Source organism: Limanda limanda, chromosome 22, assembly GCF_963576545.1.
Source record: "Limanda limanda chromosome 22, fLimLim1.1, whole genome shotgun sequence".
Classification (NCBI taxonomy): domain Eukaryota; kingdom Metazoa; phylum Chordata; class Actinopteri; order Pleuronectiformes; family Pleuronectidae; genus Limanda; species Limanda limanda.
This window is the reverse complement of record NC_083657.1, coordinates 7,962,440-8,106,618: the sequence shown is the minus strand read 5'-3', so window position 1 is coordinate 8,106,618 and position 144,179 is coordinate 7,962,440. Positions and strand designations below refer to the sequence as shown.

Genomic DNA, 144,179 nt, shown 5'->3' with positions numbered 1-144,179 from the left:
AGAATAGAGAATGTAGAACAAAATTATAAATTGACACAGTTGATTTAATTCTAGGGTTTTTTACAATTACTTTTTAATTGAGACATTCAACATTAATCTGTGTCCTTACACAATTGATCTCTTCGGCACGTCATACTGTCAAGCTGGCAGAGCTTCATTCACATGAAAAAATAAACAAGTATTTGTTCTGAGGCACGAACAAAAGAAGGGAGTATACCGTAATGTTACGCCAAGAATTTGACAGACCTAGCTGTCACGACATATCTGTCATGAATGACCCACGTCATTAGCCTGTAGTCCATTGCAATATATAAAGGCCTAAATAAATGTGGAATGCCACAGAGCGATCTGAAGTGAACTGAGCACTGAAGTGAACTGAGCACTGAACAGCTACACCAGAGAAATTGACAACTTTTCTTCTTTGCCTTTGAGGTGAGTTCAATCTATATGGACACTTTGGTGCATTAAAGTGTGTGTGTGTGTGTGTGTGTGTGTGTGTGTGTGTGTGTGTGTGTGTGTGTGTGTGTGTGTGTGTGTGTGTGTGTGTGTGTGTGTGTGTGTGTGTGTTGCAACTAGATCATCACCTTTTTATATGACCTGTTCAATTTAAAGCTCTACTTAATATTAAGTAGTATTTATTTTGTATTGGTATATTTGAATAGCAATGAGTAAAATCGTTTTGGGAGAATAAAGTGAAGACTGATTACCACTTGTGAAAATTTGTTCAGATAATCTAAATCACTAGATGTAAAGAAAGAGAGTTTGTTAGTCAGGCGGGATTTTAGTTGAGCACAAAATTAGGTCTAAATCTTTTCCTTCAAAAACATAGTAGATGTACATTCCCCACTGATGTGGATTTGTAAAATTGCTGCCAATGGAATCATAATAATCATTAATAATTAAAGACAGTTGTTGCATCTAAATTTGGTCTCAATTACACTTTTGAAAAATTACTGGGGTTTTTATAAAATCTGTTTGTAACGAAGATAGTAAATAGTCTGAGAATGAGACTATTTGTTTGTGTTTGTTTGCAACATGTAAATTATCTGATTGTGGGAATGGAAAGATAAGTGACAGAAAGAAGATATATACATTTAACATCAGTTGTTCTTATTTTTTATGACAAATCCAAGTTATTAAGATTGAAAAATTTAATAAAATCAAACGTAAACATACCACACCATAATTTGTTTTAATCAAACGCAAAGATAACCTTTATCCTAACAACTGGGTCATCTTAGCCTTTGCTCTTTTTTTCGCAAATAAAGGATAGTTGAATAAAACTTTTTTCTTTACTTTGTTAAATCGATCAAACAACCAAACCTTTACATAATTGAATGTGAATGTGAAATCTGAATCTGAGCCCGTCTTTAGAAGCAAGGTTGCGCCAGTTCACACTTAAAAAGAACGGGTTCCAAGTTCAGTTCATGCAGATGAAAATGAACTAGTTCACATTCATAGTTAATTTTTTCTTGGAATGATTTTAGTGACAAACCTGCGGTCATGTGTTTGGTGATGAATCGATGGTGATTGTGTCTGAGTGTCGCTCAACTCACTATAAAGCTCTTTATAAATACAAAACCATTTACCATTTACTTTAACACTGAGTCCTGACTGTGATCGCTCGCGTTGTACTGAGCACAACAGGTTGACGAGTCATTTTCATGATATTTAAATGCAGCCTCATAAAAAACAAACAACAGGTTACTTCATATGCTGATTAGGTCCTGAAAACTAGTGATGAGTGTGTATTAGATCAAGTGGGAGCAGAGTGGAGGACACAGAAACTCCAGCTCGGTACAAACCAACTGCAGCTTCTGCTCTGATCATGACGCAGCTGAGACCAGTGGTTATCCCTTGCGAAAAATTTGTAAAGATAATCTAAATCACCCGATGTGAGAGAAAGAGAGTTTGTTAGTCAGGCAAATTTTAGTTTAAATTGAGCACAAAATAAGGTCCACATTTTTTACCTCAGAATAATAATAGATGTTCATTCCCCACTAATTTGGATTTGTAAAATTGCTGCCAATGGAATCATAATAATCATTAGTAATTGAAGACAGTTGTTGCATAAAAATGTTGTCTCAATTACACTTTTGAAAAAGAAACGTTGATTTCATTACTGGGGTTTTTATAACATAATATTGTTACAAAGATAGTTAATAGTCTGAGAATTGAATGTATCTGGCCATAAACCGTTTTTGTTGTTTGTTTGTTGTGTGTGGTTTATGATCAATATCCACAGCAAAAGAGATATGATGACGGCAACTCAAGGGAATTTCAATGTGAATCTGAAAGGATCAAAACTTACATTTCAGAAAACTCTTCAACATAAAAAAAATAACCATTAATCCATTGTAGATTCATTGTTTTCTCTATGGTTTTATCTGTGGGCTCAATGAAACTACTATATTTGGAATTTGTTAGAATGGTCTTAATTCTATCGTGCTTTTCTAGTCTTGGTTAATAGTTCATCGTACTTTACAGTCAATCACTAAAACTTTATTTATATAGCATATTTTAAACAAATCAATTGCAGCTAAAAGTTCATTACAATCGAAGTAACGTATATAAGAATATAAAAATAATTGTTAACTTCAGAAACCAATGCACTCAGATATTGTCACATATGACAGAGTGAATTAAACAAGACAGAATAAGAAATAGGAAGAATGAAATTATTATGAGTTATCAGATTTTGTCTTTCACCCATTCACACACACAACCATACAATGCATCTATGTGAAGCACTGTCTCTATTACACATCATTGTGGTCTGTTTTGTAGTGTTTTGGAGTTTGTAATCATGAGAGCTAATGCTAATCTCAGGACAATATAGCTACATCTCTGTAAATTGATGATGGATATATTCGATTTATAGCAGGTGAGGTAAGTGGTGGTGTCCACAACATCCAATTCTGCTCAAAGCCCCATAAAGTCCTGGATTCTCCCTACGAACAGTGCACAGACAGACCACAAGAGGTCAGACAATGCCTGAGAGATTGTGTACACGAGGTTGTGCAAGAAAGGACTGATCATGATGATGAGATAAAGTTATCATCACTTAGTCTTGCTCTAGAAACTCATGTGGAAAATAGGAAGCGAACGCCATTTAAGGGTTATGAATAATAACTTGACAACAGAGAAAGTTTAATTATGTAATATTTATGTCATAGTTTAAAAACTGCATCATCAGATGCAAGGTAATACATCTCTGAGGGTCAATTGAACCAACTGTGGAACTGCATCTCTTCAAATTCTGCATCTATCTTGTTTGATTTTGCAGATTACATTGACAGGATGGGGACCAGAAAGATCAAATCAGTTTTCCTGATTCTAACAGGTAAGATAAATAGGCTTGAACTGATTGTCTTCAAAATGTCTAAAAATAAATAAGAATAAGGTCTGTGATGATCAAGAGTATGTGACTTGAGTCAGACAACTTGGTAGAAACTTCAACTAATATCTTACACAAGAAAATATTAAATAACATTGACATATACAGAATATAATGTGATTATTCACAACATACCTTTAAGGTGAACACTTATAACACAGTCATTTACCAGAGCTTATTTTGTAAGGTAATATATTTGTTCGCCAGTTAAGCACAAATCTTTTTTATTTTAGTTATTTACGGATCTATCCAAACAACAAGCCAAGCAGATAACACCACAGCTACAACTGCACCAACAACAGCTACAACTGCGGCAACAACAGCAACAACTGCTGCAACGACAGCTACAACTGCACCAACAACAGCTACAACTGCGGCAACAGCAGCTACAACTGCGGCAATTACTACTGCAATTCCTACAACCGCTGCACCAACTACCGCTGCACCGACAACTGCTGCACCTACAACCGCTGCACCAACTACCGCTGCACCTACAACCGCTGCACCTACAACAACTGCACCTACAACAGCAGCACAAACTACTGCTGCCCCTACGACCACTGCACCAATTACCGCTGCACCAACTACCGCTGCACCTACTACCGCTCCACCAACAACCGCTGCACCTACTACGGCTGCGCCTACTACAGCGGCCCCTACGACCGCTGCACCTACTACAGCTGCACTTACTACGGCTGCACCTACTACGGCTGCACCTACTACAGCTGCCCCTACGACCGCTGCACCTACTACCGCTGCACCTACAACAGCTGCACCAACAACTGCTGCACCAACTACTGCTGCACCAACTACCGCTGCACCTACTACAGCTGTCCCTACGACTGCTGCACCAACTACTGCTGCACCTACTACCGCTGCACCAACAACTGCTGCACCTACGACTGCTGCACCTACCACTGCTGCACCTACAACTGCTGCAACTTCTACCGCTGCACCTACTACCGCTGCACCTACAACAGCTGCACCAACAACTGCTGCACCAACTACTGCTGCACCAACTACCGCTGCACCTACTACCGCTGCACCTACAACAGCTGCACCAACAACTGTTGCATCTTCTACCGCTGCACCTACTACAGCTGCACCAACTACCGCTGCACCTACTACCGCTGCCCCTACAACAGCAGCACAAACTACTGCTGCACCTACTACCACTGCACCAACTACCGCTGCACCAACGACTGCTGCACCTACTACTGCTGCACCTACTACCACTGCACCAACTACCGCTGCACCAACTACCGCTGCCCCTACTACCGCTGCACCAACTACCACTGCACCAACAACTGCTGCACCTACGACTGCTGCACCTACGACTGCTTCACCTACCACGGCTGCACCTACCACGGCTGCACCTACTACTGCTGCACCAACAACTGCTGCACCTACTACTGCTGCACCTACTACCACTGCACCAACTACTACTGCACCAACAACTGCTGCACCAACTACCGCTGCACCAACAACAGCTGCACCAACTACCGCTGCCCCTACTACCGCTGCACCAACTACCGCTGCACCAATTACCACTGCACCAACTACCGCTGCCCCTACTACCGCTGCACCAACTACCGCTGCACCAACTACCACTGCACCAACAACTGCTGCACCTACGACTGCTGCACCTACGACGGCTGCACCTACCACGGCTGCACCTACTACTGCTGCACCTACTACTGCTGCACCAACAACTGCTGCACCTACTACTGCTGCACCTACTACCACTGCACCAACTACTGCTACACCAACAACTGCTGCACCAACTACCGCTGCACCAACAACAGCTGCACCAACTACAGCTGCACCTACTACCGCTGCACCTACAACAGCTGCACCAACAACTGCTGCACCTACGACTGCTGCACCTACCACTGCTGCACCTACAACTGCTGCAACTTCTACCGCTGCACCTACTACCGCTGCACCTACAACAGCTGCACCAACAACTGCTGCACCAACTACTGCTGCACCAACTACCGCTGCACCTACTACCGCTGCACCTACAACAGCTGCACCAACAACTGTTGCATCTTCTACCGCTGCACCTACTACCGCTGCACCTACAACAGCTGCACCAACAACTGTTGCATCAACTACCGCTGCACCAACAACAGCTGCACCAACTACAGCTGCACCTACTACCGCTGCACCTACAACAGCTGCACCAACAACTGTTGCATCTTCTACCGCTGCACCTACTACAGCTGCACCAACTACCGCTGCACCTACTACCGCTGCCCCTACAACAGCAGCACAAACTACTGTTGCACCAACTACCGCTGCACCAACAACTGCTGCACCTACTACTGCTGCACCTACTACCACTGCACCAACTACCGCTGCACCAACTACCGCTGCACCAACTACCGCTGCCCCTACTACCGCTGCACCAACTACCGCTGCACCAACTACCACTGCACCAACAACTGCTGCACCTACGACTGCTGCACCTACGACTGCTTCACCTACCACGGCTGCACCTACTACTGCTGCACCAACAACTGCTGCACCTACTACTGCTGCACCTACTACCACTGCACCAACTACCGCTGCACCAACAACAGCTGCACCAACTACAGCTGCACCTACTACCGCTGCACCTACAACAGCTGCACCAACAACTGTTGCATCAACTACCGCTGCACCAACAACAGCTGCACCAACTACAGCTGCACCTACTACAGCTGCACCAACTACAGCTGCTCCTACTACAGCTGCACCAACTACCGCTGCCATCACAACAAAGCAAGTGATCTTCAGGTCTGTTAACGGAACATTCACAAATGACTTGTTGGATCCAGCAACTCCTGCTTTTATGCAAAGAGCTGACACCATAAAGAATCAGGTAGGGCTCTTCTCAAAATAAAACCTTCGCATTTACAGCTAAAATAATATCAAGTCAAAGTGCATCAAGCATAAAACACGTTCTTTTAAAAAAAATACTATGTGTTTTCTGTTTCTGCAGCTTGATCCTCTCTACAGAAACAAATTCTCTTCGTTCTCTTCCTTGGAAGTGACAGAATTCAGGTAATTTGTTGACATAGTGTTACATTTTAAGGGTTGCAGCCTAAATCTGACATATCATTCAACATTTACTTGTTTCTACTCCTGCAGAAGTGGATCAATTGTCAATGTTGTAAACGTCACCTTCAACGGCACATCTGCTCCTAACAACACTGAGATTTCAAACGTTTTGCTAAATGCATCTTCATCAGTCACTGACTTCGACATAGAAGTCAGCTCCCTCACCGTGGATGGCATAAGTACAACAACAACTACCGCTTCACCTACTACTGCTGCACTAACCACCGCTGCACCTACTACCGCTGCACCTACAACCACTGCACCAACTACTGCTGCACCAACAACTGCTGCACCTACTACTGCTGCACCTACTACCACTGCACCAACTACCGCTGCACCAACAACTGCTGCACCAACTACTGCTCAACCATCTACCGCTGCACCAACAACTGTTGCATCTTCTACCGCTGCACCTACTACAGCTGCACCAACTACCGCTGCACCTACTACAGCTGCCCCTACGACTGCTGCACCAACTACTGCTGCACCAACTACCGCTGCACCAACTACCGCTGCACCTACTACAGCTGCCCCTACGACTGCTGCACCAACTACTGCTGCACCTACTACCGCTGCACCAACAACTGCTGCACCTACGACTGCTGCACCTACAACCGCTGCACCAACTACCACTGCACCTACTACAGCTGCCCCTACGACTGCTGCACCTACAACCGCTGTACCAACTACCACTGCACCAGCTACCGCAGCACCAACTACTGCTGCACCAACTACCGCTGCACCTACTACAGCTGCCCCTACGACTGCTGCACCAACTACTGCTGCACCAACTACCGCTGCACCAACTACTGCTGCACCAACTACCGCTGCACCTACTACAGCTGCCCCTACGACTGCTGCACCAACTACCGCTGCACCAACTACTGCTGCACCAACTACCGCTGCACCTACTACAGCTGCCCCTACGACTGCTGCACCAACAACTGCTGCACCTACGGCTGCTGCACCTACGACTGCTGCACCTACCACGGCTGCACCTACTACTGCTGCACCAACTACCGCTGCACCAACAACCTCTGCCCCAACTACCGCTGCACCAACTACCGCTGCACCAACAACAGCTGCACCAACTACAGCTGCACCTACTACCGCTGCACCTACAACAGCTGCACCAACAACTGCTGCACCTACGACTGCTGCACCTACCACTGCTGCACCTACAACTGCTGCAACTTCTACCGCTGCACCTACTACCGCTGCACCTACAACAGCTGCACCAACAACTGCTGCACCAACTACTGCTGCACCAACTACCGCTGCACCTACTACCGCTGCACCTACAACAGCTGCACCAACAACTGTTGCATCTTCTACCGCTGCACCTACTACCGCTGCACCTACAACAGCTGCACCAACAACTGTTGCATCAACTACCGCTGCACCAACAACAGCTGCACCAACTACAGCTGCACCTACTACCGCTGCACCTACAACAGCTGCACCAACAACTGTTGCATCTTCTACCGCTGCACCTACTACAGCTGCACCAACTACCGCTGCAACTACTACCGCTGCCCCTACAACAGCAGCACAAACTACTGTTGCACCAACTACCGCTGCACCAACAACTGCTGCACCTACTACTGCTGCACCTACTACTGCTGCACCAACTACCGCTGCACCAACTACCGCTGCCCCTACTACCGCTGCACCAACTACCGCTGCACCAACTACCACTGCACCAACAACTGCTGCACCTACGACTGCTGCACCTACGACTGCTTCACCTACCACGGCTGCACCTACCACGGCTGCACCTACTACTGCTGCACCAACAACTGCTGCACCTACTACTGCTGCACCTACTACCACTGCACCAACTACTGCTACACCAACAACTGCTGCACCAACTACCGCTGCACCAACAACAGCTGCACCAACTACAGCTGCACCTACTACAGCTGCACCAACTACAGCTGCTCCTACTACAGCTGCACCAACTACCGCTGCCATCACAACAAAGCAAGTGATCTTCAGGTCTGTTAACGGAACATTCACAAATGACTTGTTGGATCCAGCAACTCCTGCTTTTATGCAAAGAGCTGACACCATAAAGAATCAGGTAGGGCTCTTCTCAAAATAAAACCTTCGCATTTACAGCCAAAATAATATCAAGTCAAAGTGCATCAAGCATAAAACACGTTCTTTTAAAAAAAATACTATGTGTTTTCTGTTTCTGCAGCTTGATCCTCTCTTCAGAAACAAATTCTCTTCGTTCTCTTCCTTGGAAGTGACAGAATTCAGGTAATTTGTTGACATAGTGTTACATTTTAAGGGTTGCAGCCTAAATCTGACATATCATTCAACATTTACTTGTTTCTACTCCTGCAGAAGTGGATCAATTGTCAATGTTGTAAACGTCACCTTCAACGGCACATCTGCTCCTAACAACACTGAGATTTCAAACGTTTTGCTAAATGCATCTTCATCAGTCACTGACTTCGACATAGAAGTCAGCTCCCTCACCGTGGATGGCATAAGTACAACAACAACTACCGCTTCACCTACTACTGCTGCACTAACCACCGCTGCACCTACTACCGCTGCACCTACAACCGCTGCACCAACTACTGCTGCACCAACAACTGCTGCACCTACTACTGCTGCACCTACTACCACTGCACCAACTACCGCTGCACCAACAACTGCTGCACCAACTACTGCTCAACCATCTACCGCTGCACCAACAACTGTTGCATCTTCTACCGCTGCACCTACTACAGCTGCACCAACTACCGCTGCACCTACTACAGCTGCCCCTACGACTGCTGCACCAACTACTGCTGCACCAACTACCGCTGCACCAACTACCGCTGCACCTACTACAGCTGCCCCTACGACTGCTGCACCAACTACTGCTGCACCTACTACCGCTGCACCAACAACTGCTGCACCTACGACTGCTGCACCTACAACCGCTGCACCAACTACCACTGCACCAGCTACCGCAGCACCAACTACTGCTGCACCAACTACCGCTGCACCTACTACAGCTGCCCCTACGACTGCTGCACCTACAACCGCTGTACCAACTACTGCTGCACCAGCTACCGCTGCACCTACTACAGCTGCCCCTACGACTGCTGCACCAACTACTGCTGCACCAACTACCGCTGCACCAACTACTGCTGCACCAACTACCGCTGCACCTACTACAGCTGCCCCTACGACTGCTGCACCAACTACCGCTGCACCAACTACTGCTGCACCAACTACCGCTGCACCTACTACAGCTGCCCCTACGACTGCTGCACCAACAACTGCTGCACCTACGGCTGCTGCACCTACGACTGCTGCACCTACCACGGCTGCACCTACTACTGCTGCACCAACTACCGCTGCACCAACAACCTCTGCCCCAACTACCGCTGCACCTACTACTGCTGCACCAACAACTGCTGCACCAACTACTGCTCCACCAACTACCGCTGCACCAACAACAGCTGCACCAACAACAGCTGCACCAACAACTGCTGCACCAACTACTGCTGCACCAACAACTGCTGCACCAACTACTGCTCCACCAACTACCGCTGCACCAACAACAGCTGCACCAACTACCGCTGCACCTACAACAGCTGCATCAACAACTGTTGCATCTTCTACCGCTGCACCAACTACCGCTGCACCAACTACCGCTGCACCAACTACCGCTGCACCTACTACAGCTGCCCCTACGACTGCTGCACCAACTACTGCTGCACCAACTACCGCTGCACCAACTACTGCTGCACCAACTACCGCTGCACCTACTACAGCTGCCCCTACGACTGCTGCACCAACTACTGCTGCACCTACTACCGCTGCACCAACGACTGCTGCACCTACAACCGCTGCACCAACTACCACTGCACCAGCTACCGCAGCACCAACTACTGCTGCACCAACTACCGCTACACCTACTAACGCTGCACCTTCTACAGCTGCCCCTACAACTGCTGCACCAACTACTGCTGCACCAACTACCGCTGCACCTACTACAGCTGCCCCTACGACTGCTGCACCAACTACTGCTGCACCTACTACCGCTGCACCAACAACCGCTGTACCAACTACTACTGCACCAGCTACCGCAGCACCAACTACTGCTGCACCAACTACCGCTGCACCTACTACAGCTGCCCCTACGACTGCTGCACCAACAACTGCTGCACCAACTACTGCTCCACCAACTACCGCTGCACCAACAACAGCTGCACCAACTACAGCTGCACCTACTACCGCTGCACCTACAACAGCTGCACCAACAACTGTTGCATCTTCTACCGCTGCACCAACTACCGCTGCACCAACTACCGCTGCACCTACTACAGCTGCCCCTACGACTGCTGCACCAACTACTGCTGCACCTACTACCGCTGCACCAACAACTGCTGCACCTACGACTGCTGCACCTACAACCGCTGCACCAACTACCACTGCACCAGCTACCGCAGCACCAACTACTGCTGCACCAACTACCGCTACACCTACTACCGCTGCACCTTCTACAGCTGCCCCTACAACTGCTGCACCAACTACTGCTGCACCAACTACCGCTGCACCTACTACAGCTGCCCCTACGACTGCTGCACCAACTACTGTTGCACCTACTACCGCTGCACCAACAACTGCTGCACCTACGACTGCTGCACCTACAATCGCTGTACCAACTACTACTGCACCAGCTACCGCAGCACCAACTACTGCTGCACCAACTACCGCTGCACCTACTACAGCTGCCCCTACGACTGCTGCACCAACTACTGCTGCACCACCTACCGCTGCACCTACTACAGCTTCCCCTACGACTGCTGCACCAACTACTGCTGCACCTACTACCGCTGCACCAACAACTGCTGTACCTACGACTGCTGCACCTACGACTGCTGCACCTAACACGGCTGCACCTACTACAGCTGCACCTACTACTGCTGCACCAACTACCTCTGCACCAACAACCTCTGCCCCAACTACCGCTGCACCTACTACTGCTGCACCAACAACTGCTGCACCAACTACTGCTGCACCAACTACCGCTGCACCTACTACAGCTGCCCCTACGACTGCTGCACCAACTACTGCTGCACCAACTACCGCTGCACCAACTACTGCTGCACCAACTACCGCTGCACCTACTACAGCTGCCCCTACGACTGCTGCACCTACTACTGCTGCACCAACTACTGCTGCACCAACTACCGCTGCACCTACTACAGCTGCCCCTACGACTACTGCACCAACTACTGCTGCACCTTCTACCGCTGCACCAACAACTGCTGCACCTACGACTGCTGCACCTACAACCGCTGCACCAACTACCACAGCACCAGCTACCGCAGCACCAACTACTGCTGCACCAACTACCGCTGCACCAACAACAGCTGCACCAACTACAGCTGCACCTACTACAGCTGCACCTACAACAGCTGCACCAACAACTGTTGCATCTTCTACCGCTGCACCAACTACCGCTGCACCAACTACCGCTGCACCTACTACAGCTGCCCCTACGACTGCTGCACCAACTACTGCTGCACCAACTACCGCTGCACCAACTACTGCTGCACCAACTACCGCTGCACCTACTACAGCTGCCCCTACGACTGCTGCACCAACTACTGCTGCACCTACTACCGCTGCACCAACAACTGCTGCACCAACTACTGCTGCACCAACTACCGCTACACCTACTACCGCTGCACCTTCTACAGCTGCCCCTACAACTGCTGCACCAACTCCTGCTGCACCAACTACCGCTGCACCTACTACAGCTGCCCCTACGACTGCTGCACCAACTACTGCTGCACCTACTACCGCTGCACCAACAACCGCTGCACCTACGACTGCTGCACCTACAACCGCTGTACCAACTACTACTTTACCAGCTACCGCAGCACCAACTACTGCTGCACCAACTACCGCTGCACCTACTACAGCTGCCCCTACGACTGCTGCACCAACTACTGCTGCACCAACTACCGCTGCACCTACTACAGCTGCCCCTACGACTGCTGCACCAACTACTGCTGCACCAACAACTGCTGCACCTACTACTGCTGTACCAACTACCGCGGCACCAACTACAGCTGCACCAACTACCGCTGCACCTACAACAGCTGCACCAACTACAGCTGCACCTACTTCCGCTGCACCTACTTCCGCTGCACCAACAACTGCTGCATCTTCTACTGCTGCACCAAGTACCGCTGCACCTACTACCGATGCACCAACTACTGCTGTACCAACTTCAGCTGCAACTACTACTGCTGCACCTACAACGGCTGCACCAACTACCGCTGCACCTACAACCGCTGCACCTACTACCGCTGAACCTACAACCGCTGCACCAACTACCGCTGCACCTACAACAGATGCACCAACTACCGCTGCACCAACAACTGTTGCTACTATACCTACTTACACTGTCATAGTTGACTTGCCTAATGAGCCATTTGATGACGATCTCAATAACCGAGAAAGCCCTAAATTCAAAGCACTTGAAGAAAATATTGTTCCGCCGGTGAGTACTTTCCCATTCTACATAATATTTATTAACTGTGTCAGTTTTGCCCATTAATTACATTTTACACTTGTAACCAGTTGTAATGATTTATTTCCACCAGAATATAAAGTTGTTGTTACATTTATTTCATGAAAATTCTTTGAAATATTCCCATCGTCTAACTGTTGCTTCTTTTTTTGCAGTGCAACAAAATATACAGGGCAAGATTTGGTAAAAGCTTCGACAGGTGCACGGTGAAAAAGTTCAGGTAAAAACATATTTGATACTTTACTAATATTGCTTAAACTCAGAGTTGCTGACTGGGTTGATAGTTTCATGTACAAATTATACATTTTGATTCATCTCCGCATAGGAAATATTATTATTAATACTTGTTTGGTTTCCTGATGTAGCCGAGGACCAGCTAGAGCAGATGGAGTTGTTGTAGATTTGAACGTTGGGTTCACTGCCAATTCTACCACTTCAGACCTCCCAGCAGATGCTGTTGTTGCTGAAACCTTAGTAATAGCTGTAAATAGTCCCAACAGCACCTTCAACGTGACGATAGATTCCAACACAATCAGAGTACTAGGTAAGTAATGCATCTATCTCACAGCATGACACAACTGACTTTTGTTACCTCCCCAGCCAAGTTCATCATCTAGTTCATACCACTGCACTCATCTGTACACCAATCGGTCCAATTATCCTCAAATGAGCTGGGGTTGGCTGCAATGTTGGTGCATTGATATCAAACTACCACAAAAGTTAATCGTCCAGTATGTTCCTGTTATTTCATGAGGTCTTATAAAGATAGTAATATGCATCCACATGCTGCAGAGGTCATGAACATTGTTGTCACGCAGATGATCTGCTCATGTACTTTGCCTTTGAATACTAGCAGAAAATTGCTAGATTGCATAATGACGTAAAATGTGAATTGGTCCTTGATCCTTTTTCTGGAGTAGTGTGGGAGGGGAAAATGGCTGGGGGTGATTAAAGGGTGGTTTCTGTTGTAAAACAAAAAAAGTTGTGATCTTAATTTTATCATTGAAGGATAACTGGTGTGTAAAAGAGCTCTTCTCAGCTGACCAACTTTAACTTCTGACACGTTCACATAGGGTCTTTTGACTTTGGGGCTCTCTGTTCATGTAGAAATTATTTTTTAGTGGCAAGGGAAGGTGAACAGTCGATAAATCTAGTGATAAAGTCGTTAAATTGGGAGCACTGTGTAAAATACCATGTGCCACTGATGCTGGTGTTAAATGACTCACATTCAAAATTGTGTTTCTATACGAGACAATGAGGTAAAATAAAGATTTTTTTAGGACAACTTGAGGATTTGTTGCGTGTGTGGCAACATTAGATAGTCTTTGCTTCCTTTTATCCATCTAAAATACTCGTTCTTTAATGTCTTTGTTATTTACCCTGATTCTTACAACAGATACATATTGATTTATTCATTTACACTTCTAAAAAATGTGTTATAGAAAGTCCAGTTGCAACGACTACAATTACAGCAACAACAGTCACAACTGCAGCAACAACAGCCACAACTGCAGCAACAACAGCTACAACTGCAACAACAAGAGCAACAACAGCCACAACTGCAGCAACAACAGCAACAACAGCCACAACTGCAGCAACAACAGCTACAACTGCAGCAACAACAGCTACAACTGCACCAACAATAGCTACAGCTCCAGCAACAACAGCCACAACTGCAGCAACAACATCCACAACTGCGGCAACAACAGCTACAGCTCCAGCAACAACAACCACAACTGCAGCAACAACATCCACAACTGCAGCAACAACAGCTACAACTGTACCAACAACAGCTACAGCTCCAGTAACAACAGCCACAACTGCACCAACAACAGCCACAACTGCAGCAACAACTACAACTGCACCAACAACAGCTACAACTGCACCAACAACAGCTACAACAACTACAACTGCAGCAACAACAACTACAACTGCACCAACAACAGCTACAACTGCAGCAACAACAACTGCTGCCATCACAACAAAGCAAGTGGTGTTCAGGTCGCTTCAGCAAACATTCACAACCGACTTGTTGGATACATCATCTGCTGCTTTTAAAGGAAGAGCTGCTAACATAAAGAGTCAGGTAAGCCTCTACTGCAAAATAAAACCTGTGGCTTCACATTATTGTGTTTTCTATTTTTTTTTTTTTTTATCAAGGAGCCAAAATAATATCAAGTGAAAGTACATGGAACATAAAACAATTTGATTTATTAAAATACCATGTGTTTTCTGTTTCTGCAGCTTGAACCTCTATACAGAAATGAATTCTCATCCTTCTCTTCCTTCAATGTGGTGAAATTCAGGTAATTTGTTGACATATTGTAACATTTTGAGGATTGCAGTCTAAATCTGATATTTCATTTAACATTTATTTGTTTCTCCTCCTGCAGTAATGGATCAATCATCAATTCTTGTGACCTAAAATTCATTGGCACATCTGCTCCCAACAACACTGCGATTGCAAACGTTTTGCTAGATGCAGCTTCATCAGTCACCGGCTTCGACATTGAAGGCAGCTCCATCACCGTGGATGGCATAGGTAAGAGATACTGAGTTCTACTCGTTTGAAAAACTTCACAGGCTGAAAAAGTATTTGTCAAACTAATGTTTTGATTTGTTTTCTCCTCACTTACAGCTTCAAGTGGAGTCAGTCAACAGATCAGTCTTGTCACTGCATCCTGTCTGGTGCTGTTGTCATGGCTACTGTCCAGCCAGCAATAGTATCTGCGCTGAATTCCTAATGAATTCCCATGAGAACAAGAACGACATCTCTGGAATGAAAAAGGACTTTATCGTCAGCAAGAATCCCAGATTGTTGATTTTCTTCATGTGTTGTGGAATTGGATGAACTCACCACCAAGTTCAACTTTGCACTGATCCGACACATCAATGACGGTGGATTAGGTTTGTCTGTGGAACTGAACACGCTAGTGTTTGGGGACGTCCAGGATCCTGGACAGAATGACACAGCTGCCTTTAAGCTTCTGTTCTATTGAAACATAACAACACTATCTATGAAACACTGCGGAGTTAAAAAAATATATGTACTGTTGCACTGTTAAAGTCAAAATGTATCTGACTTCACTGAGCACTGTGGCATAGCAATATTCAACTTTGTTCGGTATTAATGTCGTCTTATCTAAACTTTTCTATAATCTCCAAATGCATGTAAAATGAATGTTTAAGTTTGTATCTTAAATTAAACGAAGGAACACATGCAGGTCATAGCGGGCTTCACAATGCGACCTCATTTATTTAATCAAAGGTCATGGTGTATCTGGTATATACATATGTATGAAAACTGTTTCCTGTCGATTTTCTTATTTATATATAGTGGATTTCAGTACTCGCACATTTTTCATGTATTTCTGCATCTTTGAGTTCAAAAAGTTCCCAATAACATCATCCTATGTTTGCTCAGAGGCATTGCAAAGAGACAGACACATTTAATCATGTTGTGGTATGTTTTAGTTTGATTTTATTTTGGTTTTCAATCTTAATAACGCTATCATTTAGACTTGTTATCAATAATATAAAACTAATGGTAAATGTCTATGTAACCCGTACCCTATATGTATATTGATTTAAGAATTTATTGAATTAAATAAAAGTTTTTTCTTTTGTATGAGTAAAGCCGTCTCTTGCCCCGTGATATCAAGGAACTTGTTGTGTTGCACACAAAAGGGTCTAATTATTTCCTGGAGGTAAAATTCCCCAGGTGGCATTATTGCAATACCTCATTTTAATAGTTTGACAGCCCAAATCTATATGTGTTAGCTTTTCCTTCCCTCTCCCCAGCTAAATGTGAGAGGGCCTTTCCGTTTGGGTCTTTGGCCTCTGACCTTCATGTTAATCTCAACTCAATGCTTCAGCAGTGACCAAATCCACCCAGCAACAGTGCACCAATCAAAACACGGTTACAAAGTGCTTCCCAAAATACATGGCAAAAAAACAAATGAATAAAGATAAAAGGTATTCAAGTCAAGTCATTTTTTATCACCAAATCAAAACATATTAAGGTTGACTAAAAGAGAAATAAGTTTTTTAAATGGTTTTAGTGACTTCATTAATGTGACGTAAATGTACCAATTCAACCTGCTCAATTGCTTGTGGATTTCAGGATGTGTTTTTGTCGTTAGCCTAGTTTTCCTAACATTTGGTTTTGACTACCAGGTTACCAGAAATGTGTCTGACTGATTGAAGACTATTTATAGAAACCCGACTCTTGTCAAGTCTGTTATGCGTCCTCACATTTTTCTAGATGTGACACCATGGCACTCCCTCCGACAAATATGAGGAAATAGTTCTGATGCATCTTCATGGTTAATTGTATTGTATCTCCAACGCATTAGTAAATACATTCTGTGGTTGCATATGTTCATCTCAGGTTTTAATTGCCGTAATTGACTGTCACACAAGAGGATGGAATGTTCCTGTACCTTTCTCACAGGACAAAAGAAAGGAGTGTACCATCTTACTCTGCCAAGAATCTGACAGTGAGCAGATTGTTATCATCTTAGGTGTCATAGCAATTCTGATCTATGTATCAGCATTATGTTACGTCATGAGCCTCTTTCCCTATGTATAAAAAGGCCCAAATAGAAGTCAACTGTCACAGAGGAAGAGAAGTTTGCAGTCCATCATATGTGGACAGCTAACAGAAAAGTGAACATTTTGAGAACCTGTTCGTTGGAAAAAGAAGAGAATTGATAACTTTTCATCTTGTACCGATCTATATTGAGGTGAGTACAAGTTTAAACCTTTTTGTACACTTTCTAAATTCGTCATCAGTGTGTGTGTGTGTGTGTGTTAAATGTTTGTGCGATCATTTATTATGCTCATTTTGTTTATATTTAATTATTGAGCCAAAGATGCAACATGTATTTCATTATGAATAAGAAACATGAATACATATAATCTATTACTTAAAATAATTATAATTGATTGACATTTAAATCATAAACCTTTGTTGTTAAATCTGAAATCCTGCTTCAACAGTTTCTTTTCACCTATGAACCTAATTTTCAGCTCAATTTAAATTTGGATATTATATATGCATTAAAACATTTGTTAAATGTTAGAACAAATTAATACAGTAGTGGTTCTTCTAGAATTTTCTGGCGTCCAATTGCTAAAGAACAGTTCAGCGTAGTTAATGCTTTAATTACACTTCGTTCGAGATTGATGTTGCTTCTCTGTTACATTTCCTGGGTTAAGTTTTATTTTATTGTTCAGGGATGATAAGAATTTGCCATCAAATAAAAAATCGATTCTTACTCACTGAATTGTAAAATAGCTGAACATCTTCCAAAGGAATATTTTGTAGATAGCAGTTTTAAAATAAAAGTGTCTCAATTACACTTAAAAAGTGATAAGTTGAATTGAGCACTTTATTTTAAAACAATATCGTAGACATCTGAAATGCATTTTAGTCCCTACATTTGGAAACAAATGGCCTTAGAAAAAGTTTTTGTTGTGTGTGTAGGCCACTAATTTACACAGCAACCAAAACATAATACAAGTACTTGAAAATTACCAGCCTTATCATGTCCTAGTTATTTATCAAAAATATGCATCTACTCCATAGTACAATTCCCAAAAATTCAAAAGATGCTCAGTCTTTCTGTAATCACTAATATATTGAGACATAGATGAACGAACAAATTTTGAATCTTTTTTAACATATGATATATCATATATCAAGAAGGTATTTATCAACATGATCAATACTTATTTAATGAGTTAGACATCTCAGAAACTTGTGTAACAAATAAATAAAACTATTGTGATTAAAGGGTTAAGGAAAACAATGGATTCTATGTTCATTGTGCCAAAGTTAAACATCTGCATGGTTCAGGATAAAGTTTTTTAGAACTATTTACTACTTGTGAAAATGTGCCTTCTGGCTAGAAAGGAGAATAATACTCCGACAATGGAATGTGTTGCAAGGTTTAAAAGATATTTGTTAATGTTTCTTTCTTCAAAACCTTTCTTCTATTTGAAACATAATTCCAAAGAACAACGTTAAAAACAAATAAACGATGTATATGCAATAAAATAAAAAAGGTTTAATTCGGAATATTGCAAAAATAATCAAGATGTTTTGGATGGTGTATAAACTCATTCAACAGTTTCATCAGAGACAAGTTAATACATCTCTGAGGGTCTACTTATCCAATTGTGGAAAAGCATCTCTTCACATTCTGCATCTATCTTGTTTGATTGTGCAGATTACATTGACAGGATGGGGACAAGAAAGATCAAATCAGTTTTTCTGATTCTAACAGGTAAGATACATAAAGTTGAACTGATTGCCTTCAGATTGTGTTGAAATAAATAAGATTAAGTCTGTAATGATCAATTCTATGTGACTTTAGTGAGACAAGTTGGTAGAAACTTTGTCTAAAATCTAACACAAGAAAACATTCAATAATATTAACATATAAGGAATATAATGTGATTAATCGCAACAAACTTTTTAGTTGAACAATTATGACACAGTCATTTATCCCAGTTTATTTTGTAAGTTAATATATTTGTTCACCAGTTAAGCAAAAATCTTGTATTTTAGTTCTTTACGGAATTATCCAAACTACAAGCCAAGAAGGTAACACCACAGCTACAACTGCAGCGACAACAGCTACAACTGCACCAACAACAGCTGCACCAACTACCCCTGCACCTACAACCGCTGCACCTACAACAGCTGCACCAACTACTGCTCCACCTACAACTGCTGCACCTACAACAGCTGCACCTACTACTGCTCCACCTACAACCCCTGCACCTACAACAGCTGAACCTACAACTGCTGCACCAACTACTGCTCCACCTACAACTGCTGCACCAACTACCGCTGCACCTACAACCGCTGCACCTACAACAGCTGCACCAACTACTGCTCCACCTACAACTGCTGCACCTACAACAGCTGCACCTACTACTGTTCCACCTACAACCCCTGCACCTACAACCCCTGCACCTACAACAGCTGAACCTACAACTGCTGCACCAACTACTGCTGCACCAACTACCGCCGCACCAACTACCGCCGCACCTACAACAGCTGCACCAACTACTGCTCCACCTACAACAGCTGCACCTACAACAGCTGCACCAACTACTGCTCCACCTACAACTGCTGCACCTACAACAGCTGCACCTACTACTGCTCCACCTACAACCCCTGCACCTACAACCCCTGCACCTACAACAGCTGAACCTACAACTGCTGCACCTACAACAGCTGCACCAACTACTGCTCCACCTACAACCCCTGCACCTACAACAGCTGCACCTACAACAGCTGCACCAACTACTGCTCCACCTACAACCCCTGCACCTACAACCCCTGCACCTACAACAGCTGAACCTACAACTGCTGCACCAACTACTGTTGCACCAACTACCGCCGCACCTACAACAGCTGCACCAACTACTGCTGCACCTACAACCGCTGAACCTACAACCGCTGCAACTACAATAGCTGCACTAACTACCGCTGCACCTACAACCCCTGCACCTACAACCGCTGCACCTACAACAGCTGCACCAACTACTGCTCCACTTACAACCGTTGCACCTACAACCCCTGCACCTACAACAGCTGCACCAACTACTGCTCCACCTACAACCCCTGCACCTACCACCGCTGCACCTACAACAGCTGCAGCAACTACTGCTCCACCAACTACCGCTGCACCTACAACTGCTGCACCAACTACTGCTCCACCAACTACCGCTGCACCAACTACTGCTGCACCTACAACTGCTGCAGCAACTACTGCTCCACCAACTACCGCTGCACCAACTACTGCTGCACCAACTACCGCTGCACCTTCTGGACCAGTAGTAGTTCTCAAAGCCACCATAGTAGAAGTGTTTGTAGTAGAACTCAGTGATCCAAACAGCAGTCAATTCAAAGCACTTGCTGCACAAGTTGAAGAAGTGGTAAGGATAATGTTCAATTGATCAGATTTCATATAATTCTAGTTTAAATGAATTAACCAATGTAGTTTCTTTCTTAATTTGGAATGTTTTTTCTGTTTGCTTCCTTCCCACAGTATGATTCTGTCTACGGGACAAAATATGGCTCAGACTTCATCCGCACTTATGTCATAAAGTTCACGTAATATATTTTTTGTATTTTTCAGATTCAAAGTGACTATGTGCTTTCTGTGTTGTCATTAACATGACAGCTTTTACTTTCATTAATTGAGAAATTATTACAGATAGAATTGATCAATGTTAGTTGAATTTGATTGAGATATATGTTTGTTTTAATGCAGACGAGGCGCAGCACGAGTGGATAATACTGAAGTGGAAGTGGGAGTTGTGTTCAGTGACACTACATCATCTGCAGAACTCCCCAGCTCTGCTGATATTGCAACAACATTAGTAGAAGCTGTGTCCAGTCCCAACAACTTCAGCATTTCGGTGGAATCCAGCTCCATCACAGCAGTGTGTAAGTAACAGTAGCCCCACCTTTAACTTCAGCTGACATTTGTTTGGTATAATGGATGGTGAACCACACAATGAACAATACTGTTGTCTCATTTAATAACAAAAAAGGATTTTTTTGTTTATTTTGCTGCACCAACAACAGCTGCAACTACTACTGCGGCACCAACTACTGCTGCACCAACTACCGCTGCACCAACTACTGCTGCACCAACTACCGCTGCCCCTACAACAGTTGCACCAACTACCGCTGCACCTACAACCGCTGCACCTACAACTGCTGCCCCTACAACAGTTGCACTAACTACCGCTGCACCCACAACCCCTGCACCTACAACCGCTGCACCTACAACAGCTGCACCAACTACTGCTCCACCTACAACCCCTGCACCTTCAACCGCTGCACCTACAACTGCTGCACCAACAACAGCTGCAACTACTACTGCGGCACCAACTACTGCTGCACCAACTACCGCTGCACCAACTACCGCTGCACCTACAACTGCTGCACTAACTACTGCTGCACCCACAACCCCTGCACCTACAACCGCTGCACCTACAACAGCTGCACCAACTACTGCTCCACCTACAACCCCTGCACCTACAACAGCTGCACCAACTACTGCTCCACCTACAACCGCTGCACCTACAACAGCTGCACCAACTACTGTTCCACCTACAACCCCTGCACCTACAACCGCTGCACCTACAACAGCTGCACCAACTACTGCTCCACCTACAACCCCTGCACCAACTACTGCTCCACCAACTACCGCTGCACCAACTACTGCTCCACCAACTACCGCTGAACCTACAACTGCTGCACAAACTACTGTTGCACCAACTACCGCCGCACCTACAACAGCTGCACCAACTACTGCTGCACCTACAACCGCTGAACCTACAACCGCTGCACCTACAACAGCTGCAGCAACTACTGCTCCACCAACTACCGCTGCACCTACAACTGCTCCACCAACTACCGCTGCACCAACTACTGCTGCACCAACTACCGCTGCACCTTCTGGACCAGTAGTAGTTCTCAAAGCCACCATAGTAGAAGTGTTTGTAGTAGAACTCAGTGATCCAAACAGCAGTCAATTCAAAGCACTTGCTGCACAAGTTGAAGAAGTGGTAAGGATAATGTTCAATTGATCAGATTTCATATAATTCTAGTTTAATTGAATTAACCTTTGTAGTTTCTTTCTTAATTTGGAATGTTTTTTCTGTTTGCTTCCTTCCCACAGTATGATTCTGTCTACGGGACAAAATATGGCTCAGACTTCATCCGCACTTATGTCATAAAGTTCACGTAATATATTTTTTGTATTTTTCAGATTCAAAGTGACTATGTGCTTTCTGTGTTGTCATTAACATGACAGCTTTTACTTTCATTAATTGAGAAATTATTACAGATAGAATTGATCAATGTTAGATGAATTTGATTGAGATATATGTTTGTTTTGATGCAGACGAGGCGCAGCACGAGTGGATAATACTGAAGTGGAAGTGGGAGTTGTGTTCAGTGACACTACATCATCTGCAGAACTCCCCAGCTCTGCTGATATTGCAACAACATTAGTAGAAGCTGTGTCCAGTCCCAACAACTTCAGCATTTCGGTGGAATCCAGCTCCATCACAGCAGTGTGTAAGTAACAGTAGCCCCACCTTTAACTTCAGCTGACATTTGTTTGGTATAATGGATGGTGAACCACACAATGAACAATACTGTTGTCTCATTTAATAACAAAAAAGGGATTTTTTTGTTTCTTTTGCTGCACCAACAACAGCTGCAACTACTACCGCTGCACCAACTACTGCTGCACCAACTACTGCTGCACCAACTACTGCTGCACCAACTACTGCTGCACCAACTACCGCTGCACAAACTACCGCTGCACCTACAACTGCTGCCCCTACAACAGTTGCACCAACTACCGCTGCACCTACAACAGCTGCACCAACTACTGCTCCACCTACAACAGTTGCACCTACAACAGCTGCACCAACTACTGCTCCACCTACAACCCCTGCACCTACAACCCCTGCACCTACTACCGCTGCACCTACAACAGCTGCACCAACTACTGCTCCACCTACAACCGCTGCACCTACAACAGCTGCACCAACTACTGCTCCACCTACAACCCCTGCACCTACAACCGCTGCACCTACAACTGCTGCACTAACTACCGCTGCACCTTCAACCGCTGCACCTACAACAGTTGCACTAACTACCGCTGCACCCACAACCCCTGCACCTACAACCGCTGCACCTACAACAGCTGCACCAACTACTGCTCCACCTATATCCGCTGCACCTACAACAGCTGCACCTACAACCGCTGCACCTACGACAGCTGAACCTACAACTGCTGCACCAACTACCGCCGCACCTACAACAGCTGCACTAACTACCGCTGCAACTACAACAGCTGCACTAACTACCGCTGCACCTACAACCCCTGCACCTACAACCGCTGCAACTACAACAGCTGCACTAACTACCGCTGCACCTACAACCCCTGCACCTACAACAGCTGCACCAACTACTGCTGCACCTACAACCGCTGAACTTACAACCGCTGCAACTACAACAGCTGCAACAACTACTGCTGCACCTACAACCGCTGAACCTACAACCGCTGCACCTACAACAGCTGCACCAACTACTGCTCCACCTACAACCCCTGCACCTACAACCGCTGCACCTACAACTGCTGCAGCAACTACTGCTCCACCAACTACCGCTGCACCTACAACTGCTCCACCAACTACCGCTGCACCAACTACTGCTGCACCAACTACCGCTGCACCTTCTGGACCAGTAGTAGTTCTCAAAGCCACCATAGTAGAAGTGTTTGTAGTAGAACTCAGTGATCCAAACAGCAGTCAATTCAAAGCACTTGCTGCACAAGTTGAAGAAGTGGTAAGGATAATGTTCAATTGATCAGATTTCATATAATTCTAGTTTAATTGAATTAACCTTTGTAGTTTCTTTCTTAATTTGGAATGTTTTTTCTGTTTGCTTCCTTCCCACAGTATGATTCTGTCTACGGGACAAAATATGGCTCAGACTTCATCCGCACTTATGTCATAAAGTTCACGTAATATATTTTTTGTATTTTTCAGATTCAAAGTGACTATGTGCTTTCTGTGTTGTCATTAACATGACAGCTTTTACTTTCATTAATTGAGAAATTATTACAGATAGAATTGATCAATTTTAGTTGAATTTGATTGAGATATATGTTTGTTTTGATGCAGACGAGGCGCAGCACGAGTGGATAATACTGAAGTGGAAGTGGGAGTTGTGTTCAGTGACACTACATCATCTGCAGAACTCCCCAGCTCTGCTGATATTGCAACAACATTAGTAGAAGCTGTGTCCAGTCCCAACAACTTCAGCATTTCGGTGGAATCCAGCTCCATCACAGCAGTGTGTAAGTAACAGTAGCCCCACCTTTAACTTCAGCTGACATTTGTTTGGTATAATGGATGGTGAACCACACAATGAACAATACTGTTGTCTCATTTAATAACAAAAAAGGATTTTTTGTTTATTTTGCTGCACCAACAACAGCTGCAACTACTACCGCTGCACCAACTACTGCTGCACCAACTACCGCTGCACCAACTACCGCTGCACAAACTACCGCTGCACCTACAACTGCTGCCCCTACAACAGTTGCACTAACTACCGCTGCACCTACAACTGCTGCCCCTACAACAGTTGCACTAACTACCGCTGCACCTACAACAGCTGAACCTACAACTGCTGCACCAACAACAGCTGCAACTACTACTGCTTCACCAACTACCGCTGCACCAACTACCACTGCACCTACAACTGCTGCCCCTACAACAGTTGCACTAACTACCGCTGCACCCACAACCCCTGCACCTACAACCGCTGCACCTACAACAGCTGCACTAACTACTGCTCCACCTACAACCGCTGCACCTACAACAGCTGCACCAACTACTGCTCCACCTACAACCCCTGCACCTACAACCGCTGCACCTACAACTGCTGCCCCTACAACAGTTGCACTAACTACCGCTGCACCCACAACCCCTGCACCTACAACAGCTGCACCAACTACTGCTCCACCTACAACCGCTGCACCTACAACAGCTGCACCAACTACTGCTCCACCTACAACCCCTGCACCTACAACCGCTGCACCAACAACAGCTGCAACTACTACTGCGGCACCAACTACTGCTGCACCAACTAGTGCTGCACTTACAACTGCTGCACCAACTACCGCTGCACCAACTACTGCTGCACCTACTACTGCTGTACCAACTACTGCTGCACCTACAACTGCTGCACCAACTACTGCTGCACCAACTACCACTGCACCAGCTACTGTTGCACCTACTACTGCTGCACCAACTACTGCTGCACTTACTACCACTGCACCAACTACCGCTGCACCTACTACCGCTGCACCAACTACTGCTGCACCAACTGCCGCTGCACCTACTACTGCTGCAACAACTACCGCTGCACCAACTACTGCTGCACCAACTACCGCTGCACCTACAACTGCTGCAACTACTGCTGCACCAACTACCGCTGCACCTACAACCGCTGCAACTACTACTGCGGCACCTACAACTGCTGCACCAACTACCGCTGCACCAACTACTGCTGCACTTACTACTGCTGCACCAACTACTGCTGCACCAACTACTGCTGCACCAACTACTGCTGCACCAACTACTGCTGCACCAACTACTGCTGCACCAACTACCGCTGCACCTTCAACTGCTGCCCCTACAACCGCTGCACCTACTACTGCTGCACCAACTACCGCTGCACCAACTACTGTTGCACCTTCTACACCTGCACCAACTACCGCTGCACTTACTACCGCTGCACCAACTATTGCTGCACTAACTACTGCTGCACCTACTACTGCTGCACCAACTACTGCTGCACCTACTACTGCTGCACCTACTACTGCCGCACCTACTACTGTTGCACCTACAACTGCTGCACCTACTACTGCTGCACCAACTACTGCTGCACCAACTACCACTGCACCAACTACCACTGCACCAGCTACTGCTGCACCAACAACCGCTGCACCAACTACCGCTGCACCAACTACTGCTGCACCAACTACTGCTGCACCAACTACAGCTGCACCAACTACCGCTGCACCTACAACTGCTGCCCCTACAACAGTTGCACTAACTACCGCTGCACCCACAACCCCTGCACCTACTACCGCTGCACCTACAACAGCTGAACCTACAACTGCTGCACCAACAACAGCTGCAACTACTACCGCTGCACCAACTACTGCTGCACCAACTACTGCTGCACCAACTACCGCTGCACCAACTACCGCTGCACCTACAACTGCTGCCCCTACAACAGTTGCACTAACTACCGCTGCACCCACAACCCCTGCACCTACTACCGCTGCACCTACAACAGCTGAACCTACAACTGCTGCACTAACTACTGCTGCACCTACTACTGCTGCACCAACTACTGCTGCACCTACTACTGCTGCACCTACTACTGCTGCACCTACTACTGTTGCACCTACAACTGCTGCACCTACTACTGCTGCACCAACTACTGCTGCACCAACTACCACTGCACCAACTACCACTGCACCAGCTACTGCTGCACCAACAACCGCTGCACCAACTACCGCTGCACCAACTACTGCTGCACCAACTACTGCTGCACCTTCTACCTCTGCACCTACTACTGTTGCACCTACAACAGCTGCACCAACTACCGCTGCGCCTACAACCGCAGCACCAACTACCGCTGCACCAACTACCGCTGCACCAACTACCGCTGCACCTTCTACCTCTGCACCTACTACTGTTGCACCTACAACAGCTGCACCAACTACCGCTGCGCCTACAACCGCAGCACCAACTACCGCTGCACCAACTACCGCTGCACCAACTACTGCTACTACTGTAGTTCTCAAAGCCACCATAGTAGAAGTGTTTGTAGTAGAACTCAGTGATCCAAACAGCAGTCAATTCAAAGCACTTGCTGCACAAGTTGAAGAAGTGGTAAGGATAATGTTCAATTGATCAGATTTCATATAATTCTAGTTTAATCGAATTAACTTTTGTAGTTTCTTTCTTAATTATGAATGTTTTTTCTGTTTGCTTCCTTCCCACAGTATGATTCTGTCTTCAAGACAAGATATGGCTTAATCTTCATCCGCACTTATGTCATCAAGTTCATGTAATATATTTTTTTTGTATTTTTCAGATTCAAACTGAATATGTGCTTTCTGTGTTGTCATTAATATGAGAGCTTTTAGCTTCATTAATTAAAAAATAATAATGCATAGAATTTCTCACAGTTAGTAGAATTTGATTGAAATATATGTTTGTTTTGATGCAGACAAGGCTCAGCACGAGTGGATAATACTGAAGTGGAAGTGGGAGTTGTGTTCAATGACACTTCTGCGGAACTCCCCAGCTCTGCTAATGTTGCAACAACATTAGTAGAAGCTGTGTCCAGTCCCAACAACTTCAGCATTTCGGTGGAACCCAGCTCCATCACAGCAGTGTGTAAGTAACAGTAGCCCCACATTTAACTTCAGCTGACATTTGTTTGGTATAATGGATGGTGCACCACACAATGAACAATACTGTTGTCTCATTTAATAACAAAAAAGGATTTTTTTTGTTTATTTTGCTGCACCAACAACAGCTGCAACTACTACCGCTGCACCAACTACTGCTGCACCAACTACTGCTGCACCAACTACCGCTGCACCAACTACTGCTGCACCAACAACCGCTGCACCAACTACTGCTGCACCAACAACCGCTGCACCAACTACTGCTGCACCAACTACTGCTGCACCAACTACTGCTGCACCAACTACTGCGGTACCAACTACTGCTGCACCAACTACTGCTGCACCTACAACTGCTGCACCTACTACCGCTGCACCTACTACTGCTGCACCAACTACCGCTGTACCTACTACCGCTGCACTTACTACTGCTGCACCTACTACCGCTGCACCAACTACTGCTGCACCTACTACTGCTGCACCAACTACTGCTGCACCTACAACTGCTGCACCAACTACTGCTGCACCAACTACCGCTGCACCTACTACCGCTGCACCAACTACCGCTGCACCTACAACTGCTGCCCCAACTACTGCTGCACCAACTACCGCTGCACCTACAACTGCTGCACCAACTACCGCTGCACCTACAACCGCTGCACCTACAACTGCTGCACCAACTACCGCTGCACCAACTACTGCTGCACCTACAACTGCTGCACCAACTACCGTTGCACCTAAAACCGCTGAACCTACAACTGTGGCTTCACCTTTTGTCACTGTCTCTCTGGGCTTGCCTGATGAGATATTTACTGACGATCTCAAAAACCGAGAAAGCACTAAATTTAAAGCTCTTGAAGTTAAACTTGTTGGGCCGGTGAGTACACTTTCATATCCTATATATTATTCATTAACTCTGTCAGTTTTGCCAATTTATTACACTAGAAACCAGTTGTGAGGATTTATTTCCACCAGAATATCAATTTATTCCTTAATTTATTTCAAGAAAATTGTTTGAAATCTTCCAAGCGTCTAAGTGTTGCTTTTTTTTTTGCAGTGCAACACAATATACAAGACGAAATTTGGTAATAAGTTCGACAAGTGCAGCGTGAAAGAGTTCAGGTAAAAAGATATTTCTTACTTTACTAATATTTTTTGAACTCAGGTTGACTGACTCACTGTGTTGATAGTTGCATGTATAAACAACACGTTTGGATTAATCCACACTCAGGAAAGGTTATTATTAATACCGTTTTGGGTTCCTGATGTAGGCAACAACCAATCAAAGCAGATGGAGTTGATGCAGATTTGAACATTGGGTTCAATTCCACTTCAGAACTACCAGCGGATGCTGTTGTTGCTGAAACCTTAGTAACAGCTGTAAATAGTCCCGACAGCACCTTCAGCGTGACGATAGATCCCACCACAATCAAAGTAGTAGGTAAGTAAATACAACATACATCATACTACTGCACTCATCTGAGCACCAATTGTTCCAATTATCCTCAAATGAGCTGTGGTTGGCTGCAGTGTTGATGCATTGATATCAAACTACCAGAAAGTTAATCGTCCAGTATGTTCCTGTTATTTCACGGGGTCTTATAAAGATAGTAATATGCATCCACATGCTGCACAGGGCATGAACACTGTTGTCACGCAGATGATCTGCTCATGTACTTTGCCTTTGAGCACTAGCAGAACCGTTTCCTCTGCAGAGAAGCGTTGTCTCTTAATACTTATGGAAAAACTGCTTATAACAGTAATCCACCAATGTTCAAGGGGCTTTTAATAGGTGACACTATGATTGCTGTATTGCCTGTTATGAAATTAACACTTCTAAAAATGTGTTATAGATGGAGCAACAACAACAACTGCAGCAACAACAACTACAACTGCAGCAACAACAACTACAACTGCAGCAACAACAACTACAACTGCAGCAACAACTACAACTGCAGCAGCAACAACTACAACTGCAGCAACAACAACTACAACTGCAGCAACAACAACTACAACTGCAGCAACAACTACAACTGCAGCAGCAACAACTACAACTGCAGCAACAACAACTACAGCTGCAGCATCAACAACTACAACTGCAGCAGCAACAACTACAACTGCAGCAACAACAACTACAACTGCAGCAACAACTACAACTGCAGCAGCAACAACTACAACTGCAGCAACAACTACAGCTGCAGCAGCAACAACTACAACTGCAGCAACAACAACTACAACTGCAGCAACAACAACCCCTGCCATCACAACAACGCGAGTGATTTTCAGTTCTGTTAAGGACACATTCACAACCGACTTGTTGGATTCATCATCTGCTGCTTTTAAAGGAAGAGCTGCAAACATAAAGAATCAGGTAAGCCTCTTCTCGTTAATTAAACCTGTGGCTTCACATTATTGTGTTTCCTATTTTAGTATTTTTTTTATCAAGGAGCCAAAATAATATCAAGTGAAAGTACATTGAGTATAAAACAAGTTGATTTTTTAAAATACCATGTGTTTCTGCAGCTTGAACCTCTGTACAGAAACAAATTCTCTTCCTTCTCTTCCTTGGAAGTGGTGAAATTCAGGTAATTTGTTGACATATTGTTACATTTTGAGGATTGCAGCCTAAATCTGATACTTCATTTAACATTTATTTGTTTGTCCTCCTGCAGTAATGGATCAATCATCAGTACTTGTGACCTCAAATTCATTGGCACATCTGCTCCTGACGGCACTGCGATTGCAAACGTTTTGCTAGATGCAGCTTCATCAGTCACCGGCTTCGACATTGATGGCAGCTCCATCACCGTGGATGGCATAGGTAAGAGATACTGAGTTCTGCTTGTTTGGAAAACTTCACAGGCCGTAAAAGTATTTATCAAACTAATGTTTTGATTTGTTTTCTCCTCATTTACAGCTTCAAGTGGAGTCAGTCAACAGATCAGTCTCATCACTGCATCCTGTCTGGTGCTGTTGTCATGGCTACTGTCAAGCCAGCAATAGTATCTGCGCTGAATTCCTTATGAATTCCCATGAGATCAAGAAACGACATCTCTGGAAGGAAAAAGGACTTTATCGTCAGCAAGAATCCCAAATTGTTGATTTTCTTCATGTGTTGTTGTTTTGAATGAACTCACCACCAAGTTCAACTTTGCACTGATCCGACACATCAATGACTGTGGATTAGGTTTGTCTGTGGAACTGAACACGCTAGTGTTTGGGGACGTCCAGGATCCTGGACAGAATGACACAGCTGCCTTTAAGCTTCTGTTCTATTGAAACATAACAACACTGTCTATGAAACACTGGGGAGTTAAAAAAGTATCTGTACTGTTGCACTGTAGTCAAAATGTATCTGACTTCACTGAGCACTGTGGCATAGCAATATTCAACTTTGTTCGGTATTAATGTCGTCTTATCTAAACTTTTCTATAATCTCCAAATGCATGTAAAATTAATGTTTAAATTTGTATTTTAAATTAAATGAAGGAACACATGCAGGTCATAGCGGGCTTCACAATGCGACCTCATTTATTTAATCAAAGGTCATGGTGTATCTGGTATATATATATATATAAATGGGAAAACTCGATTTGTATATTTACAAATAGTGGATTTACATCATCGCACATTTCTTTATTCTGTGAGATTTCAAGTAGTTTTCTGGGGTGTCTGTCAGAAATGTCATAATAAACAAGGTTCAAAATGTTTGAAATTGTTTCTCCTCTCTTGGGTGATGATTTTCAGGTTTTACCCATTACATTTGTCAGTGTTGAGAAAAGCATTGAACCAAACATCGTCATTCCTAGAAGCACATAGTAGTAATCTTATTCATCCATCATCATGATCCATGATGTGGCCGCAGGCACAGGGACTCCGGGGCAGATGTCAATTCAGTAACATGTATAGATGACACATTAATGTCTTTAATGTGATAAAGAGGGAGAAGAGGAAAGAGAATCTCCATGTGTGATGTGTCCCCCGACATTCTAGACCTATAGCAGCATAACCAGGAGCAGGTCCAAGACCAGCCTGGATTGGCTCTCACTATAAGCTTTATCAAAAAGGAAGGTTTTAAGTCTACTCTTAAACCTAGAAAACTAACGTAAAATTTGTTACACTAATGTTGAGTAAATTTTACCTGATATAATGTACCCGATAAAATATATTTCTCATCAAAATATTTGAATGTACAACAATAAATGGCAATTTGAAGTACTCTTCTTTTATATTCCCCGAAACATCTCATAAAACGAAAAAAAAAAAAAGGTATGATGGGGTGACACTATAAAAAGGCTCTAAAATTAGGGAAAAATTAGGGGGTCGTTAAAGAAAGATTCCTGAAAAAAAAAAATAATAGAGCTGGGAACTTGTTCTTCGGTCCAGCCGAACTTATTGAGCAAAGTGTTTTTACAGTACTTTGAAGTATAGTGAAATGATCTATTTTCTACAGTGACAATCCTGAAGTGATCTATTCCACAGTGAAAATGTTGGACTTTACTTTCAAAATCTCCAAATCCAGTCAGTAAATACGTTTGATATTCGGTATGTACAGTAGGTAGTCAGAGAGATACTTTGAAGTATCCTGAAATGATCTATTTTCTACAGTGACAATCCTGAAATTATCTATTCCACAGTGAAAATGTTGGACTTTACTTTCAAAATCTCCAAATCCAGTCAGTATAAATGTTTGATATTCAGTATGTAGGTAGTCAGAGAGCTCCTGAACACAGGCATATCAGTCTCTCTCTGAACGTATTGAGCAAAGTGTTTTTACAGTACTTTGAAGTATCCTGAAATGATCTATTTTCTACAGTGACAATCCTGAAATTATCTATTCCACAGTGAAAATGTTGGACTTTACTTTCAAAATCTCCAAATCCAGTCAGTATAAATGTTTGATATTCAGTATGTAGGTAGTCAGAGAGCTCCTGAACACAGGCATATCAGTCTCTCGCCACTCCTGGGACATGTTCGGTGAAGGCACAGTCTCCCTGTATCATTTACAACTTATAACATATTAAAAAAAAATGTACCCTCTAACATGTACGCCGGGTGAAAATTACCCAAACACGTGCCTATTGAAAAAAACAGGGATGGGAGCAGGGAAACTAGCCTACCTTCTATGACATCAGAGAGCAGACTGAAGCTACCCAAGGACCCATGCCACTCAAGCAGCAGCAACACAATGAAAATCCCATGACCACACTCGCTTAGGTAAAAATCACCGACGTTAGTGTTCTAGGGTTAAATGTAGAGAAGGTGTTTGCCTCTCGAACTGACACTGGGAGATGATTCATTAGGTGAGGAGCTTGATAGCTGAAAGCTATGGCTCCTACTCTACTTTTAGAGACCACAATTAAGCCTGAATTCTTGGAGGGCGTTGCTCTAGTGGGTTGATGTCTACTATGAGCCTTGTAAGGTATGATGGTGCCGTATTACTAAAGGCCTTGTAGGTGAGGAGGAGAATTTTTAATTCTATTCTAGAGTTAACCAGGAAGCCAGTGTAGTGAAGCTAATACTGGAGAAATGTGATCTCTTTCAGGTTATTTTCAGGACCCGTGCTGCAGCATTTTGGAAAAGCTGCAGAGTCTTTAAAGATTACGACCCTGATAATAAGGAATCAATTCTCGATGTAACAAAGGCTTGAATTAGTGTTTCTGCATCTTTGTGAGACAGGACATGTCGGATTCTTTTAGGTGTTACGTAAGAGAGGCGGTTCCAGAAATTAGTTTTAAGTGAGAATTAAAGGCGGAAAAAACACTACTGGTATTTGAAGCATTTATTTTGAAATGGTGTTGTCTGAAAGAGAAATGGCATTGTTTTTAGTTTGAAAAGGTAGATCCCGAAAAACAAAGATGATCGATAAAATGGCAGGTGTGCCTCCTTGTTGAATGAAAAAATATGACCTTTAGTTGTTTAGCGCCTGGCTGGTAAAGGCACAAGGTTTGTGGATATTTTGTTTCCTATTGTCATTATTATAGACTGAATTCTAAACTTCCTTTTGCAGTTTTGCTGAATGTAAGGAGGACACTGTGTGTGTGTGTGTGTGTGTGCGTGTGTGTGTGTTAAATTTACAACATGTGGGGCAAACTTAAGTATGCTCATACTGAGACTATCATCACACTAATAATTTGTCGTTATGTTTATGATAATATGATGGGGTTTATAAAGTGACAAATAATTTCATTTGAGAAGAATATGTTTGTATGCAGCCCTCTATTAAGAGTTTGTTTTTTTGTTAAGATAAATAGCTATAAAGTTCATAGGGTTTTTATGTTTGTATAAATTCATGTTAAAGTCAAGCCTTATGAAGGACAATGTAAAAGACAGTTGGTTAATAATATCACAACATTAAAGGACTATACAAGTTGTTTAAAACGGTGCTCTAACGGTGTGTTTACACTTACCACAGCATGTATGGAGATGGAAATAAAGAGTTTTGAACCATCAGTAAAAAGAGAGTCAGACCATCATTCAGCCGGGGATGCTACAGCTACACAGCCACCTAAGCCTTTGGGTCCCTTTTAGCTCGGGTCACATGTTCAATGGTTGAGTGGACTGTGGGGTTACTTTCCTTCTTTTGACCTAAATTGTTTTAGTTCATCATTATTTGAATTGTTTTATCCCTTTATTTAGCTTGTGATCATTTGTTTATTTCATTGAATCAATATTACCTCCTTTTCATTTGACATACATTTTTGTTTGCTATTTTTGAATTAGTTGCATTACGTTTTATGTTCCATTTTGGGGAACTGATATTAATGGAGTTTTGGTTTAATTCATTTAATTATATTAATTGATTATCTCAAACCTAGTTTAGTGGTGTCAAGTGTCTGCCCCATTGCCACGGCGGATTTTGTTTAATTTTGATATTCTTTTCTGAGTAATTTGGGCCTCGGTTTAATTATTTTCTAACCTGATGCCAACCCCATAGGTTTTGGTATATTGTGTTTGTTTGAACACTGGTTAATTTATTTTGCCTGTTACCCTACTGACTGATAGTTCTTCAGTAGAAATTCCTGAGGTGGCGTTGTCTGGCTGTTGATTACTTGATAAGGTATTCTTTCTAACTAGCATTGAGCTTCCAAATGTGCCTAATCCCACTCGGATCGCCATAATCTGGTTGGGTTAATTTTTATTAGGTTTTTGTGTGGAATTCTCCCTCTGTTAATTTGGGTCTTTGGTCTCTCACCTTCATTTTAACGCGACTGCTGTGACAAAATCCACCCAGCAACAGTGAACCTGAAATCGCGACGGACTGCAACTACAACACCAGCAAATGGACAAATCACATGCAAAATAAGAATACATCACAGCAACTACTATCATTAAAATGCCGTAAATAATAATGTTTTTTATTTTTATAGCACTTATAACTCGTGAACAATAGTCAACAAAGCAGCAGTAAAAGCATACGTCCTTATGTCAACACTATGCTCCAATTGTTACCATTGAAACTTTGTCTTTCACCAACATTCAGGATGGAATGTAAATATATTCAACTTCTATTAAAAACAATGAAAAGAAATCACATTGATGGAGGAGTACTGCCCTTGTCATGAGGCGTTGGAACATTTCGATTTTTGGTTGTGTTTTTGATATTTACCCGTGTCTTCCTTGTGTTTGGATTTGGTTTTGACCAAATCCAAAACACAAGGGTGTGACAACTTGGCACACCCTCAAACAAATATGAGGAAATAAACCTGGTGCGTCTTTAAAATGTCTTTGCATGTGTCCATATGAACATTGAAGTTTCACACTTAACCTGTATTGCATATCCAAATATCGCATTAAGATATTCATTCCATGGCTGCTTACAATAAAAAAATTGTAATATCATCTGAGTTTTCTCGTATTCACTTTAGTCAACTACAATTGTTCATTTGCCTTGATTTACTGTCACACATGACGAACCTTCCAACATTCACGTCGATGGAATGCACCTGTACTTTTCACAAAGGACAAAAGATGGGAGAGGACCGTGGCACCATGCCAGGTAAACAAACTGTAAACACATTGGTATTTTGGGAGGTATTGCAGCATTTCTGATCGATGATTCACCAATCTGTCACGTCATTAGCTTCTTACAATTGAATATATAGAGCCAAGTAGAAGTCGACTGTCACAGAAGAAGAGAGGTTTGAAGTCTTTCAGACGTAAACTGAGCTGAATTTAAGAAAAAAGTGAACATTATAAGAACCTGTTCGTTGAAAAAGAAGGGAATCGATAACTTTCCGTCTTGTACCGATCTATATTGGGGTAAGTACAAGTTTAGAACTTTTTGTCCACTTTCTAAATTGTGTCTGTGTGTTGAATGTTTGTGAGATTATGTATTATACTCATTTTGTTTATTGTTTAACCATTGAGCTAAAGATGCAACATGTATTTCATTATGAATTAGAAACAAAACTTTTTGATTTATTTATTTTTATTCAGGGATGTTAAGGTTTTTCCGCCAAATACATAATACTCTTATGAATTAATTATAAAATTGATGGAAAACTTCCAAAGGATTTGTTTCAGACTGCAGTTTGAATTGTAGAGTCTCAATTACACTTAGAAGGTGGAAAGTTGAGTTGGTGTTGTTTGTGTGGATCAAAATAAGATTGAAAAAAGTTTAATACAGAATATTGCAAATATAGTCAAGATGTTTTCGATGGTGTATTAACTAGGGCTGGGCAACGATTAAAAGTTTTAATCGTGATTAATCGCATGATTTCCCTGATTAATCACGATTAATCGCATTTGTATACGCAAAATCCAATAATGAATTCAAAAGTAGTGTATAGCGCAGTTTTATTTTCAATGTTCTGCCATATGAACGAAAGTGCCATAACATTTGTTGTGCAAACACTTTTAACATCAGCATTTAATAGAGTAGCAGTTAAATAAAATATTCAGTGTAAATCTCAACTGAACAATGTTATCAAAGCAAATACAAAATTAAAGCTCAATGCCACTGCCAGGGTATAAATGTTATCCTCTTCGTTATGAAAAATGTATACTCCTCCCTGCGTCTAACGTAGTCTGCCGAAGCCTCGCTCCACTCGCTGTTTCGTTGAATGATTTGCTGATATCAACTGTGTGTTTTGCATTAAGGTGATATTTTAGACTGGAAGTACTCCGGTGATAAGAAAATTCACCTTGTCAGTGGCTACAAATAACTTTGGTTCTGTCGACTCCGCCGTCTGGAAGGACTTTAAAATGAAAATGGCCATGTAAAAGCTCCGTAGCCTTATCCATGGTTGTTTATCTGCCAATTATTTTCTTTTTTCCGGTTCCGCAGCAGTCAGCAACAGACTTTCACAAAATAAAAGCCTGACTTTCACAATAAAACAATAAATAATCAAACCTGAGTTAATGCGAGATAAAATAATTGTCTGAGTTAATTAAGTGATGAGTTAACTCGATATAAACAAGTTAACTTGCCCAGCCCTAGTATTAACTCATTCAACAGTTTCATCAGAGAAAAATAATACATCTCTGAGGGTCACTAATCCAACTGTGGAACAAAATCTCTTCACATTCTGCATCTATCTTTTTTGATTTTGCAGATTACATTGACAGGATGGGGACCAGAAAGATCAAATCAGTCTTCCTGATTCTAACAGGTAAGATAAATAAGGTTGAACTGATTGACTTCAGATTGTCTTGAAATAAATAAGAATAAGGTCTGTTATGATCAATTCTATGTGACTTTAGTCAGACAACTTGGTAGAAACTTTCTCTAATATCGTGCACAAGAAAATATTAAATAATATTAACATATAAGGAATATAATGTGATTAATCACAACAAACTTTTTAGTTACTTATAACACAGTCATTTACCACATTTATTTTGTAAGTTAATATATTTGTTCACCAGTTAAGCACAAATCTTGTATTTTAGTTCTTTACGGAATTATCCAAACTACAAGCCAAGAAGGTAACACCACAGCTACAACTGCAGCGACAACAGCTACAACTGCACCAACGACAGCTACAACTGCAGCAACAACAGCAACAACTGCACCAACAACAGCTACAACTGCACCAACAACAGCAACAACTGCGCTAACGACAGCTACAACTGCGGCAACAACAGCAACAACTGCAGCAACAACAGCACCAACAACAGCAACAACTGCGGCAACAACAGCTATTACTGCGGCAACGACAGCTACAACTGCGGCAACGACAGCTACAACTGCACCAACAACAGCAACAACTGCGGCAACAACAGCAACAACTGCAGCAACGACAGCTACAACTGCAGCAACAACAGCAACAACTGCAACAACAACAGCTACAACTGCAGCAACGACAGCTACAACTGCACCAACGACAGCTACAACTGCAGCAACAACAGCTACAACTGCAGCAACAACAGCTACAACTGCACCAACAACAGCAACAACTGCGCTAACGACAGCTACAACTGCGGCAACAACAGCAACAACTGCAGCAACAACAGCACCAACAACAGCAACAACTGCGGCAACGACAGCTACAACTGCGGCAACGACAGCTACAACTGCAGCAACGACAGCTACAACTGCACCAACGACAGCTACAACTGCGGCAACGACAGCTACAACTGCGGCAACAACAGCTACAACTGTGGCAACAACAGCAACAACTGCAGCAACAACAGCACCAACAACAGCAACAACTGCGGCAACAACAGCTACAACTGCGGCAACAACAGCAACAACTGCAGCAACAACAGCACCAACAACTGCGGCAACAACAGCTACAACTGCAGCAACGACAGCTACAACTGCGGCAACAACAGCTACAACTGCGGCAACAACAGCTACAACTGCGGCAACGACAGCTTCAACTGCGGCAACGACAGCTACAACTGCACCAACAACAGCAACAACTGCGGCAACAACAGCAACAACTGCAGCAACGACAGCTACAACTGCAGCAACAACAGCAACAACTGCAACAACAACAGCTACAACTGCAGCAACGACAGCTACAACTGCACCAACGACAGCTACAACTGCAGCAACAACAGCTACAACTGCAGCAACAACAGCTACAACTGCACCAACAACAGCAACAACTGCGCTAACGACAGCTACAACTGCGGCAACAACAGCAACAACTGCAGCAACAACAGCACCAACAACAGCAACAACTGCGGCAACGACAGCTACAACTGCGGCAACGACAGCTACAACTGCAGCAACGACAGCTACAACTGCACCAACGACAGCTACAACTGCGGCAACGACAGCTACAACTGCGGCAACAACAGCTACAACTGTGGCAACAACAGCAACAACTGCAGCAACAACAGCACCAACAACAGCAACAACTGCGGCAACAACAGCTACAACTGCGGCAACAACAGCAACAACTGCAGCAACAACAGCACCAACAACTGCGGCAACAACAGCTACAACTGCAGCAACAACAGCTACAACTGCGGCAACAACAGCTACAACTGCGGCAACAACAGCTACAACTGCGGCAACGACAGCTTCAACTGCGGCAACGACAGCTACAACTGCAGCAACGACAGCTTCAACTGCGGCAACAACAGCTACAACTGCGGCAACGACAGCTTCAACTGCGGCAACGACAGCTACAACTGCGGCAACAACAGCTACAACTGCGGCAACAACAGCTACAACTGCAGCAACAACTGCGGCAACAACAGCTACAACTGCAGCAACAACAGCTACAACTGCGGCAACGACAGCTACAACTGCAGCAACAACAGCAACAACTGCACCAACAACAGCAACAACAGCTACAACTGCACCAACAACAGCAACAACTGCGCTAACAACAGCTACAACTGCGGCAACGACAGCTACAACTGCAGCAACAACAGCTACAACTGCGGCAACGACAGCTACAACTGCAGCAACAACAGCTACAACTGCGGCAACGACAGCTACAAACACAGCTTCAACTGCAGCAACAACTGCGGCAACAACAGCTACAACTGCTTCAACTGCGGCAGCGACTGCGACAACTGCGGCAACGACAGCTACAACTGCACCAACAACAGCTACAACTGCAGCAACGACAGCTACAAACACAGCTTCAACTGCGACAGCGACAACTGCGGCAACGACAGCTACAACTGCACCGACGACAGCTACAACTGCACCAACGACAGCTACAACTGCACCAACGACAGCTACAACTGCACCAACAACAGCTACAACTGCAGCAACGACAGCTACAAACACAGCTTCAACTGCGACAGCGACAACTGCGGCAACGACAGCTACAACTGCACCGACGACAGCTACAACTGCACCGACGACAGCTACAACTGCACCAACGACAGCTACAACTGCGGCAACAACAGCAACAACTGCAGCAACGACAGCTACAACTGCAGCAACAACAGCAACAACTGCACCAACAACAGCAACAACAGCTACAACTGCACCAACAACAGCAACAACTGCGCTAACAACAGCTACAACTGCAGCAACAACAGCTACAACTGCAGCAACAACAGCTACAAACACAGCTTCAACTGCGACAGCGACAACTGCGGCAACGACAGCTACAACTGCACCAACGACAGCTACAACTGCACCGACGACAGCTACAACTGCACCAACAACAGCTACAACTGTACCTATAACTGTTGCTTCTAAATTTACTTACACTGTCTCTCTGGGCTTGCCTAATGAGCCATTTACTGTCGCTCTCAATAACCGAGAAAGCTCTACATTCAAAGCTCTTGAACAAAAACTTGTTGGGCCGGTGAGTGCACTTTCATATCCTATATATTATTCATTAGCTGTGTAAGTTTTGCCCATTAATTACATTTTACTCTAGAAAAACACTTGTGATGATTTATTCCCACCAGAATATCAATTAATTCCTTAATTTAGTTCATGAAAATTGTTTGAAATCTTCACAGCGTCTAAGTGTTGCTTCTTTTTTTGCAGTGCAACAAAATATACAAGAAGAAATTTGTTAATTTCGACAAGTGCAGCGTGAAAGAGTTCAGGTAAAAAGTTATTTGTTATTTTACTAATATTGTTTAAATTCAGGTCGACTGACTCACTGTGTTGATAGTTTCATGTACAAATTACACGTTTGGATTAATCTACACTCAGGAAATATTATTATTAATACTGTTTTGGGTTCCTGATTTAGGCAACGACCAATTAAAGCAGATGGAGTTGATGCAGATTTGAACATTGGGTTCAATTCCGCTTCAGAACTACCAGCGGATGCTGTTGTTGCTGAAACCTTAGTAACAGCTGTAAATAGTAACAGTAGCACCTTCAACGTGATGATAGATCCCACCACAGTCAAAGTACTAGGTAAGTGTATACAACATCTATCTCACAGCATGACACAACTGACTTTTGTTACTCCCCCAGCCAAGTTCATCATCCAGTTCATACTACTGCACTCATCTGTTCACCAATCTGTCCAATTATCCTCAAATGAGCTGGGGTTGGCTGCAGTGTTGGTGCATTGATCAAACTACCTCAAAAGTTAATCGTCCAGTATGTTCCTGTTATTTCATAAGGCCTTATAAAGATAGTAATATGCATCCACATGCTGCACAGGGCATGAACACTGTTGTCACGCAGATGATCTGCTCATGTACTTTGCCTTTGAGCACCAGCAGAACCGTTTCCTCTGCAGAGAAGCGTTCTCTCTTAATACTTATGGAAAAACTGCTTATAACAGTAATCCACCAATGTTCAAGGGGCTTTTAATAGGTGACACTATGATTGATGTATTGCCTGTTATGACAAAAATTAAGAACCATGTGTCTGATGCAGCAATCATTTTTCTGTTAAACAAGTGACAGTGGATTTTGAAACAAAACTAATGCAACTGCAGCACGTGCATCAGAAGAAGTGTTAAGCTTGTTAAAATGGAGCAGCTCATCAGCGACGCTCTCATCATTCGAAATGTGAAATCAGTGTTTCCAAAAAAATCTCACCAGAAGAAGCCATTGGCTCTCTAAAATGTAGCTGAAAGTCGCTAGATTGAGTAATGACGTCACATGTGAATTGGTCCTTGATTCCTTTTCTGGGGTAGTGTGGGTGGGTGAAACGGCTGGGAGTGATTAAAGGGTGGTTTCTGTTAATTTTATCATTGAAGGATAACTGGTGTGTTAAAGGGCTCTTCTCAACTGACCAACATTAACTTCTGACACGTTCCCATAGAGTCTTTTGACTTCGGGGCTCTTTTTTAGTGGCTAGGGAAGATGAACAACATGTCGATAAATCTAGTGACAAAGACGTTAAATTGGGAGCACTGTGTGTCACTGATGCTGGTGTTAAATGACTCACATTCAAAATTGTATATTCTATACAAGACAATGAGGTATTAGCACAACTTAAAGATTTTCAGTTCTCTACAGTTGAAATCAACCTATCAACAGTGCCTGTGTCTGTGTGGTAACATCCAATACTCTTTGCTTCCTTTTATCCATCTAAAATACTCGTTCTGTTCAGTATTTATTATTAACTCTGATTCTTAAAACAGCAGAAGATGTACATATTGATTGATTTATTTATTTGCACTTTTAAAAAATGTGTTATAGAAAGTCCAGTTTTAACGACTACAACTGCAGCAACTACAGCTACAACTGCAGCAACAACAGCTACAACTGCAGCAACAACAGCTACAACTGCGGCAACTGCAGCGACAACAGCTCCAGCTCCAGCGACAACAGCTCCAGCGACAACAGCTACAGCTCCAGCGACAACAGCTGCAACAACAGCTACAACTGGAGCCACAACAACTGCTGCCATCACAACAAAGCAAGTGGTGTTCAGGTCGCTTCAGCAAACATTCACAACCGACTTGTTGGATACATCATCTGCTGCTTTTAAAGGAAGAGCTGCTAACATAAAGAATCAGGTAAGCCTCTTCTCAAAATAAAACCTGTGGCTTCACATTATTGTGTTTTCCACTTTAGTATTTTTTATCAAGGAGCCAAAACAATATCAAGTGAAATTACATCAAGTATAAAACAAGTTGATTTTTTAAAATACCATGTGTTTTCTGTTTCTGCAGCTTGAACCTCTATACAGAAACAAATTCTCTTCCTTCTCTTCCTTGGAAGTGGTGAAATTCAGGTAATTTGTGGTCATATTGTTAAATTTTGAGGTTTGCAGCCTAAATCTGATATTTCATTTAACATTTATTTGTTCCTCCTCCCGCAGTAATGGATCAATCATCAATTCTTGTGACCTCAAATTCATTGGCACAACTGCTCCTGACAACACTGCGATTGCAAACGTTTTGCTAGATGCAGCTTCATCAGTCACCGGCTTCGACATTGATGGCAGCTCCATCACCGTGGATGGCATAGGTAAGAGATACTGAGTTCTGCTTGTTTGGAAAACCTCACAGGCCGAAAAAGTACTTATCAAACTAATGTTTTGGTTTGTTTTCTCCTCACTTACAGCTTCAAGTGGAGTCAGTCAACAGATCAGTCTCATCACTGCATCCTGTCTGGTGCTGTTGTCATGGCTACTGTCAAGCCAGCAATAGCATTTGTGCTGAATTCCTCATGAATTCCCATGAGAACAACAACAACGTCTCTGGAAGGAAAAAGGACTTTATCGTCAGCAAGAATCCCAGATTGTGGATTTTTTTTATGGGTTGCACGGTTTCGGATTAACTTAATTTAACTTTGTTAGATATTAATGTCTCATCTAAACCTTTTTATAATCTCCAAATTCATGTAACATTGTGATTCAATGTGATGCATAGTTGTGTTTTGGGAGAGTTCTTAATGTTTGAAGTTAAAAACTTTACAGTGATCAGAATACAAAATATTTCCATCTCAAAATCAAAGTATTTATTGCGTGACGTTTTGTAATTTTGTTGATTAAGTAGAAACTGGATCATGTGTCTGAATAAAAAGTGTTAATAAAAGCATCACTGATGTTGACAGGAAATCAAAACCTGCATTTTCTTTCTTTTCGCACTTGGTAATAACACAGCAGTGGAACAAGAATGAGTCATGGCCACGGTTTATTATGCAGCAGCATCAATCTAAACTTCATAAACTTTTTAAACTATATCTTTATTAGACAAAAAACACTAGAGTTTTCAAAATAACACTAGTTTACCTGAATCCAGCAGACATAAAGCTGTGGCTATAACTGATCTTTTATACATTTCCTTGGAGTTTTACATAAAAAAAATTCTTCAAACCTTACAATGGAATATTAAATTGGCTAAAAATAATATAAAGAACCTTATTCAATACAGAAAAAATTTCCCAGCAAAGTCTATAACTAATATGTAGGATTACTTGGAGGCAGTTAGGTTAGGTTAATAGTTTGTCAGGTTTGAGAGATTTACACAGTGGAGACACTGTCCCCCTCAAGTTCACCAATGACTGCCTTGAACAATCGACAGGGATTTAAGAGCCATCAATTATTTTTGTGGCACACTGCACTATTTGTTTTATATATCTTTTACAAAGAAGATGCTCATGGTAATCACAGCTTTACAAAAACTCACATTACCTGTGGTGTACTGCAAGGCTCAATCTTAGGTCCAATTTGATTCACCATCTAAATGTTTTCACTGTCAAATAATCCATCGCCACAATGTTTATTTTCACTGCTGGGCTGATAACAAACAAACCGACCTTCCTCTGAGACGTGACGACCCCGAAAGCCTTGCTCCTGCTTTAGATTGTCTCAGTTATTTCCACAGTTGGAGGGCTCAGCATTTTCTTCAATTCAATAACTCAAAATCAGTCCCCCGTAAACAAACATCACCCTCAAATAATTTATTTTTATGAATGTTTGCTCAAAACCCCCATCATATCTCAATGTGTTCTACTCTTACAATAAACAATTGAACGGGAGTTGTCTGACTGAACTGTATTTATTAGTGGTATTATATTTTATTCAACTTTGTTTCGAGTTATAATCAAAATAAACGTGATTGACCTCGTTATTATTATTGTTGTTGTTAATTAATAGGTGGTCTCAGTGATGGATATCTTTCACAATTTGTTCCAAGGCTAACTAATTATTTGGAAGCTCAATCAATCAATCAATCAATCAATCAATCAATCAATCAATCAATCAATCAATCAATCAACCAACCAATGCAATGAACTATTTCCCTGAACACGTGTTTACGTTTCTCCGGTTCGCTCGATGACCTCGATGGACAGAGGCTCGCAAACCGGAAGAGGAAAACACATGGATTAGTGTGTTTACAACTCCCCGTTATCCTGCGCGCAACCGGCATCATCCTCCTGCCATCCAAAGCGGACCCAAGCGGACCCAAGCGGACCAAAGCTATCTGCATCGACTATTGCAGACATCATTATGGTTATTGTGATGATGATGATGATGATGATGATCAGATCCGGGGCTTGTGTTGGATGCTTCGAGGAGGAATAGAGGGTTTTTTTTATTATAGCGGGCTGCAGCTGCTGGTGGGGGGTGCTTGGAAGTGGGACAAGGGAACAGATGGCACCAACTGTCTTTGCCTCTTTTTCTATTCGCTGCATCTTTCGCTGCAGACTTGACGATGCCACAGTGATTTAGGTGAGAGTGTGTGTGTGTGTGTGTGCGTGTGCGTGTGTGTGTGTGTGTGTGAGTGTGCCTAATCTCCTGGTGTGAACAATGGTGGACAACCGCTACGCCACGGCCCTGGTAATCGCCTGCGTGCTGAGCGCCCTGGCCACCGTGTACGTGTCGGTGGCCGTCGGCACGCAGCACTGGTACCAGTACAGCAGCCCCAGCGTGCACGGAGAGGCCAACGTGTCCGAGCTGTCCTCCCTGTACGAGGAGTTCCTGGACGGGGAGTTCGACGAGAAGACGTACAGCGACACCTTGTTCCGGCTGAACGGAACCGTGGGCCTGTGGTGGCGCTGCGTGCTCGTGCCCGCCAACAAGCTGTGGCACAAGGAGCCAGGTACGTGGTGACCTCTCTCACTCACCTCCTCACACTGTGGCACACATCACCCCCCCCAGAAATGCCTAAGTTCAATCAATCAATCAATCAATCAATCAAGTTTTATTTGTATAGCCCACATTCACAAATCAGAACATTGTGTGACATCCTCTGTTCTTAACCCTCAACAAGAGTAAGGAAAAACTACTAAAAACCCTTTTAACAGGTAAAAATATGTAGAAACCTCAGAGAGAGAGAGAGCCACATGTGAGTGATCCCTCTCCCAGGACGGACAGAAGTGCAATAGATGTCAAGTGTAAGAAAACATCATCAGGATTAGGATATGAAGGATAACTGGTGTGTTAAAGGGCTCTTCTCAACTGACCAACATTAACTTCTGACACGTTCCCATAGAGTCTTTTGACTTCGGGGCTCTTTTTTAATGGCTAGGGAAGATGAACAGTCGATAAATCTAGTGACAAAGTCGTTAAATTGGGAGCACTGTGTGTCACTGATGCTGGTGTTAAATGACTCACATTCAAAATTGTATATTCTATACAAGACAATGAGGTATTAGGACAACTTAAAGATTTTCAGTTCTCTACAGTTGAAATCAACCTATCAACAGTGCCTGTGTCTGTGTGGCAACATCCAATACTCTTTGCTTCCTTTTATCCATCTAAAATACTCGTTCTGTTCAGTATTTATTATTAACTAATAATCAATCAATCAATCAAGTTTAATTTGTATAGCCCACATTCGCAAATCGGAATTCGTCTCATAGGGCTTTAACATTGTGTGACATCCTCTGTCCTTAACCCTCAACAAGAGTAAGGAAAAACTACTAAAAACCCTTTTAACAGATCAAAATATGTAGAAACCTCAGAGAGAGCCACATGTGAGGGATCAATATTAATGTCTCATCTAAACCTTTTTATAATCTCCAAATTCATGTAACATTGTGATTCAATGTGATGCATAGTTGTGTTTTGGGAGAGTTCTTAATGTTAGAAGTTAAAAACTTTACAGTGATCAGAATACAAAATATTTCCATCTCAAAATCAAAGTATTTATTGCGTGACGTTTTGTAATTTTGTTGATTAATTAGAAACTGGATCATGTGTCTGAATAAAAAGTGTTAATAAAAGCATCACTGATGTTGACAGGAAATCAAAACCTGCATTTTCTTTCTATTCGCACTAACACAGCAGTGGAACAAGAATGAGTCATGGCCACGGTTTATTATGCAGCAGCATCAATCTAAACTTCATAAACTTTTTAAACTATATCTTTATAAGACAAAAAACACTAGAGTTTTCAAAATAACACTAGCTTACCTGAATCCAGCAGACATAAAGCTGTAGCAGGAAACTGTGGCTATAACTGATCTTTTATACATTTCCTTGGAGTTTTACATAAAAAAATTCACCATTATTAGACTCCTTATTTGTTCTTTAACATTGTGTGACATCCTCTGTCCTTAACCCTCAACAAGATTAAGGAAAAAGTACTAAAAGCCCTTTTAACAGGTCAAAATATGTAGAAACCTCAGAGAGAGCCACATGTGAGGGATCCCTCTCCCAGGACGGACAGAAGTGCAATAGATGTCAAGTGTAAGAAAACATCATCAGGATTAAAGTTTTTAGCAGCATCAATGAGGGTAAACATTTTTCAATACTATATGTCAAGCAGTCCTGCTGCAAAGTTGTGGAGATGTTGTCTTGCAAAAGCCACACCTCGGCCGTTAGAAACCGCAGGTGTGGCTCACCCTCCAAACAGGTGGAACAGAGGACGCATCACCACTTGCAGAACAGGGGATTTCTGCAGTTGTCAATCCGGTCTGAGCTCAATCACACCCAACTGTGTTTGAATAAACCCACATGAAGACGAATGTGCACGGCTGCGTGATGAAGCAGGCAAAGCAAAACAGCTTCAGTCCAGGTTTTGGACACTTAAGCCATAGAAATACCATTTGATATCCAAAAAGTGGCCTCAGTTAGTTGTTTGCTATTTACGAAATGGGCAATTTTAGGTTCACATCCAGATTACACTTTACCTAGAGCACCTCATGTTTGCAGGGTCCACGTTTGTTCTAGGATATTTGTATAAGTAGGCAACTTTGGTTTTTTAAGCTTTATGTTGGGGTCACAAAAGTGCAGCTTCATTAATTGGCCCACATGCGTATGCCATCGGCTGAATTTCTAATCTGTGTTCACAGTGGTGAATAAAAGAAGTCACTGGAGGAGCCTCAGTTGACTTAAATATATTAGTTCATTACAACATGGATCTGTATACAGAGAAGATTCTTTGTCCAACGTACAAAGGCTGACAGTCAAACCCCAAAACTTGAATAAAAGCATTTCGGATTTAAACCACATAATAAAGGCATTTGTTATGTAGTTTAGACAGTGGATTGTACATTGTGTTCTTCAAAAGAAGCTGAGAAAACTAAAGATTCGTCACACGTTGTCTGTCATATGTTTTGATAGTAAGGGAGTCGTTTATTTAAGAGTACTACTGACAGCACATGGCATAACATAAAACATGAAAAGATCATTAATGTACTGTATCATGCTACGTGTAGTTAACTGTCATGCTCCGATTTAGCTTATTTACGTGAGCAACCTCTTTCAGATGCCAAAATGGTGCTGGAGTGTCGAAGCTTCACTCTGTCTCAGCAGTTCACTCCCAAGTACAAAGAACCAGGAAATCACAACAGTGGAGAGGACATGCTGCGCACCTGTAAGTTCTGTCTCAGCAGCTTTAACCATGTTCATGTGGTGTTCATTGCTTGTAAAAACATTTCACCCACCCCTCCATCTGCATCTTGGTTAGTAGATAATGAGTGAATTGTCATTTTTTGGGGGAATTATCCCTTTAATTATGTCCAATATGTGATGCTGAATAATACACTGTCCCGAATTGGGTCCCTGTTGTCTGTCATGCAAAAGAAGGTGGAAAACTGAAGTCACTGTAAAGCCCACTGTCTGCATCCTTCCTGTGTCTAGACCTGTGGAGGTGCCAGTTTCTGTTGCCACTGGTATCACTGGGCTTAGTGGTGTTAGCAGCCCTGATTGGATTCTTTGCCTGCCTCTGCCGGAGCCTCACCCCAACCCTCGGCATCGGAGTGCTTCACCTGCTGGCTGGTAAGACCTGTTCAGTCTTAACCTCATAATTGTCGGCATTTTTCTTTATGCTCCTGCAGACAATAATTAAGCGAACAATAAGCAACTGAGGAGAATGTTGAAAGTAGTTTGCCTCGGGCTGAACCCGCAGGTTACTTGAGTCCATCAGCAGTGTTACATGAGTTCATCAGCAACATAAAGGCATGTTCACAGTTAAATACATGTGCAAAACCCAATTTTTTATTTGAAGAAATCAAATCACGCTTTGATATAAAGGAAATTAAAACCGTGGTAAAGAAGGTAACATGTTTCGGAATATTCTAATTTATTTCTGTTAGGTTTTTTATGTTCATGCTAGTGCCACAATAACCAGAAATGCAAGCGTTTCCGAGCTGTTTCAATTCATTGTTAATGTTGCGTGTTGAGCGCACTTACAAGAAACTCTCACCTCTTCCAGCAACCCAATGCTGAGGTGTGGCAGGCAGTAAAAAAAACCTGCTCTCATAAACCTGATTTACATGCAGCAGACAGAAACTAGCTGGGGACCACAGCAGAGTTTTTAGCAGGTGGATGAGACCAAGTTAGAGCTCAAAGGCGAATAATGAATAAAGAATAATGGATTTATAATCATCGTGTGGCCAAAAATGCATCAGTTTCTGCTGTGCGCTACATGTTTGCCATATGTTAATTTTGTTTTTACTAGGCTATTAGTTGCATTGTTCCCGGTTGGTCAAAAATAAGTTATTGCAGGTTTAGTCAGATTTAAAACAGCAATATTGACTATTAGCAGACCAAAGCAATGCAACAATATACAACATCAGAGAGAGATACAATATAACACAACAGCTAATCTACTTTTTGACCATCAACAGCATTCGATCAATGTCCGTAAATTCAGTAATTGTCCATTTTGGCTTGAGTCTGTGTAGCATCGCCGTCCAAATCAGGGAAATTTTAGGCCATTTTGAATTTAAGAAATGCAAAGGGCAAAATCACAAAATGAAGGATGGTTGTTAAAGGTTCAGGATCCTGATATTTTGCATGCTGGCTCACATTCACTCTCTCTTACTGTTTATCTTGATTTCCCTATGAGGATTTCTCAAAATGTTTGATGTGGAAAAATAGGCTAGTTTGCAGCAATACTTCAATCACCGTGTGTCTATTGTTTGATTTGTCCAAAAATATGAGCGTGTGAAATGTCAGGCACAGAAATAAATGTAAGAAGTGTCTCGGTCTGCCCCCTAATGGTTGTTCCCTGCAGGTCTGTGCACCTTAGCCACAGTGTGCTGCTACCTGGCAGGGATGGACCTGCTCCACAGGGTGTCTATGCTCCCCGACAAGGTGGATGGCTCACTGGGCTGGTCCCTCTACCTGGCTCTCATCTCCTCGCCGCTCCACATGATGGCCGCCGCGCTGCTGGTGTGGGCGGCACGCAGCCACAGTCAGAATTACTACCGCATGACAGCATACCGCGTTGCATAGACACAGAGAGCCGTGTGAATTCATACCCCGCTCTGACACCGAGATGGATTTTATAGGATGATCTCAGAGGAGCGGGATTTGGGTCAATCTGTGCACCTCCGATGGATTAAAGTGCATGCACACTGCAGTAAAGACCCTATCTGCTGCATTAAAAGATTTGATTTTCATCTTTCTCTGGGAATTGGTTTAAAAAAAGGTAAATCAGAAAGACGTGTATAGCACTGCACATGCTTGGTTAAGAGTAGATTACTACACGCTCATTTAATTCAATATATATTGAAAAGTTCTGGATCCTAGGATAGCTGCATTTTACGTCCACTATAGGAGGACTGTCTCTACCAGGTTAATTGCAGACACTAAAAATGCAGTTTCTTAAAAACCACGACACGTGTTCTGTGGTCTAACTCCCTGTACAATTTGATCTCGGTAGAAAGCATTGATGCAAAGGGGAGAACGTCCAAAATGCCCTGAACAAGCCACAAAGTCTGGAGAATTTTCCTTTAAGGATACTTGAAGGTCCAGTGTGTAGAGTTAAGGGACCTCTAGTGGTGAATTTTCATGTTACAACTGAATACCCATCACCTCACCTTCCCCTTCCAAACATGAGAGAGAACGTGTGGTAGCCCTCAGTTGTTAAAAGGGGTTAAGTTTGTCCAGTTTGGGCCACTGTAAAAAAACATGGCAGCCTCCGTGACGAGGACCCAATTGAAAACATCGCTAGGATTATTTTATATATTTAATTTCTACCAATAGATCCCTTTCACCTAAATCCTACACACTGGCCCTTTAAAGTACACTTAAAGACTCGGGTAGGCATATTGAATTCACCTAATGTCACAGATTTCGTGTCAACCCAATGAATAAACAAGTTTTCTGAGATTCTTCTTGGAGAACAGAATGTGACATACTTTGGAAAGCCCAGCGCTTTAATAAGCGGGTGTGTCTCAGATGGATGTCTGTCAAAACGGGCCTTGTACAAGTTTCTGGCATTAAAGGACAAAGGTGTACTTTGTACTATAGACAATGTGGTAGTGCATAAGTGGTACAGACTGTGGTATTAAGAGTGGGACGCACCGACTGTTTCGCTGCCCTCTACTGGTTGAAATCTGTTAGACTTCTGCTCACACCCCAGGATGAAAACTGGGTGCGGTGACATTTCTGATGAAGTCCTGGACGCACCCTGACTGTACCGAGACAAACAATTGAAGATATTTATTCTTATGTTTGAATAAGCCTTTTACCAACCCGAAACACAGTCTGGGAATGTGAACAACAATGAGCTTTACAGTGTTGTATTTATAGATTAAGGTTAGAATAGGTCAAAGGTCAGTTTTATTAAGATTGACTTTCGACTCTTCACTTTATTTACTTGTGGAAATGAAGGTCACATGGTGTTTTATGGATATTGTTTTGTTCGCCATTTTGAAGTATGATTTTAATGTTTGACAGATTTTTGTAGCTTTTTTTAGAATACGAAAAATCCCTCATGTACTCAACAGTAAAAGTACTTCTTTGTGTTCTGTGTTCTCGTATTCTCACTGAAATAGGTTTCCATGTCTTTTGTGATTTAGTTTGTGCATATTGTTATTTATTTGATTTACATTTGTTCCTTGATTATTTTTTTCCAATCATTTCCTTCTTTCACCATTATGGGAAAAAACAACAACAAAGTTCAGTAAATAACAGGATCTAAGGGAAATAGTTTCCTGTGAGGCATTATGAATGTACTTTAAATGCCATATTAGGATAAGCTGCAGTATTCCTTTGCACTTAAATTATTTTTGAACATATCTGAATATTGCTGTAGTGCTTGGTAGTGAATTTCTATTTTTTCACAATGTTAATGTCCCAAAAAATCTAATGCATTTACAGAAAACGCAGCTGTTACTTTTAAATTCATGCTGTAAGTTTCCATAGATATATAGAGTATTAGTGCTCACAAGGCTATATGGGATAAGCCTGTGTAATGATGCAGCCTTTAAATACAAGATATTCCTCAATCCCTGAATCCACGATAGAGTAAATAGTGTATAACAGCTGTATGACTGTGCTTTTGTGAATCTACAGTGAATGTGTCGTCCATCCTCCACCTGAATATTGTGTGTGAGCATATGCAATCGTGCACGCACAGCGGTGCACGTTCAAAAGCAACTGCTGTCGTTTCAATAAAAAAAGTTTGCAAAAATTTATTTCACAGTCACATCAGTGTCATTGGTTTGTAAAAATCCTGTCCTCACTCCTCTTCTGACGCAAATCCCTGTCCGTCAGTTTGCTGCTCCGCCTCCGTCTGCGCCCGGATGGCGGGGATCATCACGTGCCTCTTTCTCGCCAGGGAGAGAGCGATGCCCTTCTCGTAATAAGCACATTCGTTGACAAAGAAAGGAAAAAGAGGTTCGACGCCATTGTATCTCAGTGTTTCACCTGAGAAAGTCTGGAACAGCGCGTCTTCGGGGTGGAGCAGGCAGAAGTCTCGGTCCTGTAAGGGAGGGCAGGGAATTAGATTTATGAGCTGAGGTTGCTGTCAGCCGAGAGCGCTGCACTTTTGTGTGTGAGGTTTTTCAGCAGTGCAACCGCTAAGAAGTTTTAAAAGGACAGTTTAGAGTTATGCAGTGCTTTACAGGATAAAAACAAGTACAATTGAACGTGATACATGATTAGGAGAAAGCACACCTATAAAAAAGGCGTCTTTAAGATAGATTTAAAAGAGGATAAGGAGTTTGCAGGATGGTTCTCCTTAGAGAGTGACAAAAAAAGGCCTGATCACCTGTAGTTAGGTGCAAGTCCAGGACGGACCGAAAAATCAACAATGAGATCTTAAAGTCACATTCACGGGAAGCCAATAATGAGAATATAAAATCAAAGAAATATGCTCTATTTAATTCGGTTTGATGAGGAGTTTGGCTGCTGCGTTTTGGACGAGCTGTACTTTACGTGGATTCTGTCGGCTCAGGCGGTTGAGGAGAGAATTGAAATAATCTATAGAGAAGCGGGAATGACCATCTCCGTCAACTTTATTCCAATTCATGATTATAAGTTGTACTTGTTTATTTATGGGAAATAATGGTTTGTATGTTTGCAACCTTTACTTCTGAGACAACCTTGGGCCAAAGAAAAACACGTTTTTACCTTCAGGGGGGAAAAAAATGCTGTTTCCTGTTCGCTTCTTGTAAGAAACCAGTTAATGGTTGCATCCTCCTCCTGTGACTCACTGTCATCAAAGCGACGATCGCCGCCAAATACCTCTTACGTTCTTAAACTCTACCTCAGAACTCAATCTACATCTCTGAGAAGCAATCGTAAAAGACAATGTCTGCTATTTATAAAGACGTTGCTTGTCAGTCCAGTCATCAACACAGGCATCATTATCAGGAACCTCAATCAATCAATTCTATTCCTGTCATCTACGGGCCCACACCTTGAAGCATTTATTAAATTTTTTTACACTTCGTATCTGCACCATCATTTTGACATTTGAACTTTAGACAACAGAAAACACACAAACACTGTATTTGTCGCTTCCACATCATTGTCATGGAAGTTTACTCGATGTTCTGGAAAGAAAAACTCAGTTTAAATCCCAGTAAACATTAAACTGAAACTCCACACACTCAAGGGTTCACTCGGGGTCAATTTTTTTTTTTTTGTTCCCTCCGCCAAGCAGCTTGTGTTATCACTCTGGTTTGCAGGAAACAGATTACGGCTAAACTCGGTGGAAGGGTGTCATGTGGGTCAGGATAGCATCCATTATATTTTGGTGTGGATCCAGGAGTTTCCCCCCCCCCACTTCCTTTAAATAATTGATGGATCTCCCTGCAGCTTAATTGAATGTAAGAGGACTGGTTGGGCGCAACTGAATGGCACTCTAGTCGTCACTTTTATTAATATTATATCTTATTTGTTATACATTAATACATTTATCTTGTGAAATTCTTCATAAAGGCCCGACCGTCATGGTAGGTGTTGTAGTCCCGGGTTAAACAAGTGTTTTCCGGATGCCTGTGAGTCACCATGTAATTTGTCACCTATTAATAGGAGCAGATTTAGTGCGTTTTGTACGTCATAATTGCTCCTTGGTATGAAGACGTCTTAGAGCACCACGCCCGACCTTGTTGTAGGAACAAGTACTGTCAATAGATCTATGAGCAACGGGGGAGGTTAAGGACAGGATACAAGTCATCCCCGTGTTGTTCACAACACCTTTTAACAAAAACGTACTTTTCCTTGCGACAAAAGCCACCTTTGTGTTCATGCTGTAATGTAATTAAGGTGATACTTCATTGTTAGGTTGTTTATGTTTATTCTTTTTAATTTTATCCACTCCCTGGTTCATTCGAATTTACGCATTTAGGCGAAGTAGCTTTCAAATCGGACAAAGGCCCGTCTGTTTATAAAGTCCTGCAGCTACAAATACGCTTCAGACTGTACCTGGAGTTGTGGGTGAATGGCGGCTGTGATGTTGTGAGTCTGGTCGTCTCTTGGGTAGTCGATGTGTTTAATCATGGTGAACACATCCACAAATCCTCCTTCAAAAGTAGTACCTGAGAATAAAAGCAAAGACAAACTGATGATGGAGTCCAACAAGGGGTTCAAAGATGCGCAAAGTGAAATAACTCCATTGGTAACCTCTGTTTACATGTACCTGAGTTGAAGGAGCGAACCCAATCGAGCATGTGCTGCACGCCATCTTTCATCGCCGTGTAGATGTTGGACCTCACCACGCCGTGGGGCTGAGGGCCGATCTCCATGGCTACAGAAAGTTGATTTGAGACGGGAGTCATCACAAATCATGCAGCTTCACTGTCCTTCCAACAATCAGTTTATAGTCAAAAAGAACTTCTTACCGAAGCCGTGTTTTCCCACTGAATCGAGGGAATAGGATTCTTTTCTGGAGACGTCGAAATGGATGAACCTCATTGGTACATCTGGCATCTGCCTCTGAAAAAAGACAAATCAGACTTTGTGTTTTTTATTCTACTCTGGGAGGTTTCTCAAATGTGCAGAGGGAATGGATTCGACTGCTTGTTTTTTTCTTGCCTGAAGGTGTCTGAATATGTGCAGGCAGATCCAGTCGCAGTCAGAATATGCGATGAGGCACAGGCCCATGTTGGCGGTGGTGTTGTGGAGGTCACAAACAAGATCCACCGCCTCGGCACTGCCTTTGGGCCCCAGCAGCGTGTTCAGTTCTCGGGACCTGATCATCTCGTAGGGGGCCATGTCTGATACGGGACCGCTGGGAGACAGGAAAAAAGACAAGACAGCTCATCATCTGTCACAACATCAGCATCATCACCACCACCACCTCTCGCTGCCGCCTTACTTGAGGGTGGAGTGGGTGAAGCAGCGGTTCAGGTCAGTGTCCACGTATCTGCGGCACTGCTGCGTGGCCCGTGGGTTCGACAGCACCATCAACACCGACACTGGCTCCTCTTTCTCCTCCTCCTTCCTCTTCATCGCCTCCTTCTTTGCCTTCAGCAGCTCCCTCACCAAGTACACCCCGGACAGCTCATTGCCATGGGTACCGCCACACACTGCGACTCGGGACAACCGCGGTAAACACACCACCTCGTCCACTTCCATCAGACTGAGAGCAGAAAGGGGGAAAAGGGAAAGAAATGTTACTCTGTGTCTGGTTTTATTCGGCGTGCACAAAACTGCAAATCCTCTGTGGTCACTGACACGGCAACATCAAGCTGAAATATTGATTTGTGAAACCTTACCTCGCTTTTCTGGCTCGCTGACCTGTAAAGGAGGCAGTTCCGGCTTTTTGAAAAACGCACCAAAGCAGCACAGAGATAAAAGTCTATTCAAAGTCTCTTTAACCGAGGAGGAAAGCCTGAGGTAGAACTGTCAGCTACACATTCACAACTAAGAGAGGAAATGAGTGACGCGGCGTCACACTGTACATCTTACCCTGCCGTTTACCCTCTTCCACCCTCTACCCGGCTTTCATGCAGATTCACTGATTCAGCATTCCTACATCTCCCACTGTACAGGCTTCAGCTGCCTGTTATGCAAACTCCCAGCGTCCCTCTACCACCTCTTGTCCACTGCACTGCACTACACTGTATCAGGGTGTGTCCTCCCGATTCTGTCGGCCCCTTGTATAGGATGGTAGGTTCCAGTCTGCCTTTCAGAAAATGGGCTGAAAATAAATCTGCTGGCATGACACAGCAGGAGAGGCGCCTGCGATGTGAACAGTGGAACAAAGAGCTCTTCTCGTCAGGAAAAATATCATGTGAAGCAGCCGGTGATTTAAACCCAGAGTCGAGTTTGACTGCTCAAGGAAAAGTTTAAATATCTGGTTAAACTGTGTTACTCTCTAGTTTTACAGACTAATCATTGTGGGACTGCGTTTTATGATACACCTGTGTATCAATTTTTGTATAAAATGAACACGTTCCGGGGGTCTCGGGCGGCACCGTTGAGCCATTTTGCCAAGCCCATTTTCACCACTTTCTAATTTTCTGCAAATTTTGGTTACAATTTGAGCATGTTAAAGCCTTCAAAAAGCCAATTAATTTGCCTGAAAAATAATAACAATCCTTACAATTTCAATAGGGCCTCACTTGCTGTCAGTGCCTGTCAGTGCTCGGGCCCTAAAAACTAATTTACAGTTATCAATACTATAATATGAAATTCTAGACATTTAGAAAATCATAGTTATTTGCATTTCCTTTAAAGTCTTTGTTTATTTATTCTTCATATTTAAGTACACTTACAAACAAAATTATGAAATGCACACACACACATTGTATCTCACGTTTTTGGTGTCAAAATATACTTGCATATGTTTGGATTCTTCTGCAGATAAATGGTGTGACGTTTGTTTTCACCACTGCATTTACATGTTATTTGTTGTCTTTGCTCATTCGTTTGATACCGTCACAAGAAATTGATCACATCAAGTATTTAACACTTCTTAATACAATTTATACTGCCATGTAACTCGCTTTGATAGCAAAATGACTAAACATTATTCCGACGCTGTGAAAATGGATAATTCCATTAACTGTTCTTATATAAAACTGCACTTATGTGAGATTTCCTCAGCACCGAAAAAAAACAAAAAAACTTCACCACCTCACGGTTTCTTTCCTTAAGTTCATCTTCCACGTCAACCAGCGTTCTGGCCAATCATTTCTTTTTTTACTGCACAGCGGCAGGGATGTAAAGTGATGGAAGAACAGATATGCAATCATACAAACAGGCACACTAGAACCTTCACTTCATTACATTAAGACACTAAATCAGATAGAGTGAGAAACATGAAATCCTCGCTAACATCTTGAAGGCCACCAGTTGACATTTTACTGAAATTATCATATTTATTTATAAATCTATATATTAACCAGGTCTTAGTCGCACTTTTAGAGGTATGACCAAAGCACACGTTTGCTGTGTATGACAATAGGTACACTACATTATCGCACAAGGTGTTTTCAGCACAAAAACCTCTCCTGCTCCTGATCTGAGAGACTGAACAGACTTGAGCAGAGAGACTACAAGGAGGATCTACTCTCGATTTGGAAGCACTGCCTGTTTCATTTCCTCCCTTTCTGCCCAGCCTGACCCGGGACAAAGCAGCACAGAGACTTTCAGCCTTCTCAGATGTGTGACGGCAACAAAGGGGGTCGAGGAGGGAAAAGCCTGCTCCCTCGGGATCAGACAGCAGTGGCCGTCCCGGAGATCTCTTAGAACAGAGAGCCGCTGGAGGGAAGCAGCCGTCCGTGTAGGGGGGCAAGCAGGCCTCTGTGGTCGGCGTCCACCCGGCAGCTTTGATGGACCAGTCTCTTCAGGGCACTTTGCAGTCAACACCGAGGTCAATATATGTCTTGGCATCCCTCCCAGCTGCCGTGGTCCTTCGCTTCCCAGTAGCCTCCCTTATATAGATGGATTTGTTCACCTGTGATCTGGTCCTCACAGCTCTCAAACCAGAGTGCCTGGTAGTTGTCATAAGGTGAGCCTGAAAGAGAGAAGAGATTGACAAAAATTGGCAAAAAAGCTGAAAGAAAACGATCTATAGAGATGATTAGAGCACAAATTGAAGTGTGACAGTGAGAGAGACAAAATGAGGAATACTTGCTTTTTAAGGAGGGATCAGTAAGAGAATCCTCATCGACAGCTTTTGAAAGAGAAAAGGGGATCACAGAGATTTTTTAGCCCTTCATTCCAAGATCCCCCCCATACACAGTAGAGAGGAATACAGAAGAAGAAAAGCATTAATACACACTTGACTCACTTTCATCTGATTGGCTGGAGGTGCGCTGGCTGGCGGCCTCCCTCTCTCTTTCACGCCGGACGCTGCGCTGCTTCTCCTCCAGCCGCTGCTTCTCGGCGTTGGCCTCTTCCCAGCGACCTTCCTCCATCAGGCGCTGGTCAGGCCGGCGGCGGCTGTCGGTGGGGGCCATGCCCTCCTCGGACTCATTTAGGGTCAGAGCCAGGGCGGTGAAGTAGTACATGGTCTCTGCTCCATCACTGTGGACAGAGATAAACAACAGCAGAACTTAGAAAATCTCTTTGGGCTGGATCTTATTAATGACAGATCATTTAAAGAGAGTAAAGTATAATAATTATCATAAACAATTTTTCTCGCAAAATGTATTCAACAAGCAAAAGACCAGACGGCAGAATAAGTACGACTGTGAAACAATTCAAATCTAAAGGCCTCATTGCTGAAGTATACATGTCCGAAATGATGCAACAGTGGTAATTAAACTCCGTCATTGTGCTTAAGGGTTCAGTATCATTCAACTTTAATCATTGTTATTAATGTATTATTTTGAATAAAAGGTTTCTCACAGTCTGTAATTATAAAAGTAGGTCACTTAACCTGAAAACTAGAATTACCGTCTTGCAGTTGTACGACTCCACCAACCGGTGAATTTAAAAACTACATGCATGTATTTTTCCAGAAAAGTGTGACGCTAGGACCTTTAACCATCAAAATAGAATTAGTTCATCCTTGAGTCCGACTGAACGATTGTACCGAATTTGAAGACATTGCCTCAGTGTTCTTGAGATATCTTTGTTCACACAGGCAACCCAAAAACATAACGCCTCCGGCCACTGGCCGATGTTCAGTTAGAGAAAGTACGACTGCAAAACCATTCAAATCAAAAAGGCGTTGCACAAGTAAACATGGCAGTCACAATGGTCATTAAACAACAGGTACATGCACCTACATACCCTACTGTAGACTTTGGTATTAATCAACTTCAACCATTGTAATCATCTGTCATTTTAAATAAAGTAAGGTCAATTAAGCTTAGATACACACCTTAACCCTGACATTATTTATTTAACCCTCTTTTTTTACAGTTATTCATGGGAACTCTTTTGTTCGTGGCTTACAATGACAATATATTATGTCATTTTGCTCTATTTAAGTCAAGCGGTCAAGTTGAATAAACAATTCGTCATCACTACTCTCGCGTTTGTGTGTGTTTAATGTGTCACATCATGTAAACTACTGGGAGTATTTATATTACCACGTGTGATTCATAGTTAGCCTGCAACCATTCGAAACTTTCGCTTTGCAATGTTGGTTAAAAATATATTTTTTTTTATGTTGCTGAAATAGTTTTTGTTCTTAGCACATTTTGGAATCAGTTTAAATCCAGACTTGGTACTTGATAGCTGATTTCCTGGTCAGCTGTTGTTTTATTCTCTGCACATGTCACAGGTTTAAAAATTACTTGGTCGAAGAGACGGTACTTACGGTAAAGGATTTCTCCTCCAGACCTCTCTGGCTTTAAGTGTCTGGTACACTGTCTTCTGTTTGCCCTCTGTTCCGTTCTCTCCACCTCGGCTGCTCTGCATCACTCTGGAGAACTCCATCTTCTCATCCCACGTCCCTGAGAGCACGTAGTGAGCTTTGCCGTCTTTGTCCATCACCACACCGGTCACCTGCAGATGGGAGACAGAGGGGGTTAACAGAGTAACACATGATGACCCGAGAACCAGCTTAAGTATAAAATGGAACTATGGTTTGGCTAAAACTAAGAGAGCAGATCTTTTCTATCTCCAAGTAGAGGTATGATGCATGTAGCACAGAAATCAACGAAAGATTCATTTGATTACAGTACATATAATTTAGCTGACGCTTTTATCCAAAGCGTGCATTCAACCATGAGGGTACAAACCCACAAGCGTAAGAATCGTGTCTGTACATTAGCTTAAAAAAAGCCAGACTACAAAGTGCTACATGTAAGTGCAACATATAAGTGCAACTAACATCAGAGTTGACGATGGTTATTAGACCATCTTCTTAGCCAAGGTGGAGTCGGAAGAGATGTGTTTTAAGCCTGCGGTTGAAGATCTGTAGACTTTCTGCTGTCCTGTTGTCAATGGGGAGCTCGTCCCACCATTAGGGAGCCAGGACAGCAAACAGTCGTGATTTTGCTGAGTGGCTAGCTCGCAGTGAGGGAGCAGCAAGCCAATTGGCCGATGCATCGCGTAGTAGACAGGCTGGGCTGTAACGTTTAACCACCGATGTAGAATGGGCCCGATCCGTTCACAGCACAGTACTCAAGTACTAGTGTCTTGAAGCGGATGCGGGCAGCATCTGGTAACCAGTGAAGGGAGCAGAAGAGCGGTGTAGTGTGAGAGAAGTTAGGAAGGTTGAAGACCAGTCGAGCTGCTGCATTCTGGACGAGCTACAGAGATCAGATTGCTCTAGAAGGAAGACCAGCCAGGAGGGAGTTGCAGTAGTCTAGGCGTGAGATGACAAGAACCTGGACCAGAACCTGTGCGGCTGTCTGAGTGAGAAGGGGACGTATTCTCTATGCTTTGATAAAAGCAGAAAATCTGCAACATGCGACAGTTTCTGCTGTGTTACAATTAACAGTTAATTGAATATGGAATACACAAGGTTTCTGCACTTTACTTACCTTCCTGGCCACATCTCTGGAGAAGTAGCTGTAAGGAGCAAACTTCAGGTGACAGCGGTCTCCAGTGGTGTGATTCACTACGTCGATCTCTCCAGACTAGAAGGGAGACAGAAAGTACGTTTGAGAGAACTCAATGTAAGGGAATAATATAATTTTCAACAGATAGACGTTCAAAACTTAAGTTCAGGTTTTGGCAAGTTGTTGTTGATATAATTTGGAGTCGAGCTGAGATCTTTGTGACTCGTCATTTCTCATCTCCCTTTTGTTGTTGACTGTCTTGGATATGCACCAACAACAAGCTGCTGCTCATCAACTTCGGGCTCGGCTGTTTATTCAAAGCTGTTTTATTTTTAAACAGTGCGATTTTGCATCTCTTTCGCTCTCACCTGATCGATCCACAGTTTTCCGACAATGATGTTGTGCACTGTGGTGGTCACTTTCTTCCATGTGTAGTGATGGTTGCCTTTTTCGAAGATTGCATGAATTGTGCCTGCACAGGAAGAGGAAATGCAGATGGTCAATTTACCAGCATCACTAACAAAGCAACAGCTTGTTATTCTAGGCTCCTGACTGACAACCTTCAGTTAAGGTGAGGTGTGACTGATGAATTCCTCAGGCTTTGCTCACTGGCGGGTGAATGCTACAACATTGTTTTGTTTGTTGCTTTTGTTTTGTCCTCAAAGACTTAACTACCATGTTCACAGCACACCCTCCATCAACGTCATCATCAAACCACAAGGCATATTTTAATTGTTTTGAACCGAAGACAATCGTACCTAAAGGCATGATTGACAGATATTTGCCCCTGAACTTGCTGGCAACAGTGATTTCCTGCCTCAGAGTCCAGCCCCGGTCAGAAATCACATGATGTGCTGCTGCAGGAGGGTGGTGGCTCACCTGAAAAAAGAGGAACAGATACATATGTCGTAAACAAACACAATGTGCACACTGTTAAGTAGGAGTAGTCAAAATCCATTTTAACTTCTCATTTCGGAATCAGAGCGCGAAGCAATATGACTTTCAAACTACTTATGTAATAGTGTCCAAAATGTAACCACTAACACAAGCGGAAATAAAATGTCAAAATGAAACTGATCAGAAGAGAGGGAGAGAACTAGAATCAGATATGCATGAAACGTGACTGAAACATGCTGCTATGCCCGTGGTACTAAACAAAAACTTTACTTTCTTCTCAAATGAGGCCTAACTAACCTCAATTATCAGGCAACTCTCCTGACTTCTACTTCCCTATAATGTGTCAAAGTGCTGAGTCAATGGGAATTTTCATGTCATCCTTCCTCCTTTCTTTGTTCAGTTTTGCTACCCTGTTCGAATACCGCCAACTCTCTCTCTACATTTCTTATGCGGAAAAAGAAGTTGTCATTAAGTGTATACGTTTTCAAAAAACTCATTAGTAGATATCTCAAAACAAGTGCAATGAAAACCAAAGCTATCTACATTGCTGCATAACACTAGAGGTGTGTAAAAATGAATTTGTGCTCCGTTTGTGTTTTGAAAACAGAATAGTCAATATTAAGGAAAAGAAGATGTTGCAGAGGACGCATCTCACCTGCTCACAGAGCGAGCGGTAGCCGCTCTCTCGCCGGCGGTCCAGCTCGTACGTCTCTCCCAGCAGGGGGTTGAAGGGCTTGCCCGTGCGGTGGACGGTGGTCGAGTAGGAGGACACGGAGAAGGCAGCCACGTAGCACATCTGCTCCAGGGAGCTCTGGCACTTGCCGGCCTTGTCGAGCAGCTCGTGGTACTCGAGGTCCTCCGACAACCGCTGCAGCATTGAGATGGGCTCGTTGAAGTTGACCTACAGCAGAGAGCAGAACAGGCGTAAAGTAACGATTGCAGTCATCACAAATGAAGATGCTATGGTACATTATTTAGCGTATATTAATAGTGTAGTTCAATATTGCAACTATAATTTCAGTATTGACAAAACACTTTGACATAGTGATTTCAGGACAGGTTCAATATCCAACTTGCTTTTATTCTGTATTCTTATTCTCGGTCTTACACGATACGTCTTTGTGTAAGGTTTTTTGTTGTCTGTTGTACAATGCACTGTTCTGCAGCTGCTGTACAACTTTGGACCAAGAAAACTTTCCCCACGGGGACAAAAAAGTATATTTGATTTGATTAGACATTATTATCCTGATGACAAACAGATGTTAGACCCACTGAACATGGATGGCTGAGGTCACTTAATGTCAAATGATGTTAAAAACTGGACGTCAAAATCTTTTCACAAGCCAAACAGATCCTCATCACTGGCTCACTGAACTTGGCCAAGCCAATTCTGCCCTCTGTTGGCTAAAAAGTATTCAAACACCTTCATCTCACCTCAGCTGAATTCTTGTCTTTTAAATGTGGTGATTTTATGACTTTTTCAAAATTGTATTTAGTTTCTAATGCCATTTTATATTTTATTCTTTTGTAACACTGTTATTTGGATATTGAAAAGGGTGATTAAGGTTGTAATTATTCTAATATGTTGTCTTTACTTATTTTATAGAATCCCATAAGATTTTTACAGCATAAAACTCAACTTGTCTAAACTGCAAATTTATTATTATTCAACAGCAGTGACAAGCAGAGGAAATGAACAAATCACAGATGATTAAACAAATTGTGAAACAGAATGACTCAGTGCACCTGATGACTGTTCTCACAACAGATGAAGTGATAGATGAACTGTAATTATAGAAGGTTTTAAAGAATGTGACAGAACTAGTATTGCAGCGACGAAGACCAACAAAAATGTAATTAAGATAACATGATAGTCGCACTCTGGTGCTGCAGGTCTGTGACGTGCTGATACGTCCTGAACCTCGTGTGCACCTTGTTAACCTGGAAGCGTGGTTACAAGCACACAAACAAAATACATGAAAAGAACAGCCAGAGAAGGAGGTCACTGTTCATGTGACCTTTTCATTGCCAGATCAGCAAACAACCCAGAGCCAGAGAAATACTCACAGGCATCGGGATCTTGGACAGCTCTTTGCCGATGCAGTTCTTCATGATGCTCCACAGGTTGAGGGAGTAGTTGGGTTTGTCCGGGATGCGTTTTCGCCTCTCCTTCAAGGGCACCAGCTCCTGAGAAGGGGATTCTGGGTTTATGGCGAGAGGTTCCTCATTGAGCTGAAGGGCAGAAAGTTGTGTCAGTAATCAGCATATGAAACCTACTGGAAGAGATTAAGCTTTACAGAACGATTCACTGGTTTTCAAATGAGTCGTTCTTGAAATGTTTCTGATCCGATTCTTGATCGTAGCACAATAACACTTAATGAACATTTTGATGAACTGAACTGGTGCTTTGAGACATACCGACTGATCATCAGGACACATTTCACTGTTGAAACCGCTGATATTACTGCTAGACCTTCTGTAAGAGATTCAAAAACATGGATTGTGTCAGTGTAACCAAGGTTTCTGTTTAAACAAAGATAATCCTTGGGATTAACTGACATGTTATACAAGGAAGCAGATCACATGAATCAACGACTGAAGTCTCTGGGAATTCCCCCTTTAGTTAGAACACATGTTTATCTTCAATCACAGGTATTGTGAATGGCATGCTACTCACTTGTGAAAATGTGGATCTGCAGGTACAGTGGTAAATTCTGGAGCCTCCTCCACAGCATCAAAGAATTCATTGTCATCTTCCTCGTCACTGGCCTCGCCTTTTCCTGGCCTGGCAGCACCTTTACAGAAAGTTATTACTAACCAGACTGCATTTAATTTTCACTTTTCATTACATTTTCTTCACTGACAACATCAGAAAGCATTCGGGCTCACAAGTATTTCCTTGATCAAATTAAATGTTTGGTTTTTAAAATGTCAAAACTATACATCACAATTTCTTAAAATTAAAAGGTAATGTCATCTCGTTGTATTATCAAAAAAAGTAGCATATCTTGGAAGGAATAACTTAAATTAAGAAGCGATTGAAGGAAAGGTAGCAGGCTGGTTTTCTGTGTATCAACTAATGCAGTGGGTACCACACTCGGAGGTTGCATCTAAAATTAGGCTCGAGAGTTAGTCAAGGGCACAGAAACTCTGTCAATTTAAAGATTTGTGTTACACCTCGATGGCTTGTCAAAAACATTTTACAACATGGTTTCAATCAGCCAAACTTTGAGTTCACTTCAGTGTGAACGCTAATCGTGTTGCACTTCAACAAATGCAATGTTTCTTTGAGTGATATTTTGTTGGCAGAAAAACTCTCAGCAACAAATGCATCAGTGAGTGATTTAATAGATGCGTGTTCACATAAAGAATCTGTGAAATAAAGAGTTGGGAACTGTGGTTTGGCAACCGGTCGGGGTGAGAGTCGCATGCTACCTTTATTATCTGCGGTGGCGTTTGCCTGCGACGCCCCTCTGAACGCTCGCTCCAGGTGATTGTGCTGCTTGGCCAGTTGCTCTAAAGTCTCCTCCAGCCTCACTCTCTGCTCCCGCTCTGCCTGCAGGGCCTTCTGCAACTTCTTACTGTGAGCCTGAGCCAGATTCAGAAAGTCTCTGCACGCCTGTGGAGCCGAACATTCACACAGGTTCAGTTAGAACCACTAAAAACCCCAAATTAAATCATTGTGACATGTTGATTTGGCCTGTTAGCAGGACAAAGAGTTTGGATTATTTAAGTTCAAACTAGATCAGTCCAGAGAAGGAAACAAATCATGTTTGTTTTTTTAGCAGGGCGAGACTTACTGGTTACATAATTAGAAGACAAGTTATTAATGTACTGAGAGAAGACGTGACACTTGCATTAATCATGGCATTAGAGGTGATGCGGAACAGCGTGGCCCTTTCTGTGACCTGACGAATCTTATCCCCAGCCTCTCCAGTCAGACGCAAACTGTCCAGCTCTGATAGAGACCTGAAATAATAAAACGCACAATGATAATAATCGGTTGGCAAGGGACGTCATCCAGTTACAGTTTTGAAACCATGAGCATGACTCACAGGCTTTATTTATAACTCAAATGGCATGTCTACTCATCTGTTTATCTACATACTTCTTTTGCATGCTAACACCACCACACCTACACTTATGCGCTATTCTTGGAACTGCGTCATTGTGTTTTAACAAATGTCAGTATGTACGTATTGTATGCTTTCATGTTCGGGAATCTTCCTTTGTATTTTTAGAAAGAACAGATGTGATAAACATTGAACTGTGGACTGAGGGCGTAAGGACAAACAGAGCGACAGAGCCTGACCTCTGGAGGGCAGAGCCATGCTTTGAGATCAGGTCATTGCACGTGCTGAGGTCCTCCACCTTGCTGCCGAGTGTTCTGAGAGCCGTCTGGACCTCGGAATTCTGAGAGCCGCCACCTTGTCCAGGCGCCACTGGAGCAGATGAGTGTGAGAAGTCATCCCCGGAGTCATCTGTTGACGATAAAAACGACAGTTGAGGACTTCAGCTGTCATAACTTCAATCTGGTTTTTAAAAGATCCACAGATCAAAAACACTATATGCTTTTCCCCTGCCTGATCTTTTACATCCTTCAGTGAGTGTAGAAACTTCCTGAGATCACTGCAGTTCTCCTACAGGACAAGCTTTCCTGTGACAGGGAGTCTTCAAATCACTGTTAAATCGAAATTTAATTACTTAATCCGTAGTAATTACACAGCTTTTACTTTGGGTGGCTCACACTCAAACTAAGCTTACTACTTAATGTACTTCATAAAGTACTTCACAGCAATTTGCAGAAGTCAGGGTGCGCCTCAGAACTACATGTACCTTCAAAATTCACCCCACCCTGAGCTTTGATTGCCTCTAGCTGCTGCCAGCATCTACAGTAGTTGGGCAGTGCAACGTGTCATCGACCCCTCAAACTGCATTAGAGTTTACACATAGCAAATGGTGACTGCTACTTCAACGCAGACCTGGGTCCAATCTGGGGCTTTTGTCAGTGACTTCCAGATAAATTAAATGAATAAATCAATTCAGTCAAGATATGAAAACCGGGCTCTACCTGACTCCGCCTGCATGCGAGCTGCCTTTGCCTTGGCCAACTCGAGGGCAGTGATCCAGCGTTGACGCTCCACCTCACAGCTGGCCTTCAGGTGATACGTCTGCGCCCCCCCGTTGGAGATGACAAAGTTGCAGGCGTCGTCCACGGTGATGGTCGCTGTGGCCAAGTTGATTGTGCCCCGACATGTGTGGCCCATCTCTGCCTGGGTCCTGATAACCAGAGTATTGAGTTTTTAGTAAAAATGGAGAAAAAAGCATTATCGATAACAGAATTGCCGGTATTACAGACTGTAAAACACAGTCCTATTAATTGTACTATAGTTTTCTTGAGAGCTTAAAATTTGACAGACATTGATTATAATCGAAATAACACAGGACGGTTTGTTGGGTGTAATTATACAGTAGTTACTGTGGATGAATACAAAGCAATTTCTCTAGTGACATAATCAAGGCTGCATCATTTGTGTTGTCTGTGTTGTGCAGGGAAACAAACCTGTAGTACGACAACAGCCCGTTGCTGAGGACAAACCACCTCCGCTGATAACCCTTGATGTAATTTGTCCACTTGAAGACCCATCCTTTGTATGTGTCACCAGCTGGGGTTGGGGTCGGGGGCTTAGGCTCTGACATCACTGCCCCCAAAATCAGAATACGGATTTGAGGAACCTTCAAATAAAAGGAGAAGTCAAGTTAAAACGCACGTGACAAGATTCGGGCCGTAAAATAAAGCTAAACTGATTCATGAATAAAAAAGGTTGACTCAGAAAATCACCATTTCGATTGTCTGTTTGTTGTCAATGTAATTTGAAGCAAATAAGCCACATTAGCTGGTCCCCATTCGTCAAATGTAAAAATGTCCTTGTTTTCATTGTCTTCAATTCTATAAAACCCCATTATCTTGGCACTTTAGGCTCCTGACTGGTAAAAAGCAAGACACTTTAAATATATCCACTTGGAGTTTGTGATGTCGCAGCAGGTTCTCTGACATTTTTACAACCAAAACAAATCGAACGAGAAGATAATAAGCAGATTCACTGATTATGAAAAATACTCGCGGGTCACTTACCTGTTCTCCCACTAAACCAGCTCAACATTGAATGCAACATTACTACAGACCAGTACTGGTGGCGGATATTGATCTTTCAGTGTGGTATGAGAGGGTCAAAGGTTAACTATAGGATCAATACAGATTCATTATTGACACACTTCAACGAAAGAGAGATTAAGCAGTGATGAATCATTATTGTCTTGTTGATGACATTTACACTAAATATAAGTGGCTGACACAGATATTGTGATCAGATAAAAAAAAGGGGGAAAGATAACACTTCTCCAAACAATACTAACAACTACAGAACAGTCAAATGGTAAAGTTCATAAAGAGCTTGCCACCAGAAGCCAGTCAGGGGGGGGTGTTGGTTAACTTCAGTGAGAGCTAAGTGGGAGTCCCTGGATCAGTACAGCCAGAACATCGAGTGAATTAACACCAGCTGACATGTTTGCTCGGAGTTTGCCGGCTGACGTGTGCATATTCACATAACCCCCCCCCCCACCACCCCGGTTCCACGGCGAGCTGCAGCGCCGACACCAGCGTCCCTTCGCCGGCTAGAACCGAAAACTCCCTCGGTGTGGACGAAGCGTTTTTACCTTGACGTGTCCGAAACGTGATCAGGCCACCACCAGGCACCCGGGGAAGTCGCGGCTAACTTTGACACCCATACACCGCTGTGGCTAGCTGATGCTAACTAGCTAGCTAGCCAGCCCTGGTGTGTGTGTGTGGGGGGGGGGGAGCTGCCCGGCGTGAGGCGACACAACGCGACACAACGCGACACCAGCGGAATGAAGTCGTACCCCTCTACACCCGCGCACGCCGACATGAACCCTAATGCTAGCTAGCTACATCTGACTAGCCTAACATTAGCTCCCTGCTGGTTACACCCGGTGCAGCACGATTCGGTGTCCGTGTAGAAACACGACAGGTCACATGAACCGGTGTTTTTTTTTTTTTGTGACCTTTTAAAGTAATAGTACATCGCCACGTAAAAACAGACAAAATGTACAGTTTGACCCCCAAAACATCGATGTTGTTTTACCTTTTATTTCCATAGCAGATTATCGGCGAATTAACGGAGACGAGCTCTATTTGTGGAGGACGCAACTGGAACTTCTGCTGAAGTTAACTTTTCTATGAAAGTATTGTTTAGAGGTTATATTGATATTTGTTCTTTAATATTGTTCTCACCACCAGCCAGTGAACTATGGCTAACGTTAGCTTCACAATGCTAAGTCTGCTTATAATGAATGAAGAGCGTGAGCCTGCTATTGGGATCATACATTACTGCTGAACTTTTTACTGTTTTTCTAATTAATTAAAAACTTCAACTGAATACACGTAAAGCAAAAGGTCGGTTGGATTAAGAAGTTAAAAACAAAGGTTAAAAAAAGAGGAACAAAAATTCGACTCCGGTGGGACTCGAACCCACAACCTTTGAATTGCTGCAGCAAAGCCTAGAAGTCCAATGCGCTATCCATTGCGCCACGGAGCCACCTGTTGCACTGGTTGTACCCAATGCTATTTATTGATGTGGGAGTGGTTAAAGCGGAGTGCGTCAAACACTAGATGTCGCTAGAGTTACACATTTACAAGAAATACAAAACAATCTGTAGAATTTTATTTCACCAGAGAGTCAATATAAAAGGAAACAAAGTACTTACGGAGGAAAACACCGCAACCACGTGATTCCAGACTTTCTAAATGTTTATAGAATATCCTGCCCAGGTTTTTCTTTTTAAGTTATTCTAATTTCCAATGCAATTTCACTTTAATCGACTGTGCAACGCAAATATGATGACAAAATAATATCTTAATTTTTTACAGCACTTCTTTAAACAAAGTTACGGTGTAGATTTTTGTTTTAGATTCAGATCATTTACTTTGGTGAAAGTACTTATTCCACACAGTAAAATAACTTAATTACAAGTAAACCTCCTATCTGGAATGAAAGTAAAGACAGGACTTTACTGTTGAGGTTGGTTGTGGTAGAGGCAGATCCCAATATTTATATAGAGACTCTTGTTTTTTAATTTCAATATGGATTAATCAACAGATTCCTGATTGTTCTCGATTAATCAATTGAAAGTTTGCTTTGTAAGAAATCTAAAAAAGCAAAGGAGCACAACTAGGAACACCAGGGGGCGCTCCAACATATGAAGACCATATAGTCTATGATGAAGACCTATGCACTCCTACAGCAGTCGCGTTTCTTCCCCCATTTCACAATCACTATGTCAATAAAAGCAAAAATATCTTGTAAACAACACTGGCTGATAAGGATTATCTTTATAATGTTTGTTTTGTCCAAATTAATTAATATTTAAATTTGTAGCTATAATAATAATGCATGCACATGAGTAAAAAGTCACAGCAAATAAAGTGAAATTTAACAACAGATAATCACAATAAGATCAAGATCAAAATTCGAACTCACATTTTAAAACTTTTGTTCTTTGTAAGGCAAAAGACGCATGCGCAGTGTGGTGTCCCTAATGAATATGTTTGTATATTATTAATCACACCAGCTAACGGTTTAGCAGCTCCGTTACATCCGGTTTAGCAGACGGACGGAGGATGCCGACTCCTGCGTGCCTCTGTCACATCCTGCCAGGACCGGAAGTGTCTGGGATTCTGCTCAATCTCCAAAACAGTCGCCTGTATAAGGAGCGAGCAGCGTCTGCATCACTTCACACACACACACACACACACACACACACACACACACATACTCCATCATCATCATCATCATCCTCATCATCATCGCCCTCAGCCGGCTTCCATTCATGCAGAGAGCATCGGGACGGGACAGGCTCCACCAGGTCAGGCTGCTAACGCACCGTGCTCATGCGTAATTACGCACAATCCAACGGGAAATGAGTATTAACCGCCGGGGCTAATAATTCGGAATGTCTGTTTCATTTCTCTCGGATTCCTCTCAGGTCCTCGCTGTCGACTGCCTGGACACGGGAGAGGATTAAGTTACTGCTGCTGGTTGGAGGATTATTTTTATTGGCCTGCTCTTGTCACGCCCGAGTCTTTTTTGGAGAAAATCCATCTTCGAGTAAAGAGAGGTTGCTGAAAACCGCCAGGTAAGAGGGTCCACTCGGGAATAATGACCCCGCTGTGTCCTCGTCTCACTGATGGATTAACTACGTGTGGATACACCTTTGTTCAGCCCTTTGTGGCTCCTGCCTTTACTGCTAAGTATTCTCTCTGCAAATCCACATATCCTTGTATTGTGTGCAGCACAGCAATGCAATTAAATTGTGTGTAACCATAAAGCATGTTGTTAAATGTCTGGCTCCCCAATGGCATCACATCATTGGTCCACTCAGACCTGAATACCTATGCATGTGTGTCAGTCATGGCTTCCACTTGATCGTTTTGTATCCCCACACGCACAATTGGGACCATTTCCTGCATTCCTGCTCGTAACAGTTTGCTTGGACAACTGGGAAGCGTTAGGTAGATGGCGTATAGAGTTACTGGCTCCCCTGCCTCAGCAGATCTGGCTGCCCAACCCCCCACCCCCCTCACGGCCTTAGCATGTTTTGGTCTCCAGCGGATCATGCCCTTTTGTCCACTGAAGCCTGACTGTACTTTTCAGGACACACTCCGGGTATGAGAGCTTTCCCCCTGCTGTTTGGACAAACCCAGCTTTTCTCTCTCGCAGGCTGGTCTGAAGACGTGGGGGAATTTACTGAAGAACAATGGAATGCACTATAGGATTTTAGTTTGACACTAGTTGGGCACTGAGAAGTGCTTGTCAAGTATTTAATATATGACATTTTAACCACACAATAGAGAACAAATAAACAGGTCAAGGTAAAACACAGATACGAACAAGACGGGTACTTAAAAGAGCATAAACCTCCTCAAAGGCCCAACTGTCCCTTTTTAAATTCAATCCACCTGCCCCAAATATTACACACTGATATTGGTCCCTTATATATATATATTTATATATACCTGATTTTTTATTTATTTATTCCCAAAAATCTTAAAAGTGGATATCTTGCTATGGTCAAGAAAATTAAAAACAAGATCCGGGATCTGCACCAAAATGTAATGAGCTCCACTCGAAGATTCATGGTGATCTGCCAAATACTTTTGGTTTAATGCCTAAACTGCTTATCATCTATTTTGTGGAGATAACAAACAAACTAACTTGGTCCATAATATGTCTAAAATCTCCAAAAGTAGGTTGATATGAAATACAGTCCAAGGCCAAAAATGAAAGCTCGAGAGCCCAAACTCATAGCTGCTCCTCTAGTGTGTCAACTCATTGCCTATTTGAACAATAAAAAATCAGAGATTCCACACGATCATATTTTTCACAGTTGCAATGATATGAAAACTGAGAAACAAAGCAGTCCTCACTGTTCAGCCACTGGAACGAGAGCGTTTCTGCTCCTTGTTTGACAAAGTTGTTGTTTATTAATAGTCTGCCATTTATTTCCCTTGTCCACAGTTATGTCTTTCCGGCGCGGCGTGGTCAGGCAGAGCAAGTTCCGCCATGTCTTTGCTCAGGCGTGGAAGGCCGAGCACGGCATCGACGACGTCCGAGTGTCCCGCGTGACGTGGGACACCTCCCTCTGCGCGGTCAACCCCAAGTTCATCGCCGTTATCATCGAGGCGGGCGGAGGAGGAGCCTTCCTCGTTGTTCCCATCAGCAAGGTCCGAGCATCTCTGCATCACATCCAGCACTAACACCCGATCAATACTTTCAAAAGCCTCAGTCTTCCACTCTGCTACTAAAGCGTTTCCTCACTCCTTGTATGGCTAGTGCCTGTGCAGCATTTCCACAGATCCAAGACAAATAGTGGGCAAAGGTTAAACTGTAAAGACATTTTTCAAACGAGCTGTCCCAGTGTCACAGTCTAACTTTCTGTTCCTCCCACAGAGCGGCCGAGTCGACCAGTCCAGCCCGACAGTGTGCGGCCACGCAGCCCCGGTGCTGGACATCCAGTGGTCGCCTCATGACGACAACATCATTGCGAGTGCCTCAGAGGACTGCACAGTGAAGGTATCCTCACCGTCGCGAGGCTGGTTGGTGGTGGTTGTGCTGGTGGTGTGCGGAACAACCACAGATCGTCTGACTGATTTCTAGAAAAGGCTCATATCACAGGGAATAACGGTATCGTTTATGTTTGCTGACATGCGCTAATAAGAAAATAAGACGTGCATCTACATTTTACGTGTAAAGTGTTAATTATATTCTGAATTAACTCTCAGCAAGAAAGTGAACAATTGCATTTCTTTCCTCTAAGTTACTTTTGAGGTTTACCAAGAAAAATGTCACCATATTGTTTACTTCGAATTAGGAATGTCTTGTTGTCTTATCCGTTGTGCCCCCTGCACTTTATGTTTCACCGTGGGAGAGAGGGAAACGATATATCGATTTCTTTGTATGTCTGTACATGTAAAGAAATTGACAAATAAAGCTAGTATACTATACTTTTCTATACTATATACACCCTTAGCAAGGAGAACTAATTCCTTAAGTCCTTGTTTTGCTGGTGTTAATGTTTTTGAAACACCCGTTTTCTTAGCCGTGACCAAGAACAAATTCTGTGAGCCAATTTAAAGATATTCTATATGAATGCATGCTGCTGTACCTAAACAAATGCCTGCTGTGTTGTGTTGCCTGTAGGTGTGGCAGATCCCAGACGGGGGCTTGACAAGTCCAATGACTGAGGCCATTGTGACCCTGGAGGGCCACAGTAAAAGAGTGGGCATCCTGGCCTGGCACCCAACCGCTTTCAACATTCTCCTCACTGCAGGTAGTGTCATTTGTCACATTCTGGTTCCGCTTTTCAAAAAATATTTTTTTTTTGTATCATTAGGGGTCATTCTTGAGTTGTATACCAATGTGAATCTCCAGGAATGTGGTGTATGTAAATCTGTCTGGAAGGAGTCTGCCTTCAGTGACAGCCTTATCAAATACAGCCGCAGTATGCAGGCAAGGAATCAGAAGTCCTGCCGCAGGAATTCATAGCAGGCAAGGCAGCCTGATCGACCGGATTAACCTGAGATATAAGTTCACTCTGCGAAAACTGCACTGGATTTGGTTTCATTTGGCAAGTGTACAAGACCAGGCTTATCTTTGCATATAATCAAACCACTAGAGGTACAAATCAAGTTAAACCTGTGTGACATTGTGAGCTGCTGTTATTGCATGATCGTGAGTGTGCACATCATTTACAGAGCCTCATTTTCCAAATAACCTACAACTAGCTGTCCTACGTCTGTTTTGCAAGTAACCAAAGACGTATATTGATGAACTTTGGAAACTTTCATGAGTTAGACTGTGTTTATCAAGAGTTAAAGGAGACATATGAGGCTTTTTCAGTTGGTCTTTCCTCTTGTGTTATTTGTTCTGTGTATGTAAAAATTATGCAAAGTTAAAAAGCCTAACGTCCGCAGTAAAGGGAGCTCCTCTCCACCATTAAGCTAAGTGCTTGAGACAGGGGCTGAACAGAGGAGCTGCATCAATAGACAGTCTGAGGAAAGTGATGTGCTTCCTTAACTTGAGAGCATGTAAACCTTTTCCATTTCAGCTTGAACCTGAATATGAGCATAATAAGTCTCCTTTAAAACACTCAAAGGTGAGATTTGACTGGCGTAGTTAAATTCGACCTGATATCTCCTTGCAGCAGACGCCATCAGCTCTTGACCCAAATGCTTCTTTCCCTGTATTTGCATACAGGCTCACATCTGTCACACAGCAAACCTGTTCATTCACATCTAAGATTTAAGAGCCGACGAGCACGGCCAATAAATAATAATAAAATGAAACGTATAAAATGCTTTGCTGTTAAATAGCTCAAGGTTAGCGTCATAATGAATCCCAAGGACCTATGGGAAAGTAAATCCTGAACCATTTCCCAGCTCTCCCCACTCAAGCTTCAAATGTCTCCTGTCCCACTCCACATCTATAAAAACCTGTTTGTCCTCCGTCAGCGTCCTTCTTAAAACAATCAGACCACGTCCTCCATAGACGTCCACCACCAACCTTTTGCTGTCAGAACCACACTGATCCGATCATCTTAGCATCCAAAGCTCTTCATGACTTAGCTCCAGAGTAAATATCAGACAGACTCCTCTATGTTCTGTCATCCGGCCTCCTGAACTTCGACTTAAAGTCATGTAAAGCACCCTGAACGCATTTCTTTATCTGTATAGGTCAGGTTGAACATGATTCCCTTCCTGTGTACTCACCTCTTCAGCTCTCTCTCCTAGGCTGTGATAACGTTATGTGTGTGTGGAACGTGGGGACGGGGGAGCTCGTGTACCAGCTGAGCGATTCCCATCCAGACCTGATCTACAGTGTCGGCTGGAATAAGGACGGCAGTGCTATCTGCACCACCTGCAAAGACAAGGCCCTGCGCGTCATTGACCCTCGGAGAAACACCGTCCTCAAGGTTATTTTAAAATTTGCAGTGTGTACAAATGTGTAGAAAAGAGGTTGTACAGTAGCGCATCAGGCGTGGACATATCCTGACGGTATAGAAATCCCATTGTGCTCCTTCCTCTTTGTTCTGCCAGGTCAGAGAGAAGGTCCATGACGGCACCAGGCCTATGAGAGCTGTGTTCCTCTCTGATGGGAAGATCCTGACCACAGGCTTCAGTCGAATGAGTGAGAGACAGCTGGCACTGTGGGATACGGTAGGTCACTTGCACCCCAGGCTATTACATCAGTATTGGAAAGTTCTGATGTACACTACTTGCATCCAATATCTATATTGTTTGCGGGAAATAGTCTTCCCTTTTGTTTAGTGAGGGTTGGGTGCATTAGAAGCACTCATAATAACTATCGGATCAATATTTATTGTCTTACAGAAAGATCTCTCCGAGCCAATGGCTGTACAAGAAATGGATACGAGTAATGGAGTTCTTCTTCCCTTTTACGACCCTGACACCAACATGGTCTACCTCTGTGGAAAGGTATATACGCTCAAACCCCAATTCACCCAGCTGGTAATGTTTAGTTTGAGGCACTCGTTTTCATTCAGTTTTATCTTCATGTTTTCAGGGCGACTGCACCATCCGGTATTTTGAGGTGACGGATGAATCCCCGTATGTTCACTTCCTCAGCCTGTACAGCAGCAAGGAGCCGCAGCGAGGGGCGGGCTTTCTTAGTAAAAGAGGCGTGGACGTCAACAAGTGTGAAATCGCCCGGTAGGTACTGTTTGTTTAGGTAGATGAGACTGAGGGAATTGTGTATTTTTCTTCCCAGTGTTTGGATCAAATTTGGGTTTAAATGTAAATCTGAGTGAAAGATTCCAGTGGCAGGACCTCCTTATAAAAAACATGTTTATGTGCATATGGTTAAAAGTGTCACAGACCCGGGAGGGTGTTGTGGTTTTATTATAATTTCCAATGGCCTTTATTTAATTATTAGATGTATATGGAAGTCTGAGAGTCTTAAAAAAAAGACTACATTGGAATTCATGGGAGAAGATAGAATTACAGTAGACTTGTCCCTAAACAAGGTTTCTAATTCCCTGCTTTTTTTGTAGGTTCTACAAACTGCATGAAAGAAAAGTGGAGCCCATCTCTATGACTGTACCACGCAAGGTAAGAGATTAACAAATTGATGACATCATGTTAACAATAAATACACTTTACTTATTCACCCCATCTCCATCTCGCCTCCCCAGTCAGATCTATTTCAGGGAGATCTCTACCCGGACACAGCCAGCTCGGAGCCGGCTCTCCTGGCCGAGGAATGGATCGCCGGGCGGGACGCACCCCCGCTGCTGGTCTCCCTGAGCGGTGGCTACGCGGCTCCTCCGTCCAAGCACAGAGACACCCTCAGGAGCAAGCCCAAGTTCGCCTCACAGGACTCCGGTGCCCATCCAACAGCAGCGTCCACCAAGGAGCCGGAAGAAGAGGCGCCACAGCAACGAGTAGCCGTGAGAGAGACGGATGGAAATGCAGAGAGGCCGAAGAGAGAGGTGAGTCGATTGAGTGAGACGACTCAGGCTTCAAGAAAGAACCGAATGATTTCATGAAATCTATCATCATTTATACACTTATCTGAAGGTAGACATGTTTGATGAATCTGACAGACTCACCATAGGAGGGAGACGTTTAGGATTAGAAAACAAACACGTTCTTGCATGAAGCTCATTGACCTTACTAATGTATTTCGGGCTCAGTGTAATCTTTCTGACATGTTCCGTCTCTTCTCTTTCCTCAGGATGACATTCTGAACGAGTTGTTGGCAGAAATGAAGGCTCTGCGTGCCGTCGTGCTCGCTCAGAGCCAGAGGATCGAGCTGCTGGAGCGGCAGCTGGCTCGGATCGAGGACGGAGACGTATGAGGACGCAGGAGATTCACTACATTCCGAGGGCATTCCCTCTTAATCCATAGACCATAGCCTTACTAGAATCAACTGTACCTTAAGCTGTGTAAGTGGGAGAATGTAGTGTACGGTAGCAACTAACTGTGAATCACAGTCGCTTACAGCGCAAGTCAACTATTGCAGTGAAAACAGCCCTGCAGTTTGTTTCGGTGAGTTTTCCAGTTTGCGGATGGAGAACAAGGCGTCATCTGCGTAGCGTGAAGTTTAACAGTGAGATAGTGTTTGGTTTTATGAAGGGAGTGTAGTAGCGGCTATTTGGTGGTGCATATATTGGAGCTTTGCAAAATTCCATGTCATAATTTTGAAGGTTTTTTGGAAGCAGTTACACAGGCACCATTGCCCCAAATTAATGCACAAGCTAGCAACAAGCGTTATATTCAAGCTAATGAAGGTTCATATTCTATAGCAAAGAAATTCAGTACCTCTAATATGATTTTCTTCCTTTCTGATGCACTCACAAATGTAACCACTAGGGCTATTTAACCAGGTAGTTAAAGCTGCTAAACAGGGATGTCATATCAGACCCTAAATCGTTACCCATCTTGTGACTTGTGCTTTTGTTTAACTTGTAGGACGCTGTGTGTGTGTGTGTGTGTGTGAGGTTAACGGTAGGAAAATCTTCCCGGTGAGCAAATCTTGACCTCGACAGAGAGATGTGTTTTGAACGGAAGCTGATGAGAGCGTAGCTAAATATGTATGTGTCGTGTAATTCCGTGTCGTCGATGAAAAGGTACCTCTTGTGAATTTGTACCTGGTGTTGTTCACGTCATGAGGTGGGATATTAGTCCACATGAAGATAAAAAAAAAATACGCAGAGAAACACTCGCCCCTTAAGCTTCCTTGACACTTGTGGTCGTGACGTCTCCTGAGCATTTTCTTTCAAATACAAACCTAAACACGAGTTACAGTGCGGCCTTCCTGGTAACACACTCAATATATTCAAATTATCAGTTTTACAGCCACAAGAAAGAGGGAGTAACTCCGAAGTGTGACACATTTTCTACATTTTGCATTTGTTATGGTGTTGAAACTGATTCTTTTTGTTTTTACTTTTTGCCAGTTCATTCAAAGGCACTTATAGCATAGTGTACTCACAGTGCAACAAGGGTACTTTCCACATCAAGCTTTTCCTTGCATTCCTTTACTTGTGATTTATATATCTCAATGCACTGACCTCCTAACACTAATTGTGAAAGCGGTAGCATTTAAAATGAGACTACATTGTGAAAGCTCAATAAATATTCATTCCTCCTTTGTATAAATTGAGTGGCTTTTTTCTTTACGCCAAGAAATGTTTTGCTCGTGTTCATTGATTTCCGGTGAATTTCAGATCATGATATGTTTTTAAGTGTTCACTGTTTATTGAGTGTAAGGTGGCTGCTGCTCTAATGGCCTCACTGTTTGCACACACTGCATTCATCAAGTGTTGAAGCAACCTTGATTATGGGATTTCTCAGGGTTTTGCTTTATAGCCTCCGTGCCGGTGACCCCAGGGTTTTCTCAAGTTATTCCTCCATCCGTCACAACATCTCAAGAACGCCTTAAAGGAATTTATTCAAATTTGGTTCTTACACTGTACTTGTTAGATTCAAGTTTGAACTGAGAACATTTTGGATGGTCAGAGTTCAATAAAATTGGAAACCGATTTTAAGTACAACAGATGTGAAGGAATATCAGACACCAAGATTAAATTACACTACCCCCATTGAAGAAAAGTCAAAATAGCCGAGTGAGTAACCCTGGAAATGTCCTGTTATCTCTCAATCTTCAGACAGAGACATAAGGTATGAAGATAGAGTTTATTGAGATAGACAAAAAATGTAAAGCTGCTTTCAGTTTCATGTTGCTCTCGTTTGTAGTTTTATTACAGTGTGTTAATATCTGCTTACAACACAGTGAGATGTTACAAACTATGGATGCCGCCAAAACGTTTCTTTAAAACTTCACAGCACAGTTGCTCACCGACTGTAAATCATTAATGTCTCATGCTCTGCACACCACACAGTCGTGGGTGTGCTGTGCGGGTCCTATGTGTCCCTCGGGGGGGAAATACAGTGTAGTACAGATAGTCGTCTTTGCTAGATGCAGAGGCTGTGGCTGCTTGGCCACTGAAGCAGCAAACAGGATGTGGCTGACATGTTTCACAGTCAGTGTGCAGCTTTTGAACTCGTGCATTCTTCAGATTGGCTCACATCTTTGCAAACCGTGATAAACAGTGCCTAAATCACATTGTCATCTGGTTCAGGCTTTAAATTCTTGAGGTTATGTGAATTTGAAAAAAAATTGACAGAGCCCTTCTTTTCTTCACCCCTATTATGAGCTGTTATTGCAGCCTGTTCACGGAAATGACAGTGCATGCTTAGAATCTGTCACGAGAAACCACTGTCTTTTGTTCATTGCTCGTAGGTGAATTCAAGTCAAGTAAAAATGCGTAGATGATCTCAGAATATGTTGCGTAATAACCAGCACCTGTGCTGCAGAGTAAGAGTGAAAGAGTCGACTTTGTTTTAGAATAAATTCACATCTCTGCGTCTTCCTCTTTCCATGAATAGTCAAAATTGTTCTGAGTGGCACTTTCCACCACGCCCTGCTTGATTTACGTCTTCAATCTGTCCTCGCTGCCTTCAGCCTCCTCCTTCCACCGTCCAGAGAGAGTTTCAGACATCTCACCATATCTCATGCACACACACACACACACACACACACACACTCACAAGAACACACACACACACACACTCACAAGAACACACACACACACAGTCTGTCACACTTCAAAATTACTTGATCACCACTCAGTTCCTGACTCGTCTTCATGTTTGGCTGCACAAACTCTCTCTCTTGCTCTCGACTTCGGTGAGTAGTTCGCAACTTACTTCCTTAAGTTTTAATGTTTCCATTTTCATTGTTTAGCACACTTTTTGTATATTATACAATATTTTTCTTTTCTAAATACTTGAAATACTCTAAATACTTCTCTACAAATAAACCTCTGAATGTATAATCTTAATATGATACCTGTCACATTTCAAACACTTGAACCATTACTTAACGTACCGTACATGTGAAATTAATTTACCACTATGGTCAGTTGCCCTCACACCTTTCAGCTCTAACTGTGTGTTCAGTGCACTTCCTTCATTTCTTATTATTTTTTTGAAACTTAATTTTGCAACACTTAAAGTATGATCTCAGTAAAAAAAATTTGTTTTTCAACACTGATGCTTAATTATAATTTTGACAGGAAGCCAGCGATGGTGTGAGCACTCTGCTAGTTTCCTGTCATTGCAACGCATGCATGGAGAGATAAAGGCGCCACAGACATTTTGTCATATCTCCAGAAAATGTATGTATATTCATATTTTTCTCCACCATGTTTTGTGTAGTATTGAAGCACTATTTGCAATGCGTTTTAATTAACTTTACTTTTTTCTAGATCCTGAATGAAAATTTGTCTCTGTGCTTTGAACTGGAACACCAAGCCAGTGGGATTTCTCTACTTAACAGGGAACTTTCTAAAGAGGTACAGCACATTTCTGATCACAGTCTGACTTAGTATTGTGGGATTAAGAGTTTGTTAAAACTCACAGGATTTTGGTTCACACGCTCTGCATAATATCCGTGTCAAACTGATTATAGTTTATCACAGGGGAAGCCAGGTTTCACACAACTTATATACAGCAGAAACATTTATAAAAATGTAGATTTTTGTGGGCTTGTCTTATCCTGCTTTTACATGCATCAGTGTTTTAAAACAACCGACAACAGTGTGGCAACCAAATATGAGCAATAACTCATTAAACCTCCTTCCAAGTCCAAAAGTCTCTTGTTTAGAAGAGTTGTTCTACATTTTAGGAAATGTTTTTATATATATTGTTATTTTGTTAATGTGCTCAACAGACAGCATCTATTGTACTTCCGTCAGTCCTTCACTTGCAACTCTCTCTGAGGTTTCTATGTTTTTGGGGAAGGTCGTCCTCACTCAAGTCGAGGGTTTAGGTCAAAGAATGTCGCACTTTGTTGAGCCCTACCAAGCAAATTTGAATTTGTGAATATGGGCTATACAAATATAATTTGATTGATTGAAATATGCTCTACAAAACGTTAGATGGTAAGCATTCCAATAAGATGGCTCTTCAGTTATGAAAATACAAAAGACTCTTTTAACAAAAGGGAAAAAAGCAAATGTGATCAGTTTGCAAAATGTCGATTTCTTTCTTTGAATTGATGAAGTCCAAACACTGAATATGTGACACACTAACTCAGTAAATCTTTTTTTCTGTTTTCATTACAGGCATGGAGAATGATTACCGACAATCCACTGTGAATATCATGATCCTTTCTTTCATCCTAGTAGCCCTGCTTTTATTACTGTTCTTCCTCTACATGAAGCTGAACCAGGAGAATAATGACGAATTCACCATCATGCGCATGTTGTTTAAGGAAGGAGGGATCAGGGACCAGGCGAGGGTCGCAGCAATAGCTCTGGGGACAGGTATCAGAGTCCGACTGTGTCCTGGCAGTGATCCACTTGAGGAAGGGGAGGAAATGCAGGAGGTCAGAGATGAGGAGGGACAGGTGGAGGAGGGGGGCAGCCAGTGGGGTGACAGCGAGGTGGGCAGCCAGGAGGAGGAGGGAAAGGGGGATAACGTCTCACATGATACCTCGAGCTCCGAGGGTTTGAAGGCAGGGGAGCAAACCAGGCTGACGGATCAGCCAGAGGTCAATGTGGAGGGGGAAAGGGAGGAAGAGGAGGAAGTGGCGAGTAGAGGAGAGGAAAGAGGGGGGGCTGGATTGCTGATCGACCTGAAGCAGTTTGCTGGAAGTGCGATCTGGTCTGAAGAGAAAGGGATGGAGAGGGAGGTGACTTCTCTGTGAGCTCAGAAGAAGAAGGTGCACTGACCAAAGAAGATAATTTACCAGCTTAAAGGATATTTCAGTTTGTACACAAATGTTCAACTTAGTTAATATAGCTTATTCATTTGAATTTGAACCAACCTAATTCATTTGCCTGTTACCAATTGAAGTAGCCTATTTCTTTTTAGCTCGTTAAGCAATTTTGTATGTAGTAGAAATGCTGATCCTTGTGTGTTTTTCTAGAAATAATGATACTAAATACTGGAATCATTCTGTAAAACATCCACTATAAGTATTTTTTTAATTACAAGGAGCTTTTGTTTTATTACTTCCTGCTGTGGTATTGGTATAAAAATGCAGACGTCCACTGTTGTTTAAGAATGTTATGTTTTATTATGTCAAACTGATTCAATTAAGAAATCAGATTTTCTATTGTTGTGTCAACCATCTATATGTGGTACAGTTTGGAGTGTAGCATGTCTTCATTTGCTTAAAATGTTTTTTGAGAATAAAAACAGAAGAATACATACAGACTTCAAAATGTTTTTCTTTTACTTTAAATTATATTGACACGATCAATTACTTATTTTACAGAGCATTGATAGGCGACTATTGATAATTGATTATTATTTTTTATTTTAAGCAGAAATAAGACATTGGAAAAGTTAATGGTTCCAGAAATCATATATTGACTATACAGCTGACTGTTTAATTATATGTTTATGAATATGATAAATATACAATTAAATAATTCCAACAACAAATGTCACTATGAACTGAAAGTGCACTTCAACTTACAGGTAAACAATTGTGGTTATGGTCGAGCTGTATAATGATATTCTAGTGAAATTTTAAGTTAAGGTAACTTTCTGCAAAACTGCAGTTAAAAGTACACATCTTACATTCCTAATTATTATACACTAGATGTATTTGAAGTAACAAAGGTAAAAGCAACATTATATTTTTACTGGTGTTTTATCACAGATGCATTTTCACATGAAGAATCATAGTCGAAAGAAAGCTGAGGTGGATTTTATCGACTATGCTTATTCAAATCTATAATGAGGGATCACATTATATAAGTTTATCATAGAGTGTAGTATATGTAAAATCACACTCTGCAATGCAACTGGTGATTTCACAGTTTATAAATAAATGTTGCGGTAAAATGTAGAATAACTACAGCCCTGTTAATGAATGAAAATAACAAACAGACATTATGGATCTGCTTAAAATTTGAATTAACCTTTTATTGAGAGCATTGTTTACTCTAAATACCTTAAATTGTAATTAAAAAGTGCACAACAGACAAAAAAAAAGAAAGTGATATCATATTTAACTTGAGACATTTTCCATCTATGAGAACCAATGGGGATGTAGCTCAGTGGTAGAGCGCATGCTTCGCATGTATGAGGTCCCGGGTTCAATCCCCGGCATCTCCACCACTTTTATTTTTCACATTAAAAACACATCATGACGCGTGTTTTTCATGTAGACGTGTTTGACTGTTTTATCTCATATGATTTATACATTAAATACACTCATCGTATTTCAACCATAGACTGTATACGACCCAACATGTGTGCGACATGACAGTCCCTCCTCATTGGCCGAGCGGAGCGCTGGCTCCAATCTGATTGGCTGTCGGAGGCGGCAGAGGCGTGGGCGTGTTCGCGCACGCTGGTGTCACAGATTTCGTCTGTTTTTCCGCCGGTTGAATAATTTCCAGCTGTGACGAGAAGAGCCGTCGGTGTGCAGGAGCGATCAGAACCAAGATGGAGCCGAGGAGGAGCAGGGAGTTCCACCCGGAGTGAAGACGAGGATCAGATGGATCCTTAGAGCCCCGGAGCCGAATCAACCCGGTAAATACCCGTGTGACCCCCCCCACACCCCCCCACTGAGCTTCATGTGTGAATATGTGCCCGAGCTGTCACAGCAACCTGCCTCAGCACCAGAGTCCTCTCAGCCGAACTTGATTGTTGCCGGAGAAATGATTTCAGCCCACGTCACTCATCTGCATAGGGACTCAAACGCAACCGTCCTGCGAGCCTGTGTTTCTCTTTATCTCTGTGCTCGGCTTGTGAGCAGGGGATCCACTTACTGCTGCACACCCGAAACTACAAACATGGAAGGTACGGTTTGCATGTAGTGTCATCCCTCGACCCCCCCTCCCTCCTCCCCTCCCTCTCCTCACAGTATATATAAATATATATCCAGAGATAGGAGACACATCTGGGTTGAAAACTGTCCAAGATGGATGCAGCGCCGCTGTGCGCACGGATGCACGGCGGAGCAGCAGCAGGGGATCTGTGAAAAAACAAAAAAAAAAAAAAACATAAGCCCATCACTCATCACACATCAACATCATCGGTTTTTTTTTTTTCCTCCTCGCATCCGCAGGAGTAGGATGTTACTAGCGTCCGCCGTTGTGGTCTGGGAATGGCTGAACGAGCACGGACGCTGGCGGCCCTACAGCCCGGCGGTGTGTCACCACATCGAGGCGGTCATCCGGAGCGACCCGCGCGGTGCTAGCGTCGTCCTCGGCCAGGTGGACTCTCGCCTCTCGCCCTACATCATCGATCTGCATTCCATGCACCAGTTCCGACAAGACACAGGTGAGGAGGAGGAGGGAGGGAGGAGAGGGGAGGCAGAGACACCCGGTGGAGGATGCTACGGTGCAGCCAGGGCCTCGGGTGGAGGAGGCCTAATATTATTATTATTATTGCTTGTGTGTGTGATTTATCTCCAGATGTTGGAGGTTTTTTTTGCTGTGGCCTCCAACATCTGCAGGGTTCAAATCCTAATGTGCAATAGGATCCAAAATATCACAATATGTCCAGTTTTTATGCAAACATGATCTAAGGACAGGGATGTTTTGCTGCGTGTGTTTGAGAGGCGGTGGACTAGTGGCAGAAACTTGGACTATGGGCAGAAAAGGTCTCTGGTTCGTCTCCAGGGAGAAACAACAAAAAGACCAACCTGGATTGATCTGTCCAAAAATCCAAGAGGATTCTCCCTACCCTGTCTAGTGCCCCTGAGCAAGGCACCATACTCCCACAACATCTGCTCCCCGGGCGCCGTACATGGCTGCTCACTGCTCTGTGTGTCCTGCACCAGATGGGTTAAAAGCAGAGGTTACATTTCCCCTTGCATGAGTGTGCATGTCTGTGCATGTGTGTGAGATAATAAAATGTATCTTAATCTTACGTGTGCGTGTGTGTGTGTGTGTGTGTGTGTGTGTGTGTGTGTGTGTGTGTGTGTGTGTGTGTGTGTGTGTGTGTGTGTGTGTGTGTGTGTGTGTGTGTGTGTGTGTGTGTGTGTGTGTGTCACAGTAGCAGCTGAAGTGTCCAGTCATACTCTCACACACACTGTAAACACTTCACTTCCACGTCCGTCTAAACCACCGTCACCACTTCTGTGTTTTTACAAGAGCATATGGGCATGAGAGAGGATCCATCACGACAGGCTGTGACTCAGGAGGTAGAGCGGGTAGCCCACTGCACAGAGGGTCGGCGGTTTGATTCACATTCGCCCCCGATTCTGCAAGATACTGAACCCCACCTTGCCCCTGAAAGTGCTGCATATATGTGTGAATGCTTGAAATACTGTAAATCAGGTTCGGAGCTTTATTTACAGACCGAGTGAGAGCTTCATATAATCGGGACAAAGACAAAGCCGAGGAATTGTCAGTTGTCAGACGTCTAACTTTGGCAGACGCACCAACACCTCCCTCCTCTCGCTCTCGACGCCGGCTGACAAAAGCCTTTGTGCAGTTTGTTTTTCGAAGCCAAGCAGGGGCTGAAACTAAATGGGAGGCAAGGGGGGAGCGAGAGGAATTTCAGGAGTCTGAGGTCAGTGAGGAAATGGGGTCGACGGGAGCAGCTTCTGTGAATGAACTCCCCTGTTGTCTGGTGTGAAGCGGTCACACGTACTGTATGGATGAGAAGCTGGCGGGTTATTATAATGCATGGATGTGGTATTGGACGTGTACCTACCTGGGTTACTTCATCGCTTTAAAGAAAAGATGAATATTAAATTTACACTTGTGCCCATATAAACACGTGTGTTCTCCTCCTGAAGACAGAATGTGACAGTGGAAGGTTTTGGAAGTGGAGTGTCTCTCTGACAGCCTGGGAAAGCAAACACAAGCTCAGCTCTGGTTTTGGATCAAGGCTGCCAGCCAATCAGGAATCAGAACACCGTGTGCTGTTACCAGGGGCAACCTGTTTGCCCAAATTCCCAGCAAGCAAACGCCGACATGTTGAATTTGTTAGGGTTGTAATCTACTTGTCCACGGTCAATAGAGTAAAACTCCACTCACATCTACCTGTCATCACAGAGCATCTTCATTACTGGTCAAGAAGCTTTAAAGTTGATATCTACTGTAAAATTGTGTAGAAATCTGCAGAGCTGCATTTACAGTCTTCGTGATGTGCGTGAAACCTTCACTTGTGTCGTGACCTCTGACCTCTGCCTCAGGTACCCTTCGACCGGTACGACGTAGCTTCTACGACCCCACCTCGGCGCCAGGCCAGGGCTGGCTGTGGGAGTGGGAGAACGACACTGGCAGTTGGACGGCGTACGACACGGACGTGGGCATCGCCATCCAGGCGGCACGAGATCGCCAGCAGCCCTGGCTGGACCTGGCGCCGCTGGGTTTCTGCTACCTCATTGACTTCGAGAGCATGACCCAGATCAACGGGCAGACGCAACGCTGCCGGCGCATCCAGCGGCGCTCCGACCTGGCCTACCCGCTGGTGTCCGGGCCGCTGCCCAAGTCCCACCTGGCCTGGGGGCCGGCGTCGATGCCCAGCCACGGAGGACTGCTCGGCGTGGACGTGTCCGGCGTGGGCATGGGCCTCAGGGTGAGCAGCAGCGGGAACGGGAGTGCGTACCCCAGCGGCGCTCTCCCTGCCTCGGCCATCACCTCCCTGGGACAGCCCTGCGCCTGTCAGCAGTGCATGCTGGTGCTGAGTGTCAAAGCCGGCACCATGGCGACCACTCACACTCTGGGTCGCAGGCCGCCGCTGACCAAACCACCCAGTCCCCAAATCAGCAGCTACCCGGTTCCGGGAGGGTCGTATTCACTGACCCTCCCTCGGCCACCGTCCCTGTCCCGATCACTTTCCCCAAACAGGACGTCTATAGTTGGGGCGACAGGTGGCTTCAGTGTGGGCGGGATGGGGGGGCCCGGAGGTGTGAGTATCGTCGGGGGCAGCGGCGTCAGCAACGCCAACTTCGGCTTCGGAGGAGGCTTCACTCACTCTCTTTCCCTCCTCGGCTCGGCCACCGCAGCCCTCTCTCTCTCCTCCACCCGGCCCCCTCCTCCACCGCTGCCCCCACTGCCGCCGCCTCCTCCTCCACCAGCCACCTTGTCGTCATCCAACGCCACCTCTTCCCCTTATCCCTCCGCCTCCAGCTCCCTCTCCATCTCCTGTCCGGGCCCCGCGGCGCCCCCAGCACTCATCTCCACGGCTGCCTCCACGTGCACGCCCTCGCCTTCTGCCCGCGTCCTGGGCCCGGTGTCTACGTCCGGCGCCGCTGCCTGCGCGGCGCCTCTGCCCCCCCGGTCCAGCCTAGCGGGCCTGAGCCGACCTGCGCTGCAGCGGATCGCCATGGCTCAGTCACGTGCCCTCATCGCCTCCGGGTGAGTAGACGACCGCCGCCGTCACATTGTCACTCAAAATGTTCTCGTACAACCCAAACGTTTCCGTTCTCCAGTAAAGACAAAAACTTGCATTCTGACAGAAGTCACAGGGAATCAGAACAGTTCAGCCTCTCTCAATTTAGCTCCAAAAAAACAATTTTTCCCCCCTTGCAAATCATAGACTGTAAATAAAGATGGACGACGCATCTACACGTCCTTCCACAGTGCAAAAATGAAGCCAAAGAATTCTGGGATAAGAGCACAGCCATCTTGCACCTTTGACACATCATACACATGCATCATTTGGACCAATCACGAGACAGACTCAGCTGTCAATCATGATGTTTCACCCCATCTTTATAACGTCTAATAACTTAAACCCATTTACTTTGACTATTTAGTTTGGTCCGTGTCCCATCCACTAACATGGAGGAGGGATGGTTTATGACCTTTATTTTAACCATCAACTGGGGGGCGATAGAGATGAATTGGATGAACAGGCTTGTATTGAAGGTGGTGTGATATGAAGGCAGTGACGTCACCTGTAAACTATAAATATCCAAATATCAATTTGCTGCGTTTGAAAAGAACAGTACCCGTTGTAAAGCAAATTACAGAAATCAAACAACACGTATTCTGCTTTTCTTGACGGGAAAGTTTCGCTAATAATGCATAATTCAAATCTTCCCAGTGATCACATCCCGTCTCAATGTGCTGTACACAAAACAAATTGAGACGACTAATCGTGGTGCGTTGGAAACAGGGACAGGGAATTCTCATGTGTTGGAAGGCCTCATTACACAGTGTGACATTAGCGCTCATTAGCGATTGCGAGCCTTTAATCTTTGTGACAAAGTCCCGTGAATTCCTTCTTTTCAACGGAGAAACAATGACGAGCTTTCACAGTGAAGTCGACAAGTGTTTCGCACATTCCACACATTTGTCATGCAGCAAATTACTTCATCAACACAGTCACACACACAACTGTGGACGTGCAGTTGACTTATAAATTAGTTAGTATACAGTTTTCACCAAACAGTAAGGGTGGTGGGGAATCCAAATTGCCTGGGAATACATGGAACTGGTAACCGTAGCAACCAATGTGGACCAGTGACGATGGAAAGCAGGTTTATGGAGTAGTTTGAATAACTTTGCTGTCCTTATACTTTCCCTTTTAGCCGAGGGCTTGGCAATAGCTCCTCGAGTAGAGAAAGAAAAAGATTAGCATATTAAAGCCCCTCATTGAAAACCCCCCCGGTGCTCAGTCACATGGATGTTTCATTGACTTAGGTAAAGTCTTTTGTTCAATAGTTACATTTTGAATTCAAAAATGTTTACAGATTCTGGATTTTTCGGTGACTAATGTCTTATATAAAAAAAATAGCACCTCAGAAACATACTTTTGCTTGGAGCAGATTAATTGTCTTCTGACATATCTGCAGGGTGATTTCATTTTTTTTATTTCTGCCACAAACTAGTTTTAAACAGTTGTCAGCATCAGTGAAGGTAAATAAGCGAGGCCAGTCTCAGTGTCGTCACCAGAGGGCGCTGGTGTGTAAGAGGTTTGTGGCTCGATGAACAAGGACGCAGCTGGTTCTTCATTATTTTATCTCAACTCTCTGTTTTGCAGCTGGCGGCGATTTTTGTGTGTGAGCGTGTTACGAATGTCAGCGTCTGGATTTCATCATATTCCAATTACAGCCTCCTCACGATCTTGACGTCTCGTTGAAACTCTTTTTTCTTTCTGGGACGCTCACGTCTTTGTTGCCAGCCTCAAATATAAAAGGGAGAACAATAGTAAAGCAAGGTCTTGTGCATCCAACATTGTTCAAACACACACAGAATCACTGAAGAGTCTTAATAAATTCTGGCTGCTTGTACTGTGAACCAACACTTCCTGTAAAAAGTCTATGTGCTCTGAATCCTCACACTGGTGAAGACGACCTCCACACCAGCTAATCCTCATATAAATACTGACAAGCACAGGCTTAATGTCACTGCTCTGGTAATCTGAGCTGTGTGACCGACCCGTTCTTCGGGCAAATCAGGTGAGAGTCCTCCTCCTCCATCCAGCAGACGGTCACACCTGCTGCTCACGTCACACATGTAGAGCTCCACGTCAAGGAGCTGATGGACCCTGTGGTCATGTGAGGTCGGTAACTAGGCTCAGATTTAAAGGTCACACTAGCGAGTACTAGTTGCTTGAGGAGGACATTTCTGTGTTGAAAGAGTTAAATGAGTGTAGTAATAAGTAATAATAATTTGATGATGTCAATTGACCTTACATTAATTCCCTATTTTCCTACCTACCATAGGTTCTGTCGTGGAAATTTATCATGAGATTTGAAATAATTAATTTCTCAGACCGGAGTTGTCTTTAGAGGCTCAATTATTAGCTCTGCAGAGGTTTACACAGTCGGCAACATGGCTCAAAGTGCAACCCCGAGACGTTCAAAAGGAGGGTTTTTATACAATGTGAACAGGAAGCAGACACAAACTGCCTGCTGTCTGGCACTGTTGGAGAAAAAGGAATCAAACCAGCACATAGTTGCACAAATACAGGTCAACAGTAGGTGAAAGACATTGATGTTGTATCAGCTAAGTGCACAGAAAACAGTTAAACAGAAATAAGACATTGATCAGGGGAATTTTCCATTAGTTTATAAATTATTTTAAACATGTTTGCGAGCTGCTGGTTCTTAAATCTACAGGGGTCAAAGGTTGAAATCCTGTTTTTATTACATCAACATTATTGTAATTTCTGTGTACCAGCATTGTGTTGGTATACAGTTGTTTCCGGAAGTTGTGTGTCAGCCTTATGGCAGCCTGGCAGTGGGACGTGGTAACCCACAGGTAATCCCTGCTGTGACGAATCTGTGGCCTGCAGCTAGACTGTTGTCAACAGATGAAAACAGGTGGATTAGCTCTATAGACGAGGGAGGACACCTGCACACAAGCAGAGGAGGAGGGAGACGGAGACACCGCTGTTAAACGTGAGGATCGGTCAGAGGCAGGAGTGAAAAATAAGAGTCCGAAACGACTTTTGCAACAAGTTGATATTGCTGCTGGAATATTTTCACTCGTATCAGTGGTGTTTGCTGATTTTGAGAAGGAAAGATGACTGTTATCACTTCTGGCAGAATGTAAGTACTCACCTGCGAGAGGACAGCTGTAGTGGTGATATTCATGTGGGATTCACGTGTGTTTCCCCTCTGGATGAGCAGAGATATAGTTCAATGGTTTCATATTTTATTCAAATAAAAGCATAGGAGTTTAATTTTGATTAAACTATGTTTTGGGCTCATTGTTAAAATGTACACCCTTTTTTTAACGGTTAAATGTCAGTATTGATAATGCTGCCTCAATAACTTTCACCGAAGATGTTGTGTTTTTGTCTGCGCTTTATATTTGTTTGTTGATTTCCATGAAATTTGTGGAGGGGTGGAGCATAACCCGAGGAAAAAAACATCTGGTGTGTAGATCTGGATCGGGGGGGGGGGAGAACAGGGAGTTTACATATCACAAGGGACTGAAATTCAGAAGAGATATATGCTCTGACTGTCATTCTTGTTTGAACAGGAAAACACTTTAGTTTTTTCTTTCAAAAACTTTGAATCAATTATCAATATTTTAACAGCTTCGGTATTGAGAAGTACAATATCAATCACACCCTCTAAATAACAGCAAAAACAACTTGTCTGTCATGTGCTGTCTTTCTAGGCTTAAGTCTCACACAGCCGGAAGTCCCACTTGATAATAATGGGGAAGTATGTCAACAGGTCTATTTGTTTCTCCTCATGACTCGACAAAAGCTCCTTAGCCCGCTGACACTGGGTCAGCTGGCCTCGAGCTTATGCTGCGTCTGGCTCTGTGTGCACATGTGACTCGTCAGATATTGACACCTTCAATCCGGTGCTGCTGAGTTGACCCGACCGGTTGAGTGTTTCATTTTAGCAAATAATGTATCTGAAGATTAATTCAATTGGGTTTTCTCCTCATGTGTTTCAGTGTGCCAACAGTTCCGGTGAAGAACCTGAATGGATCTAGCCCTGTGCACCCTGCACTGGCAGGTACAAAAATGGACATATTACCTATTTCCTTATCAATCAGACATGTTTGCTCTATATTGGGTCTAAAATTCAGCCTTCCAGCCTATTAAAGAGGCATCTCACTGATTTATTTCCCCACAAGCGACACACATAATCACATTTGGCCCCATATTTAACTAGTATTTGATTAAATCCACCTTCACCAGTACAGTCCATATATTGTTCACTCGTCATGCAATGAGTACACCTCACATCCTCCCCCTTGTGGCTGTATGCAGGCATCACAGGCATCCTGATGAGCGCAGCAGGGCTTCCTGTCTGTCTGACCCGCCCGCCCAAGCTGGTGCTTCATCCTCCACCCGTCAGCAAGAGTGACATCAAGCCCGTGCCCGGTCTGGGCCACTGCTGCCGCAAGACCACCAAGAAGCAGGCCCGTAAAGGTGGGCACGATGAAGAGGATGTCTGGTCTCGCTTTTACCTTAAACGGGCTTTTTGTTCACAAACAGATCGTCACACTTTGTGTTTTTTATTTCTCAGGCAAGACCCCCGAGGAGGTGGTGAAGCGGTACCTGCAGAAAGTTCGTAATCCTCCAGAAGAGGTGAGTTCAGCAAAAATTGGCCCAAATACACACTTGGACATGGGTTTGCTTGTTTTAGTCAGATCGATAAAAAATATATATACATGAAAATTGTCAAAGAATGTTGGCATCATGTCAGATTAGAAATAAATCTTAAACCTTCCTCACCCATCTCAGGACTGCACCATCTGCATGGAGGCCCTGGCAGGACCGTCGGGCTACAAGGGGCCCGGCGTGGGCGGCATCTCCCGGGCTGAATCGGTGGGCCGCCTGGCCCAGTGCGGCCACCAGTACCACCTCCAGTGCCTCGTCGCCATGTACAACAACGGCAACAAGGACGGCAGCCTGCAGTGCCCCACCTGCAAAACCATTTACGGAGTCAAGACCGGCAACCAGCCCCCGGGCAAGATGGAGTACCACGTCATCCCTCACTCGCTGCCCGGCCACCCGGACTGTAAAACCATCCGGATCATTTACAACATCCCTCCTGGCATCCAGGTACATTGATGTGATGTAAAATGATCTCCATGTTAGATGTTAAGTCTTGGCTCGGATGATGTGAGGAACTTTCTCTTTAGGGCCCAGAGCATCCAAATCCAGGCAAACCCTTCACGGCCCGTGGGTTCCCCAGACACTGCTACCTCCCTGACAGTGAGAAGGGACGCAGGGTAAATGAGAGAACACCTCTTTCTGATTTTATTAGTAGTATGAAGACAAAAATGCCTCGATTATGGGAAAATTAAATATGTAATTTCTTCATCCAGGTTCTGAGGCTGCTCCTGGTAGCGTGGGACCGCCGGCTCATCTTCTCTGTCGGCACGTCCAGCACCACCGGCGAGTCGGACACAGTTATCTGGAACGAGGTGCACCACAAGACGGAGTTCGGCTCCAACCTGACGGGCCACGGCTACCCTGACCCCGGCCACTTGGACAACGTCCTGGAGGAGCTCAAGGCTCAGGGCATCACCGAGGAGGAGTGTCTACCCAGAGACTGAGCCGAGACACTCAAGACACTGAAGAGACGAGACACCAGACCGGAGTCTGTAAACGCACGACACTGGAAACAGGATCCGGAGTTGGACACTTTCAAAATCTATCAAAGACTAACTTTTACCACCGCGGTTTAAAAAAACAAAACTCTTCACTGGAACTTTACAGACGTAGTTTCAGCCGAATTCGCTGAGATGAAGCATTCTCCTATGACTGCATGAGTCAGTTTTGAAACATGGGGAATCATTGTCGTCCCCTGATGCAGTAACGGTGTCAAGATCGCAGATGTTATCCAGTGGGACATTTGAGAGGGAAAAAATAATTTCTACTGTGAGACTTCTTATCAAGAATGTAACTAAGTCAATTTCGCTGAACTGGAGTGTTTATCACTGCGACTGCTGCTATGTGGAATTGAAGGAGATTAAAATGAAGTAAAAAGTTGGCTCCGCAAGTTTTTAAAGTGTTTGTCCACAAGCAGAATTAACTTTTCACAGCAGATAAATACTTCATGTGTATAACTGAATATCTGAGCATGGATATTTGCTGACCTCTAGTGGTACTTTTCCAGAATGACATTCCTTTTTAGGTTTGATTTTTAACCTCTTATTATTGTATATTATGAATACTTGATATATTATATTATATTGTTTCCATTCTGTCATATTTTTATATTTTAATCTTATAGTTTTTTTAATATGGTGTGTTTCAATGCTTTGTTTTTGGGTGTGGCGAGACACAGAGTGCTGTACCTGAGTTTGCCTGACACTTAATTTGCCATTTAACAGCCCCTTTCTTTAAAATAATATAATTTACAGTATTTTCTATTTTATAGGTTCACAAACTGACATTCCTTAATAGTTCTGCCCTCAGAGCATGGGTGAAATGAATAGCTTTCTGTGTCTTTTAATAGCTGCATTAATGTTAAAGACTGATCGGAGGAGTAAATACCCACAATGCCAGGATTGAACCTCAGATTTGCACAGAGAGGACACGGGACAACTTGTAACTACTGTACTTATGTGTTAGACACACACACCAGCCTCAAATGCTCTTATCAAACTACAAAATGCGGCCAATTAGTTGTTTTCGTCATGTTTGGTGTTCGCCTGCATGAGCTGGTGCAAAAGACTATCTCTTGTTGGGGAAGCAGCTTTGGACCAAGTGGTCGAGTCAGATTGCATCCGGTCCATCACAGACCGGTTTATGATGAGGTACTATAGACGACGTGTACAACAGTATGTGTTGACAAACTAACGTGGGCCAACATTAAAAGCATTTATACTTTATGATACGTTACGTATGCACTGTACTGTATGTGTTTTATGTGCACAAATTTGCATTAAACGTTTTTCTAAGGTTCCAACGTATCAGAACCCTACTCTGGTTTTACTCTTTTATTTATTGTATAATTGATCATGCAATTTTTATTTAATAAATGTGGCAGCATTGTTACATCTTAAAGTAACTACTAATTGTAATTTCTGGCATTAAATTTGGTTTGAATATTTATGGAAAGAAAAAGTAAGATGACCACAAAGACTACTGCAGAATGACAGTACTATAGGCTATGTAAAGCAGCTTGTATATAAAGTAAAGTGGGAATGAAGACAGCTAAAGTAGTAGTAGTAGTAGTAGTGTTTTGTCTCTAGCTAAAGCAGATAAATATATTAATATTATTATTTGATTTGAACTTAAGTCAACTAAGAAATAATGCTTTTGTTAATATATTCTCATTTGTTCTTCTCAGATAGGAATAACAACATAGAGGTGGCACTACTGCTGTTTAAATGGCTTACTTTACATTTTAATACTGCATAATCCATGTATTGTTACGTTGGTAAGATTGCATCAAATGTCAAGGGCTCCTGAAAGATACACTCTAGTTAGCCTTGTTGTATAGTTAGATTTGAAGGATGCTTTAGATCACAGAACTCACATTCTACTTCTTAGACCTGAGTGGCGCATGATCAGTTTATCTGTAGATTAGTCTGGTTCTTGGATTAGCAGTCTGGATTACCACTACCCTAATGAATTAAACAAATTACTGAGTAAAATACAATTATATGGAGCCCAGTAAGAAAACCCAGTCATGAAACTTAAATAGACGAAGGTTTGCAGGCAACTGCGGTTGTTTAAGTCACTGGAACAGTTTTTATTTTAGATTTAATTACTTTAAGGCATCTACTCTGTTTTCAAGGCAACAAACACGACCCTGCAGAAATAATGAGTTGAGCATTGAGCTCACACTGGAACAAATAATCACGTTTCTGCTCTTTTGGAGGAGCAGGCCTTTTAACTGTCGGCTGAAGGCAAATGAGAAAAAGCAAAATGCAGAGCCTTTCACGCTAACTCTCATTCACTTTTCCCATTTCTGCACAAACGGAGCTTAACGTTTCTCTCAAGTGACAGATGTGATGGATCGGGCAAAGCTGCCAATTTGCGTTATATGACACAAACTCACCAGCCGCCTGTCAGGTTACTGAGGAGCAGATGGGGTCGAAGGTCTAATCAGACCAGAACTGAGTTAAGCCACGCTGACGTCAACTTGTGGCACTAATAAAGATGAAGTGAGGATAAACATGACTGTGTTGCTGCATCACTATTCCTGCTCTGCAAAGAGAAATATGGAGAGGCAGAGCAGCAGCTGAGATGCTGCAGAGAAAGGGGGAACAAAGAGGGGAGAGAGAGAGAGAGAAAGGGAGGAGCAGACAAGAGGCAAAATGCAAATGTTATGCTAGGTTAAGGTGGCAGAGAAGGGGGCAGACGGTGCCTTGCTGAGACTCGAATGGGGGAGGGGTCTCTAACTGGTCAGAGAGACCCTTCCTGCTGGGGTCCATTGTCTACCTCCCACTGCTATGAATAGAAAGCTGATTACAGCAGTCAGCATGTTGTGCTCCACTCGAGGGTCGCCTGTGGTCTGATCACCACATGTTGCCATTTTGTCTGATAGCTCTCCTTTTATTATTTCCACCTTAAGTGTTTCACATCTTTCCAGTGAAAGGCTTTTGCTCCTTTTAGGTCCAGACTGCAGCCTGGATGTGTTTTTCTGTTCTGCTACATCATTCCAGACAAAGCGAATCTCCCCTCTCCGTGCATCAAAATGACTTGTCTATTATTAAAAGCTTTTAAATGGAGCAGCGTGTTGGCTGACTACCAATTCTGGTGCCTTGTTGCCAAGGAAACAGTAACCGTTGTCTTTCTTCTCCTTTTTTTCTCTCCTCCTCCCCTGGAAGCTCATATTTCAAAACGGTCAGGATTGTGGTGTGCTCACACTGCTGCATTTCAGCTAAAAGCTTTTTGCTCTGCCAGTGGTGCAGAATGGAGGGGAAAGGCGAGCGGACGGGAGTGGTTAGAGCAGAGGGGAGGGAAAATGAAGGGCCTCCCTCACCGTTGCCAAGGCAACTTGATGTCACGGTGACATCATGCACCGCTAAAAGCTTTTAACCGGATTCCTCTCCCGCCTTAGGCCCCATTTTGAGTCCTCTTTCAGCGAGGCTAAGGGGAAGGGCACAGGCGTGTGTGTGCCTCCATGCATGTCTCCTACCTCACACAGCTCCCAGCTCAGTAAAAGACTTTCAAATCCAGCCTCTAAAGATCCACTTTCTGCAAACAGACAGAGGCCAGGAGAACCATTTCAAAGAAAAAAAAATGGCATCAGAGGATTTCAGCTACCTGATTGCAGGCCACAATGAGAAACACAGGCGGGCCCCGAACTGGACCGACGGGGAAATGAAAGCCCTCCTCTACGTGTGGGACGAGCACCACCACGAACTGAAAATGAGCAAGAGGAACGCCAAGGTTTACGAGAAGATGTCGCAGAGGTTTTTCCAGCTGACCGGGGAGCAGCGTTTCAAAGAGGAGATCAAGATGAAAATCACCAACATGTCCTTCCAGTACAGGCAAGTGCACCAGATGGGTATCCATCCAGAGCAGTGACTCCTCACTCCAGATGTTGCATGACTATTAACCAGAGGTGTCAAGTAACGAAGTAAAAATACTTCGTTACCTTACTTAAGTAGAAATGTTGGGTATCTATACTTTACTGGAGTATATATTTTTCAGACGACTTTTTACTTCTACTTCTTACATTTTCACGCAAATATCTGTACTTTCTACTCCTTACATTTAAAAAATAGCCTCGTTACTCCTATTTAATTTTGGCTTGTTTTCATTCCGGTTTGTCATCGTTCAAAAACACACACAAAAAAAGGCAACACGACCTTGTTACGACTTTTACTTCCTCTACATAGTCATGTTTGATTATTGGTAGTGTTGAGTCCAAAGGTCTCTTCAAACAATATATGTATTTGCATTGTAATAAAATGTTATAATTTTCAATGGGCATATTTGCAGTTCAAACGGGTAGCCTAGTGCATCCCACATTTTTCAACATAACATTTTAATATAACATTATAGTCATAATGGCCTTTAGAAAAATGTGTTTTTTGGAGGAGGGGGGGTAGTGCACTATAGGCCCCTGAGCCGCGGCTTAAGAGTTTGTCCTTAATGGAAAAAATGTTTCCCTTACATTACTTTTACTTTTATACTTTAAGTAGTTTTGAAACCAGTACGTTTACACTTTTACTTAAGTAAAAAGCTTGAGTTGATACTTCAACTTCTACAAAGGTATTTTTAAACCCTAGTATCTATACATCTACTTGAGTAATGAATGTGAATACTTTTGACACCTCTGCTATTAACATCCCTCTTTTGCTCCCAACAGGCGGCTGAAATCCACAATTGCAGAAAGCGGGGAGATGCCGGACTGGCCGTATTTTAAATCCATCGAGAAGATCCTCACCAAGCCGCTGGAGAACGGGCGGGTGAGCTCTGTGGAGCTTCAGGCCTCCGCTCCGGGCCCCTCCACTTCCTCCCAGTCCACAGACAACCTGGTAGGCCCGTCGGAGGAGGCCATGATGGGATTCCTGCCAGAGTACACAGGCTCCTCAGATGAGATGGAGATAAAGCAAGAGCTGGAGTCGTTGAGCTCTGACAGTGACAACACACAGGGATCCAGGTAATATGAAATATTAGTACATGTGTGTGTATGCCTAGCAATGTCTATATCTATCTATATATCCATCCATCCAAACTGGGATGTCTAGACAACTAACCATTCCCAAACATATTAATGCTGTCTCTATGAAAACAACTTAGCTACTCTATCCACTGAAGAAGACCATGAAGTGTGGCTGAAAGTGCAGGAAAGTTAGAAGTGGCACTGAGAGAGAATAAAAACAAATTCTGCACAATAAATAGCTTTGGTGCTAAAACTGTGGTGCTAAAATTAAAATAGCTAGGAGAATGGTATGATAATGTTTAGGCTGACTCAGTAAACTGTTACAGATGGCTTGGATCACATTTATCTCTCTTAAGACTATATTAAAACTTAGAAATCAAACAGCTTTTGGGAAACAACAGGAAATATGAAGGGGAAATACCAGATTGTGTTTCGGTCTTGTTGATATTGTATATCAACAAACAGAATGTGTTCTTCTCCAAGCTCTCTTTCACTGACAATTACCTTGAATTGAATATACAACTTAACTCCCTTAAAGTCAAAAGCTGTTTTGATCCAAGCTAGGCCTGTTAGCTTTGCAGCTGGAGAATGTTTTCTCCCTATAGTTGGAATTAGGTGCTGCCTCAGCAATAATTGTGGCTTAAATTTATCAGGATATTTTTTAATGTAGTTTAAATCCAGGCTAGCCATGGTTATCTTCAGGTGCTCCACGACCAGCTATAGGCAGTTGACTAGTTCGGTATTGAGCGTTAACCTTTGTACGAGGTCAACAGCCTACTTACATGCTGTCTTCCTTGAAATCATAAACATTTGAAGTAATACTTTCTTGATGAGGTTGGAAAACCAGTGTTTAAAAACAAAGGTTATCTGGTCAGATGCTAGGCTTAAATACAATTTGAACATGCCTTTACATTCTAGCTTTTGTAAACCAGTATATAAATCAATGCCAATTACATTTGATTCGGTATTAAAAATTACTCTTGTTTTAAGACTTATGAGTTGTTGGTGTTCACAAAATGCAGAATGGACGCTGGCTCAAGAGTCTTGGGTTTAAAATTTTATTTTGAGACAATTTCCTCCCCGTCTTTCTGTTCTCCAGCTCCCATCCTATTTCAGTGAAGAAGAGGCACGCCAACAAGCCTCTTTCCATGAAGAAGAAGAAGCTGCGGTTAATGCAGTCCATGCTGCAGCAACAGAAGCGGTCGAGCCGAGCCATCGAGGAGACGTGCAGGGAGGTCCGTCGAGCCATGCACCAACAGAACCTCCTCCAGGTGCAGTGTCTGCAGCTGCAGGATCGCATGATGAACCTCCTGGAGAAGTTGATCCCGCCGCCCTCTGCCACGTCGTGGGGTCAGAGTGGAAACCAGGAACCAGGGAAACCATGAAGCATGGAGGTTATGGTTACTGGATGAGATCCTGCTATGTCAAAAGCCTCTCGGACACAAAAATAAGGCATATTTATGTTTGATTTTGCCTCAACGTTGAACAGAGAGGAGCAACAACATTCACTTCTGATTTCTGGAGGTCTGCTCAGCATGAATGTCATCAATGGAAGTCAAGGACACTTGTAGCAGATCTTTCTTGATGACTTGCACCCATTAAAAACACTGGCGACAACAGCAAAGCAGACACAGACCTATCTGATCACTTCAGTCTTTCCTTGCACTGTGCCAAGATAATTGCAAGTTGGGGCGTTTTGATGCCAAAACAGGACAATTTGTTATCAAAGAGCATCGCAATCAAGACAAAGTGCATCAGATTCCATGTTAGGGGCATTTTATAGCTCTTAGATAAGTCCTTTTTGTGCTCAATAGAAGTCAGTAATAACAGTCTCCTGCAGAAGAGACGTAATTGTGTCTTGATTCTACAGTGGCCGTTGATGTAGCTCCACAGAAAAAAACAGGTGACCTCTAGAGTGGTAACATCAAGATACACAATAAAAAAAAATGCTCCAACGTCAAGAACATTTATGTGATGAATAAAATAAATCCTTTTCAACTCCAGCAACTTCAGATCACAGTGTGTGTGTCATTGTGACCATACAGACGTTTGGATATGTGTGCTTTTAGGATGTGACACATGCAGATGTCATGACAGTTACACGTTTTCTTTTCTCTTCCAATGCTGAGAACTTGGTCTCGTTTTGCATTTCTACTGAATAAAAACTCATAATCTGGCCATGATGTCATGTGTCTCACTGTAATTTTACATCTGCATATCTGTTTCTGCAGTGGGATTATGGAACTGCAGAAATACAAAGAAGGACGGGGAGCAATAGAGCTAGAATGTTAAGGTTTTTTCCTTCCAGCCTATTTTAAGAGGATTTGGAGAAACTAGGGATTAAATTGGTTCCGTCGTACACCACACCAACTCCATGGAAGCCACCGCTTCAAGAAGAAAAATGGAACCCGTTTTTTTTACCCAAAAAATACACACCAATCTTGCAGCCTGCGATGAGACACTACACTCACATCAATGACAAATTAAACACACAAAAAAGGCGTCTATAAGTTCGTCTTCGACAAAAAAAACGTTACTCCACCTAGTGTTCTGGCGGTGAATTGCTTTCCAACACGCGCCGCCCTTGGATAACGATCAATTAAAAGTGTCAGTCGACACAGCTGCGTGAAAAGCCGCAGGTGCATAAGAATGCGCCTTAATTTTGAGTCTTCTTAGCGTGCTTCCTGAGCTACCTGCGGCTCACTCGTAGCGTTTACCATAAATGTCAGTATATGAGTGCAGTAGAATTTCTGTGTCGGCTGATTTGACCTCAGTCACATCGCCCGGTGGCCCCTTTCCCGGTAATGCGAGTGATTCTACGGCATCAGTAAAAGATCAACTTTGAAATAAATGGCAGAGGATTTCGGCTACATCAGCCACAACGAGAGACACAGACGGGCCCCGAACTGGTCTGATGGCGAGATGCAAGGCCTCCTCCACGTGTGGGACGAACACCACGCGGAGTTGAGTAACACCAAGAGGAACGCCAAAGTCTATCAAAAGATGGTGGAGAGTTTTTTCAAGCTGACAGGGGAGCAGCGACTCAAAGATGAGATTAAAATGAAGATAACCAACATGTCCTTCCAGTACAGGCAAGTGCACCAGATCGGTGTCCATCCAGAGCAGTGACTCTTCACTCCAGATGTTGCATGACTATTAACGTCCCTCTTTTGCGCCCACCAGGCAGCTGAAATCAACAATCGAAGAAAGCGGGGAGATGCCGGACTGGCCCTATTTTAAATCAATAGAGAAGATCCAGGCCCATCCACTTCCTCCCAGTCCACAGACAACCTGGTGGGCCCGTCGGAGGAGGCCATGATGGGATTCTTGCCAGAGTACACAGGCTCCTCAGATGAGATGGAGATAAAGCAAGAGCTGGAGTCGTTGAGCTATGAAAGTGACAACACACAGGGATCCAGGTAATATGAAATATTAGTGTGTGTGTGTATGCTTATCTATCCATCCAAACTGGGATGTCTAGATGCCAGAATGTGACACATGTTTTCACTAACTAACCATTCCCAAACATTAAAACTACTAAGCTACTCCATCCACGCAAGGCCATGAAGTGGCACTCAGAAAGAATGAAAACAAATTCTGCGCAATAAATAGCAGGCTGTGGTGCTCAAATTAAAATAGTTGTGGAGAATGGTATGATTAAAAGATAAATTTCACAACCAGTAAAAAAAGGTAAATTACTCGAACCTCACCTCCAGTAACAGCATCACAAAAAACTTTCTCTCAACTGAGATAGGGGAACATATATGTGGCTGGTCAAGCCACTCAAAACCAAAGAGGGGGATAGACTTAGACATACTAACATTGAAAACAAACTACAGCCAGAACATAACACCCCCGTATAAGACCATATAATACTAACTAAGGGAAATTAATTAAATATAAATATCAAACAATAATCAAAGATTCAACAACTACGAATCGAGATAAGGAAATAATGTCCTTCCCCATGATTACACGAGACATGGTGCAGTCCAATTAGTGCTCAAAGCCATTTAAGGTTATCTGCTGCAGCTGGGCCTTCTTTTGATGAATGGCCAGATGACTCCAACAACAACCCCCAGATACTGGTAACTTAAAGAGAACTTAATTATCACAGAAAGAAAATATTTAATAAATTAAAGTATGTTGTATGAAATCAAAATGTGTCCAGTTATTTAGTGAAGGAAGTGGGTGCGTGTGCAAAAAGAAACAACTAAGCAAATAAAGTATTAAGAGAGGTTACCCCCATGTTACAAAATTTCAGTGTGTGCGCGGCCATCACACTCAGCAATAACTGTGGTGTAAATGTATCTGGATATTTTTAAAAGTAGGTTTAATCCAGGCTAGCCATGGTTATCTTCAGGTGCTCCACGACCAGCTATAGGCAGTTGACTAGTTCGGTATTGAGCGTTAACCTTTGTACTAGGTCAACAGCACATCTTACATGCTGTCTTCCTTGAAATCATAAAAACATTTAAAATAACAATACTTTTTTGATGAGGTTGAAAAACAAAGGTAATCTGGTCAGATGCTAGTCTGAAACAAAATGTTAACATGCATTTACATTCTAGCTTTTGTAAACCAGTATGTAAATCAATGCCAATTCATTTTCTTGATTCGGTATTCAACATTACTCTAGTTTTATGACTTTTGGCTTTCAGAGAAAGTTGTAAAGATTCTTGGGTTTAACATTTTATTTTGAGGCAATTTCCTCCCTGTCTTTCTGTTCTCCAGCTCCCATCCTATTTCAGTGAAGAAGAGGCACGCCAACAAGCCTCTTTCCATGAAGAGGAAGAAGCTGCGGTTAATGCAGTCCATGCTGCAGCAACAAAAGCGGAGAAGTTGATGCCACTGCCCTTGTCATGGGGTCAGAGTGGAAACCAGGACCCAGGGAACCCATGAAGCATGGAGGTTATGGTTACTGGATGAGATACTCCCACGACACGCAGCATCGTGAAGGACAGCTCACACCCCAGCCACAGACTGTTTGCCCTCCTCCCTTCTGGGAGGTGCTACAGGGTCCTCCGTTCCCGGACCAGCAGGTTCAGGAACAGCTTCATCCCTGCGGCCACAGTGATAGCAGCTGCCCCCCCACCCCCACACACACCTTCTCCAGAGACTATACTCCCCCCCCCCCCCCCCTCCACCCTGGCTTGGACTGCCACACCCTACTCCAACCACTGAACATTTGAACATTTGCACTAGACTGTTATTTTTTTTACTACTGTATTATCCCGCCTATAGTGTTTTAATGAATAAAATTAATCCTTTTCAATTCCAGCAACTTCAGATCACAGTGTGTGTCATTGTGACCGTACAGACGTTTGGATATGTGTGCTTTTAGGATGTGACACATGCAGATGTCATGACAGACAGAATAACACGTTTTCTTTTCTCCTCAAATGTTGAGATGACTTGGTCTTGTTTTGCATTTCTGCTGAATAAAAACGACTCATAATCTGGTCATGATTTGTCTCACTGTAATTTTACATCAGCATATCTGTTTCTGCAGCGGAATTATTGAACTGCAGAAATACACAGAAGGACGAAGAGCGATAGAGCTGAAATGTTAAGGTCTTTGCCTTGCAGCCTATTTTAAGAGGATTTGGAGAAACTAGGGATTAAATTGGTTCCATTGCACAGCACACCAACTCCATGGAAGCCATCGCTTCAAGAAAAAGAAAAATCCAACTCAGTTTTTTTACCCAAAAAAATACACACCAATCTTGCAGCCTGTGATGGGACACTACACTCACATCAATGACAAATGAAACTAAGTGAAACCTGTCGTCATGGTGTTGCAAGAGTTCAATCAATAATTAATAATCCTATTGTCAAATGACGTATTCTGTTTGCTGCAAATGTGTTGGCTGCACGCCTGTAATGAAGCCATGTGACTCGGTGTGTAGCCGTTGCAGCCCTTTGACCACAGAGGTAATGTTTACACACCATCCTCCAAGGACACAGGAGGAAACACACATGTGGAGGTGGAGTGGAGATTAAAATCAAAATAATACTGGTAAGATTTCTACATTATTTATTATGTACATTTTTCAATTATACTTATTGAGAGTATATAATATTAGGGGATTATTATTATTACTAATCCGGTGTGTTGTGCATTTGTTATATAAAGTGCTTCTTTGTGATATTTCAATGTCAACTTTATTAGTATAGCGCATTTATATATATTTTATAATGATAAAATAAAATCTTTAACAAAGATTTGAAGCATGATATGAGTAAAGTGTAGTTTAAAATCACACGTTTCTACATTTAAGCAAGAATATAATAATAAATAAATAGAAATAATATATACAACATAAACATAAACATAATACATCATAAACACATTAAATAAGCAGAATGTGTCTTTTTAAATTTCACTTCAGCACAAAAAGAAAATAAAAGCCTGCAAACTGTCAAGACACGCGTCAGCCAATAGCGTCACTCGGCTCGTTTGAATATGGGCGCGGTGATTGGCCAGCGAGCCGCCACGTCACGTCCCGGAGTCGTTACGCTGTCATGGTTACAGTGAAAGACGCTTTGTGGTGTCTGCGGCGGGGGGCGGAGCCACGTGGACGGAACCTCCGCGGAGTGAAACGCTACTTTAAAGTTACTATTAGAGACAAAGACGCGTAATGCGGGGACATGCTAACGTGAGGACGCTTTTACACGCAGAATGGACGCGTGGAGAGGTTTTTTAAAGGACGTTTCCGCCGCTGGGGAGAAAAGGAAGTTGGGAAAGTTAGCGTGAAATAGTTTGGGACCAAAGTGTCGTAGCGTCGTTTTACCGGTCGGACGTTTTTTTGTTACACCTGAGTTTGAAAATTCAACCGCCCCCGCGATTCTTCACCTGTTTCCTGTTTGTTTCAAAACAGCAGCAGTTGTGGTGAATGGGAAACTGGAGCAATTTGAACCCGTGGTGAGTCAAAGTGTTGGTGGTGAGAATGGAAGCAGCTGGGACTGGGGTCTGTGGGGAGTGGGTGAGGGGGGGCGGGGTGACAGATAATCACTTAAATCAGATCGATGCTCATGTTTTATTTAGTTTTTAGGTTTAACGATTAGAGGAAACAATTCATTTCCACGAGGTGTTATTTTCTTTATATCCCCAATATTTACCTTTTCACAATTCATCCAGAAAGTGAATTTATGGGGCTTTTGCATTTGTTTTAGTAATTTTCCATTTCACCAAAATGCTCTTAAACCATATGTATTATTATTATTCAAGTATTAGGATATTATCCAGCAGCAAAGGGGATAGTCAAAATAGAAGCATCAGGAAGAGTAACAAATAAACATTCAATTTAAACTTAAAAGCAGATTATGGCTCAGGAAATGTTTAAAGATTTCATCAGTTAATTATTTGACAGAAACTTGTTTTTGTTGATTGACTGTTTAAATAGTTTTTAAGTAACAATGATTAGAAATCAGCAGGTTCCAACTTTTTTAAAATGAAGATTTCTTAGTTTATGTTTTAATGCCTCTATGGACCTATGGACAGAACAAGCCAATTATATTAGATTTTAGCAATCTAGGTGTTTGGCATTTTATAGACCAAATAATTATCAGAACAATTAGCTTAATTAATTTATCACTATTAACTCAGTGTTTAGAATAATTGAAAACCTAAATACTCAGTTGCAGCCCTGGTTTATTACAAATTAATGTTTGATCACAACAGGTCACTGTTGATGGGTGATGAGCAAGTGAATTATTCCTTCATTGTAGTGATCACTCACAATCGGTGAACTGCAACACATTTTTAACTTTGTTTCTCACAATTTGTTGTTGTGTCCACTTTGTGTAACTGTAGGATGACACCCACACAATAGTGTTGGCAACCTGCAAGTGTTTCTGGTCCCACACGCTGGATCACACACGCCCCTACAACAAAGATGAGGATACAGGGACAGCCTGAGGGCGCAAGGAGGCGCCTGGATTTAAATGCACTTGGGGAGCTCAGGGGAGTGGAGATCATCCGTGGTCGAGCAGGATATGGTTTTACTATTACTGGACAGAGGCCATGTTTGTTGAGTGGCATCCTGGAGGGAAGTCCTGCTGACCTGGTGGGACTCAAACAAGGGGATCGCATCATGGCTATCAACGGAACAGACGTGTCCGCTGCTTTGCATGAGACTGTTGTGCAGCTGATCGGCAGCTGCAAAGGACCGTTGGGGTTGGTGGTGCATGCTGACAGCAGAATAATGGGGAACCCCATCCTTCATGATGAAAAATTCGGGATTGGGAATAAAGGGGGGTTTTACCAGAAGGCTCCTGTTCTTCGCACTATCTCTCACGATTCAAGCAATTCCTCCTTCAACGCGAGTCACGCTGTCACCCCTAGACAGAGGCCTGTGTCTGAGCCCGACATGTCCCAGTGGTCCCAGCAGTGGAGTATGGTCACTGGGCAACCCAAGGAGGAAACGTCTAGCGTGGGGTACTCAGACTCTGTGTTTACAGACCCAGAGGACGCCAGCCCAGACTGGGGTATTTTAAACATGACCTTGGTGGTGGGCTACCTGAGCTCCACAGAGCTGATTTTGAACACTACAGAATCAGAGGAGGACTGTTTAAAGGCCATCCGGGAGCGAATACGACAGTTGGGAACAGAGCAGGATACCCACACGCTGGTGTTGATGAAAATTATGTTTGACTGCGTCCGCCTTTGTGACGACACAGGAGCCGTCTTGGCAGCCCTCCCCGCTGAGAACCTCGTCTTGGGGGCTGTGTGTGCTGAAGACCCTCGGTTCTTTTGCCTGGTCACTACAGCACATATAATAGATGGCCATGTACCAGAGGATGGTCCTCTTCGGGCCTCCTGCCATGTGTTCTTCATGGACCCAGAGCTGGGAAGCCACGAGGACCACAAAGGGATCGCTGGACGCTTTGGCTTTGAGTGCACTCCAGATCCAGATGCCGTGGGCTGCCTGGAATTCCCTCAGACTCCCCCCGATGTCCTTCACTTTGTCACCGTCCTGTACAGTGACATGGGAGAGCCCGTGGAGAGGCTCAGAGGAAAACTGGACACGGAGGCTCAGCAGCAAGCCAAGGCGAATGGCAGCACTGACAAACAAGGCAGCGCCAGCAGCAATGGGGACAGTGGGATTGGGAATGCCTCCCCCCCTGAGGAGCGAACGGATAGGGATTTCCCTCCTGCAATCCAAAACCACCCTGGGGCCCACCTCCCCAGCTGTCCGTGGGATTATCCTCCGACTGAAGACCTTACCCCAATAAACCTCTCTGAGAATGGACAAAAACTTAATCCAGAGAACAGTGCCAGCACACATTCCCTTTCGGAATCTCTACCTGGTCCCGATTCCCTAACCGGCTTTTACGGAGGCCCCCCACCCAGGCTCGAATTCCAGTTCAAGCCCCCACCACCTCCTCTGCCTTTGGGTAAAAAAAACAACATCTTCGGAGAGTCTTTCAGAGGAAGCCAAAGGTGGTTCACTAAGCAGAAGTGGCCTAAAGCCCCGAACGATGACCCTGAGCCTCCGGTGATGCTCCCCACCAACTGTTCCTCGTGCATTAACCTTAGCTCAGGCACGAATAACCTGCCGCCCGCCATGTACCAGATTCCTTCAGACAGATACCAGTCGGCAGAGGTCATGATGCTGCCTCCCAGAGAGGAATGGACCAACAGGTTTCTGGAGCAGAGGGAGAAACAGCGGAAAGATGGAAGCAACAAACATGTGAGTAAGCTTTGTTTTGACGCAACATTTAAAAATCACACGTGAAGATACTTTCCTTACTCAGGTTACATAGGTGAGCAGTGGTCTATTTCAGGGATTTCCCACCTTATTTGATTATAACTGCGACTTTTTGTTCTTATTCCGACTATTATATTTCAATATCATATTTGCATAAGTTGCTAATGGAATATTTCATTCATATTCCAATTTACATGTAACAGAGCATAGTCTGATAATGATGAACCACTGATCTCAATCAATTCAATTAAATAGCATTAACTAGTGATTTAATCTAATATAATCTAATATAATTTCGACTGCCTGTTAGAGATTTGGTGAAACAGCTTCACACATAAACAAAAAATCAGATCCTCTCACATAAGGTAAAAATACAGATTATTTAAAACTTGTGTATAGTTTGTATTTGTGCGTACTTTATCCATATACTGCAGGATTATAAATTCTAAAGAGTCTAGTTTTTGCTCATACACTCTTATCCTTGTGGATCATTTCTTTGCCATGTGGTGGAGAGAAAACCTCATGCGAAGTGACATCAAATAGTTCCATTGTCTGGGAGCATCTGTTTCTGTACTTGGTTTGTGTCTAACACCGCGACAGGAAGTATTAAATGTTCATGGGGACTTGGGTTTCCAGACGTCGAGGGCCGGGGGTGTTAGCAAGTCTGTTTTCTGTGTCACCTCAAATAAGATACAGTTCTACTATTTCAACAGTCAATTGGTGCTGAGTGTGAATCGAACTCAGAAAGCACCTGTTGTGACTCAATGGTGTCTTTGTCATGCGTGTTTTTCTGTGCATGTGTTGTGCTTCTCTTTGGCCACAAGATGTCCCTGTGTTCCCATGTAGTCCTGGGTGACATCCATGTGTTTGCAGTATCTCTGAATTAGTTGCTGTCTCTCAGCCACAGAAATGGCTCCAGTTAGCTGACATATAGTCACAGATATTTTGTACAAAGTTAAGTTTTAAACAATCTAAGTTATGCTCAGAGTGTGTTTGTATTTTAACAACACAAAGAGTAGAAGTAGCATTTACTGGAGTTTGTCTCCTTCAAAGCAAAGTTTTTTAAAAGTATTTATACACCAAAGCTGAATTTGTGCCTTCGTCCCCGAGCTGTTAAATCAGAAAGAGGACAATCTTGTGCAGGAAGCCGGGGAAATTACAGGGTAGAGCCTGTGTCATGCACTGGTAATTATCTGTAATTCTTCAACTCCTGTTTGAAACTTTGGACACAGCGTCCCTCATCATAAGAATAGGGGTAGCTGGTTAAACTGCATAATCATTCCCGCAATGATGGGAAGGCAGATAACCATAGTGCTTCTCTCTGATTTTCAATGGTAGTTTGTGACAGATGAAGTGCTTCTCTTTTTGTGCTTTGTAACCAGGTTGGACCAGTTCACATTAACATGATGCTACCACTTGCAATTTTGTGTCATCACCCTCATATTTGTAGAAGCTCAAACAAGGCAATCTGTCAACTTTAGTATAAACACTAACATTTCCATGATGTCACCCCTACATCAGGATTGGACACAAGTAGTATGTCGACAATAAAATTGAGTTAAATTAATGACAATAACTTTGAGCCAGTGATTATGACTGACAGTTCCATAAACCTTTTTAGGGGTTTGTATAAGTTTGCTACTTCTACAGGGATTTCAATGTTCATGTGTGTGTGTATTTTTTTGCTCATCCATCTCTCCATTATTTTGACAGGGCTCCAGGTTTTGGGGCGGGGGTGCTCGTGCCTCAAAGCGCCGCTCTGCCAAACGTCTCAGCCTGGCACGGTCACTGGACGACCTTGAGGTATTCACCAAATTCTTTTCTTATTGTTAGTTTTCCCGGCATGTGAGTTATTGAGTTGTTTTAAAACAACAAGCAGTGGCAGTGTAATATGTGATGTGCACCACTTTCCCCCTATTAGAACTGACACATTTTTTAATCCAAGTTGACAATCTGACAGTGTTATTCCCATTCTGCTGGGCCTGTTTGCAGAAAGGTCGGCCAGATTCTCTAATGTGCACATTCAGGTGAACTATTGTGACCGATTCTGCTCCAATTCCAGCTCTTTTTTTAACCTTTCATTTCCGTTGCCTTGAACTCTGCATTTGCTGCTACACTTGGGCACAGGGGGGACAACACAAAGTGGCCTTTGTGCGGGGGCCAGAGGCACGGCCCTGTTTGTTTGGTCTCGCTAATGAGCACTGCCGCGCGACTGAACATCGCCCTCGCAGTCCCTCGTATAAACGCTGCCGAGGAACTCTGTTTCTCCCGTCGTCCCTGCATGCGAGCATTACTCATACACAGCTGATTCACATTCATAAAAACACACGCACACTGTTCCTTCATCTCATAATTGCTCTGAACGCACATGTAGAGACACTAAAACAAACCAAAAAGTGGTGTACTGTTTTGCATATCCAACTATTAGTCACACAGACACACCTGCAGACCACACATTGTACTCAAAGAGACTCGCCACAGATCTCCTCCTGGGGATTACTCTTACCCACACTATACAGAGCTATTGTTTAAAAATCTCAGGGTCTGCTGCAGATGTACAGCCACAGGATTAAAGGTGGCTATATAAAGGTACGGCCACAGAGCTCTGGCTTGCATGCAGCAGAACGTCTTTGCCTTCTTTCCTTGTTGATTTAAGGCTCACTCATGTTGCCCTTACAAACGAAGAGATACGTCTGTTTGAAACTATGTAACTACCACTTCCCACATTTGTGCTTTATGTGTGATAAAGATTTTGACAATACGCCAAACGCCGGCGTGTTGTAAACGACTTTTGCTCAAAAACTCCTGCCATTATTGAAAATTCTTCTCTGTGTCCACAGAATGTCTCGTTTGAACTATTGGCTTTAGAACAGTCCCCTTCCCCCCCATGGTTTCCAGTGGAGCTGCTCCGTTTTGTCTGTTCGGTCCTGATCTGTAAACTTTAAGAAGATGTGCACACATATGGTCGAAATGAAAGCTCCTTATACGTATCTAACGATGAGCATAGATTGGCTTTTTACTGTAATCATCAGACCACAGTACATTCAGGTTCTCGGACAAAAGAGATGAAAATGCTTCAGATACTAAAGATACTCCCCCTCAGCCGTACCGATCTTCACATCATAGAAACAAGTCGTTAAATTGGAATGTGTTGAGATTTTGACATGTTTGTGTTGGTTTGATGATGTCGTTAATACATTCAGTTGCTAGGGTGGTTGGTGTCCTAGCAGTTGCTAAGTGTGGTGAATCTATCAAAAGTTTACCAACATCTCTAATAACCTCCGCCAGCCTTGGTATGAGACTCTTATTCCTGCTCTCAGTTCAGGGTGTAATCCGTTTCTGTGGTCAGTCTAACATCGGTGGTGAGCCGGATGCTTTCACACTTGTGGTGTGTTGTGTTGACTTCTCTATCTCTTATTTTTACACCTGGAGTTTGCTTTGTTACGCAATATTTTGTCACCTGGCTGTAATACCTGGACCTTCCCACCTCGACTATATCAGGACCTGAAGTGAGAAGACAGGCTCAGGCTGGTCTTATAGCTTTTAAGTGTCAGCATTGTTAAAAACAGTGGTCGTCTTCATGGCAGCATTATCAGTATTTCTGCGTATAGTTGAGTTCTGACATGTAGAATAAATGATAAAAAAGGCAGAGTGTGACCAGGTGAGACAGACTGAGTGTTGTTTACCATTTCTCTGTCTACACATCTGATCCAGTCAGTCTCTTCATATGTGAATTGCAAACCCCATAAAATGTCCAGATCCAGTTTTCTGGACATTTTCCGAAGACGATATATGTTAAGTCAAAATCAGTCAGTTGCAAGGAGCCATGTTTATTACAGAGGAAGTGAAGGATGATAAATAATTGATTCCCCTGTTCAGAGGTTTTGAAAAATCTACTACAATAAGGTTTTGTAGATTTCTGGTGGCATGTTTCCTGCCGTTAAAAGGAGGTAGTGCTGGATTTTCGGGCTCAGTAGAAAACTTAAAAGGTAACAAATCAACCCACAGCATACAAAAGCATTTTTTTATCTCTTCAATGTTATTTATTTTATCCTAGATATGTCCTTAAAAGATGTAAACTCTCTCAATCACTCCACTTCAACATTTATGTGCTGTAATGTCTGTAATGTAAAAGTTATCAGTCAAGCTTAACCTCCTACAGGAAAGACAAGTTTCTCACGATGCACTGGACTCATCACACTGCGTCTAATCAAGAGCAGCATCAAACCTGTGTCGTTTCCCACCACGTTGCACCTATACATTCCAAGAAATTACCCCATAGGGAATGTTTTATGGTCGTCAAAGGCAACTAGATCCTCCCATAGCACTTAGGGTCTCATTTCAAGGGCTTCACCCTGAGGTCACGGTCAGAGATCAGATGTGTATTTACAAAGCAAACCAAACGCCCATTTATTGGCATTACCAATTGTGTTCTAATGTAGACTTGCATATGGTTTATACAAGGTTTGGTGGTTTATCTAAAGCAGCAGATCTGGAGAACCACTTGTCTCTAAACCATCAATCCATTATCTATACCACTTATCCCCCCGGAGAATGAGGGGCTTTAGACAATCCCAGCTTACTTTGGGTGAGAGGTGGGGTAAACCCTGTAAAACCAGAAACTATGAAGACCTTGTGCATCATACTGCAGAGTCAGAAAAAAACTCAACTCTCTGAACTCCTCTCGTCTTCTGAAGGTTGCACTCCTCTTCAGAGAGAAAGCTGAAAAGGAAAGAATTAATCTACCAAACTAAAGCTCTCACCTTGTGTGACTACAAGCTTTTACATATTCAGTGATAGCAGCGCAGGAACAAACTTGACAGGTGTAAAGTGTTTGGTTTCTGCGGCGCTTTCTAGCTCGTGTGTTGTTGTGAAGGATGTTCTGAAGGATTCTGCTCTCAGGCCAAATAAAAACCACGATAAGCTCTCAGCCAGCGCTCGCATCTGGACTCACAAGGACACCGTGAGACTATCTTGGAGTTCACCATCAGTGCTCGGGCCAGACCCTTGTGGATAACCCCTGTCCGTGGCCTCGCTGCCTGTTCTGGACGAGCCCGGCACAATTTTGGACTCGTGTTGCTCTTTCCATGGTTGGCGGCGGTGTGCGTCACAGTGGCCGGCCCAGGAATGAGCAATGTCTTGTTGTTTTTCTTCACATTACAAAGACTCTGACGCGTAGCTTTTTTGCAAAACCCACGCACCCACGAGTCAGAACAGCACACACGTAATCTTGTGCCTTTCGCACACATTTGGACCTGAGCTTGTCGAGTTCAATTGAGGGAGAAGCTTCTTTTTGATTCTCTGTTTGTCTTTGAGGTGACTGGTTTTCTCCCCCTGCGTCCTGTGATGAAGAGATTCCGATGTTTGCTGAGCTATTGTTGTCACTTATGTCTGTGCATGTTCTAGAATGTGTTGCTTTTTACTTTATTTCCACGCAGAAATGTTCTTCGCCCAACTGAAAATGCCTCCCCACATCCCACCGCACCACTCCACCACCACTATGAGCCGATTCCTTCCTCCCCCTTGTTACAGGCTCCAAACAGATGCTTTGCAATTTTTACAGAGATGACACCATTAGCTGGGTGCTGTGTCTGTATTCACACTGACTCTGTTCTCTGATGTGCTGCTGCATGTGAATTGTGAAAACATCTGTTAACGTGAGTGCACACTGTTTTATTCAGGCGTACCCTCGATGTCTGCCGAGAAATTTGGGGCACCTCTTCTTCTTTCTTCTTTTTTCCTCCATGATTGTGAAGTTTCTCCTTTCAGGTGCGGAGACATTAGCAGCTCTGGTTTGCACGCCTGTGGGTAATAGATCTATCCTGTGGGCGTTTCGGAAAACCAAGAGAAAGCATGAAGACACAGAGGCGGGGAGGGAGGTAAACAGAGAGGAAAGGAGGAGGAATTTACAGCAACGAGAGAGAGGAGGGTGGCAGAGGGAGGGAGAGAGAGAGAGAGAGGAACCGGCAGCAGAGGAAGAGAGAGGGAGCTTTTGAACTCCCAGTAGCTGTCAGGATTGCTGGCTCCCCTGCACGCTTTCTCGTCCCCCGGTTGAGCTCTCTCTCTCTCTCTGCGCTGCAAACACTGACACACACACACGCCCGGGAGCTCCAGCGGATGGACTCGTTTACACACAGCAGGCGTGTGGAGAAGCGCTGAAGACGAGCCAAACGCACGCACACAGCGTCATACATGGAGCAAACTTTAACTCTCAACTCTGTAAGTCCTTGTCATGAAAATCTTGGAAGTCTTCATCTTTCCGTCTGTCCTCACTTCTCTGTTTTGGCGATGCCACTCTCATCTTTCACACTTGTGGTGGTATCTTCCCTGCCACCGTTACTTCTCCCTCTTTGGGCTCTTTGTGGCTCCTGTTGTAGCCTTTGAGCGGCATACAGTGGTTAGCTTGTGTGGTCTGTCAGAGGAATGTTTTGAGTCGTGCCAGCTGAATTCTCATGTGCTTTATGGTACACACAGCACTGCTGTATACAGCGAAATGTGGCGTAGCTCCGACATCAGGATGCATGCTGACTTTAAATTAGACCCAGCTGTACTAAAAGGGGTTTGTAAAGTGACCCCGGATTATTTTTGTGAACTGTATGAGCCTTTGAATGATGTGCGCTCTGCTGTACTCGCTCTGAGAGGGGAAGCCTTCTCCCTGTCAGTGGGTGACAATGGGAGAAGTTAAATTCTCTGAGGTTATGGCTGTCTGATAGAGTTACATTTCCAGGGGAATCTTCAGGAGCACAGTATTCGCATTGGTCATGATACAGCAAGACATTAGTTTGAACTTGAAATGGTTGCCTGTGATTTTAGCTTGCCTGTGTTGGCGTTGTGCTGACATGTCCTCGCTCTGATTCCCCGGTCTTATTATACACTTTTCTCTTTGCTCAAATATGTCCTGCTTTTGTTGCTGCGTGATGTTTTTAGCTCAACTATATTGCATTAGTTATAAAAGATTGGATGCCACACTTGATTATGTTAATTAATCGGTCAATTATGGATGAGGTTGTTATGACTTGAGGATAGGAACCAGAATAGTGTGTTCCGGTCGATCAGCTTTACAGGCAGGAGAAAAACAACGCACTTCTAACCGACATCACATGGCCGGCTCTGGAGTGTGGGTGGACAATTGCACTCACGAAATGTGTCCTTAGGCTAGCATTATAGGATGCAAAGACTAAGCATCCTGACATTTTCTAAGTGTCTCCACTATATGATTCCTTTTCTCCTTCTCCTCCTCCTTGCGAGACATTTCACTGCGATTAATTGTAATTTTGCTCTCTTCAAACCCACATACTGGGAAAAACAGCGCGTTAACACAACAAAACTTAGTCCTCGAGTAGTTATTAAAACTGTCCGGCTGATTTTTTTTCGATGCATGAACGTGCAACAGCCAATAACCCGATGACCAGATGTGGCTGTGGTTGCTGAGTTTGCTGTTTGACCGAGCTGTAACCACGGAAAATACCCGCTGCCTCGCCATCTCTGGCCGGAGACGCACTGCAGCTCCACTCTTGGCTGTTGTCATGCAAAAAAAAATCGCTATGACATCATCTATCAACATCCATGATTATGATGTATCTTTTTCAGTAAACCACATATCATCATCTGTTGATTGGCTGTAGCAGAAGCTGCCTGTACCATGATGTCTATACATCTGATACACGACTGCCGGGAATGATTCACCACTCACTGTTTATCTTCCTCAATTGTCCTATTATTACATTTCTCTGCTTCACCGAAAGGGAATCTCCTGCCAAGGGTGTGGAGGTTACTCAACTAGGAACGGCTCAGGACCTGCCAAAGTCTTTTATCACCTCCCTGGTAACAGTTCAGACATGTCTGGGATAGAGCGAGCTGCCTGTCGTGTTCAACTCTTTACCCCACACCTGTAGCTCAGACAAGCTGACGTTGGTTTGCATTGAGCAAGACAGACCTGTCTCATTAGAACGTGATGGGATGGCAGGGAGGCCCAGGGCTGAGTGTGTAGCTGGTATCGTTGTGGCCTTGAATTGGCACAAGATGCTCCAGAATCGGGCCAAGGTCGCACTGTGGGAGTCGTAAACATGGATTGTCAGGGCAGACAAGTTCTCCCTGTGATATTGTGAGGCTTGGCGCGCCTCTTTGGCAGTGTAAACACTAACTTCTCCTCGTGCACTTTTTCTATAAACATCATAATCCCGCGGTCAACATGAAGAAATATATAGCTTCGATCTTTCGGTTGAGGAAAATGCCACTGGCGTGTTATGTCCTGCACCATGAGTTATTGTGCTTTTAAGTGCTTTTAAAGGCAGTAAATGAAAAGGTTGTCCTGAAATACAAATGATGTAGTGCTAAATAACTCAAAGCTCTACACAAAGTGGGGGAAGCAAAGTTATGACAGAAATTAGAAACTGTCTATTAGGAAGGGTTATGAATGTGCAGACAAGCCCTTTTTTTTTGCAAAAGTAAAACTCACAACAAAGTATTGTATTACCAGCTATTAAGCTATAATAATACTGTGAGCATTGTCAGGATTTTGTAATCATGCCAAATACCAGTAGAGATTCAGTGTCCTCCTACAGCCCTCAAACTAAAGGGATGGACTTAAGCCAAGCTTGTCCTCACCTCTTCCCTAGTCTCATCCATCCAGCTAATGTTCCCTGCATAACCAATAGGATTAGTGCACCCCCGTAAGGTCAGGAGGACTCCCACAGGAAATAAACAATTATGCCAGTTCCTTGTCACAGGCATTAAATAGCCTTGTACACTCCCGGGAGGCCGATATGCATACAGATCTCAGCCTGATCATCACTCAAACCAAATGTACCCAAGCACACAGACTTTTCAAAACAACACACACTCGGTGTTCGTGTAAGAACGTGTGGTGGAAAACGTGGGGTGGGGGGTTCACCGGGCTAATTATAGGTGTCAGGTTCCAGGTTGGAAAGTCCGTTTTCTTGTGGTTTTCTTTATGGAAGACAAGGAGAGCAGCAGCAGGAGGGTGTGGTGGCATCTAATGTGGTTTTACCCACGGAAAGCCCTCCAGCCTCATGTGTACGCAGCCCTTTTTCTATGATAATAAATGGGGATGGGAGGGGTCTTGGTCTCCGGTTCTAGTTTCGCTCTCTTCAGTGATTCTATTTTCGTGGGATCCAGCTGTGTTGTGCCGCTCTTCATGTGTGTTTGTCCAACACAACAAGGGGAGTTCATGTTGTGTTTCAACGCTTGCGATAAGGCTTCACAGTTGTTGTGACTGAGGTCGAGTGTCTGCTAACATGAGCTGAACAGGTTCAGACAGAGTGAAGATCAGAATTGACATTGTTATGAGTTGGGAAAGAGAGATTCTGATACTGGTTGGGTTGCGGCAGCGAGGAGGGCAGCGAAGGGACAAATGTAAACAGGCTAGCACACCCTGTCAGATCTTTATCAGCAGCAAGTGGCACACACACACACACACACACATATGTGCACCCACACACAGCAGAAGCACTGCGGAAATCATAGTAATGCCACGTTAATCCAGACAGGAGTCAAGCCATACCCATCTGCTGGGGCTCACCGGTTAGCTTTGGGGAACAGGCAGTAGATTACGGCTGATCAAGGGGATTAGGAGATGAAACGCACCGTGACGATGGTCTCTGTTTGCATGCAAATCGCTCGTGTCCTTAAAGACACAGAGAGAGCCCCTCATTTGTTTACTGAGCGGATTACGTTTAAGAGTCTGGACCCTTTACTCGGCTCATGACACATGACGTTTGTTCACCCAGCATCATTATAAATTCTGAGGTAGAACATTCATATGTTTGTTTAACAGGAAAATCCCTTTAGTTTATTTGTTTCTAAACCAAACTATTTAGAGAGCCACTTAATTTAAGCACCCGATTCAATTGTTGGGCCCTGTTCAGACCTGGTATTAAAAGTCCGTCTCTGGTGATGAATTTACCCAAGATGCATTGAGGACGCCAAGTGAGGTCCGGGGTCTGGGACACATGTGACCACATTCTTTTAGCAGCATGAACACACGTGTCCTCGGTCCATTCAAGTATACTACATCCACTGACTACCTAAAGTTTAACAATTAACCTAAACGTTTATTACACTTCTCAGTCTTTCCCATCCATTAATTTATTTGTGGCCACCTCCGCAATATTACCACTGACTGCCACATTGATTTTCTTGTTTCTTTTCACTGTTTCAAATGAGTAAAATCGTATTTCATTTTGGAGCGGTGCAGAGCATTGATTCACGCAGCCCTTCCTTGGCCTGTTCTCTCTCAGCCACTCTTTCTCTCTGTCATACACACACACACACACTCTGTAAAGTAATCTGCCTGTCAAACTCAGACTGGTAAAAAAAACAATTGGTCTTTGCAAACAGAAATGACGTACGTGTTATTTGCATAGGGAGCAGGGAAGTGAGATCCAATCCCATGTGGGGAGAGGAGACACATTCTAAAGCCAGGTGTGGACTGACATGAGAGCTGTTCATTTGTGATTGGATCACCAGAGACAAATGTTAGTACCAGGTCTGAACTATAGACTGTATATAAAGCTGGACGACAGGAATTAACTTCTCCCTATTGTACAAAATATCCTGGATGCGGTCGCCGCCATCTTTTCCTTGTGACATGGTGTTTAGCCACGATACTGCGCTCCAGATTGCTGGTCAATCATGATGCTTCACCCAGTTTTTACATCATCAAATATCAAATTAAAACCAAATTACTTCGGTGTGATAAGGAACTACCTAAACAGACACCATGTTTTAGAATATTTGATTTGACATGTGGTTCTACTTCTTTAGTTTTTTAATATTACAACCAAAAGTGAAATAATACAACTGGCATAATTTGTTAGGCTCTTGGGACCAGAATAGGATTCGTCAGTTACATGTTGAAATGTTTGATATTTGCAGAAACGTGACGATAATGTGACTGTATGACAGGAATCAAAAGAGTTTCACAGCCCTTGATGTATTGGACATAATAGCAAAGGAGACTCCTGAATTGTGTTCATGTTGTTTACCATTCCTGGTCCCGTAGCATCACATAAGCATGCTGACCTCAACAGATCCCTGCTAATGTGATAGAGTGTCTGGCATATTTGTGGTGACAAACAAGATTACCCTCAATAAAAACACTGGGATCCACTTGTTAACCACCAGAAATCAAATACAAGCTTGTCTGTCGTCTGCCTTCACTTATCTTCACTTGGATATTGTCGAATGAGTTTCACAATTCCCTGAATCAGTCTGACTCCCTCCCTCCCTCTCTCACACACTCTTTGCTTGGTTGGGAAAGAAATGTCTCTTCCATCTTATCAGTCACCGCACCCTCTCCCTCCCTCCCTCTAAAGGAAGTTGCCTCCATGCGAAGCTCTTTCTTGATGTTATTTTCAGGGAATAGTTTGTCGTCCGCCGCAGATAGCAGGTCCAGATTATTTTCCCGTCCTCGGTCAAGATTGCCTGGCGGAGAGCTTGACATGCAATTAGGTCTTGTGACAAGCGGCGCTCGTTGTCGCCGTGAAGCTCGTGTGGAAATGTTTTGCACATTGATTTAATCAAGCGAAGGCTCAGAGCTCACGTGAATCCTTTTTTACTTTGTGGCAACAGGCTGGATTTCTCGGAGCAGCAACACTGGAGAAAGCGCCAGTGAAATGTTTCTGTCCTGGAGGCATTTTGCTTGAAGAGTTCCAACATGTTTCGCTCCTGTTGTGAACCTAGAGATCTGCTCACCTTGCTGTAGCCACTCTCTGCCTCAGGGGGGTCAAAGTGCAAAATTAGAGCTGGGGGTCTGAGCCTTCTGCGTTCTGTGATTTTCTAACCACAGCTATGGATGACTCAGCTCAGCGCCTCGAATAGCTTCTAATTACTTCAGGACAGATTTAATCTGCACATGAAGGCGCACATGCTTCAGTGCTACAGTTCTATATTAGAGCATTACGTATATACACTAGTAATTATGTGCACAATACAGTGTTTTTTAATAAATAACCTTTTGTACAAAAATTATACAACATATGTGGTGGCGAACATCAAACGTGACTTTGGAAAGCTACTGCCAATTACAACTCATGAAGAGAATAGACCCTCCAGAGTTTTAATTCTTTATTTAGTATATTTAAGATGTTCCTGGAGCTGTATCAACACTGTCTAGAATAATTTTAAATGTTTCCAGCTGTGAGAGCTCGTCTATTTCTGTTGTGCTTTGTATTGTGGGACAATAACGCACACAATGAACACCGATTATTTTGTCCCAGTGAGGAGCCCACAGGATTTCTTATAGTCAGACCGAAACATGCAATTATCTAATTCATCCAAAAAAAAGAAGCTTAAAATGCTAAATATGTAGAGAATTGGATCCAGATATTTTCTGGAGTTTGACTTTCACATATGAAGAGTGCAGCAAGACATTGTGTGGGTCAACAGGGAAATGTCTGGAACTTGGGGAGGCACCTGGGGAGAGCAACAGGAGGCAGGTCATGATTTACAAATCCCTACATGAAAGCACTGTTTTTCTGTACAGCACATTACTTTACAGGTTCGATAATGAATTGTAGCTACAGGTGTTTTTTATCGGCCAAAACATACAATAATGAATAAAGCTTTGTGATGCCTGATTTATAATAACTGCAAATCATATTCTTCACATGAACAGACATAAAGGAACATGTTAGTTCGAGTCCTGCACAGCTTTGGATGATATGAGACTCAAATCTCTCTTACTCAATAACTAACTAATACTTAATAACAGGTGCTGACAGACACTTTATCTATAAACTACACAAATACATCTTCTTCCATCCGCACCATCAATGGGATTTTCTTCTGGATTCATTTTGTCTTATTAGCGTCCTTCTTCTGAGTCTCTGAATCGCTCTCGACGGGTTTACTCCTCTCACTGCCAATTTTCTGCTGCATCATGTGGTGTAATGCCGTGCTGTCATTTGTTGAGGGACAAAGTAGGAGCTGATTTCCCTAATGACAATGCTGCAGAGTCGATGTCACTTTGAAGTGGGATTGAATTGGCGTATGAGCATCGTGAAGGCATTTTCAATAGGATTCATCGCGCAGACGCCGGCAAGTGGATCACTATCCATCATTATCCCTTTTTATGCATTATCTTTAGATTTATTTGTGATGTGTACAATTGTAGTGATTTGTGAAATGCAAAAATTCCTATAGCCATTAAAAATGCAACTCAAAATATCTGTCTATCACAATCTGGTGCAACACATGAAAGTGTTATTTATCTGCATTTGTACATTTCAATGCAAACACAGATCTATACAACCCAGTGCATACACGAACAAAGCCCCTCAGATGCAATCTCTGGTTTGCCCAGTCAAACCATCAACACAGGCGTGCAAATATTACAAACGTCCAATAGATCCAAAGGGGGAGACCATGTAAAAATCCAATTAAACAGGAGAAATCTACCATGAAAAGCGGTCTGTTAATAAACGCCGTATCTCATCCATTATTTATGGCAATATTAAGTCCAAAGAACACAAACACGTTTGTTGGAAAACCTCAGAACACAAGGCCCCATTATTCAAGAATAATAGTTTCTCGAAATACAGAGATTTAGAAGATATGTGGAGGCGCGGAAACACAGCGGAGTCGAGGAGCGATGCCAGAATATAAAAGGAAAGCAAAAAAAATCTATATTTTCCTTTTCTCGTACGTGAGCTACTTGGCTCGCAGGAAACGCCAATTGACAGGATTTCGGCTGGGCTCATAAGAACTGGTGCTTTTTGACAGCGGATAATGAAGCCCAGAGTTCAGCTAAGAGACGACCAAACTTTTATTTTGATTAAACCAAATCCATCTGGTTTCCATTTAAGTTTCGACTGAGTACTTATTTCTGAGAGAGGGGTGGGGGTCCCGGACTGGAAACAAAAGGGGAAGGCCACTGTGGTTTTGACATAGCAAGCGTGTGTTTTTTGTGGCAATAGTTGAGGGTGGTGGGGGGATTGATTCATCTGATTCCTTCATGCCACTGTGGCACAAGCTGTATGTATTGTCGGCGGGGTTACCATGGTAACAGCTGCAGTGTAAGGAAATCTGTCTTTCCTCCTTCATACCCCCACCCTCCTCTTCTTCCTCCTCTCCGTCCAGTACCTTGTCAGATTTCAGCTTCCTTCTCCCTCCCTCTCTTTCCCTCGCTCCGACTTGTACAGACATGGTTTTCTGAGTTTTGGGTGGGGAATGTTCAGGTATTCTTTCACACACTCACACACACATACACACACACACACACACATATTCTGTCTGTGTGCTGCTGGTGTAGCAGACTAGGGAACAATGAGTCTCAAAAAGAGACTTTCCTTCAAGAGGACCTGGAACTTCGGCACTGTAAGTAAACTGTGGTTTGCCGCCCAAGCCTCCTCTCCCTCCACTGTACGAAGCGGTGAAACTCGTTTTGTTAAGTCAGCTGTTTTTCTCATTAATTTCCCTCTTTGTCGCCGATCTCTCGAATGCTCTGAACAGCTGTTTGAAGCGGTGGGGAACTGTGGCTGTGTGTTGACTTGACTTTGCTTTGGGTGTTTTAAATCAGTGTGTTTAACAGGGTTCATCTCAATCCAGATTCTGACGGCAGGAACTTGCCTTATCAAGAAAAAACTTACTTTTAACAGATCGGAAAGTAACTCTGTAAGAAGAGCTAATGAGCTGCATTAACGTTTGTGTGAATGTTGTTTATCTTTTAACCAATTTGACTAGGTCAAGTGTCGGCCACGTATAACCGTGTTAATGACCGACTCTACAGCTAATCGATTAGTCACAGGGGTAAAAATAAATCTTCGGTTAGTCTTTGCAGCATATTTAACTTAAAGTTAATTTATGGCTATTTTTTGATATGTTCACATTCAACTTTTAACACAAAGTTGAAGGAGCAAGTTGTGTTTGCTGTTGAGCTGTGATATACAAACTGATGTTTGAACTTTTGGTTTGTTTAACAGACCAGACAAAGTATTATGGTTCCACACATATTAAATCAGTGAGACCCAGCAGTTTTCACTTGGTTACGTGACTTCAAAGTTGGGAGACAGTTTTCACCAGAGCCCGACAAATTTATCAGTTAGACCATTCAAATCCGCCAATATAAGCCTTTCATAGACATATTAGTATAGTTTTTATGTTTGCATTATGAAGGCTATTATTTATCTAAATAAACATTACAGAAAAGATGGGTATTAATGTTTATTCTATCATTTAAAGTTGCTTATACGTAGTATCTGTGCTTTATTTTTTCCTTTTATAGTTATTTATATTAGATTTTATTGTTAAAACTTTAAAATATAATTTTTGGGTATGTATACTGGCCAATATATATCAGTATTGGAATTGTTTTACCTCCTAATATTGGCATTGGCCCTGACTCTAGTTTCCACCGATGACAATTGGTTGGACAAGGTTATATCGACCAACCAACCAACCGAACAACCCTACATTTAAGACAAGTGTGTGTTTCAGTCCTGATGTGTCACTTCAGATCACACACACATCAATCTGTCGCTGTGCTCATCTACGTTCCTGTAGCATGTGGTGTCTTGAGATGCCAGACTGCACGGCGTGGGGGTTGTACCACAGTAAAGCTTGGAAGAGCACTTTCCAACCGAAGAGCCAAATCCTGCTCTTTTCAGAGCCGCTGGGAACTCACTGTGACTTGAACTGTGATGTTGTCTGTTTGCTTGATAACATCCCAACATGTACGGCACTCGGAGCGATTCCAACTGTGAAATTGGATATTTGCAATCTGACCTCCAATGAAAGGGATCAAAGAGGGCCTGCAGTGCTGCAGAGCCACCCACGGTGGAGCTGCTTGTCACCAGAGGTGTCGACGGAGGAAGCGTATGCGGACAAGAGGGGATGGTGTGGATGGGTCAGCACTTCAGACTCATTGTGGGGGACTTGTGGTCAAGGAAGCAGTTACGACTTTAAAAACACTCTGTGGTGTGTGTGTGGTCTAACCCCTGCTGCCTCATACACACACACACACACACACTCCCTCTGTATCTTTGCCAGCTCTACCTGCTCAACTTTAAATTATGTGTAATCATGTTGGTGTTAGTACTTAAACAATTAGTCAGTCAGCTAATTAGCTGATCTACAGATTATTAACCAACGATGATTTATCATTTAGGTCATTTATCAAGTTAAAGAGCGACGTTTCTGTGTTTTCCTCCCATATATAAATACGTATTTTCCATTTTATATCATCTCATATGGAATGTTTGAGGGGTTTATATTGTTGATTGGAAAAATCAGGCCATTCGGACATTTTGTTTCTACAAGTTCCTGCCATTTGATAAAGCTTAGATTTATATAGCCCCATTCAAGGTACCCAAGGCCACTGTAAAGAACAAGAAAAGGAACAAAAGCAACTAAATGATATTGCATTTTTATTACATTTGTTAAGTTGCTCAGGCGTGTTTAACGCAACTCATGGCATGTGTGTCATCGACATAATTCTCCTCTGACACACGCATGATTTACAGAAGCTTAGCTATGACATCATTGCTGTGTGCCAACGGAGACTTCATCGGGATTTATTGTGACTCTCCCACTTGTTACTGTGCGTATCGCTGAGGAAGTTTCGTTCCTTCAAGACGTAGATCTTTGATATCATCTCAGATGTAAAATCTCTCCATGTGGAGGCTGAAGAATTAGCAATGGCTCATTAAGAATTGACAATCGTGAAAATACCAATTCATAATTTCAATGTCCCGGCCTGGGAACCCCTTTGTCCGCTAAAAAACAACATTTACGTCACATTGTTTGATGTCTGTCTTGTTCTTTAAAACAAACCGCAGTCTCAACACTCCATATATTTAAGGTTAGTGGTTTAGCTGTTTTTAGATCCAAAAGGGACGGACAGATGGAGTGGGTGTTCTCTCTTCTCTCTCTCCTCTGTTTCAGCCTCATGTTGGTCTTCGTGCTTCCCACCCATGATTTTGGGTGTTGACTGTACGCAGCCGGGAGCTCCTTATAGTCAGCTGCAGCCGAGTTGTAAAGGGGCTGTGACGGACAATTAGTGGTTTAGCGGTCTGATAGAGTTTTTACATGTGGTCACTCCCAAAATGGAAGCAGGCAGCACATGACGGAGGTGACGTCCTCGGCCTTCAGATCACCCGTTGAAGAGCACGACATGACCGGACGTGTTCTCAGGCTCATTGATGAGGCTGAAACTTGATAATGACAACAACACTTACCCTTATTTCCTCCTACAAGGATGTCACGTGATCATCTGCATTTGTTTGTGTGTCTGTTAAGTAGCAGGAAATGTGGTATTGGTCAAGGAAGAACCCTTTAAATTGTGTTGTGGATCCAGATCAGGCCTTGTGTCCAGGATCTAATTTATTTAATATTTATTTTAGATCTACAATCCAGTATTATACCATGAATCACACAATGTACCTACAGCTCACACCAAAGCTTAGCTCTGGTAATTAGAGCCTTGTTTAGCTGCATTATCAGTCTTGAATATTTGCACTTTGAAGTGGCAGCTCAGCAAACACTCTTCTGGAAATAGTCTCCACTTTTCAGATGAATCCTCCAACGCACAGATTTGTACTGTTCTTGGACCGAACCCTGAGATGCGCCTCTCATATCCTCCCCTTCAATTTATTTACGATAACAGCTTCACAGATTAGGCGTTAAATCTCTCTTTATTAGCCAGACCAAAAATAATGCAGACAGGTTTTTACAGAAGCCCGAACGCTGGATAAAATGCATTTTAGTATTTCTGGAGCCATCATGAGATCTTGGCATCATCTCTTGGCCTTAATTACACACCAGTTACAGAAAGTTGTCACCGTGAAACCGCCATGCTCACCAGGGGGGGTGGAACTGTTTGGCGTCTATTCAGCAACATCTACTCATGCATAGACCACTCACTTCCTGAATTAGCAAGTGAAAGGAGAACCATTAAGGCCAGTGATGGCCTCTCAAGCAGCTCAGCCCTGATGAGCTCTGATCTTTGTGGCTACAGTTTGCAGGAATGCACACATTCAAGCCTGAGAGGGAAATATAAAATGAGGGGTGGGTCCTGGTATGGAGGTGTGAACAGCTGTGTGTGGGAGCAAGCAGGGGTCCACCCACTTACAAATGAATGTTTTCTAGTAGCACACACACTCAAAGTCACATTCTTACACACACCTCAGAGCTACTGGTCAGATGCCTGGAGAGACGCTGCTGTCCACACAGCATTCAGCCTCTTGTCTGAGTACAAGAGGTCATGAGAGCAGCTCCTCACTCATGTCTCTCTTTGTTCTCTTTCAGTCTGCTGCTTCTTCAGATGGCGGTGAGTACCATTCTTATACTTCCACTTAAAAAAAAATAAGAAGGAAAGCCTAAGCGTAAAAGTGTAGTAGAGCTCAAGCTATTTAATGGCCCAATTGTGATCTTAAAGCTCAAAGTAAACAAAAGGCTTGTTAACCAGATTTTAAAGCTTTTCCTCGTTCATTCCTTTTCACTAACACTGAAACGTTTTCATCCCCCTTTTTGCTCATATTGCTGCTCTGGCCATTTTCTCCTGTGTCTGCATTTTTATTTCTCATTTTCTGCTCGAGTCTCAAAAGAGGACTTTGTCGCCGCTCAATTAAATGGTCTAATAAAAAGACTTTTAGTGAGAATGATGTATGCATGCACTGCAGGCAGCATGCCTCATTAACAAAGGAAGTTTGTTGAGCGTGTTTCGGGTCACAGTCGGTTCTAGCGTGCATGCTGTCTGGTCCTTCCCTTTCATAGCAGTTAATAACATTTGCTAACAGGCCGACCGAGGCTGCGGTTGTGGACGCGCATCTCCGCTCTTTTCACTGTGGATGTGGATCAGACATGGCTGTTTGCTTTCTAAAGCCATCTCATTAACTGAGCTGCACACAATGTGGTAAACAGGCATCTCAAAAGCCTCAGTCCTAATACGTTAAACCGAGTCCAAACAAATGGCTTGTCAGCAAACTGTGGACAGAAAGCGACACAAGGAAATCAGTCATCTGGCCTGTTTCGTCACAGCGAAGAAGATAGTTCACCGCTCTTCAAATTGCACTTTGAAAGGTCATGAAGAGGCCACATTAGAACTTTATTTTAGATTTAAACTTGCTTTATTTCACAACGCCACAGTAAAATCTCAGTGAATTCAGCATTTCTAGCCTCAATAGAAGAGATAGAGTCTGTAAATAGCAGTTGCCCATGCCAACCGTTTAACTCTCTCTCACAAAATGACACCAGGCGCCTGTTTATCTGTAACCAGCTCTATTGTGATCCTTTTGTTTTGTTTTGACTCTGCACTCCCTCCCTGCTCGTCCTTCAGCCCTAAAGTGGCCATCTGCCACCAGCATAGCAGGTACCGCAGAGGAAATGACTCTTTCTCCACTTTAGTTGACCCCCAGCTCCTCACCCTGCATGTCTCCCTTCTCTCGTCTGTGTCCACTCTCCTTCTTCTTTTATTCCTCTCCCTCTTTGTCATGCATCCTCTTTTATCACCCGAGTGGCATCTGCTTTTTCGCTCCTTGTAGGATGCAATCAGATGTGTTGTGCTCCACACGTCCCTCTAGTCTAGAGCTAGCAACATTAGCACCAGAGCCCGAATCTGATGTATTCGATTGTTTTAACCTATGTGCATTTATGTAGTTTGTTAATAATGATATTAGTAATAATAGTGTTTAGTTAATCATATCTTTAACAAGGTCTAGGAAAATAGATTGGAGCTAAATACTACAGATTAGTTTTTCTCAAAGATTCAAAATTCGAAGGGCAAATAAATGCAGATTAAGGGTTATAGCTGTTATTTTTCCCGTCGATCTGTCTAAAGCTTTGCATCACTCTCCCGCTCCTGCAGACTACAGTGGAGTCCAGTTGCAGGGATGCTGCAGCCAGAGCAGCCTGAACAGCAATGGCAGTCTTCCAGGAGCGGGCAGCCGCCGGGGGGTTCCAGAGCAGCGCGTGGCCAGCTGGGCCGCCTGCTTCGAGCGGCTCCTCCAGGATCCAGTGGGCGTGCGCTACTTCTCGGTAAGCTGGGTAGAACAAGTTCAAGTGGATTGAAAGTTTGTGGAGTGCTGGTGAAAACAGCTTCATGATTCAGATGTAAGAGCATAACACAGGGAGTCCGTGATACAGTTTAGATCTTCAAATTCTGATTAATTCAATGAAAGCTAAAGGAGTAGAAAAGTTAAATAAATATTAATTTGTACTTAGAGACACGCAATGTAAACTTACAGTAAATGTTTTGTCTTCCCTCACCCTCCTCCCTCTATTCAATTATTTACACACAGTAATTACATTTTGTAAGTGTTTCCTCTCTGACCCGCATGTAGTGCAGTGATTTGAGAGCTTTTCTAAACAAATCCTAGTTATGTATAAATTCAGAATAAGTTCAAGTTCAGAGCCAGTTTTCCTTTATGTTACCAAACCTCCCACATAAAAGATGTGTGTTTGAATTTAGCCCACAACACCTTCAGAAGGCTCCACATTAAGTCCTGGCGTCCCAGAACCACCTCCCTCCTCACCTTCCCTCAGCGCTGATCAGAGCCGCACTCGCCCACGCCATCCTGCGCCCACACTTACACCAATTTTGGTCACAGCATAACACAAAATAATGTTCTCTCCTCGCTAGTGGCTTCAGCAGCAGAAGCAGCAGCTCTGGGAGGATGTGAAAGTGATCAGCACTTTGAGATCAGAGAGAAACTTATTGGGATTTTGTGTCTTCACAGGAATTTCTCAAGAAAGAATTCAGTGAGGAGAATATCTTGTTCTGGCAGGCCTGTGAATACTTCAGTCATGTCCCAGCAACTGATAAAAAGCAGGTAAGTCCACGGTATGCAGCTACAGCTGCAGTCAAAGCTTTGTGGTCCAATGTGAACTGACGCATTATGAACTAAGCATTTAAAAACTAAATACACAGTGGATAAATTATTATTGTCTTAACAGCAGTGGTTTCCAATTTAAAACACATTAAATTCTGTTGGTTCATTTGCATTTTTTTTGACACCTGAAGGAATCCATGTTTATAATTTCTTATATTCCATAAATAATCTCTGCTCCCTCAGGCTACAGCCACATTTATATTTATACTTCCCAACTGTTGCTAAGTTTATGTCTGGCGTCCACAGTATTCAAACAAAAGTTTGAAAACACCCGCATTCGCCTCATACTAATGTTGAATCCAAAACATTGTTCACACTCAGCGTCAGTAACAGCTCCACCTCGGTGTGGATCCAAAAGAAGAGATACCTTGTCTTGTATTTCACCTTTGCTGCTTTTCCTTCATAGTATTTTCTGAAACCAAGCAATGAGCTTCAGAGTAGACAATGTGCTTCCTGTTTACACCGGCATGCACATGCCTAGTTTATGTGACGGGTCACATGCTGTAAATTATCAGTTGTGTTATTATAATGTCAAGGAATGATACAGAGCTAAAGCACAGTTTTAATACGCCCTTTTGAAACAAACTCGTTCTATGGATGGAGCCTCATGTTTATCTTGTGACCACATTTGTGGGTCAGGACTCCCAGGTTTGGATCCACTGCTTTATGGTAATAGAGCCACTAATGGGGCTAAAACAAGGGGTCTCCCTGTGTGAAACAGTGAGATAAGAAGACACAACATGGAAGCTGCTGTTGTTTTTGTAATTCAACATCGCCTCTCCCGTTTCCTCACAGCTGTCCCAGAGAGCAGGAGAGATCTACAACAGCTTCCTGTCCAGCAAGGCCACCATGCCGGTCAACATCGACAGCCAGGCCCAGCTGGCTGACGACGTCCTCACCTCCCCTCGCCCCGACATGTTCAAGACCCAGCAGCTACAGGTACGAGCACACAGCAGCTGAGTGGATTAAATGAGACACCACAATCTGTTGGTTGATTTAAAAAAAACAGTGTTTCCACAGTTTATCACATCTTTGATTAACAAGGGCTGAAGATTAAGAGTTTTCACTCTGCAGTATTATCAGGAGACATTCTCTTACAGGGGGCTTTGTTCTCTTCTCGCCTTTAGCCACTTTGCACAAGCATATTGGGTTCTTCGGTGGCCATCTGGGTTTGTTTACGAAAGGGCGCTGAGGCTTTCCCACAGAGATAAACACAAACTGGCATACACCCACAGAGAATCTAGAGCATACTGTACACACAGACACATAGACATGCAGTCAAGAGATCTGTATATTTCCAGCCTGCACACGAGCATGATAGAAATGATAACTGTTGAGACACCTGTCATAACATCAGCTGTTAACTTATGTCCACACTAGTAGTTTTGTCTCTCTGGTTTTAGAATGCCCCTGCCTCTTTTCTCACTTTAATGAACCCTCTTGACTTCTGTCTCTTCATCGCTCTCTCTCCACGTCTCCAGATCTTCAACCTGATGAAGTTCGACAGCTATTCCCGATTCCTCAAGTCCTCCCTCTACCAGGAGTGCGTGCGTGCTGAGGTGGACGGTCAGCCCCTGCCGGACCCCTACCAGATCCCCTGCAGCCCGGCGCCGTCCAAACACAGCGCCAGCTCGGACCGCTCCAGCCTGTCCACTCCGAAGAAGGTGACCCCAAGAGACTAGACTGCTTTAAAGTGATAACAGATGCAAATGTATGGTCATCAGTTCAGTGTGACAGGTTAAGAACGTATTGTTTGTCCTTCCATCTCACAGGAGGTCAGAAAGCAGAGGTCAGGGAGGTCACTGAACGAAGAGAGCAAAGACGAAAGCGCCGACAAGAAACGTGGGATCTTCTTCTCGTGGTCCCGCAACAGGAGCTTTGGGAAGGGCCCAAAGAAGAAGGAAATCGGAGACATTAACCTCGGTGAGAAATTAATTAACAAGCCTGTTGCCTTCCACACAGTCTTCAGCAACACACAAACTTTAACAGTTCTTTATAGTCCACGAACAATACACAAAATCACTGCCAGCTCCGACTTTGTCACTAGCAACATGAAGAAACACAGCTGCCCTGCACTGATCACCCACCCACACACACACACACACACACACACACACACACACACACACACACACACACACACACACACACATACAAACACACACACACACACACACACTGGCAAAAACATACAGTGACATTTTTAAACAGTTAGGGGAGATTTAGAGAATTGTCATCCAAGAGCCAGTGTTTTAAAAGAACCACATGTCGTCAATATGTTGATTGTGAAATGTATTCTTCAATGTTGATTGATATAATATCATAATATATAAATACAATAAAATGTAGTCTTACTGGTGCAGTGGCCGTTTCTAAACATGCTTATTAGTAATGGGTTGTTTGCTTGGCCTGTGGTCATGCTGGTTGCAGCTTTCTTACTGAAACTGTAAAAGTGGCTCAGTCCACAGAACCCTATAAGTTATAGCTTAATAATGTTGGTGTTTTGTATGTTAAAATCTTATTTAATGTTACTTGTGTTGCTGCTAATTCTTCTCTGCATCAACTCATCCTCTTTTTCTGTGTTTTGAGCAGACTACTACAGCAATGGGCGGAGGGAATCCCAGGGCTCCTTGTCGTCCGGTACCAGTCTGGAGATGGCCACTTCCTGCTCCGCCGGCAAGATTGAGGTAAGATTCCTCTGGACAGATCACCATGGCAACACAGGGCCCAGTAACTGGTGTAGTCATCATTAAAGGCCAGAGCTCTTTTCTTTCTTTTTTTTACTTGTCAGCCCACTCACTTTTTTTTTATAGATGGAAAAATTTAGAAAATGAAGAATTTATTTTACAACTGAGTCTTTGTATCACTCAATTCTTCCATTTTGGAGCTAAATTAACCATTTAAACCTTCGTTCCTTAGTCGGATAATCGCCACTCAGTCTGGGAACGCTCCCCCAAACAATGCAGCGTGATTCTGCCCAACGGCTCCTGCTCCTCCATCAGTCTTCGGCCCGGCGCCTCCATCAGGGACGTCCTCCATGATCTCTGCAAGAGCATCAGCGTCAACATCGCAGCCGCCGACCTGTTCCTGGTGGGAGGGGAGAAGGTGAGGTGGGGACGGGGGGGGGCGCACACTCTGCCAACAAATTACTGACAAAAATGCGGAGAACATCTGCTGCTAATAGATCAGGAATCAGAGCGGTGCTGCGAGGAGCTCTTGAATGAATTTACTGCACTTAACATTTAAATGTGCCTTGTTTTGTTGTGAGGATTCATTGTGAGAAGCTAAGTGAAACAATCTGAAGCGAATTGAGCTGATTAGAGGATTTTGGTACAGAATTTGTCCGTGGGATATGGTCTTCAGTTTTCGGTGGGATTTCTGTGTTGATAATGTGTAATTTGACACATTTTCTCCTTGTAGCCTTTGGTGTTGGACCAGGACTGCATGACCCTCAGCTCACGAGACCTCAGGCTGGAGAAGCGAACCTTGTTCAGGTGAGAACAACCCGTCAAACTTCGACTCGATCCGTCAGCTCCATATCTTCTGTTTACTCTTTTTAATGCTGTGATATTTACTTGTACTCCATCTGCTCTCAGATTGGACCTGGTTCCCATTAACCGCTCCGTGGGCCTGAAAGCCAAACCCACCAAACCAGTCACTGAGGTCCTCCGTCCCGTGGTGGCTAAATATGGCCTCCACCTCAGCGATCTTGTGGCCAAGATAGTAAGTCACCCTGCTGTCGTCTACAATGGCTTAATGTGTTTGAAGCTGCTGTGTGTCCGGAGAGCAGCCCTTACTGTGTGTGTGACACTGCCACAGGGTGGAGGATCATGGTTAGGGGAGGGAATCGACCGCATCCTTTTCCATCTCTACACGGTGGTTAGTGCTGTGACTCAGCCCAGCCTCTGAAGATGGAGAACCGGGGCTATAATTAAGAATGACGACACTCCTCAAACATGCCGACTGTTTACTCCTCCCCTCAATTCCCTGCCAGATGATTTATTTTAGTCTTGTCGGTTTCCAGGCATTATAACCGTATTATATAGTAGACCTGAGCCGAAACACAGTTCATAAATTAGCCAAACGGCTCATGCTCTCAGAGAAAAACAACCATATGCAAAGAGGAATTAACTCGCAGCATATGTAGACTTCTGCAAAACAGGGGGTGTTATGAACTCGCTGAACCTCTAATTATGTTTTTGTTTCAGAGTGGACAAACTGAGCCTTTGGATCTGGGTGCTCCCATATCCAGTTTGGACGGCCTGCGAGTTATTTTGGACAAAGCCGACCAAGCGTCAGGGAAAGGTAAGAAGACATTACTCAGTGTTAATCCCAAATACTAGAATGGCCCTCAACCGAGCACATACAGCTGCCAAGGCCCAGCAGTCCCTGTGTGAAGCAATATTAAAATTTCACAAACTCAATATCAGTCCCCTAGACCTGTTGAATTCAGATCCATAAATAAGTCCTTGGGAAATCAGCGAAAAATGGCAAAAAAGAACAAAGAGAAGTAGAAATTTGTTCATTTGTTTTTGTTTAATTGTACTAGACAATCTCCAGAGTTCGTTACATATCTGAAAGCAGCTAAACAAATAAAATACAACCTTCTCGTTTGAGGTTACTAAAAACTTGACAAAGGAATAAGAACGTTGAGAAGTTTAACTCCTGATTATAAACCACTTCCACCTCTGTTATTCATGTGATTTAATCAACATATGTTTTAAGTGTCCTCTACTCTCTTTCTCATTTAATTCCCTTTTTCTTGCTTCTCTTTTCAAGCAGACAAATCCAAGTCTTCCTCTCTCAAAGGTCACCCTCCTACCAGGAGTTTTTCTGCAACAGTAAGTTCTCCCTCGATCAGGGTCGGTCACATGGTGGTGTTTTGTTTTGTCCTTTTCTGTTGCTGTGCTGCTTCTGCAAACATTCAGTATCATTGAATATCAGCCCACATTAATCTTTATTAACCTGTAAGCAATGCTAAGCCATCCGTTGGTGTTTATTTCCTGGGTTGTTTTTTTGTGTCTCTGTTCTTCGACCTAACACTGCCCGTGGCTGACTCACTCACTCATATTTCTCCGTGCTGGAGTAACTGCACCATATGTAGTCAGATGGTTCTCGGTCCAGATACTGGCAAGGTCAGAGAAGACGCTGAGCCACCAGATGGACCCGTCTCCTCTTTATAGGAAGATCCCAGTAAATCTGGACTCTCAGCTCAGTAGGGTGCTCAGCAGCTCATGCTTATCCCCCCCGACCCCCACTCCCACTCCCCATCCCTCCATCCCCTAACAGAGTGCATTGTTATTCTTGCATCTGCAGGGAGATGAGAGGTCAACACCCAAGGACTTTTCTGGGAGAGCAAGTGGACCAGACTCAGCACTCCCAGGGGAAAAGAGAAAACAGAAAAAGATTAATATAGATGAAGCTGAAGGTAAAACCCCCTTTTCCTTCTTTCTCTTTCTCCTTTATTTGTTTGTTTTTTATTTGTGGTGGATTTCTTAGCCTCGCTTCGCCCTCAGGACTAACTGATTTCCTTGGCTTCACTACAGGGTTAATTGTCTCTGTCTGGTGTGAGGCTGCTGCGCTGCATGTTGAACCCAATTAATCCCTTTGCTCCGAGGCGCTCACTTGCTCAGAAAGTTAAAGTGAGAGAACTTGTCCTGGTTTGTTTTTGCAGAATTCTTTGAGCTGCTGAGCCGGGCGCAGAGCGGCCGAGCCAACGACCAGCGCGGACTCCTGCGCAAAGAAGACCTGGTGCTTCCCGACTTCCTGCGTCTGACCCCACCCGCCTCCTCCTGCTCCGTCTCCTCCGACTTGGCCTGCTCCACTCCTGAATCACTAAAGCAAGGCAGAGAGAACGGCGTCCCCTCCCGGAACCCCCTCACCTCCAGTCTGCGCTCGGAAAGCCTGGACTCCTCCCTCAGCTCTAGTGCCAACGGACACTCCAGGCGGTGCCTCATGCCCCCTCCCCGCCACACGACTTTCGGCATGCACCTGTCCCCCATCCCCCGGCCCTCAGACACCCGGCCGGGCCTCCGCACCGTGGAGGAGGACACCCACTGCGACCTGACACTCGTGGGCGAGGGCGACATCAGCAGCCCCAACAGCACGCTGCTGCCCCCGTCGCCGTCCCCCATGCTGTCCTTCAACAGCAGCCTGCCCGAGGCCAACTTCACTCCACCGCCGCCCTACTCCAAGTCTCAAGACGCAGGTGGAGAGGGAAAGTCCACTTCAGGTATTTCCACAGTGTAACCAACCAGTGCTCCGTGTGTTTGTCCGTGTGTGTCGTATGTGCGTGTGTGCGCTCCCCTCCGGTGGTCTCTACCCGACCACCACCCCCCACCCCCCCGATCAAACCCCCTCTACACTGACCCTGATGCACTTTAATGACAAATTGATATTGACTCTTTCTCAGTTTGCCACTTTCCTCTTAAACTGATTTGTTTAACTGAAACATTGCAGAGCATGTGTGCGATTGATCGGGGAGTTCACTCGGATCATCATGTAAATAGTGATGTGTATATTTTGTTCAGTAAGTAACGTTTACGTGGATGTCACTCCCCACGACACAAACTGTTGGGTTTCGCCACATGATCGGATTTATTTTGTAGGTTTTGGGTGCATGAGAACGCTGATGTAACTGACTGCTGGGCTTTTTTATATATATATATGAATACTGCATACAGATCAATAATAATCCATATTTGACAGTACTGTGAGTCAGTAAATGTTGTACTGAGGTTTATAGTTCAGAGCAGCCGAACGGTGAAACGTCTATGAGATCAGCAGGTGTTTATAGGTGTTACCGGTTCATCGTTTACAATTAGAAAACATTGGAGGTCAGACCCGTGGAAATGTGTTGGACGTGCTGATGCTAAACGGTCACTTCAAAACAAATGCTGTGTTCCTCTCCATCCCACCACCTCCAGTTAAGAGCAATTCAACAACGTCAGCGTCGAAAAGCTCCTTCTTCTCCTCCTCCTTATGTAACTCTCCACATCCGGTGACTCATTAAACGGGGTCAGCTCGTGCTGCAGCAGTTTGAGCAGCGGTAAAAAATAATTCGTCACCGAAGGACAAGTGCTGCTCAGCGCCGGTGACACTGTTGAATTGCCTGTCATTCTTTATCTGGGTCATCCCACTCCCTCCCTCTCCCTCCCCCTCTCTATCTCTGTCTCTCTCAGATTCCTGTTGTAGATAATCACTGCCAATAAACTCTGTACCTGTGATTGAGTAGATCTAATAAATGTTAGAATTGGAAATCACTCTCGTTTGTCTTTTTACACGTTTGTGATCCCAGTATCCATCCTCCTCCTCCTCCTCCTCCTCCTCCTCCTCCTCCTCCTCCTCCTCCTCCTCCTCCTCCCACTCCATCGCCACCTCTCCTCTCCACCTCCGCATGCCTTCCCTTCGCTCTCCCTCAGCTCGGTCTCATTTAGCGTTGTGGCTTCCTCCTCTCGTCGGCTCCCACTCCTTTCTGTGTACTTTCATGTGTGCGCCCGTTGTCAGGCCGCCGCTGCTTGCTTTGTGTCTTCAGATTGTTGTGTGTGGCATGTTTCTGCGGTCTTGTCAAACACAGCTTTGTCTACCTGCTTGGTGTGTTGTTTTATACATGGGGGTCTCAGCTCGGTTGTGTGTAGCTTCAGCGTGGTGTTGTGGATCTCTTGAGTGTGTCCTGTGTGTCTCTTGTTTTCAAAGCTTGCTGGTGTGTTGAGTCTGTCAGGTGCAAGGTCATTGTCGTGTCCTGCAAATGGATTTTCATCCATTATTTCCAGTGTTGATGTGTAATTTCCCCCGCTTTCCCACTGTGTACATTGAGGGATGAGGCTTATAAGTAAACAAACAAGTGGTGGACTGATTTTGGTGTTGGTTTCTTCTGCAGTTGTCAGAATCTTGTTGCTGTGTGTGTGTGTGTGTGTGTGTGTGTGTGTGTGTGTGTGTGTGTGTGTGTGTGTGTGTGTGTGTGTGTGTGTGTGTGTGTGTGTGTGTGTGTGTGTGTGTGTGTGTGTGTGTGTGTGTGTGTGTGTGTGTGTGTGTGTGTGTGTGTGTGTGTGTGTGTGTGTGAGCGTGTGTTAGATATCCAATTAGAGACTACAACTTTTCTATTCTAGCTATCATTAAAATCCCATGAAGCCTCTTTTGAATTCTTGTGAACTCAATAAAAAAAAGAGGAAGATGATCACACTCGACAAGTTCCCAACAACAAAGCCCGTTTGATGAGTATCAAAGCTCTTAATGGAGGCGGCTGCAGACGTGCTCCCTCTGACCTCGCCGCCTCGTGCTAACGGCCGGGGCTTTAATCAAAAGGTGACGTGAGACCGAGATGATGAGGAGGAACCGGAGCCTTTCAGCTCCTCCGCAGACTCGCTCCTTTTTCTTTTTCTGGTTGCTAAGAGCAGGAACTTGATTCTTACCACCACCAACGGGCGCCATGGTTACCTTATCCGGGAGTTAACAGGGCTACAGATAGAAACTGTCACTGCTCGTTTTCCTCTTATCTCCGGAGCCCATTTCTCTGCCCATTCTCCAACTAAATAGCTAAAATAGGAACAGCTATGATTCAACAGAGCCTTATTTTTAACACTGCTGGGCTGAATCTGCTGGAATCTGAAGCTACGCCTCCGTTATTAAACCACTTTTTCGTCACTTTATGAAGTTGTTAGATTTAGAATTTGGGTGGAAAGACACTAGCGGGTACATTGTGTTCAGGAGGCAAACACTCACCGATTTAAATGAATTCACAGCACCAAACAAGACAGATATGACTTAATACCATTGCTTCCCTCTTAGTGTCAATCAGATTGATTCAGTCACTGAAGACCCTCTATGTAAGACTGACGCCCCCTGCCGTTCCAAGGGAGCAGATGTCAATACAGCTGATGTGGACCAACATCTCCCTTAAATCAAAACTCATCCATGAGGTCATCCCAATAGCAGGAAGCTAAAAGTGATGTGTAAGAGAGCAGACTCAGACATTCCCTCATATGTAAGAGTGAAAGGATGAGTCTAAAAATGAGTTTTTCCCATCCTACCTCTTATAAGAGTGTTTCTTGGTAACAGGTAGTGTCAGGTGTAAATTAGCTTCCTGAATACAATGTAAGAAATTAAAACCAGAGCCTCTTTGTCTCCAGAGGAAGAAAAATGCTGCTCTGGGCTCAAGTAGCTGTAATCACAGTCTGGCAGGTCTCAGGTCTGTAGGGATTAGGACGTCCACTAGGGGGTGACATCACACAGTGTAACTCCATTCTTATTAAACTGTTTTCTAACTCAATAGTTGTCAGTTGAGTCAACAATAAAGCTGTATTTATGTAGTATACGTATTCATTAACAATAAGGAGTATATTGTAGAAGAGATAATAGTGAGGTTGTGTTTCTGTGTCCTCTCAGCACTGAGGGTCAGAGGTCACATGATGTGATTGTATCCCCACACACAGAAGATTAAAACCTCAGAGTAAATGAGACATCCACTACCAGCAGAATGTGCTCTGTAATGACTCTGACACCTCAGGCACCAAATGAAACTGTGTCTCTGCATCAGTTCTCCGAGCGGGCAGCCGCGGACCCGGGCCCGGCCGTATCGTGCAACTGGCGGTGAGAGCAGCCGGGCCTCGGCTGGGGCCGCTGCAATCGGGCTGCTGCTGACATGACTGTGGTAGGACTCGCCACAGGAATCACAGTCACCAAGTTGGAAGATGTCAAATATCATGTGTAATAAATCTAAAGCTAAAGAGTAAAGATGTGAGACACTGTTCTGATGACATCTAATGAGGTCATGGCTTCTAGATAAGTCTGTCATACTTTCAAATTTTTCTGTATGTGTCAAAGTGGTACATCTTTAGGTTTTAGACTATTTGTCAGATAAAATAACATAAATCCAAATTAATTGCCAAATTATATAAGTTCTAGGAATTCTGAGGCAAATATTTAGCCAACTAATGGTTTTATTTAGTAATGCACCTGTAGGCTTATTGCTAACCACCGATTAACCAGGACGAAGAAGTACTGAATATTTAAAGACAACTTTATATTTGACATTAGACTGGGAAAAATATTTATGTTTTATTTTATATGTTTTCATTTGTGACACGAGAAGCAGTTTCCATATTGGTGCATATTTTTATGAGCTATGAGCTGAAGCAAATAGATTTTATCTCCACATTTTAATTTCAAATACATTTTTACACCTGAAGCAATAACGCTAACCAGTATTTCAAAATAAAACAGAGGTTAGCTTTCAAGTGTAATTGATAGAGGTTTTCTTTCCTCTTATCTTCCAAATTGTTATCATACTGTGAGCCCTGATACCCAGATTGGGATCTACTGAGATATAGAATGGACAAATGGGGCGTAGAGGAAGTAAACATCTCTTTCGCCTTTGAGGTACCGAGTTCTTTTAAATGTACTAAATCTTTATTCATCATAATGTGTCACCTAACAGCTCCACATACCAACATCCACACATCACATCCTGCGGGAAAGCCTGTGACGGAGATCAGTGTGGATGCAGCACAAGTTCTGACAAGAGGCCTGAATTGTTTCCGATTTCAACCAATGTTCTTACAACTCGTTTTCATCTCCCTTAAACTCACAATGTTTTTGTAAAGTGCTCGTATTTGCCCGGGTGGTTTCAATCCGGTGGTCCACCTTGCTCTGTGTTATTTGGAGGGTCAGCTGCTGGAGGCTGTGTTTACACGTGTGCTGGACGGCAGTGAATCACAGAATCACAGCGATGGGAGAGTCCCTGTGTTGAAGTGTTTGAGTCAGTCGGGCCTCAGTGTTTAGAGTCTGAGGGGCCACAGGGTTCATGTGTAGTACAGAGAAGTAGAGAGTTTATCCCTCAGTGTATCTATGCTGCCGGTGTCCCGGAAACATCAGCTTTTAGGGCAGAGGAACATCAGAGCCCCCATGTCCAGATCACCCACTTCTAAAAGGGGGTTAGAGTTTTAATAAATAAATAAGCTGCGAACCGGAACCTTCTGATGGAGTCATGCAGCTCAGAATAGTTTTAGAATCCAATACAGGTGGTAATGATGAAATCTTCCACATGTGACAACGACTGTATTTCCCCCTGGTTAAATGCCGTTTGGTTCTTTCCAGTGAATAAGCAAGTGAGTGAAGCAAGTTGGAGCAGCAGCGGTGATGTCATCAGGTTTGTCTTGACGACAGCTGTACAGATAACACAACCGCGGCGTTGTCAGATCAAACGCACACACGCAGCCCCACGCGCGGCCCCACGCCGATGTGTTCATTCAAGTGATGCACAGTTAAAGTGTGTGTGTACACCCGTGGGTGAGAAACTTTCCATTTCTTACATCCTCTGAAATGTAGTGCAACCACACAGAGGTGTATCGTAAAGTCAGCGCTCAGTCCCCACATGAGTCATGATCGGGTTGGGTTGGTATCTGTGTTTGGTTGCCGTGACAACCATATGTTAAGTAAGGATAGATAACCGTTGTGGTAATTATCCCTATTTAATTATAAGTTAGTTTTTTTTTTTTTTTCATTGGAATGTGAAGGGGTACGCTCAAGGTAACAAACCCTACAGACAATTATCACTCAAACTTCCAAGTTTTTGCATCTTCTTTGAGCTCATTAGCCTACATGGGTATATTTCCTGCTCTCATCAACGTAAACAAAGTATAAAGAATGAGAAACACGCTGCTGTCCAGTTGTCCAGTTGGCCAGTCGACTGTTTTTTCTTAATGAATCACGACAATTCATACATTACCTCATCTCTGAACATAATTTGAGCCGTGAGTCGCATCACGTTGATTTTCATCGGCAATGGTGTTGAAGAACTCCCATGATGCCACGCTGTTAGGTCTTTTCTTATTGTTTTGATTGAGAAGCCCCTAGTGGCTGAAGTTATGTCACATGTTTACGTGTTTGGTTGTTTGCTATATTTTTCACATTCACAGTTTTCTCCACAATTCATGATGTTTAATCTCAATTTTTTTTTTTTGTCTTACCTTTGAACAGAAAAAACCCCCAACGCAAAATCACCTGGCGAAAGGGCCGGCGTCCCACAGGAGGTGATGGACGTGGAGGGGGTGCATCTCGAGGAGGGGACGCCGGAGCCGCCCCGGGGGGGGGAGGAGTCTGAACTCAGCCTGAGCTTCCAGGGCTACGTGGCCGAGCTGCGGCAGTGCCAGAGCAAGATGAGGACGGGCCAGCCGCCGCAGAACGGACGCAATCCACCCGAGGGCAACGACTGCCAGACAGAACTTTACAAGGCCACAATTGTTTAAAAGGGAACCCCCCCACCCCCCACCCCCTCCCACTGCTGCACTTTTTAAGCCTGGGGCAACGTCTTTTGAAAGAGAGCGAGTCAAAGTGATGGGCTGCATGTAGAAAGATGTAAATGACCACTCCAAAAATGTCAAGACTATGGTGATAGATGTTGTATATTTCTTCAGAATTCTGGCGTCTCTTCTAGTACTGGTTGTGATATTGGGACAGTGGTACGTTTTTGTTATGGTATAGCTTCATAATTAGGGACAGAAAGCAGTTCTGTCATGAGCCATGTTAGACCGAGGACAGCCATGGAAGAAGCCACTTTGGGTTCCATTGTCTCATGAGGCATACATTACCAATTATTTATTTGTGATTATTTTTGTATACATCAAGCATTGCTTGCTAATGAGGGAGTTACATTATGAAGTATTTGTATCAGCTAAAGGGATTTCATTTTATTACAATTTAGAAACACTATACAACTGCAGCTTTTTTCCACTACTCTTCCTCTGAGGAAGACTGTGAGATACAGTTAAAACCTCCAGAAGAAGCTAGACAATATCATTTGAATGAACAACTTAATTTTAGGACCTTACATCAGATCAACTTCAAATTGAGATGAGTGTCATCACAACAAGATGGAGATACAAACTAACTCAAGGATCATCATAAAGAAATACATTTTTTTCTATTGTACTGCTTTTCTATTTCTTTTAAGTTATTTATTATAAGATGTATGATTATGAGGTATCTGCCCCCCCCGAAATCCATATTGCTCAGGCAATAAAAATGTGACAAAACAGATCTTAACCTAAGTGTCCACTTATCAGGTTTTTCCGTCCCCGCAACATCCTGGAACTGCTATAAAATGTTGTTATTGTTAAAACATTAAAAGAAGATTTAATACTCTTGAGTTAAGCAATTCATTCAAATTAATTGTGCTATAAATTGCAACTCATAAATACTTAGAACTTAACTCCGTGTCCATTTGCTTCCTATTTCTGAGATTAAAAAATGAACTTTGTAATGTGTACCCTGTTGGAAAGTGGTGACCTCAGTCGTTGGATCATATGTTAGACATCAGAAATCAGTTTATAGGATCAAAACAGAGGCAAGTCATGCTTTACTTGGATATTTAACTATTTCTTACGTATATCTACTTCCTATGTTTTACAGATGCTAATACATGACAGTACCTCTATTGTCTGTACTTTCTTCTTCTGTGGTTTTGAGGTTGTACAAATGTTGAATGATTAAAAAGCTTTGACGGCGGCAATCCTCGTCCTTCCTGTTCTTTTCTTCGCATGATTGATGCTGGTGCTTCTGCCAGTAGGGAAATCCTCACCATCCCATTCCAACCCTGGGCTCACCTTGTAAAAACATACCTGAAATACTCCTCTGCTGCAATTTAGTCTCAAGCAAGACTCTTCCATTGACAATCTTGGCGTGTTTGTCCGGTTTAATGTGTTTGCTTTGCCAGAAATGTCAATAATTAACATTGTGGTTGACTTTAGTTGAACAGCTTCCTCTGTAGAACCTTCACCTGCAGATAAGTGGCCCATGTGAACGTGCTCCTCCGTCGTCCGGCCTCCTCTTTGTATTTTTAGCTCAGCATCTGGAGAGAGATTATTACAGCTGGTGAAAATTAGAGGTTAGATTATGAGACTTTGTCGTGACACGGCATGTCACTGCAGGAATGCTGACAACACACGAGTAACTCCGGCTTTTCACCTCCCTCATTTCAAAGCCACTGTCATTACTGAGTTCTTCATCAGAACCATTTACTGCCTCCAAACTCTAGACTTTCTCTTATCTTGGAAATTCCGGATAACTCAGTAGATCAGCTGGAAATGTTTTGATGGGCAGACTGCTTCCACTTTTATTTTGAAGGGCAGAAACCTCTTTATTGCCTCAGTCACATTTTGCCACAAATAAAGCACTTCTACCGTGATGTATTAAATAGTTGAAATATTAAAATAAAGCAAGTGCAACATATGTCTTGAGGTTCATATTACAGTCTTAATGTTGTGTGCTTGGGTTTCGGCTAACTTAATTAGTTTGATCGTTGGAGCCAGAGCTAACTTTTCATTGAAGCCAAGGACGGCAAATCATATTTGATTTTATTGTGGAACATTGAGTTTATTTTCATTGGAACATGATGCACGTCCCCAAAGCCCCTTGGCTGTCGTTACAGTGTAAAACTGGATTTCAAATGGGTTCTGCCATTCAAATCATGATTGACCCACTACATTTAAAATGAGGGCAGTAAATAGTCTGTCATATACTCTATAACTATATTTATACAAACTTTGTATACCCAAAATCCAATATAAACCATTTTCATTGCAATTTATAGCAAAACGGGAGGAAGATAAACTAA

General features: G+C 43.4%; 8 protein-coding genes, 2 non-coding genes and 1 pseudogene across 12 annotated transcripts; 8 read left to right on the top strand and 3 right to left on the bottom strand.

Moving 5' to 3' along the window:
- Positions 1–45,695: 45,695 nt before the first annotated feature.
- On the top strand, positions 45,696–50,573 carry LOC132996157 (claudin domain-containing protein 1-like). The gene is made up of 4 exons (XM_061066481.1): positions 45,696–45,987; positions 48,601–48,708; positions 48,975–49,112; positions 50,353–50,573. Exons 1-4 carry the CDS (start codon positions 45,696–45,698, stop codon positions 50,571–50,573), a joined length of 759 nt encoding a protein of 252 aa, XP_060922464.1.
- Positions 50,574–52,806: 2,233 nt separating this feature from the next.
- LOC132996155 (N-acyl-aromatic-L-amino acid amidohydrolase (carboxylate-forming) B-like) lies at positions 52,807–56,150 on the bottom strand. The gene is made up of 6 exons (XM_061066479.1): positions 55,891–56,150; positions 55,608–55,803; positions 55,415–55,508; positions 55,213–55,320; positions 54,999–55,111; positions 52,807–53,049 (listed from the first exon to the last, which is right to left on the bottom strand). Exons 1-6 carry the CDS (start codon positions 56,148–56,150, stop codon positions 52,807–52,809), a joined length of 1,014 nt encoding a protein of 337 aa, XP_060922462.1.
- Positions 56,151–57,242: 1,092 nt separating this feature from the next.
- On the bottom strand, positions 57,243–69,392 carry LOC133028685 (oxysterol-binding protein 1-like). Of its 2 annotated transcripts, none has more exons than XM_061095644.1 (17): positions 69,095–69,392; positions 67,941–68,113; positions 67,449–67,657; positions 66,690–66,858; positions 66,235–66,346; positions 65,813–65,996; positions 65,055–65,172; positions 64,796–64,853; positions 64,445–64,609; positions 63,033–63,278; positions 62,239–62,359; positions 61,849–61,952; positions 61,463–61,558; positions 60,292–60,479; positions 58,813–59,048; positions 58,657–58,695; positions 57,243–58,536 (listed from the first exon to the last, which is right to left on the bottom strand). In XM_061095644.1, the coding sequence occupies exons 2-17, from the start codon at positions 68,075–68,077 to the stop codon at positions 58,394–58,396; spliced, it is 2,325 nt and encodes a 774-aa protein (XP_060951627.1). In that variant the 5' UTR covers positions 68,078–68,113; positions 69,095–69,392; the 3' UTR covers positions 57,243–58,393. The 2 variants fall into 2 exon arrangements, with proteins under 2 accessions (XP_060951627.1, XP_060951628.1); XM_061095645.1 differs by lacking the exon at positions 69,095–69,392 and adding an exon at positions 68,514–68,912.
- Positions 69,393–69,905: 513 nt separating this feature from the next.
- trnar-ucu (transfer RNA arginine (anticodon UCU)) lies at positions 69,906–69,993 on the bottom strand. The gene is given in 2 exon segments: positions 69,906–69,941; positions 69,957–69,993. It is a non-coding gene; the product is annotated as a tRNA-Arg (tRNA).
- Positions 69,994–71,149: 1,156 nt separating this feature from the next.
- On the top strand, positions 71,150–79,133 carry coro1b (coronin, actin binding protein, 1B). The gene is made up of 12 exons (XM_061095646.1): positions 71,150–71,320; positions 71,441–71,590; positions 72,973–73,178; positions 73,405–73,527; positions 74,155–74,284; positions 75,744–75,925; positions 76,050–76,169; positions 76,344–76,448; positions 76,537–76,682; positions 77,024–77,081; positions 77,165–77,461; positions 77,707–79,133. The coding sequence occupies exons 3-12, from the start codon at positions 72,975–72,977 to the stop codon at positions 77,827–77,829; spliced, it is 1,488 nt and encodes a 495-aa protein (XP_060951629.1). The 5' UTR covers positions 71,150–71,320; positions 71,441–71,590; positions 72,973–72,974; the 3' UTR covers positions 77,830–79,133.
- Positions 79,134–80,598: 1,465 nt separating this feature from the next.
- Positions 80,599–83,252, top strand: si:ch211-119e14.1 (uncharacterized). Of its 2 annotated transcripts, none has more exons than XM_061066348.1 (4): positions 80,599–80,724; positions 81,117–81,214; positions 81,305–81,391; positions 82,163–83,252. In XM_061066348.1, exon 4 carries the CDS (start codon positions 82,165–82,167, stop codon positions 82,744–82,746), a length of 582 nt encoding a protein of 193 aa, XP_060922331.1. In that variant the 5' UTR covers positions 80,599–80,724; positions 81,117–81,214; positions 81,305–81,391; positions 82,163–82,164; the 3' UTR covers positions 82,747–83,252. The 2 variants fall into 2 exon arrangements, with proteins under 2 accessions (XP_060922331.1, XP_060922330.1); XM_061066347.1 differs by having other exon boundaries at positions 81,113–81,214.
- An 843-nt stretch (positions 83,253–84,095) lies between these two features.
- trnaa-cgc (transfer RNA alanine (anticodon CGC)) lies at positions 84,096–84,167 on the top strand. The gene has a single exon. It is a non-coding gene; the product is annotated as a tRNA-Ala (tRNA).
- An 892-nt stretch (positions 84,168–85,059) lies between these two features.
- On the top strand, positions 85,060–95,348 carry dtx4a (deltex 4, E3 ubiquitin ligase a). Its single transcript, XM_061066227.1, has 8 exons — positions 85,060–85,340; positions 87,205–88,372; positions 92,381–92,442; positions 92,700–92,861; positions 92,959–93,020; positions 93,177–93,497; positions 93,578–93,667; positions 93,764–95,348. Exons 1-8 carry the CDS (start codon positions 85,133–85,135, stop codon positions 93,992–93,994), a joined length of 2,304 nt encoding a protein of 767 aa, XP_060922210.1. The 5' UTR covers positions 85,060–85,132; the 3' UTR covers positions 93,995–95,348.
- Positions 95,349–97,637: 2,289 nt separating this feature from the next.
- On the top strand, positions 97,638–100,394 carry LOC132996339 (myb/SANT-like DNA-binding domain-containing protein 1). The gene is made up of 3 exons (XM_061066688.1): positions 97,638–97,888; positions 98,713–99,006; positions 100,109–100,394. Exons 1-3 carry the CDS (start codon positions 97,638–97,640, stop codon positions 100,392–100,394), a joined length of 831 nt encoding a protein of 276 aa, XP_060922671.1.
- Positions 100,395–101,859: 1,465 nt separating this feature from the next.
- Positions 101,860–103,855, top strand: LOC133028783 (myb/SANT-like DNA-binding domain-containing protein 1; annotated as a pseudogene).
- Positions 103,856–106,907: 3,052 nt separating this feature from the next.
- Positions 106,908–141,813, top strand: LOC132996091 (regulator of G-protein signaling 12-like). Its single transcript, XM_061066412.1, has 18 exons — positions 106,908–108,704; positions 110,436–110,525; positions 126,987–127,008; positions 128,545–128,714; positions 129,416–129,508; positions 130,364–130,507; positions 131,050–131,232; positions 131,341–131,491; positions 132,161–132,255; positions 132,488–132,673; positions 132,989–133,062; positions 133,165–133,291; positions 133,777–133,873; positions 134,351–134,409; positions 134,693–134,788; positions 134,885–134,996; positions 135,243–135,800; positions 141,545–141,813. Exons 1-18 carry the CDS (start codon positions 106,908–106,910, stop codon positions 141,811–141,813), a joined length of 4,323 nt encoding a protein of 1,440 aa, XP_060922395.1.
- Positions 141,814–144,179: the final 2,366 nt, after the last annotated feature.

Bases quoted from the DNA above. Each gene is read 5' to 3' on its own strand.
- si:ch211-119e14.1 (XM_061066348.1), top strand. From the start codon at position 82,165: ATGGAGAATGATTACCGACAATCCACTGTGAATATCATGATCCTTTCT.
- dtx4a (XM_061066227.1), top strand. From the start codon at position 85,133: ATGTTACTAGCGTCCGCCGTTGTGGTCTGGGAATGGCTGAACGAGCAC. The intron at 85,341-87,204 runs GTGAGGAGGAGG...CCTCTGCCTCAG, and splicing joins CCAGTTCCGACAAGACACAG to GTACCCTTCGACCGGTACGA. The intron at 93,668-93,763 runs GTAAATGAGAGA...TTCTTCATCCAG, and splicing joins ACAGTGAGAAGGGACGCAGG to GTTCTGAGGCTGCTCCTGGT.
- LOC133028685 (XM_061095644.1), bottom strand. From the start codon at position 68,077: ATGTCAGAGCCTAAGCCCCCGACCCCAACCCCAGCTGGTGACACATAC. The intron at 65,997-66,234 runs GCAAGTGTCACG...TCGGCTCCACAG, and splicing joins CCTCTAATGCCATGATTAAT to GCGTGCAGAGACTTTCTGAA. The intron at 64,610-64,795 runs GTATGTCTCAAA...TCTGCCCTTCAG, and splicing joins TGTGTCCTGATGATCAGTCG to CTCAATGAGGAACCTCTCGC.
- LOC132996091 (XM_061066412.1), top strand. From the start codon at position 106,908: ATGAGGATACAGGGACAGCCTGAGGGCGCAAGGAGGCGCCTGGATTTA. The intron at 131,492-132,160 runs GTGAGAAATTAA...TGTTTTGAGCAG, and splicing joins AATCGGAGACATTAACCTCG to ACTACTACAGCAATGGGCGG. The intron at 132,674-132,988 runs GTGAGGTGGGGA...TTCTCCTTGTAG, and splicing joins TCCTGGTGGGAGGGGAGAAG to CCTTTGGTGTTGGACCAGGA.
- LOC132996339 (XM_061066688.1), top strand. From the start codon at position 97,638: ATGGCATCAGAGGATTTCAGCTACCTGATTGCAGGCCACAATGAGAAA. The intron at 97,889-98,712 runs GCAAGTGCACCA...TGCTCCCAACAG, and splicing joins AACATGTCCTTCCAGTACAG to GCGGCTGAAATCCACAATTG. The intron at 99,007-100,108 runs GTAATATGAAAT...TCTGTTCTCCAG, and splicing joins GACAACACACAGGGATCCAG to CTCCCATCCTATTTCAGTGA.
- LOC132996157 (XM_061066481.1), top strand. From the start codon at position 45,696: ATGGTGGACAACCGCTACGCCACGGCCCTGGTAATCGCCTGCGTGCTG. The intron at 45,988-48,600 runs GTACGTGGTGAC...AACCTCTTTCAG, and splicing joins GCTGTGGCACAAGGAGCCAG to ATGCCAAAATGGTGCTGGAG. The intron at 48,709-48,974 runs GTAAGTTCTGTC...TCCTGTGTCTAG, and splicing joins AGAGGACATGCTGCGCACCT to ACCTGTGGAGGTGCCAGTTT.
- coro1b (XM_061095646.1), top strand. From the start codon at position 72,975: ATGTCTTTCCGGCGCGGCGTGGTCAGGCAGAGCAAGTTCCGCCATGTC. The intron at 76,449-76,536 runs GTATATACGCTC...TCATGTTTTCAG, and splicing joins TGGTCTACCTCTGTGGAAAG to GGCGACTGCACCATCCGGTA. The intron at 77,462-77,706 runs GTGAGTCGATTG...CTCTTTCCTCAG, and splicing joins CAGAGAGGCCGAAGAGAGAG to GATGACATTCTGAACGAGTT.
- LOC132996155 (XM_061066479.1), bottom strand. From the start codon at position 56,150: ATGGAAGTGGACGAGGTGGTGTGTTTACCGCGGTTGTCCCGAGTCGCA. The intron at 55,509-55,607 runs GCAAGAAAAAAA...GTCTTTTTTCAG, and splicing joins ACATATTCAGACACCTTCAG to AGGCAGATGCCAGATGTACC. The intron at 55,112-55,212 runs GTACATGTAAAC...TTTTATTCTCAG, and splicing joins GGTTCGCTCCTTCAACTCAG to GTACTACTTTTGAAGGAGGA.